This window comes from Peromyscus californicus, unplaced genomic scaffold, assembly GCF_007827085.1.
Source record: "Peromyscus californicus insignis strain IS unplaced genomic scaffold, ASM782708v3 Scaffold_13__1_contigs__length_99412109, whole genome shotgun sequence".
In the NCBI taxonomy this organism is placed as follows: Eukaryota; Metazoa; Chordata; class Mammalia; order Rodentia; family Cricetidae; genus Peromyscus; species Peromyscus californicus.
The window spans coordinates 53,987,175-54,131,353 of NW_026294424.1; the positions used below are offsets into that span (position 1 = coordinate 53,987,175).

The window sequence follows — 144,179 nt, forward strand, 5'->3', positions numbered from 1 at the left end:
GAAAATAAAAACCAAAGCAACAGCCTTTTTTTTCAGCAAATATCTTCAATGGGATATGAAAGAACTCTTCTTGACGTATTCATAATCCCTTGGGTGAAGTAAAAAGAAAAAGAAAAACAAAAACAAAACACCACTCTGGTCTTTTGAAAATCACTTTCTGTTCATGTTTATATTCTACCCTGAAGGATCTGAAACTTATTATCATGCAATTCTATGAAGTCCTTGGAATCAATAGGTCACTGTGGTGGGTGCTGATGGTTCTATAATACATCTGTGTGCCCTGGCCGTGGCCAGGGCTTAAACGGGTTCTCTACTACCCTAATGATGGAATGTAGGGACAGGAGATACAAGGAAATACACCAAGTCTAGATTCTGATCAAGGTACAACTTTATTTTTCTCCAGGAGGGTTTATATAGTTCCTGCAGGGTGGGGGGAGCAAGAAGCTGTCATCTGCATAAGGTTGGGCAAGCTAACAGGATGTTTGTATAGGATATCCACAGGGTGAAAGGGTCAAGGGCTCTGACTCAATGTCCTGTTGCTAGGCAACCTGACTATAAGATGATCTAGTTCCCTGTCTAATGGGGTCTGTATTTTTCCACTAATTAGAGATTCTGTCCTTGTCCCTGACATCCGTGTTCTTTTGTGTACATAGAGTCCCAAGAAAACTCCTTGAAGATGGTTTTGTATTACAGTTTGAAAATTATTATCTAATGTAGCATTTAATTTTAATATACCTCCATTAACACTAGTATTATTTTCCATTGGTAGAGTTATTTACTTGTTATGATCCAGCACTTTATCACATTCAGGGCTGTGATAACTTTTGTTATCTCATGGATTTTGACAAAACAGAGAATATAAACATTCATCCAGCTATAGAACTGTAAAGAAATCAAAAGACACAACCTTAGCTATTTATCCATCATAAAATTCTTTGTTTAGAAATGCTACAGTTGTATCAATTGTATGTTTATATATCATGCCTTTTTTCTGCTGTTAGATTTTTGAACAACCTAGTAAACAGCAAGGATATCACAATGTTTTACTTCGTTTTGTTTTGCGTTTTTCAAATAAAATAAAAAAAAGAAGGGTGAAAAATCCCCCATTTCATTATAAGCCCTTACAGAGAGTGTGTGCATTTTACTCATCACTATCGCCTATATTTTCACAGAATATTATGTAAAATGTAAGTTGTTTTAGTTAGGGCTTCTATTGCTATGAAGAGATACCATGACCACAGCATTTTTTATAAAGTAACACACTGAATTGTGGACTGGCTTACAGTTCAGAAATTTAGTTCATTATCATCACAGCAGCAAGCATAGTAACATGCATAGTGCTGAAGAGGTAGTTGAGAGTTCTACTTCTGTATCCAATAGGCAGGCAGCAGAACTAACTGTCACACATCACATGGCTTGAGCATTTGAGACCTCATTGCCACCCCCATAGTGGTGACACACTTCCTCCAACAAGGCCATAACTACCCCAAGAAAGCCACACCTCCTAATAGTGCTACTCTCTATGGACGAAGCATAGAATAACTAATATCATCCCTAAATATCTTACCACTTAAAACTGTCACCTGTGGAATTAGAGTCACAAAATACAAGTTTGTGGGAGACATATAAGTTCAAATTCCACCCTTACTTAATTCCCAAAACTTATTCACAACCTATAAGGGATAGGTTGCAGGGTCTGGGAAAGGTATAGCACAGTCCGGCAGTGTTCTCTGGAGAACTCTGCTAGGTCTACCTTCAGTGTCCTGGGTTCAGGAACCAAGAGAGCCCACGCATCTGGATCTTGGGTCTTCAGCGTCCTCTCTCAGCCCAGCCTTGTAGGTGTGACCATTACTGAAGCCTCAATGGGGGTTGGAACTTCCAGGTCAAAGCTGGAATGGCTACCCACTACATCGTCCCCTTTTGTCTAAATAAGAGGGTTCTAACTTAATACCAGACTACATAAAAAGGTTATCAAATATTATCCAGGAGCAATGAGGGATAATGACCTTGATAAGATGGAACTACAATCAATGCGAACAATATCAAGCAAGAAACACATACAAAAATCCAGAGAAGTCTAGAGCATGGGTAAATGGTATGTTACAAAGATCATTCCAAAAGGTGTCCTATTCTAAAGAACCTGAATCTAATACTTAATATGTTCTATCTAAGATTATATATATATATATATATATATATATATATATATATATATATATACTAAGTTGTAACTATAACTGCTATTATAGTCAAACTTGTACCATGTTAGTTAAGTTTTCTAGGTATACATAGATATATTTCAGATAGACAGGTAATCTCCAAACACTTCAAAGACCTATAGAATATGGCATTTAAGATATTTTTAAAAATTTAGACTTTCTGGACAGTGAGACATGTCTGCTCCTGATAGCACCGATTTACTTCAGAGAAGAGGATGGGCATCGAAGATATTCCATATGGAGTTTATCTTCGCCCTGACAAAAAATAGCCATTTGGGCAAGAAACTGTTCTTGCCTGGACTGCTTGATTGACTGGACATGCAGGACCCATAGAAAGATGACCACTAAACTTTGCTTGGCAAAATGGTCCTTTAGGTTTCTGCTTCACAGAGGAAACTGCCAAACATTCTACAGGACACAGAAAAAAAAAAAATGACTGAGAGACTCTAGCCCTGTGGGCTGAAGACAGATACTCCAACTTTATAAGAGAACTTTGGATGACTGTCTAGGCTGCCAGCTGTCTCTGTCTACCCTGCAAGACTCCCAAAAGTTGCTTGCATCCTTCTCCCATTTCTCAGGTAATATTATATCCTTCTGAGGTCTTTGATGTAGTTGAAGGCTAGTTATAATTTTCTTTAGTTATGATAAAAGATAAGTTAGATATGAAACCTTAAACTCACAAATATAAGATGGATAGAGTTTCTTCTTTAATTTTGCCAAATACAAATAGACTAGTTATTATAAATAGACTAGATATTGTAACTGTAATTCTTGCTTGATAATTGTTTTGCTATCTGTAATTTTACTATGTGAAAGTTAAAACATTCCTTTTTGAAAAAAAGAAAAGGGGAAGTGATGTGGGATGTTCTGTATGTTAAATGTGTTGCTCTGATTGGTTAATAAATAAAACACTGACTGGCCAGTAGCCAGGCAGGAAGTATAGTCAGGACAAGGAGAGAAGAAAATTCTGGGAGTGAAAGGCTGGGAGAGAGGGATGCTGCCAGCCCCCACAATGAGAAGCAGATGTTAAGATACCAGTAAACCATGTGGCAACTTATAGATTAATAAAAATGGGTTGATTTAAGATGTAAGAACTAGATAGCTAGAAGCCTGAACCATTAGGCCAAACAGTTAAAATAATATCAGAGTCTGTATGTTTATTTTATAAGTGGGCTCCAGGACTGGCGGGGGTTGGCAGAAGCTGGAGAGAAACTCTCCAGCTACACAGAGTTGTTTCAATAAGTGGATAAAAAGCAGCAAAGTAGTATCATCCGAAAATTCTACCCAAAACATAATATACTAATAACATGACAACATCTATCAATTCATATTGGTATGGCATAATATTCAAAAGCCATGAGTTAGGCCAATCACTTGAGCCAAAATGCAACAGGTTGTTGAGATTTTTCTAATAGAAGAAATGAGTTACAAATAGCTTAAACTATTTCATGGAAATTAGTAAAAAGCTAAACCTAACAAAACAAAAAAACTAAAAATGTACATTATCTCTGAATTACATAGGAATTTTTTGTATTTAAAATATTTGGAGGCTATGGTGACTAATATGAAGATAGTAGAAAAATAAGTATAGTTGTACAATTATCATTTTATGGTCAATTTAATCAATTTTTTAAAAATGCAAAGACTTCTCACAAAATAGAATAAAATTGAAATAAGGAAAGCATGCAGTGTTTACTTCTCAAAGGATAGCCTTTCTATTGATAAAAATTAACATTATTGGAATTTTGTGGACTAAGATCTCATATCTACTGAATCAAGATACTCTAAGTGCACTTTGCTACAGATAAGAATATACATATAATATATGTAGTATTAAAACATCATTTCTAAGTGTATACTTATATTTGGATGATATTATATTTGGGAAGTGCTAACATTCAGTTTCTTGTTATGGATTTCACTTGTTACTCTCCAACAAATTTGGGATTACATATAATACTGTGGAAATTTCAAAATATTTAAAAACTTAATTATAAAATTAAAGCTTATATGTTTAGAGATCCATAAGGAAATACACACACACACACACACACACACACACACACACACACACACACACTTTTTACATTTTAAAACTTTGAGGACAAAAAAACGTATGGTGCAGATTAAATGCAACTTTATGTATAAGAAAATTATTATGGCCGGGCGGTGGTGGCGCACGCCTTTAATCCCAGCACTCGGGAGGCAGAGGCAGGTGGATCTCTGTGAGTTCAAGGCCAGCCTGGTCTCCAAAGCGAATTCCAGGAAAGGCGCAAAGCTACACAGAGAAACCCTGTCTCGAAAAAACCAAAAAAAAAAAAAAAAAAAAGGAAAATTATTATGACTTTACAAGATAATGTGTCAGCAATCAATAAACCATCATTACAAACTGTCATTAATAAGCACAAATGCAATACCCCATACTGGGAAAGATTTGTAATTGAAGAGACAGTGTGAGCAGGTGAGTAACAATAGAGTGGAATTTGTCTCAAAAGAAATTTGACCAGTACTTAAAATGTAGTTTATGTTATCAATAAGTTTGAGGCTGCCAGATATTTATAATGTATTAAGAAAAAGAAAAAGAAAAATCACAAAGCATTCTAGAGTAAATATATTTCTAAAATGATAGATAAAATAAGGGAAAAGACAAGACTCCAGCTAAGTTCAAGCAATATAGAGCATAAGGGTTACCTACACAATTATTTTAATCGTTTTACAATAATGATAGGTCGATCAAAATGTTTGGTTTTATTAAATAAATTAGTAAATACATGTATTTTCTTGGAAAGATATGAAGATTTTCTCAGCTAGACACTGGAAAATAGACGTGATTTATATCAACAGGCAATAATATAATGAATCATAGAAGTGTCTAATGGTATGCCACAAATAATTTGCCTTTAATCACTAAATAATGGATGTCATAGACCCTAATGGAGAGCCCTAAATACATACAGATAACTTTATGTGTCAAGGTATGTACTGGCTTAAATGTCGATATTAGCTGTTAGTTAAGTCAATGATAAACCATCTGTAATCTGTAAAACCACAGAGGTTAGGTATAGGGTAAGGAAGTATGGGGAGACAGAGGGATCTCCCTAGGAAAGGGAAATACAATAGGCAGCTATGGAAGGATGGAGCAGGGCCAGAATGGGAAGATATAGTGTGGTGCAGGAGGAGGAAAGGGGATAAGGGAAGGAATACATGCAGAGCAAAATTAAGGGCCATTTGAGGGGTAGTATGGGAACCTAAAACAGTAGACATAATGTATATTATAATTATTATATATATTATATTATATATATAGTTATATATATATATAATACATAGACCTAAAATATATATGTTTTATATTATATATATTTATATTATATATTTATATTATATATATATCTAAAAAAAAACACCAAATGATGGGTAAGGGCAAATCCCCACCTCAGATAACCCATTACAAAAATCACCTCACTGATATGCCCAGAGATTTGCCACCTAGCTGATTCTAGATCCTATAAATGTGACAACCCAGTGTTGGCCATTACATTTTCCAAAGAAGTGAGCTCTTTTCGGAGAAAATGTAGCTCTTATGTCTAAGGTTAAAAAAGTATTACACAACTGGTCATAGAAAAAATTGTAAGGACCAGAACACATGCCTTCTAGTGCCTTTTGGACATAACAAGGATGTTACACTCATATCGGAATAATGCAGTAGCCTTAAAAAGGCCTGCTAGGTTATCTGATCCCAAGTGGTCAGACCTAAACACACATATATAGAGAACCAACGTTACATGGACTAAGTTTGTGTTTGTGTGTGTGTGTGTGTGTGTGTGTGTGTGTATTTGACCATAATTGCTGTGGGATGGTCTGTATGTGAAATTACTCTGATTGGTCAATAAATAAATCACTGATTGGCCAGTGGCCATGCAGGAAGTATAGGCGGGACAAGAAGGAGAATAAAACTGGGAAGTGGAAGGCTGAGCCAGAGAGACACTGCCAGCTGCCAAGATGACAAACAGCATGTGAAGATGCCGGTAAGCCACGAGCCATGTGGCAAGGTATAGATGAATGGAAATGGATTAATTTAAGCTGTAAGAACAGTTAGCAAGAAGCCTGCCATGGCCATACAGTTTGTAACCAATATAAGTCTCTGTGTTTACTGAGCAGCTGTGGGGCTGGCAGGTGAGAGAGATTTGTCCTTACTGTGGGTCAGGCAGGAAAACTCTAGCTACACATAATAGTTACAGCAAAAAGATTACTAGTTTGAGATGAAGTAGAGGCAAATGAGAGGAGTTAAAGGGGGAAGAATGAGGGCTGAAATGGTAAATAGAGTGTACTCATGTGTCCTTAGTTCATGAGCCGGCTTTTTGGAACCTAGGGCCTACGTTGAGACACTTTGCTCAGCCTTGGTGCAGGGAAGAGGGGACTGGACCTGCCTTAACTGAATGTACCAGGCTCTGCTGACTCCCCAGGGGAGACCTTGCCTTGGAGGAGGTGGGAATGGGAGGTGGGTTGGGGGGGAAGGGTAGGGGGTAGGAGGAGGGAGGACAGGGGAATCCGTGGTTGATATGTAAAATGAATAGAAAATCTCTTAATAAAAAGGAAGAAAAAAGAAGAGAAACACTTTTGTAAGATTTTGGGTCTCAGGCTGTTGAATTCTCTAACCTTAGTTGCCTTTTCTGAGCAGAATAAAGGTGTTTAGTTTCCCAAAATAAATTAAATCTCACTGGAAAAAAAATTCTCAAAACAATTAAAATTAACTAAAAGAATGAAACAAAACTGTATCTTTAAAACAAATGAAGTACAAAGAAAAGATAATGTAATAATTTCTCTAAAATAATTAAAATCCTGGGAAAGTGTTTCAAAATTATACATAATTGCTTATATAAGTCTTTATAATTTATATCAACACTTCTAATTAGTGATTCTACAGTGTCATTTCACAATATCATATTGGTAAGAACACTAAGAATGTGTTACTTCCAAATGAAACTCATTACAACTCAAATTAATTTAAATGTAATTAAATGTGCTTCTTCTAAAAGAAATCCATGTAATTTGCCTATATAGTGCTTTGAGAACATGTGGAAAGGGGCTGAATGTGACCTGGATGGAGTTCTTAGAGAAGCATGATTGCCATCAGCACAGGGGACTAAGTTGATTGATACATGAACAATTGGGCAGATAAGGCCATTATCTTAAGTATACAATATAGACTTCTGAAAATAAATAATATTTCCTTGTTTTCCAGAATTAAGAAACATTAGAGAGAATGTTTAGAATTTGGATTTCATTGTGAAAGTAGGAATTAAATACAGAAATTCCTGGTATTTTGAGAAAATAAAACTGTGTGATTTAAACAATGTTTTTCTTACTTAAATCCTATCCAGAAGTTTCTTTTTATTTCTTTCCTTTTTATTGAAAATAGAGACTTTTCCCTCAACTGTTCCCATTTCTTCCTCCACCTCTTCTCCCTTCCAGATGCATTCCTGTTCTGTCTGTCTTTAGAAAAGATCAGGCTTCTTAGAGATAACAACACAACATGACAAAATAAAAGATAACAAGATGAAGCAAAAATTATCATATTGAAGTTGAACACAGCAGCCCAAAAGGAGGAAAAGAGTTGGCACAATAGTGAGAGACCAATTCTGCCCAACAATCGAGTCCCATAAAAATACTAAGGTAAAAGCTGTAGTATCTATGCAGAGCCATGCAGGGTCTGTGTTTGATGTTTCATTTTTCTGTGTTATCATATATGCCTTATTTAGTTGATTCAAAGGACCGTGTTCTCCTGGTGTCCTCCACCTCCTCTGGCTCTTACACTTATTTTGCTGCCTCTTCCACATGATTCCCTGAGTATGGAGGGGAGGAATTTGATGGAGACTTCCCATCTAGACCAGCTTTCTGCATAATAGCTAGCTGTGGGTTTCTGCATCTGTTCACATCTGCTGCTGGAAGAAGCTTCTCTGATGATGACTGAATCAGACACTGATCTATAAGTATGGCAGAATATTGTTAAAAGCCATTTTATTGATACTTTGTGGAAGGGGCAATTGTATTTGCTTTTAACCTATGTCTCTGGGCTATCTACTCTCTGGTTCTTGGTTACCCAAGCGGTGTCAGATATGGGTTTGTTCTTAGAGAGAAGGTCTTATATCAAGTCAGATATTGGTTAGCTACTCCCACAAATTCCATGCCACCATTGCCCTAGCATATTTTTCAGACAGAACAGATTGTAGACAAAGGTTTATGGCTGGATTGGTGTTTATGTTTCACCTTTGGTACCCTGTAGAGTACCATAGCACACCAGAAAGACCAGCAGTTTGGGTGAAGGCCTCATATAGACACCAGTTCAACTTCTCCTTGTTCAATGAGTGATGTGGGTGTTGTCCTTGGCAATGAGGTCCTGCTATCAGTTTGGGAAGCTCAACTCTTTGTCTTAGCAACAGCCTGAGCAATCCAGTTCCACTACTGTAAGACTTGTTTGGTGACAAGAGATGACCAGTTGAGGCTTTGTATCCCCCATTATTAGGAGACTTCATTAGGATCATTTTAATATATTCTAGGAAGCCTCTGTTCTATATTTTCATATCATCCTTAAATGCCCCACTTTTTCATCTATTTCACCCATCATTCTCTCCCTCTACCATATCTCCTTTCTCCCTCTCCACCTGATCCTTCTGTTTCACACACCTCAGCTTGCCTGTAAAATCTATTCTATTTTCCTCTCTGACAGAGATCCATGTGTCATCCCTAAACCATTTCATTTTAGCTAACATCTCTGGGTCTACAGATTGTAGCTTGTATATAATTTACTTAATGACTAATAACCACTCATAAGTGAACTGCACAATGATTTTTTTCTAGATCCATCAATTTGCGTGCAGATTTCATGAAGTCACTGTTTTTAACAGCTGAGTAATACTTCATTGGGTACTGTATTTCCTTTATCCATTTTCTGTTGATGGATATTCAGTTTTTTCCTATTTGTGGCAACGGTGAATAAAACCACTATGAACATAATTGACTTGGTGTCTTTTTTTGTAGAATGAAGTATCCTTCGGGTATATGCCCAAGAGTGGTATAACTGCGTCTTGAGGTTCATCAATTCACAACTTTCCAAGGAACTGCCCCATTGATTTCCATAGTGGCTTGTAGTTGAAGTTTTCTCCAGTCCTGCCCAGCCCCACAGACTCCACAACCGTTTATCAGGAAGAGAAAGGAGAGGCAAGGCAGATGCTGTGAGCTGCTGCTAGGAGAAACAAGATGTAAAGATACTGGTAAGCCACAAGCCACGTGGCAAAGTATGTATGTATAGAAATGGGTTAATTTAAGATGTAAGATCTAGCTAGTGAGAAGCCTGAGCCAATAGGCCATATAGTTCATAATTAATATAAGCCTCTGTGTGTCTATTTGGTCTGAGCTGCGGTAGAACTGCAAGGCTGCGGGAACCAAGTAGCCACAGAAGAACATCTGACTACAGTGGCTGTACAAGTTTGCACTCCCACCAACAGTGGAGGAGATTTCCCTTTCTTACTAACAAGATCTGTCACTTGTGTCATTGATCTTAGCCATTCTGATAACTGTAAGCTTTGATTTTCATTCCCCCATGACAAAGGACGTTAAACACTTCTTCAAATATTTCTTAGTCATTTTAATTTGTTCTGTTGAAAATTATCTATTTAGATTTATACTCCATTTTTAATTGGATTATTTGATTATTTGATATTTTGTTTCTTGAGTTCTTTATATATTTTGGATATTAGTTCTCTATCAGATGTGTATTTGGTAAAAATATTTTCCCATTCTGTAGACTGTCACTTTTTCTGGTTGACGGTGTCATTTAGCTTATAGAAGTTTTCAGTTCATTGATATCCAATTTTTTTTTTTTTTTTTTTTTTTTTTTTTTTGGTTTTTCGAGACAGGGTTTCTCTGTGTAGCTTTGCGCCTGTCCTGGAACTCACTTGGTAGCCCAGGCTGGCCTCGAACTCACAGAGATCCGCCTGGCTCTGCCTCCCGAGTGCTGGGATTAAAGGCGTGCGCCACCAACGCCCGGCAATGATATCCAATTTATTAATTGTTTATCTTTGTGCCTGTTCAGGAAGTAGTCTTCTGTGCCAATACCATTCGCAGCTATTCCTTAACTTGTCCTGCTATGGAAGGGTCACACAGATAAGAGTCAGGTAAAATAAACAGGAAAATGGAGTCAAAGCATTTGGGGAAAGGACCTTTATTAGGTGTCTGTGATAAGCAATGAATGGGGTAATGAGAGTGGTTGAGGACCGACTAATTAGAGTCACATCACCAAGCTCTAACGTTGTGGCTCTCCGCACTTGTTTCCTACATGATTGGAACAAATGCCCCTTTTAGAATAGCATTCTGATAATGAAAGTGGTTGGCAATGGTGTTCACAAGTTCTGTAAGTCATCTAGGTTCAGAAAAATATATACTTCCATGAATCTCATACTCTAAAAATACTTCCAGAACCTTAACTTAATAATATGTATTGGTAATTACACATCCATATGTCTATCTATATATACATATATAAGTAATACCATGTATGTGGCAATGAAGAAAGTTATCATTTTGTTACAAAGTGATAAAATTTGAATATTAAAAATAATATTGCACAGAGATAATGTCAAAAAAGTGTATGAAACTAAACTCTCTTTATACTATAACAATTACCAAAACTTCATGGCATAAGCCTTATCAAGAAATTAAGATGAAAATTACTCTAAATCTATTAAAACTTCTGGCTTTACAGTAGAGGCAAGCATGAACATGTCCTGTGGAGATGCTCTCATGGTACAAGACACATCTCTTCAGACTAGGACCCTTTCCCAGTGATTAGTTCAAATCTTAAAAGTGCAACCTATGAAAGTGATTGAGTGAATCTGAGGGTGATTGTCAATTAGGAGGAGAGATTGGAAATAAGAGGAATTGGCTTCTCACTTAAATGACATATCTGAATAACATAAAACTGACATGTTCATAGAGATAAAAACAATAATTTAGAAATGAAATAAAAGAAAAGGTCAGCAAGGCAGTGTGACTACATATTAAAATAACTTCTAGAAATATTAATCATTAAAGTATAATTCAATGGACCAAGTTAAGAAATTAGATATGAATCAAGAGTGGTGTTGACCATGTGCAAATTCTGCACCTGATGTAAACCAGTTAAATATGCACAAATGCAATTTAACTATTTTCAAAACAACATAGAATAGTCTCTGTAGCTAAGTGCATCAATGTAAGGGAAGATGCCTCTACAAACCCTGACTTTCAAGAACTAAATTGACTCAGCGTCAGTTGCTACCTGTCTTCATTCTAAGGGGAGACTGGTATAAACCAGTCTCTGGTATAAACCAGGATCTGGGGATGTCACAAAATGGGGAACAGATCTGTCAAGAGAGAGGGAAAGTAAACCCAGGCTAACAGAGTTCTCACTCTGATAACACTTGCACTAAGCATAACAGGGAAATATTGCTGAAAATTCTGTAAAGATAAAGACTACAGGAGAGTTTGAGGGACAACCCAAAAGACTCAGAAATACAAAAAGAAAAGACAGTAGAAGAAATTGGTGTCTGTGAAGGCTTATCCTCCAACAAAACCACTCCAGCTGAACTCCTATCCAGATAAACAGAAATGCATGTATTAAAGAGAGCTTTTTCCATGATATAAGGATAGCAGATCCTTTAAATACAACATTGCAAGTACCTTATAGACCAAATATGCTACCAATGCATGCAAAGATACATCTAAACATACATACACACACACACACATGCACACATATGCACACAAAAAAAGTGAAAGTTAAACAGCTTAACAATAACCCACAACCTTCGGAACAAGCTACACAGAGAAACCCTGTCTCAAAAAAAAAAAAAAAAATGAAAGTTTTCTGAGCTTAAAATTTATTCACTTTTTAGTATGCTTGTCTTAGAGAGGTGTATCCAATTTAAAACAATGTTAAATGTTTGAATACTATGTACCTTTAGTGAAAAACACATTACATTTAGTGTTTCTCATATAAGACAATTGCAGACATTTTAACAGATACAGGAAATGTTTCATGAAATTTTAATTTTATTTTAGAAAAGTAACTTCCAACTTGTGCCAAGTCCTTCTACTTTGGCACATCCATGCGATTATAATTTATAACTTCTCCAGAATCCATAAGGTTAATAAAATGTTCAGATAAGAAAAAATAACTTCTGCTCTATCAGATGATTAAAAGCTGAAACACACTAGAGGCTCTTTCAATTCCACTCTCTCTTAATATTGCTGTTTGCTACAGTGTACATAGTCGTCTTCCAGATAAACAATTTGGAACCTACCAATCAAAAGCCAGGCACTGATTTGCAATGCTTTTATTTTAATTTTGTCTCATAAGCATTAATGTTCTCAAAATGAGAATAAACACTTCAATTCATTAAATTAGATGAAAGCATGAATTTAGTCAGGCTGAAATTATGGTCAAACAGTAGAGTAAAATATGTGAAATTCCCAAAGAATCAATAATAAAAATTATGTTAGGATCACCATTAAATTACATTATAAAAGAAAAATAATTATTATTAGAGTTCAGGTATTTTATTTTTCTTAGAAGTTCAAAAGAGGTTTTCTCTTAAAGATATATTTTGTAAAAAAAAAAGGAAGATCTAGCATATTTTAAAAACTTTATCATGCCTTTTTATTGCCCTTCTCTGTTTATTGCATATTAAGATACATTTTTTGCTCCTCATTCTGAATTTTCAAGTTTGTACTCCTGATATGTAGACAATAGGTTTATGAAAATATTTCTCTTGCAGTTACAGTATACGAGTCACAGTTTCATCTATTTATAAATGGCATCTAAGGGCTTTTAGGTGGGTACAGGATATAAAAACATTTGTATTTCAATGAAGGCTATAACATTTTCAATTTTCTTCTGCATTTGACATGAAATAAAGTATACCCACCCACCCTACCCAACTCTACCCACCCCCACAAAAAACCATACTCTATTAATCTTGTGTAGGTAGATTTTGGTTCATTATTTCCAAGTGTAGTACAGTTGTAATTTAGAGATAAAGATGCAGTTTTTGGTGATGAGACAAAGTGCACAAAGTCATGGTTCTATTCCAGATTCAGTATGTACTGAATAAAATTCTGGATATCCCATTTGAGTGAGTTTGATGTTTTCATATATCTCCATTCAGCAAGTGGTTACATTAAAAAATAACTTAGCAGCCAAATTTTCACCAATATTTCATAAAGACACTTGATATGAGATATATTTTAGGCAGCAAAATAGCACCATTCTGGAAGAAAAACTGTGCACTTAATATAAACAATTAACAATGGCTGTCTTTTTCTAAATATTAAAATGCTAGCAAAGAAAAATTAGTTTTCCTCAATGAAATCTCACTGGGTTTATTAACTATACTTAAGTGAAAAAACTCATACCCAGCAGGAGATGGCCAACACAAAACAAACTCAGTAGTGTTTTGTGGATATATTTTCTCGTAATTCTTCATTTGAGCATTTTTTGCTTCTGATTGTATATGATTTCTTGAATTTCTGTTTTTATAGGATTTGTGTGTCTGTGTGTTTCTGTGTGTTTTTATTTCTTTCAAATCTTTATTTGCTTTATTTGTTTATATGTTTATTTCTCTTGTCATTTGCCTATTTGTTTTTTAAACAGAAAGAAAGAGCATGGGATTGGATGGGTAGAGCGGATCTAAGATGAGTTGGGGATAGGAAACTATGGTTAGAATATAATATATAAAAAACATTTTTTTCAGTAATAAACAATAAGAGGCTTAAGTTAAAAATAAAATAAATATTGCCGAGTGGTGGTGGCACATGCCTTTAATCTCAGCACTCAGGAACCAGAGGCAGTCAGATCTCTGAGTTTGAGACCAGCCTGGTCTACAGAGAGAGTTCAAGTACAGCCAAGGCTACATAGAGAAATCCAGTCTCAGAAAACAAAACAAAAAAACCTGAAAAAAGTAATAAATAAATAAAAAAAATCTATAACACAAATAGCTAGAAATATTATTGGCTAAAGAGAAGAAAAGCAATAGTGTGTCACATTAATCACAGAAAAAATAATTTTCTTCCTATCAGATTGATTAGGACTTGAATTAACAAAACACTGAGTAATCTTAGCCCCTCTATGTTGGAAGCTCTGTTTAACATGACTAAGGTCACATTAATAATTCTTAGCAAATAGAAATAATCTCTTGTTCCTAGCAACACATCACAGTCTTGTTTAATTGTTTACTGTTTGCCACTAGGCTATCAACTTGCATTCATTAATTTATATTAATTAACTATGGATCTGTGTTTGCATCAGCTTTAAAACAGTTTCCTTTTAAAAATTTTGCATTCAAAGATGAATATTCAATGAGAAACACCAATTGTATGATAGTTCAGGCTTTTTGAAAATTCTTTTGACAGTATCCTTGTCTTTAATGAATACCTATCACAAAGTTATACTTCGTAAAAAGAAGGTTCAGTTATCTTGAAGCATTTCTGGTAGGTAACATGAATAGAGCTTATGGTTTGATATTTAGTTAAAAGTATTAGAATATTAAAGGTACATTTATCTAAGAATTCTTAATACACCCATAAATAAAACGTGTTTAATGCTCTTACTTACGCAAACATGATAATACTTTAAATATTTTCTCCTACTTGAAATACAATCTGTCTCTAAAATATTTAACTATTATTTGCTGAAATCAACAACTATACTAGCAACCAAAATAGATAAAAATACTTTCTAGTTTCGAAATCAGAGAACAAGTTTAGGGAGTCTCTTTTTAATTTCTTGTAAATATCTATTAACCTGATCATCATTCTATTTATGAGATAAAAATATGTGATTGTTTAATGTATCAACTATAGAAAAAATATGACTGATTAGACATGAGGAAAAAAAGCCAAAATCTTAAAATATACTCATATGATGACTGTCCAGGTAAAGCAGGGGTTACTAGTATGTAAGGCAAACTAATTATAAGGTTCTTCAATATAATTCAATATACTTTTCAGTTAGGAATATTTTTAAACTATTATTGCAACTAATGGGGACTTAGTAGGGTCAGATTAACTAACTGGCTACATTGAAAAACAGTCAAATTAATAACCACAGAATAATGAAAATTTAAATTATAAGAAGTGCTCCATAAGAGACAAGAAAGAAAAAAAGGAAATATTTTCATAAACTTTTATATCCCAAAATATCCCCAATGCCAGAAAGGAAACTGTGGAATTTATCACTATCATCAATAATAGAAATACAAGTAGATACATAGATATTAGCTTCCAAAGAGAATGGTTATTTTCTGTATCCAAAGAACACACACACACACACACACACACACACACACATGTATTAATATTACATAAAAATCACAAGAATGAATGAAGACTAATCTACAGCTTGATTTTTAGAAAATAGAGAATGTACAAAAATATGCTTCAAATAAGGACATATCCATTGAACACAGAAAATAGCACCAAATTTCCTCATATTAACAAGAAGCCATTTGGAAGATATGGTTATCACTGATTTCACATATGGATTTTAGCAAAGCCAGATGTTCACTAATATTTAATATTCATGAGTGTCTTAATAAACACACTATAAAACCACAAATTGTCAACTGATTAATGGCATTTTAAATCTCTGAAAATATTTATAGTATTGTTTGATGCATATGTGTAGAAAAATACATTAGATATATGGATGAATAAGTTGGTTAGTCTAGTTGGAAAAACAGTAATTTCACAACCAGTAATACATTCTACAAATACATTATTCCCATTACTTATTGAGGTAATGTTGCAAATGTGAAAATTTAAAATGACCTGAATAAAAGCATCAGTATCATGTCGTTGCTCACATATATATTCCTGAAGCAGAACAGAAAAACGGAAAATGATGGGGCTTGAAAAGGGACAAGGAACACCCTACCCTGGAGTCTGGTTGAGAATTTTTAGCAGCTCAGCTGAGAAGCAAAACTTCATCACACTTAATATGTGCTTCAGAACTTCTTCCCTTCCAGATGGAACACAACCAGTTTTCCTGTAATCTCTGTAGAAATCTCTCCTACAACCACAGTGGATTTGGTTTTGCATTATTAGACTATATATGTTTCTATTTTGCTAGATAATGAGTATTCACTTTATTTTTCATATAGTCAGATGAAGCAAAACCTGTCACATCAAAGTTGTACAACGCAAACCAATAGGAGGAGAAGAGTCCACCCAAAGGCACTGGGATCAGAGACCCACTGTCTCCATACTCTGGAGTCCTACAAAAGCACTAAACTGAAAGCTACAAAAGATTCACAAAGGACCTAATGCACATCTATAATCTATTCTAAGTGCTTTCCAAATCTATCCTGTAACTGGACTTATGAAAGGAGAGTAATTATTACTTAACTATCTTTTGTTATGTAACTTTGTAGCCAACAAATGGTACACATGTCTAACATAAATACATTTAATCTTTAATCTTGACTCTAACTGTAGAATTTCCTACCTTGGCTGGTGTATTCCTGAGTGTCATTTTTCTTAACCCACATGCTTAAAACTTTCATTTAAAGAAATTATTGAATAGGTCAGGAGGTGGTGGCGCATACCTTTAATCCCAGCACTTGGGAGGCAGAACCAGGAAGATCTCTGTGAGTTCAAGGCCAGCCTGGTCTACAGAGCGAGATCCAGGACAGGCACTAAAACTACACAGAAAAACCCTGCCCCCCCCCCCACACACACACACAAAAAAAAAAAAAAAAAAAAAAAAATCATTAAATAAATAAATGTCAATAAATAAATAAATAAAAGTGAGTATGCAACTTTCTATTCCTACTGATTAGTCCTCAGTTCCTTTTCTGTGTTGAAGCTGTGAATCCTGAGTTGGTCTGTGCTAGTTAAGCTTTCTATTTCTGTGAAGAGACACCATGACCACAGTAATTCTTTAAAGGAAAACATTTCACTGAGACTGTCTTACAGGTTAAGAGGTTTAGTCCATTATTATCATGGCAGGTGACCTGAAGGCAGTCATGGTGCAAGAGAAGAAGCTGAAAGTTCTACATCTTGATCATCATGCTGCTGCTGGAAGGTAACTGAGACACACTTCCTCCAATAATGCCACACCTATTGCAAGAAGACCCTACCTCCTCATGTGCTGCTCCCTATGAGCCTATGGGGGCCAATTACATTCAAACTACCACAGAGTCTGAGTTGAGGTCCACGAATGGTGGTGGGAAATCTTCAAGCTGATAAATGTGGTATGTGGAGCTGGACCCCTTCACTAAAAAAAAAAAAAAAAAAAAAAAAAGCATTAAAAATTTAATATCAGTAGATTCAGTAGATACACAATAATAAATTATACTATTCTCAAATTTCTTGAATATAGAAGAGCTGATTTCAGGAGTCTTAAAAATGATTTACAGCCATTCAACTTCGAAAAAAATAGGAAATCAATAATAAAATATGGGAAAGAAACTGAATCAGTATGTTGAGTAAAGAAGACAACTAGACCTGTTGAGACTAACCTGTGCCTTGCTCTAAGTTATCCTATATTGTGTAAAACTTCTGGCTTTTTGTTTGCTTGTTTGTTTATTTTTCCTGAACCTTGCCTGAGTGATTTCATTTTACCAGCTGCATTTGACTACATTTTTCCCATGCAAGATAATCATAGTCCTGCAGAGATGGGAACAGTCCCATCTGTTTAGTCCCGCACATAAAGCACAGACTGGTAATTGAGTTATTCCTGTTTCTAGAAACCATGGCATTTATAAACATATTGGGGAAATTGGGATTGTAGGGTTATGTGAATATGTCATACCCACATCAGGGAAACCAGCCTCTACAATGTCTCAGCCAAGTAGCATGAAGAGGATGCTGTAACTCCATTACCCGGACTTTGTAAGGAAGTTGAACCTTAGTAAGCATTGCACTTGTGATTGTCCCAGTGTACTGCCATCTGCCAACCTGTGTGTCTATAATGACTCACAAGGAAGGAATTCTTCTGGCAGGGGTTTCACCTTGTCTTTGTACCCACTCTTGACATGGCCTATGTCCACTGGTCACTTTCCATCCTCCTGTCCTCTTACTGGACAAGCTGTCCATCACTCTGTCTATTTGCTCTTCTGGACCTTGTTGTATTTTTTTTTTGTTTATGCACCTGGACCTAATTCTACAACTAGTCTCACAAAGCTATGACCTGCAGGAAGTTGATTCAATAGTACTATCTTCTCCCTTGGTTTGTCATTTTACATCTCACAAGGATCTCTGCATCTTTGTCTGCTTTCTTGCCTCTCAGACTGAGATATACTTTTGAATTGTTCTGCAGCCTCCAGACCCTTCTACAGTCATTCTACACCATGTGTGTGTGTGTGTATGTGTGCATACATGTATGTATTTTCACTATGTAATACGTGATCTGAGAGTTAGTATTAGTAATTTAAATTGGAATAAAAGAAGCTATGTAAAGAATTCAAATATAAAGTGAAGCAAGATATTCCAAGCTTTACCATGCTTTTAACCACCCATCAAGCATGTGTGGGTACAACTGAGAGTCTCTGTTCTTTTAGTAAAAGCGACCACAAAGTCCCTGTTCTATTTGCAGCATAAATGCAATTGAAACATTGTATACACATATTTAAAAAACAGAGTGAGGCAATTCTTTATGTGTAGATAACTAAGACCCACCAAAATACATTCATTATTCAATATAAACAGCAATGCCAAAGAAAGGGCACTCTATTATGATGTGAAAGAGTAATTATATGCCTCAAAATTTAAAAGTACTCTAAAAAATATAAAAGAAAAATGAATGTTCTTTCTTCAGTTTGATGTATTCGTTTTTGATAGCTGGGGTGGAAGTGGGGTCTAATAAATCAAGAAGGTTTAGAACAGATATAGAAACACACTTTTACATTCCATTGATGGGCTTTTTGAATCAGGGAATTGTGTTGTCTAGCTGAACTGAACCATAAGGACAGAAAAGAAAAAAGAAAAATAACTGGCCAAATCCATTTAGCTGACACCAGACTGCAAGGTTCAAAATGATCTCGAGGCTAATTTAGTTATTCCAGACTACTTTGGAGGTACATTTATGTACAGCACTGACCTTAGGATGTTTGATGTATTTTCCTCTTTCTTTACTATTTTACCCTGAAGCATATTTTCAGGTAATACTTCAAGAGTTTAGGCTTCTTCATGAACAGTCACAGTAGATAATAAACAAACAGACAAACTGATTACTAAGTAGACATTTGAGCTTAGTTTATGTCTTATTCCTATGTCTGTGGGATGGTCAAAATAAAATCAATGTACATAGGAAGGAAGAAGAGATACGCTTTGAGATCCATGAGTCAAAGAACAGGTGTTTTTTAGATCATGAACATGCCCCTTTAAGTTGATGCTCACCCTTAAAAGGTCTGATTGCATAGCCTCATAGCTTCAAGAAATATTGTCTCATCCTATAATGCCTCTCTGTATGTGTACATGCTGGTGTGTGTGTGTGTGTGTGTGTGTGTGTGTGTGTGTGTGTGTGTGTGACAGAAAGAGAGAGAGAGAGAGAGAGAGAGAGAGAGAGAGAGAGAGAGATATTCTGGAACAGAAAGTTAAGGCATCCCAAATTCATGGTCCTACTCAATACCTGGCTTTCTCACAGTCCTTTTGACTTAGACAATCCTAGACTTATTCTATGGGTATGAAATTTCCCACCACCTCTTGAAAGGAAATTGAAGTCAAATAGTTCCCTTCCTTATGCAAGGTGGGAGATAGATGCCTCTGAAAGTTCTCAAATGGCTATCCCTCTTTCCAACTTTTACCATCTTTGAAATTTTTTTCTACTTTAACCTACCCATCTTAAATGAGCTTTCTTTCCAGGTTTCAAAGGAAAACTCTCATTCCCGTGAGACCCAACATGTTGTCTCTGGTATAATTTACTATACATTTTGTGAAGAAAAATTCCTGGAATGTAGCTGTTTCTACAAAAAAAAAAAAAAAAAAAAAAAAAAAAAAAAAAAAAAAAAAAAAAAAAAAGATTGGCTGATTAAACCTCAATGATTTGGAGTAGATGAAAGGTTCTCTGTCCATGGCCCAAAAACAATTTATCTTGGGATTTCTTTATCCTGCTTCTTAGCTATTCCTTGTCCCCAATTGTGACTAACAATTAAAAAATCGTGGCATGTATTAATTTAAAAGACAAAAGACCCAAGTATTCCATGAATCTAACGACTAAGTGTGTTGTTAGATAGCATCCAAGGCCTATAGTAGAGTTCTCCCATCTTGCTATAATCCACCTATCTAAAACACAAACAAATATATTTGAAAATTGTCTTAATTCATGTATTTCTTTGTTTTATTACTATAATAAAGGTAATTAAATTGCTACCTTGTTGGAACACAATATTTGTTGTGACCTAAATCTATCTTCCTAGGCTATGGTCACACATTTTGGGCTCAAGAAAAATAAATTATGTCTTTAATTCCTTTGAAGTGAGAGCTGTAGCCAGAAGTTTTCCTGTCCCCCTCCCCAGGCTACAGCAGCTTATAAAATAATCAGTCAGAGACTTAATACTAATTATAAACTGTTTGGTTCTATGGTTCAGGGTTCTTGCTAGTTAGCTCTTTCATCTTAAATTAACCCATTTCTATTAATCTGTTTTTCTTGGCATTACCAGTTTTGGCATTACCAGTCTGCTGGCATATTTCTCTTTGGGCTTCAGGCTGGTGTCTGCTCTGACTCCACCTTTCTTCTCTCTATATCTCTGCTGGGATTTTCTACCTTGCTCTAATCCTGCCCTACCATAGGCCAAAGCAGCTTTATTTATTAATCAATGGGAGCAACACATATTCACAACATACAGAAAGATCATCCAACAACAGAGAGATGTTGTTTGTTTGTTTGTTTATTTGGTTGGATGGTTGCTTGGTTGGTTGTTTGGTTGGTTGGTTTGGATTTGCTTTTCTTTGATACATTTTAATGGTATTTTGCTTCAAGATCTGATCATGATCCCCATGATCACCAGGACCTTTTTCTTATAACCTCATCTAAAAGATAATCGCTTTATTCATTTAATGTTTCTTGTATGCATGTAGTTTTGAATATTGAATAGTCATTGAATATACACTATTTTATTGAATAAACAAATAAAATATTGAATTATCAATTATGATACTCATCCCTGAGAAAGACAGGTTTCAGTCTTACTTACCTGTAGTTCTTTGTCTGGGCTTGAGACTATGCCTGAAGAATAATTTTGTATTAGATACTTTAATCACATTGTGTTATCAGACTTGGAGAATAACAACTTGTGCCTCAAGTCAGGGATGGCCACCCATTTTCAATAACACAATTAAAAGAGATAACTTTAAGGTGGAAGGGGAAAACAGATATATTTAGCCCATTTAGCATCAATGGGAAGAGGGACCAAGATATCCAGCTAGTCTCACAAACACATTGTACTGGTTGGATTTGTCAGCTTGAGACCAACTCATATGACCTATGAAGAGGGAACCACAGTTGAGACCATACCTGTAGATATACTTTGGGGAATTTTTGTGATTAATGAGTGATGTGGGAAGGCCCAGTCAACTATGTACAATGACATTCCTGGGTAGTTGGTTCTGGGTTATATAAGAAAAACAGGCAGGGCAAGTAATAGAGGGAAATCAAATGGGGAGCGTTCATTCATACCTTAGCTTCAGTGTCTGCATTCTATTCCTGTCCTGGTTTCCCCTCAGGGTTAACTATAAACTGTAAAATGAAATGAGACATTTCTTCCTCAAGTTGTTTTTGCTCATGGTCTTTAACATAGGAAGAAAAAGCCAATTAGGATATCACTCTTCTTGGTTCTAAACTGGAATTAAAGGTTAAGTAGAGAGCCAGGGAAATAAATATCAAAGCATTTTTCAATCAACATGGGCTCCTATTTACTGTAGACACATCCTTCTTGGGCTTCAGTCTCATCCTCTAAGGTGGTCTGGCAAGTTAGAACTTTGTTAAATAAATTTCTAGCAAGCAAGTAACCCCTCTGCTGGGCCATTTTCCTTTTTCTTCCATTTGTCCCAAGGGGAATTCTCATTTCCTTGTTGCCAACTTTGATAACCAAATTGAAAGACATATGTACAGAATGTGCTCCTTTTTCCCACTTTACAACAACCCACTTAAGACTCAGTCTATAAGCTGCACTACTACACCAATAATGATGGTGAGCAGCATCTAATAGTTCATTAAAACTGATATCATAAAATATTATAAATGCTCCCACCCCAAAAAAGACTCTTCATTGTTCCGTGGGCTAGAAAATTACAGGCAAATTCATTGTGTCTTGAAGGACTTTTTCTCTAAACAAGATTATGGATGGCCTTTAAGATTTCATGACTCTGGGATCTCATCAGCTCTCTGCACAGCAGGATTGAAAAGCATGAGAAATTATAGGATTATGAAAGACAAATCTTTGCTATGCCCCCACCAAAATTCTGGTTAAAATTTCTTGCCTGATAAAAATCTAGATTTTAGAAGAGAAGACATTGCTTTTCCCTTGATGATAGAAAAATAACAAATATAACAATATAAAGCAAATAACATTCCCCCTCAAAAAAGGGAGAAAGAAAGGAAGAAAGGAAGAGAGAAAAAGAAACAAAGAAGGAAGCAACTCTCACATCAGAGGGAAAAAGAGATACTTTTTTTCTATTAGCCAAACGTGAGTGACCATGTCATGCCTTGGGCATACAGATTCAACTTGCCCAAATTCCATTTTTTAACTGTTTGGTTTGAGTTAGAAGCATTTCAGGTCATAATCAAATTTTGCAGCCTCTTTCTCAATCTTCACTCAAAGTTGTTTAAGGAACAAAAATAAAAAGCCTGGAATTCTACTTTGGGTGCCAATATTTTGAGTATGATGAACTTCTTTTATTTCTTGATAAGTTTAACCTAGGGGACTAAGGTGCAGGATGACATGGTCACCAAATCTCTCCAGCCAATGTCTTCCCATTTCAATGTCTCACGTCCAAAAAGAATTATGAAACATAAACAAAGTACGAAGAAAGGGAACATAGATTCTAAAAAAAAGTGAGAATGACTTTTGAGCATAAGATGAGCATAAGGGATGACTCCACCCTGTCTTGCTCTGTGCCCTTTTGTGAATTTTCTATCAAGATATGTGCTGCCTAAGTGGTTAGTTTTAATATTACTATTAAGCACTGAAGACATTTTATAGAAGATAGATCTTTGACCTTTATTCAATCTTAGGATTAAGAGATAAAAGACTCTTACGAAGCATTACACAAAGAGAAGCAAACTTATGAGTACATGGTATGGTAAAACAGTACCTTACCCCAAAGTCTGGTTGAAACTTCTTATCAACTGTAAATAATTGGATTGGATACTATGCAAAATATCTGCTTAACGTTTTCCCCCTTTATAGCTATAAACCTGAAAATTTCTATTATTATCAAAAGAAATTCCATCTACTAGAAAAGGAAAAAATCCTAACTCACTGTACTAACCTAATCAACTCTAATTTTCTCCTAGCAGATTATAATTCCGTCTAAATTCCCCCAAGAACCACCCTTTAATCTCTGTCATTGAAAAGGAAGGGGACTTTTTTTTAAATACTTATTAAGACATTCAAGGGAGACTCTTCTTTTAGAAACTAGCACCCATTTCCTTATATTGTTCTTATTTTCCTGTTGAGGGCTTCTCTTTCTCTTAAAATTTATTCTTAAATTTGTACTAAATTTATTAACATACTCTAAATCTACTATTTAATGGCTCATCCTCAAATGCTTTTAGTTTATAAGGCCACTAAAAAAAAACCAAAAACCAAAAACAAAAACAAAAAAACAACAACAACGAAAAAAACAAGCAAACAAACAAAAAAACCCTGTGGTATGATTGAGCATTCCTTGGGCTAGCTAATAAGGAAAACCCAAAGAGGGATGCATGGATCGCCCTGGGAAAGGGAAATAGATGAGATATCCATGAGTAAACTTTGGATGAGTGGTGAGCAATGAAGGGTAGGGGATAGGGAATGGGATGATCAAGCTGGAACAGGGATGGAGTGGGAAAGCAGTTAAAGAGATACCATGATAGATTGAGATATCATGGGGAATAGAGAGATACCCTGTGCTAGTGAAGTTTTCAGGAATCCCCAAGGATGACCCTAGCTTGGACTACTAGAAATAGTGGAGAGGGTGCCTAAATTGAACAGGCTTACCCCAGTGATCAGATCGGTGAATACCCTGTCATCACAGAGCTTTTCTCCAATGACTGATAAAAGCAGATGCAGAGATCCACAGCCAAACACCAGGCAGAGCTCCAGGAGTCCAGTCAAAGAGAAAGAAGAGGGATTCTATGAGCAAGTGCATCAGGATTATGATGGGGAAACCTGCAGACATGATCAAACCAAACTAGTGGGAACTCATGAAAGTTGGATCAGTGGCTGTGGAGCCTGCATGGAACTGGACTAGGCCCTCTGCATGGCAAGACAATTGTGTAGCTTGATCTGCTTAGGGGGCCCCCTGGCAGTAGAATCAAAATCCATCCCGATGCATGAGCAGACTTTTTGCAGCCCACTACCTATGATGGGACACCTTGTGCAGCCTTGAGGCAGGGGGGAAGGGCTTGGACTTGCTTCTGCTGCATGTGCCTCCCCATGAGAGGCCTTGCGTTCTTTTGAGGGGGAGGGGTGTTTGTTGTGAGGGGGAGGCTTGGGGAGAGGGAGGCTTGGGGGGTGGGAGGAAGGAAGAGGGGGATCTTTGATTGGTGTGTAAAATGAATGAAATTTTTTCCTTAATTAAAAAAAAAAAAGAAAGAAACATGACCAAGACAACTTGTAAAAGAGCTTTGTTTGACTCATGGACACAGAATGTCACATTCCATAATGGCAGAGGGAGCAGGCAGGCATTGTAACCACAACAAGAAGCTGAGAGCTCACATCATGTATCACAGCACAAATTAAAGCAAACAAACTGGAAACAGTGTGAGTCTTTTAACTCTCAAAGCCCTCCTCAAGTGACAGACCACTTCCAACATGGATGAACTTCTTAAGCCTCCCCAAATAGCATGACCAACTAGGGACAAAGTGTTTAGATGCATATGCCTATGCAAGATGTTCCAATTCAAACCACCACACCAAAGATCTGGCTTTACCTAAGTCAAGGTCCCCAAAATATTAAAAGTGATTGCTGAGGCTTTGCTACTGTGAGTACAGAGTTTGGCTCACTCCCTGCCAATCCTAATGCCTGTTCTTTATGATATTTATTAGATGAATTCAAATGAGCCACATAGAGCACAGTATAGAAAATGAGCAGAATTTGTTTCAGAATAACATGAAGTGCTCTTGAGAGTAAGAATATACATCAGCCAAAAAGATTCTTGTAGAGGAAACCACTCTCACTCTCATTAGGTAAGAGTAGAAAATGGTTAGAGAGACAATTGAACCAACTAACATTTTTAGATAGACATCAAGGTGGAAAGAGAACAAGAGGAAAAGATACAGAGAATTTTGTATATTCTACTTTGAAGACATATTTATACTTCATATTGTATAAAGTAATTTATGTGAACATACTATAAATAGTTTAACATGTTCAAGGTGTTCATGGTTTGCTTTTTCGGAGTTAATGTGCCTCCCCAGCCCTGATCCCCATTGGCAATACCAGGTTAATACTGGAAGACACTTAGCAGATGCAGACTTCATGCAGTGCTTGATGCCAGATAGCCACAGAAAGAGGGAAGAATGCAAGAGATGATAACAAGAGAAAGAGACATCACGAATCTGAGAAATATGGTTGATCGTCTGACCAGAGGAGCAAGGCTGAGCTCCAGAAGGGTTGGCCACTTTGTTCTCTCACTACCCCCACCCCACACATCTGCTTCTTATACAAATCTTCTGCCTAGAGATGAGGGAGAAGGCATTTTTTTAATATGTTAACCTGCTGTCTTCTCAGATTGCTGGCTCTCTGAATAAAATCCAGCTTAAAGATACAATTACTGTCTTTATACATTGGCTTTTGTGGTGACAGGCAGTAGGAGCCCAGCCCTGTTACACTTCTGGTGCTTGTAAAATTTCAACAGCAAACAGCTTTCCTGAGAGACATTTTCCTGTCTGTGTGATTGATCTTCTCTTCGATTAGCTCTTAATGTACAGGACAATGTTATAGCTTTTTTTCTTCACCAGAAAGCTTCTGACTAGACAATAATCTCTTGATCCTTTGGGCTTTTAAAATGGTATGGCTCCATGCAGGGTTAGGGATACACTCAGATCTCATTCCTCTTACTAGGGTAAATGAGAATCACTGGAAAGAAGCTGTGTCTGCAGAAACTGATTGACTGTTCACAACTGCAGTGATATGGAGAAGTTGGGAAAATTATAGGTACAGAGGCTAATTACCTTACTTGGACTTGCTTTAGCACCCCACTCCCACCCCAGATAGTCATTCCCTATGGCTTTTGATCCCTGTGACAGAAATAAAAATCCTGTGACTAATATATAAAAACTTCTTGGAGTCTATTAACTCAGCAGGTGACTAGCTCTCGTCAATCCAAAAGCTAAGAAAAGCATCTGAAGCATATAGAAACTCTCCTATCTTATTGAAATGGCCAACCTGATATAAATCTATTAAATTTGCTTTGATTTATAACTATCTTCATTCTTAAAACCAGAAATTTCATTAAATTGATTCCATGTTGGAACATGGAATTTAGAGCAACCTAAATCTATATTCTCAGGATACAATCATTCAACTTTGGCAAAAGAATGAACATTCTCCAACTCCCTTTAAGATGAGAGCTGTGCTTTCTGCATTGGTACTAGTAATCAGTACTAGAGTTTCAGTTTCTGATTTTTGATGTTGCTGGTTAGGAGCAAGAGTGACCTTCCTGCCTTCTAAATATTAGCTGAATACTTACTTTACATTTTCATTGATAGTCCTCAGAAGCTGATGGGGAAAGTGGGTCTATGGGAGCTTATTCTTTGAGAGAGTTCTATTGATGAATATCCCATTCCCATTCTCAAACAATCAGCATCTAAATATTACCTACAGTATCTAAATATTATGTAGATGTATCCAACCTTCTTATTAAATAATAAACACAGAACCAATGCAAAGAAGAAAGCCAAGAGGTCAGAGCTAAGAGCTAAAACCTTACCCTTCCTCCTGCGGTGGTCCTACCTCTCCGAACCAGAGCTACCCCTGTGTTAAAGTCTTTATATAGAGTTCCTGTCCTGCCTTCTCATTGGTTGTAAACCCAACCACATGACTGCCTCCTCACGGCCTGTCTGTATAGGCCTCCAGGTTTTCCATGATTGGTATTAAGATTAAAGGCATGTGTATCCAATAATGGCTGTATCCCTGAACACACAGAGACTTACCCAGCTCTGCCTACCAAGTGCTGGAATTACAAGCGTAAGCTACCACTGCCCTGCTTTCCTATGGCTTGCTAATAGCTCTGACCCCTGGGCAACTTTATTTATTAACATACAAATAACATTTTAATATGAATAAAATATCACCATAATATTACCACACTGGTGATTGGGTTACAATATGTGAATTTTGGAGACACACAAGCATCAGACTACTACAATGTCAAAAATGTTAAATTGTCTAAGTGTATAAATAAGTTAGTCATCTGAGAGAAAATCTAAGCAACACTATTGATTTATTATGCTCCTTCTTTAGAAAATAATATAGCTACTATTCCTGAATTCTTGGGTTGTGTGGTTGAGTGAAAATGGCCTCCATAGGCTCATATATTTGCATGCCTAGTCTATAGATGGCAGGACCATTGAGATGGAAAGGACAGGGATGTGTAGCTTTGTTGGAGGAATTATGTCACTGGGGTGGGCTTTGAGGTTTCAAAAGCACACATCTTTCCCAATCAGGCCTGTATCTCTGCTTTGTGGTTTTGTCTCAAGTTGTAAGCGTTCAGCTATAGCATCAATCTTGCCTGCCTGCTGCAATGCTCCCCACCACGATGATCATGGACTCATACTATGAAACTGGAAACCTTCAGTAAACTCTTTCTCCCATAAGTTGCCTTGGTCGTGGTGTCTCATAACAGCAGAAGAAAGGTAACGAAGCCAGATTCTCAAACTCATCACCTTAGAGATTAATATCCCAGAGGAGAAATTGAATCAGGATGTCAAGACAAGGAAAAATATGAGAACATGAGTATGGAAGAGAGCTCCTTTCCCTGGAATCAACTAGAGTCCATCTACTAATTTAGAATAAAGAATTCCACCAACTGAGAATAAAGAATTCCTACAGATACCTATATTTGCTTAAGGTCTTTTATTCTATACAGTTGTAAATATCTCACAGGCTTTATAACATAAAATCTTATGATACTGTGTGATAGATCTAATATTCTTCCTTATATACATCAGATATATCACAGTACCCAAACTTGTTATGATTATATAGTACTTATTCTATCATCTTTGTGTACCACAAAGCCATGCAGTGACTTCTGCGGCTTCAGTCACAGTGGAATGAGCTCCTAATTCATGATGACTACAATCTTACAACATTTTTAACTACAGAAGACTAGTTTCAAGTTTTCAAAAATAATTAAAACATTATAGCTTAAGCGTAGGTTTAGAATATACACACTTACACACAGGTACAAACACATACCTTTGCACATGTAGGCATTGCCAGAATAAGAGAGAGAATTGGAGTTTATTACTTTATTTCTATTTAAATAGTATGTCACTAACACACTTTTTTTTTCTATCACCACCAAATTTGTGTCAAGAAGATGCGGGTAGATTTGGGTTTTTCCACTTTACAGATTTTTCTAGTGCTCCCTGACATCTTGTCCTAGGAAATGGAAATGTCTTTGTTGTCCCTCCATCTCATGACATCATTCTTCCCTGTAGAAGTTTTCCAGATTCATCATCAGCCTCTTCCTCAGAGCAGTACTTATTAAGACTTCTGTCACAGTCAAGGTCTGAGAAAAGTACAAAAGCTGTTGGCTCATAAGGAAGGAAGCACTGTTGCCTCAAGCAAAGCTGAATAGCAATTAACAAGTGACATGAAACTTACCCAGATAGCTCCAGGATGTCAGAAGGATCCAAGCAGCAGGGTTATAACTTGCTGTGCTTGATTGTAAAGGTAGAGATGTCAGAAAAGAGACAGATACTGAGAAACTCATGTAAGAAGAGACAAAATTGTTACAGCTGTGCAAAAGTCTGTGGATGCAGATATAGCATGGAGTGACACATTCCATGTGTGCAGTTGAAGGCCAGCTGTTCTTCATAATATTTGCTCCCAAGGATGACTGTAACTCTATCTTTTGGATGCATCATAATGTTCAGCAGATTATTTCTTACTTGTAAAACATTACTTTGGAAATTATGATAATACAAAGTTTTATCAGCAGCCTATCTCTTTTCACCAATATTTTCATTGACTATATCCTCGCCACACGTTTGCAGCATTTCCCCGATGCTCTGGAATACATAATGCAAGTCCTACAAATCAAGAAAATGCATAGGATTAAGAACTACCAAGTGTATGCTTGTTTTTTTGTTATTTAGAATAAATACTGAAGACTAATGAAGAAAATGACTTTCCTACCTTGGATATTTTAAAAAATGACTATCATAAGATTAAGTTAACTTAGCGAGGGTTTATATGTATTAACATTTTTATAGGCAAATATTTATATTTACACATATTTATATGTATTTTATATATTAACTCACTTTATTTGTCAGCTTAAATACCTTGAATCATTAAATCTATTATTATTATTATTATTATTGTGACATTCTATACTAGTAAAGGTTTTGAATTTTCTTTTTTTCTTTTTTTTGGTTTTTCATGACAGGGTTTCTCTGTGTAGTTTTGGTGCTTGTCCTGGATCTCGCTCTGCAGACCAGGCTGACCTTGAACTCATGGAGATCCACCTGGCTCTGCCTCCCGAGTGCTGGGATTAAAGGAGTACCACCACCGCCCAGCAGGATTGTTCTTAAAGTCTTAAGAAGTTATGAAATTTTTAGAGGTCAATGCTGCACTTAACTTACAGAACAAATATATAAAAAATATATTTGAGTCATGAGATGTCTTAAAAATAAATCTTCTCACATATGACCAGTACAGAATGAATTGTTACAAATAAGTGAATAAATTTTGAGTAACCGGAGCTGACAACTTACATAAATTATTCTGAAAAGAAAATACCCTGAACCCATACATATGCATGCATATACAACTGGAAATGATGAGAGATCTTACCTGCAGAGGTATCATGTTTTTACTTACTAGGAAAGAATGAAAAATTGTGGTACTTTTTTCAAGTTAAACAGATTTTGTTTTAATTTGTGGTTCATACAAAGAATTGAGAAATTCATCAAATTAAAGTTATAAATTTAAATAACTTTAGAGGCTAAAGGTATTTTTTTAGAAATAATTTAATTGAATATATTTATTGGGTCAAAAGTCAAGACAAAAAGGCTAAAATTGCCTTACTGGTTCATGGATAATTTAGCTTTATTCAAAGGTGAGAATGCAGGAATTTTCTTACAAATCTCTCGATTCTTCACTACACTGGATCTTGTTGTTATTGTTGTTGTTTGACACACAGATGTAAACTGAAATAATAAAACTGTATAAATTGTGCATTTCAAATCAGACTTTAAACACACAAATACACACACACACAAATAAATAAATAAACCAGAAAATGTGAAAAAAACTCACTTGATATAGAATTATTAGTTTTGATGGCATGTGTATTAAAATACACATTGCGTTGAATTTCATTTAATTCCACCTTTAATTTGGGATTCATAGTTTTGATGCATAATGCAAACAGATATACAGTAGTCATATGGACTATATGTTATACAAATAAAAACATAAAAAGAACCAGCAAATGCTAAAAATACTGACAGATATGGAAGTTTCAATGAATGACAATTCAAATATGTGGGCCATAATCTGTCATGGCTTCTGGAAGTTTTTGTCTGCAGTCCTAACATGGTCCCAGTACCTTTTAAAACACCTGTGTGAGAAAGTTCAGTGTTGCAGTGCAAAAGATGTTTTTGTTCTAGGCAAAACCTGGTAATAACTGGATAGCCCTGCAAGCCTTATATATGCATAGTAATTTTAGAAATCTTGAAATTATAAGTTTTTTCTCTACCTTCTGAGATGTAGCTTTATACCTCAAACATGTTTTCCAAAGACTTGAGAGTCATCTTTTTGAAAGGCAGGTAATTAGATAGCTAGACCTACACTTTTTCCCTGTCACTACAGTTCTGTAAAGGTATGGATATGGTCTGTGGTCACTTTCAATCTCCACCACTGGCTCTTCATGTAAAGATGAAAGGTTGTTTCTCTTTCCCATGAGGACCCATAATCAAATCCTAGTGAATCCATCAATTCCTATCCTACTACATTGAACCATTCAATGTCCTTCAGGATTTGTTTTTTGATATTCCAGTTGTATTCATCTGACCATGCTGAGCATTTTCCCTATCGCAGTAGTTTTACTAAATTAAGTCTTTATTGTCTTTATCAGCATGCAGTTCGTGCATAACAGACACTTCACAATAATTGATATACCAAACTGATATAATTGAGTAAGCTCATCTCACTTAATAGTCTTAGGAAGTTATAAAGGCCAGCACTGTAAGACAATAACACAGAGATGAATTCCTTGTCTCACCCACAATACCTATATTCTGTTAGATGCTTGAGATGAAATATGATTAGTCAAGAAATGTTGAATGGCTTGAGCATAAACAGAGAGCTTCACTAAGTAGCTGAGCAAGAGCTTGAATTTTTGGTCTTCCTGCCTTCACTTTCAAAGTGTCAGTAGACTATGTACAGTAAATTGACTTGGAAGAGCTACACAGAAATCAGAAATTATGGAAATGCTATCATTCAAGAGAAATGCTAGTATGCTTTGTGAGAGATACATCCTACTTAAAGCCAAATAATTTTATAATAAATACCAAATAATAAGCTAATTTTATAAAATAAGATTAAACAGTTATTTAAGATGGTTACCACTTGTCATATTTTGCTCTTATACATTTCAAATAAAGCTAGTTGATATCAAATTAAAATTTCTAAACCAATGTTCAAAATTTATCAAAAATGAAAGTAAGTCCACATACCACTGTCAGGGGCCCCACAAACAGATCAAGTTCACAAATGTCACCCACATTCAGAGGGCCTAGTTCGGTCCCATGCAGGTTCCCCAGCTGTTAGTCCAGAGTCCATGAGCTCCCACTAGCTCGGGTCATCTGTCTCTGTTGTTTTCCCGGTCATGATCTTGACCTGCATTGCTCATATAACCTCTCCTCCCTCTTCTCACTTGCAGGGTTTTTGGAGCCCATTCCCTATGGTGGAATACCTTCAGCTTTGATGCAGGGGGAAGGGTCTAGGCCCAGCCTCAACTTGATGTGCCAGACTTTGTTGAATACCCAAAAGAGGCCTTAGGGATGGGGAACTAGGGATGGTATGTAAAACGAAAAAAAAAAAGTTTCTTTAAAATAAAAAAATAAATAAATCAAGGAAAAAAGTGAAAGTAAGATATTCATTCCATATATGTCTTGTTTTACTGATTAAATGTTAAAATGACATTGCTTTTGTATTCTAAGAAAATACTGTATCACTGTACTGTATCGCCAGCTCTATCCATTCTTACATGAGCTTAAGAAAAATGTAAAATTATATCTCTACATTAAGTAATTTTCCTGGACATCAGTAACTTTTAATGGTTTTATTTGTTTGTTTGTTTTCATTTTCTTCTTAGTAATTTCATTACCAAATGCAAATAAAAAAATATTAGTAGAAAGAAGTGAAGAAAAATCATCAAATAAATGTAATTTGGGCTATGTTTTTAAGTCCATTCATGAAAATTTAATATACATTGCTAAACTGCAACAATTGTCTAAAAATTATGTTGGACAGAAGAGAGTGCTCAGTGAATACTGCTGTTCCAGAGGACTATAATTTGTTATCTAGCACACATATTTTTGGCGCATATCAATAGTAACCACAACTTCAGAGGAACCTGAACCCCTCATTCCTCATTCCCATTGGTACCTCTACACACACACACACACACACACACACACACACACATACACACACATACACACACATACACACACGGGGATAATAAACAGAAATCTTGGGAATGAGGCAGGAGGATCACAATTTCAAAGACAACAATCTCTACAAAGTGATTGAAAGCCAACTTACACACGCCTTGACTAATGTTGGGTGTTGAAGAAAGGAACACAGTGGTTCTTTACAGCTTCTTTCTTTATAAGGGATTATGGAAAAGTTCTTGTCTGTTAGGATTAAGCTGGGTCACCAATCAGATACTAAATTGGAAATGTGGCACTGTGTAGCCATATTTAGTACACTGAAGAAGACAATGATGAGAGGTTCAAAGGTGAACTAAAGCCTTCTATTTTGCTGGGTGGCTATGAGTATCTTGGTACCAAAACTATGAAATATCTTCATAATGCTGGAAGAGCCTTTGGTATATAGAGTAAAAGATAGTCCAGAGGGTGAAGGAGTAACTGGAGAAAAGTACTTAAGATTAGTGTCTTTCGATAGTTCACTGTTGCTTTTATAATAGATATTGTGATGTATCAGTAAGTTCAAACAGGCCAATCAAATTTTGTGATTCCGTAGTCTAAATTTATAGAATCTCAGCAGAAGAAAGTGTTGAAACAAAATTAAAATTATTGCAAAGTTTGAACCTCATCTTTAATTATCAGATCTTGAGTATGTAATTAATACATTTACCATAAAATAAAACATATCTCAAAAGTTTGTGTATACACTTGTATGTGTATTACTAAAATATACAAAATAAAGCAAATTAGAGTTTTAAAATTATAAATCTGTGAACATTTTATTTTACAATAAATAGAACATCATCCCTATGTATCAGTTTATTTTAGTGGTGCGTATGGATATATAGTCTTTTTTTAAATTTTTTATTTTTTTTGTTTTATTTTACAATACAATTCAGTTCTACCCCCTCCCGCTCCCCTCCTCTTACCCCCCAGCCCACCCCCTAGTCCCACCTCCTCCAGGGCAAAGCCTCCCCCGAGGACTGAGATCAACCTGGTAGACTCAGTCCAGGTAGGTCCAGTCCCCTCCTCCCAGGCTGAGCCAAGCTACCCTGCATAAGCCCCAGGTTTCAAACAGCCAACTCATGCAATGAGCACAGGACCCAGTCCCACTGCCTGGATCCCTCCCAAACAGATCAAGCCAATCAACTGTCTCACCCATTCAAAGGGCCTGATCCAGTTGGGGGCTCCTCAGCCACTGGTTCACAGTTCATGTGTTTCCATTCATTTGGCTATTTGTCCCTGTGCTTTACTGGTCTCAACAATTCTTGCTCATATAAACCCTCCTCTTTCTCACTAATTGGACTCCCAGAGCTCCACCCGGGGCCTAGACGTGGATCTCTACATCCAGATCCCTCAGTTGTTGGATGGGGTTTCTAGCACGACAATTAGGGTGTTTGGCCATCCCATCACCAGAGTAGGTCAGTTCAAGCTGTCTCTCCACCGTTGCCAGCAGTCTATTGTGGGGGTATCTTGGATTTCTGTGGGCCTCTCTAGCACTTTGCTTCTTCCTATTCTCATGTGGTCTTCATTTACCATGGTCTCTTATTCCTTGTTCTCCCTCTCTGTTGTTGATCCAGCTGAGATCTTCAGCTCCCCCAAGCTCTCTTTCCCTCGACGGTACATATCCACAATGGATATGTACTGTTTTTCTCAGCAGAGAAAAACAATGACATCATGAGGTTTGCAGGCAAATGGATGGATCTAGAAAAAATCATCCTGAGTGAGGTAACCCAGACTCAGAAAGACAAACATGGTATGTACTCACTCATAGGAGGATACTAGATGTGGAACAAGGATGACTGGACTGCTACTCACATCACCAGAGAGACTACCTGGAAAACAGGACCCCAAGAAAGACACGGGGATCACCCAATGACGGAGAAATGGATAAGATCTACATGAACAGCCTGGACATGGGTGGGGGTAATACAGAGCGAGGATACATAGTCTTAACTTTAATTTTCTCTGACAAAATCAGTGTTCCTCACAATACCAATACAAGGTTTATCTATGTATCCCTGTTGGAGGAAGCATGTCACAGCAGGCAAGCTGGAATAGTTTGAGTACTGGCTCCATTTCTAATTTGCTTTCTTTGCATTGTACTCATCATTGATGGTGTGAGTTCTCCTAGAGGTGCTAGATAGAGTACCCATGCTTATCTTATTCCTTGACTCCTAGCCATGATTGGCCCTTATCTCTCTAGAACCCTAAGCACAAATAAACCCTTAATTCTCTGAGCTGCTGATAGTCATGGTGTTTTAATCACAGCAATTGAAAAGTAACTAATACAATATTGGTTGAAGATGTCAAATTTTAGCTGGAAGGTGGTCATTCAGGCAATTAATCCAGGCACTTGGGAGGCAGACACAGGCAGGTCTGAGTTTGAGGCCAACTTGATCTAGAGAGTGAGTTCCAGGATAGCTCAGAAACCCTGTCTCAAAAAAAAAAAAATTAGTTTAAAAAGAAATGTCAAATTTTGTGAAAATTGTGTGGATAGTTCCTATTCTAAATCATCAAACAGATTAGATCATTGTAATTCATTTGTTTATTAGCATTTTGTGTGCATGCGTGTGTGTGTGTGTGTGTGTGTGTGTGTGTGTGTGTGTGTGTGTGTGTGTGAATATATGTGTGGAAATCAAAGGAAGAATTTTTGAGAACTGTATTCTCTCCTTCTACACTGAATTCTAGGGTCAAAATTAGGGTATCAGACAGGCACAAGAAGTGCTTTTACTAACTGAACATTATGCCAGCCAAAATAAGGTAAATTTTGATATTTGTTCTACTTTGCTTGAACAAACAAATATAAAGCTACTAAGTAACCAACCAAAGTAAATTATAGCCTCAGTTAAGTATTTTTATTTATATTTAGTTGTAGAATATCATTGTAAACATCAAAACAGAGTAAAATACCTCTTTACCACATAAGTTTTTTTAATAACCTTTAATGCTAATAATTTGCTCATTTGCTTGCTGTGGATAATTCTTCACTGTGGGATCAAAGAGAAATGCATTTGACATAGGGATTAGAGGTAAAAGGGAGGTGGATTTTTCATAGACATTTAGAAGTATTAGCTAGGCAACAGAGATAAAATGTGTATTTTCCTACTTAGATTGTAATTTAAGCAAGAGCCATGTAGTACCTTGTGATGGCAACAGTAGATATTTAGTGAGAAATTACTTCTATTTTTTATTCCCATCATAAAATCTTAGTTATTACAGTAATTAAATATCATTTGAAGTTTGATGGTCTTAGAGAAACTTAGTATCTCCAGGCTTCATGAAAATAAGAGGCCAGTTTTTCAGTTTGGTTTCGTACCCCAAATAATTTCCCAGTGTTGGGTATTCCAAACAGACACTTACTTAAACACTCTATAGGAAATAAATCTTCATATTTATAATAATTTGTGAGGTATCACTTCAGTTTCAAAAATCTTTATATATACACACCTAGAAAAGCAACTAGGTATTGCTATTTATATTACAACAGCATGGCTATAACTGTGCATATAGTTATATAACTATACATAGAGTGTTATTTTACCTAAACTATTATTATTGAGGACTTGTAAACTTTAGTAAACAAGCCTCTAGTTTGTATTATCATAACTCTCAGTGGAGTGTGGTGGCTCATGCCTGTAATACAGCAAAAGGGCTCACTCAAAGGAACTACTATGAATTTAATAAGAATATGGAGTCTTATTGAGATCTAGGTTAGACTAAATTATAATGGGAGATCTTACTTTAAAAAACTCCCTTTTCAGGTCTTTTTTAGGCAGCCACTTCTTTGAAATTATGGATGCAGCTTTCTGTATATTTCTAGGAATGAGTGTCTCTCAGCAGATACTCTGTTTCATTGGTTCTTATAATTTTTCTGCCTCCTTTAATGGTCTTTTTGCCTCAGATTTGAAAATAGTGCTACAGGTGAGTCAATTGGAGCTAACACCACAATAACTTGATTTTTGCAGTTTAATCAGTTTAGGTTTTCAGTAATAGTCTCTATTTGCCTCAAATATATGCTTCCTTGTGATAGGGTAGAGCTAAACTTAACTGTGGCTATAAGCATGAAAACTTAGAATGTAGATAGGAATTAGGCTGGTTCAGAAATCTGGTGGTTGTGGTTTCTCTATCAACATTAATGATCCTTGGGTAGCTAGCTTAGTTTGCATTAACAGAAATGATTTCCTTCTTGTAGAGATTGTTTAAGCCTACTTGGAGACTTGTTCGTGACTACCAAGATATTAGTACCACTAGTGTACCCTTAGGGTTTTCTTGCCATTCTAGCCATTGTTGTAGGTATCATCACTAAGTAGTATTGTTGGTCTGGGATCACTCAGAGATTCACCACGAGTATGATTCAAGTTTTTGTTTTTGTAAATTAGAGGCTTTTTATTAAAAATACTAGCCAGGACAAAACCAGAGTTCTTCAGGTAAGGCCCTAGCTATTGAATTGTAAGGGCAAAACCAAAAAAGTTATAAATTTAGGGGGCCAAATTAACCATATCCTGTCTGGGTGAGGGAAAGACTTGATTTTTTTAACAGGCATTCAGCTGGTGCCTCGGCCATTTAAGCAAGTAAGCATTTCATGCAAACGCAGAACTTAGCAGTTAGCCTGTTCAATCTTGTGATCTTGTAGGAATAACTGAGGCAATTAATATTTTGTAATAATCAGCAATTTTTTTAAGAGTAGCCCAACTGTACCAGGAAGTGGTCCATCTGAAAGCAGTTGACAGGGTTATATTCAAAGTAGGAAAAACTTCCTCATGGTTTATACAAGTTTAAAACAATTTTGTTTTTACAAGCCTAGTACCTGAATTTACCCTCTAAACATAATGTTCACCATTGCAATAGAACTATGCTTCTGTAGCTTAGAAGTGTGCCTGCTGCTTTCTGATATCATGAGGACTCGACCAAGGATCACTACTACAACATGCTAACATGGAAAGGGGTATCATACCAGAACCCAACTCTAGGCAGAAGACTACAGTCATTTAAGGAATGCTGAAGGCATGAAAAATAGTCTTCCCTAAGGAAGAACTTCTAGTAGGTTATCTATAAATGGTAAACTGTCAAACCATTGATATACAAGCTACATTATTCAGACTTGAGCAGATTAAATAATAGAATCAAGAGGCCATGGATTTGAAAGAAAACAAGTGTGAGTGGGGTATATGGACACTGTTGGAGGAAGGAAATGGGAAAATAGTACAAGTATATTTTAATTTAAATACATATGTTTAAAAATCTTAAACTCCTCTAATAAACAACTTTCTTCTTGCCCAGCCCAGAAAATATATAGAACATTGCAAAGTAAAATATAGGGACTGATGGTTAACTCATTAGCTTTGGAAAGACAAACATTTTTGCTCTATTTGTTTTTATATTAGGCCAAATTTTGCCAAGACATACATGATCATCTACAACCTAGGATGTTGTACACTCCAGGTGCTCTGTCTACTAACACTAAATCCAATTCACTGTAGTGAATTCATTAAATTTCTTAAATTAATTGAATTATATGCACTACAAAACCCTGATATAGAATGTATTCTTCACCAAGATGTTATAAACCATAGGTGTGGATTTTACAAAGATATTAAGTTATGACCACAGGCTTCTTCAAAGTTTTAGAAAATTGAATATATGTGACATACGCTACATTGGCAGTTATGTATATTAGGGTTTATTTAAACATACAGAGAGTGTAGTATGGAATAGCATTTATTGAAAAGGCAATGTGTCATTACATCTGAAGCCAGTTCAAATCGAGGAGACAGGATGTCTTCTGTTGCACCTCAGAACTGTCATTGTATACCATGTGGTTTAATTTGGCCTGTTCTTCTCTTGTTGATTAATTCTTAAATCCACCAGTTTCACACCTCTCCTCCTGAGCAACACCTAGTCAGGAAGAGAGAATATTAAATTTAATCTCATAGGAGTCTATGGGTGTATAGCCAAGCATTTGTCTGTTGACTGAATTGATACTTTGCATCAATAACTGGAGGTTTATGAGATATGAACTTGCATTTTATAAAGATAGGTTACATATGTTTCTCTTATTTATAAAAGGTTTTCTTTACATTTCAGCCTGTACTCTTCTCTCAGCGAAACTGAATAGATGTTGATGAATAAAGAATTCAAATACATTGGCTTCAGGGCAACTGAGTTCAATCTCATTACATGATATTGTTAAGGCAGTTGCTAGTGTTATTCAGGGTGACCATTATGCGTGGCATGCAGTATGTTCAAGGTTAAGTACATATTGTAAATTTTTAAAACGTGTTTTACGTTAAAATAGATTCATGAGAAAATATGCCTTACTATTAATAGAAAAAAATATAGGAAATTCAAGCCTTAGTTTAATACACTTTATCATATATAACTTTCAAGGTGGAATAAATGATATTTTTAGTTAATTCAAACTAAAACATTAAATCTATAACAGCACTTGGACAGGAGATTTAAATTTCATGGCTTCTAATCTATGTATTATTTTTTCTTCTGACTTTTTTCTTTTTTTCTTCTTTCCTTCTTTTCTTCCTTTATTCCTTCCTTCCTTCCTTCATTCCTTCCTTCCTTCCTTCTGTCCTTTCTTTCTTTCTTTCCTCCTTTCTAGATGTTGACTCAAGTGTCTCATTCCTTCAAGACAAGAGATCTAACACTGGGCTATATCTGAGTTCTTGCATATAGCTTTGAAATCCTCATCATAACACTATTACATTGTCACATGCTCTCTTAAAAGCAGAAGCACTGTTAAAACATTTAAATTACTGGGATTCTTTGGAGATCAATATATACACTAGGTTGCTAAATTATAACCTGTAGACTTATCTAGATAAATTATTCCTTGCCTATCAATGTAAGAATCTCATTAAGATGCCATCTATAATAACCAGGTCTACGCTTATCTGACAAACAGAAAATAATTACTTCCAAATACGACTGATGTTTTTCAAAACTTTTAAACATATGATTATATTATAAAATATATTCTAAACAAAAATTAAATGTTCAATATATATAATACTATGTCTAACCACAATATATTATTACATAATACTATCAAAAATATATGAAAACATGACAATTAATGAATATATTTTATAAGTGCATATGTAAATGTAAATAATTAGAGTACCCTAACTTTGAAACTGATGTTTGAAGTCGAAAATTAAGGTATTTAGAGGATTTTTTTCAAATAATTTTTGCTGGGTATGGTATTTTTGTCTTTTGTTTTTCGTTTTTCATTTTTCATTTAAACAATTGCATCATACCTTCTTTTAACACTTGGCATCATTTTCTTTATAAAATGTAACTACATATCATGTTAAGCAGGGTAAAGGAGATGATAGATTCCATTGAATAACTAGATTTGTCGTAAATCTGTAGGTATGCCAACACACATTTTATGTTGTAAGCTGAAAGCTTTAAACGCCATAGATGGTTTTCTTGATGTTTAAAAAACATTATTATTTGGGTGTCATGCTATTTTTCAATTAGTGTTTCATCGAGGTATTTAATGACATCACATTATGACAAAGATTTAGTCATGTGTTCACAAAGAGACAATTTAGGGAACTGCCCAGGGAAAGATTTCTAATAGTAAACTAACTTTAATAAGGAATCATGTTTCCAATCTGCTAACAATCCAGACAGCATGTAGCACCATATTCCTTACGTTCATCACACTTTCTTCTGCGATATCATTTGCTGCACACATTGTGTGCCAATGTGATGAGCAAGTGAAATTATCTGGGCCCACCAATCATATATTTTTTCCCATGGGGTAGAACTGTATTTGCAGTATAAACAAGTGCCTTTTGCTTCAATTGAATTGCATGGCAAAAATGCTTAGAACTCTTTTGGCTTGATAAGTCTAACAGAGTCCTTTTGAAAGAAGAAAACATTGCTAAAGCCTTCAAGGAACTAGATTCATTTGCAATAATTTTTTTTCAATACATAAAATACATGCAGTTAGATCATGCTCAAAATACTGAATTTATGGTGGGCTATATAAAAAAACATGGAATCACTTACAGGAAAGGTGTACAACTTCTTAAAGTACTTCCTACAGAGAGGGTCATCTGCAATAGCATCAACGTCACAAGACTAGAAGGTGTTCCAGTCATCTATGTCCAATGAAGATATTAAGCACTCTTAAGTTGATCACAGTTTTAAGTATTTCTATGTAATAAAGATGATCCTTCCTTTTTTCCAGGGAAATGACACAACACTCTATTCATAAGATTTTTTATTTTGGTCATGGTAAGAGTATGCATGCTTCAGACTGCAGCTGTGAGTCTGAAGATTCAACAGGTGTACAGCATGAATGAGTACCTGGGTAGAAACTCCAATGTTGAAAAATTTGTGTGTGTGTGTGTAATATTTTATTGAGTTTTTGAATGTTTTTTTTTATGTTTTAACCTGCACACACTGTGTGTGTGTGTGTGTGTGTGTGTGCCTGTGTGCAGTGTGTTTGTATGTGTGTGTGTGTGTGTGTGTGCCTGTGTGCAGTGTGTTTGTATGTGTGTGTGTGTGTGTGTGTGTGTGTGTGTGTGTGTGTGTGTGTGTGTCTATAGCTTCAAAAGTATTTTAGTTCAGTCTGTTCTTTCTTTCCAATATAGGATTCAGAGACTGAAATCATATAGTTAGACTTGCTGGCAAGTGCCATTACCCATTAAACCATTTCACTATATACCAATCTGGATTTGAATGTTTAATATAATGCATATATATTTTAATCAATAGCATAATTAGGTATCTGAGTTTTATGTGGTTCAAGGCTCTCTGGAATTAAAGAAAAGAAATAAAATCAAAGATTACTTACTATTGTAGAATTAAAGAAGAATGGACAATTTTAGAAATATCTTCACTCTCAGTAGCAAGGTATAATGAGAAAGATGGTCCTAAATCTACTCTGCTCTTTCATGCATGGTATGTGAGAGTGTGAGTAGATGTTGCTTTTTTCCTTATCCCTTTGCTTCATTATTTTTTTAAACTTGAGAAAATTGAAGCATCTGAAAAATGAAATATAACCATGGTGAGTGTTTCCAAACGTTGTGATATGTCCATGTAAATCCACAGTGATCCTCTATTAAGGAAAAGGAGGGGGAGTCTGAGTTTAGGGCACTCTGTTACTGCAGCTAAAGACTTAAAACACACATTAGCATATTGAATGCTCAGTGAAAGTGTACTTCAGAAGTACCAGTGCAGATAAACACACAAGGATGAAATGTATTTGTCAATAGTTTTCATGATATTTAATAAAAATCATTAGTGTTCTAATCCTTTTAAAGGAAGGACATGTCTCATCAAACACCACGAATTTACAGTTATTCCAATAGGAAAGTATCGCCTTGAGGCTGTATCTTAAATAAAACTTCCACTGGGAGGAATACTTGACGTCTTTGAATTATCCCTGAACAGCTTGGAGCCCTCCCCTATATAAGCAACTCTAACAGGCTACAGACTTCCTACATGAAATAAAATAAAATATCCAGAGTGCTGTAAAAGAGCGAAATGCTGCAAGCCTGTGAGCGCCTTCCTATTTCTGTTTTATTTATACTGTTTATAAAAGTAAATTACTTGTTTGAAGCACTTACACTTGAAGCTGTCTACATCTCTATGGGGAAGGACTCCAGTGAATCCTCTTTTATTGGAGGTGGTTGATCTTTAGCCCCAGGGAGGAGATCTGCAAGGTTGAAAAGCTTTGCTTTCTAAGAAGAGAGTCAATCTGATTTGAGAATAGAGAGAGACCTTCTACTAAGAGCCAGACCTGGTAGAAATTGCTTTTTAAAAACCTACTCCCTAACTCCAAACAGTGTACCCAGGACACCTATATTTCTGTGAAAAGCTGTGCAATCTTGGCCTTTATGATTCAGTTTCAAAGATTTCCAAAGTTAACACCATCTCATCATCAGAGCAAATACTGACTTATTTTTCTTTTGACTTTATGTCTTTTTCATCAAGTTTCAATTCAGCTATGAAACAAAATGACTTTTTATTTAGATAAGGTATTTGAAGAGAAAATCATATTTTTAAAATACAAATATTTTTCTTTTATGCATTTCTTTAATATGAAGAAATTATTTATTTGTGATATCAAAAGCCCAATGTTAGGGGGAGACAGATGTTTCAGTAGTTAATGGTGCACACTGTGTCCCAAGTGGGTTGTGTCTTCAGCAATAATGTCTTACTTTCAAGTATGGGAAAGTATAAAGGAAAATATATATTCATAGCCTACATTGTTTTGGGAATCTCTTGAACCCCATCTAACAAACAAGTAGAATGAAAGGGTTTTTTATTGTTGTTGTTGTTGTTGTTTTTCTTTCATCTGGGACTGGCGTTTTATTAGCTAGTCCTTAGCTCTAACATAACCACAACTTCAAAAGATTGTAAATTTTAGAATAAGTGCAATGTACATTTATTTTTTTTTAGTTAATGTTGGGGTAAGTGAAAGAGATGTCACTCCTCAGAGTCAGAGATGCAATCTAGCTACTCAAAAGCCTCCTATCAGACCTACCATATTCTAAGAAATACTTTTCAGTTCACCTAAATAATGCTAATATAACAACAAGTGCTATCAAGGCAAATCTGAAGATGTCTATTTATCTCTTCGAGTTTCCTGTGTCCAGTTTATTCCTCCTCCAGTTAATGTTTTTGTGCAGTCCCAAGAGAAGAGTGTTCTTTACCTGCTTTAGCTTAGCACCATTCCCTCTCACCTTGTTCCGAGCCTCTTCCATCAAATGTCCATTCATTTCTGGTCCACAATGCACTCCCTTTTCAAAATTATAAATATTTTCATTATAGTTTTGAAACTTACAACATATTTTTATCATAGGCACCCTCCTCCAATTCCTCCCACATTCATCCACCAAAATCTGAGTCATTATCCTTTTGTAAACCCATCAATTCAGTTTGTGCCTCCCATACACTCATAGGTGTGTGTATCCAATGGAGTGTGGTCAACTTACCAGAGGCCATACCTGAATAAAACTAACTGTTCATCTTCCAGATCCTATGAATTGTCAATACCTCTACAACTAGGAATGAGACTTCATGTCACCATCCCTCTTCATGCTATGATTTTGTTTGGCTTGAGTTCATGCAGGACTTGTGCAGTAGGTCTCAGCCACTATGAGTTCATATGTTCCTCTGCCTTGTTGTGTTCAGGAAGAACTGTTTTCTGGTATCATCAACTGCTTCTGTAGCTTACAATCTTTCCATCCTCTTTTTTACAATAATCTCTGAACTTTAAGAAGAGTGCATATCATATATCTATATCTATTGATTGATCGATAGATAGATAGACAGACAGACAGACAGACAGACAGACAGATAGATAGATAGATAGATAGATAGATAGATAGATAGATAGGGATATATTCCACAGTCTCTCATTCTCTACACCTTGGAAATGAAAATGTCAAAGTCTCTCATTCTCTACTCATTGATAAGTTGTGGATCTCTATGGTAATCACCATCTATTGCCTACAGAAGCTTTTCTAAATGGGATTGAAATATTAACTGATCTATGGATACAATGATGAATTATTAGCAGCATAACATATTATTAAAATATTGTTATATCCATTTAGCAGACATATATTATTAGGTTCCTCCCAAGTCATCAGTTCTTGTCCCTAAAAACAGTGTCAGATAAGAATTTTTTCTTGTGGGACAACTCTTTTTTATTTTATTTTATAATTTAATTTAATTTTACATATCAGCCATGGATTCCCCTGTCCTTCCTCCTCCCATCCCCCATGCTCCCAAATCCACTCTCCATTCCCATCTTCTCCAGGGCAAGGACTCCCCTGGAGATTCAGCTCAGTCTGGTAGATTCAGTCCAGGCAGGTCCAGTCTCCTCCTCCCTTCTCCCAGGCTGAGCAAAGTGTCCCTGCATAGGCCTTAGGTTCCAAAAAGCCAGCCCATGCACTAAGGACAGGTCCCAGTCCCACTGCCTGGGGGCCTCCCAAACAGTTCCAGCTAATCAACTGTCTCACTTATCCAGAGGGCCTGATCCAGTGGGGGTTCCTAAGCTATTAGTTCATAGTTCATGAATTTCCACTAATTTGGCTATTTGTCCCTATGCTTTTTCCAATCATGGTTTCAACATCTCTCGCTCATACAATACCTCCTCTTTCTTGCCAATTGGACTCCTAGAGCTCCACCTGGGGCCTGGATATGGATCTCTGCATCCGCTTCCATCAGTCATTGGATGAGAGTTCTACCACGACAGTTAGTGTTTGGCCATCCGACAACCAGAGTAGGTCAGTTCAGGCTTTCTCTCAACCATTGCCAGTAGGCTATTGTGGAGGTATCTTTGTGGATTGCTGCGGACCTCTCTAGCATTTTGCTTCTTCCTATTCCCATGGGGTCTTCATTTATCATGATATCTCTTTCTTTGTTCTCCCTCTCTGTTCTTGATCCAGCTGGGATCTCCTCTTCCCCTAAGCTCTCTTTCCCTCAACCCTTACCCTTCATTACCCCCCCCCCATCCAGTTTGCTAATGTAGATCTCATCTGTTTCTCTGTCATTGTGCGATCCCTGTGTCTTTCTTAGGGTCTTCTTTACTACTTAGCCTCCCTGGAGTTGTGAGTAGCAGTCTAGTCATCCTTTGTTTTACATCTAGTATCCTCCTATGAGTGAGTACATACCATGTTTGTCTTTCTGAGTCTGGGTTACCTCACTCAGGATGATTTTTTTCTAGATCCATCCATTTACCTACAAACCTCATGATGTCATTGTTTTTTTCTCTGCTGAATGGTACTCCATTATGTATATGTACCACATTTTATTTATCCATTCTTCAGTTGAAGGGCATCTACGTTGTTTCCAGGTTCTGGCTATTACAAATAATGCTGCTATGAACATAGCTGAGCAAGTGCCCTTGTTGTATGATTGAGTATTCCTTGGGTATATGCCCAAGAATGGTATACCTGGGTCTTGTGGGAGATTGATTCCCAATTTTCTAAGAAAGCGCCATATTGATTTCCAAAGTGGCTGTACAAGCTTACATTCCCACCAGCAGTGGAGGAGTGCTCCCCTTGCTCCACATCCTCTCCAGCATAAGCTGTCTTCAGTGTTTTTGATCTTAGCCATTCTGATGGGTGTAAGGTGGTATCTCAGAGTCGTTTTGATTTGCATTTCCCTGATAATTAGAGATGTTGAGCAATTCCTTAAATGCCTTTCTGCCTTTTGAGCTTTCTCTGTTGAGAATTCTCTGTTTAGCTCTATAGTCCGTTTCCTAATTGGACTATTGGGCACTTTGATGTCTAATTTCTTGAGTTCTTTATATATTCTGGAGATCAGCCCTCTGTCAGATATGGGGTTGGTGAAGATCTTTTCCCATTCTGTAGGCTTTGCTTTGTCTTGTTGACCATGTCCTTTGTTCTACAAAATCTTCTCAGTTTCAGGAGGTCCCATTGATTAATTGTTTCTGTCAGTGTCTATGCTACTGGTGTTATACTTAGGAAGTGATCTCCAGTGCCAATACATTCAAGACTACTTCCTACTTTCTCTTCTAGCAGGTTCAGTGTAACTGGATTTATGTTGAGGTCTTTGATCCACTTGGACTTAGGTTTTGTGCATGGTGACAGATATGGATCAATTTGTAGCCTTCTACATGTTGATATCCAATTATGCCAGCACCATTTGTTGAAGATGCTTTCTTTTTTCCATTGTACAGTTTTGGCTTCTTTATCAAAAATTATATGTTCATAGGTGTGCGGATTAATGTCAGGGTCTTCAATTTGATTCCATTGTCCACATGTTGGTTTTTATGCCAATACCAAGCTGTTTTTATTACTGTAGCTCTATAGTAGAGCTTGAGGTCAGGGATTGTGATGCTTCCTGAAACACCGAATCTGTCAGCTCTGGCTGAACTGAGAGCACTGATAAGACCAAGAATGAATCCAAGAGGGGATAGGCAGAAGTACATACAACAACATAAAGAGCAATACAGCATCACCAGAACCTAGCCCTCCTTCAACAGCAAGACCTGAACATCACAAAGTGGAAGAAGCAGAAGAAAGCAACCCTAAGAATAACATCATGAAGATGCTAGAGGCTTTTAAAGAAAAAAATCAAAAATGAAATTGAGGAAAAGATAACCAAAATAGTAGAGGAAATCAATAAAGAAAATGAAAAGTCAAACAAAAAACGGGAAGAACTCTATAAAAAAAAATAGGGGTAACTCTTAAATAATATTAAAAGTGATTGGTTCTGTTCTGGGAGCCATCCATGGTGACGGATAGGTCCTAGCAGAATGTAAGGATTTGGAGAAGGAAGGAGGTGAGCCAGGTCATGATAGTAATGAGAGTCTTGCAGCCTGACTGACTAGCAACCATAGTACTTCTTTACTTATACAGAACTCACTATGCATGGATAGGTTCATGTTTTTCCAAAACATAGATCATATCATTTTTGGTTTTGTGAACCAAACATGTGTTTCACTTCCTCTTGCTTCTCTTTTAGTCATCATTAATAAACTAGGACAGAACAGAATTATCATTTTCAATCATTTTCCCCTAGTTTTGCCATCATTATTAATAGAGTTATCATTTTTACTCATTAACCCCATAACATTTTTAAGATTATAGAGGCATATGACAGCCTGTTCTCAGGTTAGTAGATTTTATGGCTACAAGGACCATAGACCAGAACAAATTTTTAAAGCCACCAGGGCACATTGCCATGTCCCAAGCAGTATATTATTACCTCTTAATGGTCTGAGTGTCCAAGAAAATCCTCAGGCAAAAGCTGTTGCAGTTATTATTTAAATTCTGGCATAATAAAATATTTACATTTTATCTACTTACAGAATTTGTTTATATGTCTAATCCTGGCATTTTGTTGTTATTTGGTCATATGACATCACAATGACTCTGCATGTGCTAACTTTTTTAAGAAAGAGAGATTCTGACATCTCATTATTTTATCATCTTTCTACTCTATTATTTGCTTGTCAATATAAGTCTCTGTTAGGGCAGAGGTAACTTCAGCTAATCTAACTTTGTTGTTGTATATGCCAAGCAATTGCCTGAGTGTATAGTGGAAAAGTACTTGCAAGCTGATCTCTGGCCAACTCCTCTAGCCCACTGAATCTTGTTGACCTTTTTAAGTTTACTTTGTTTTGATTATCTTGGTTCTGCATAAATACGGGGACAGATGTTTCAAGAATGCCTCAGAGCCTCATAAAGAGACCTCTGGCTTCTTTATGTATTTCACAACCTCCAAGGCATAAGGAAAACTTTCAAGTAGATAAAGATATCTCCCTAAAAGCAGGAGGGGTAGTATGCTCAGGAGTTTACTGGGGAAGACTCAAAGCAATACTCCTGGTAGAAGGAGTAAATTATTCATATGAAATTTTCCATCAATCCAATATTGCCAAATTGTACAAATTTTAAAAATTCTCCAAGTATGCAACAGGTGGAGATGAAAACCAAAAGTAGCACAGTGGCCATCATGTGGCTCAGCTTTGCTAGATCTTTGTCAAGCAGCTGTGTTGGCTTTATGACTTTTGTCATTCCCAATGGATATGACTGTGTTGGTTATGTCTAGGAAGTATGTATCAATATTGCACCAATGTGTCTATCTGGAGACATTGGTTATCATTGTAGCTCTTGCGTGCACATCTGGGTAAGATCTATGATTATTTTTTTTCTCTAGTGGTGTGAATTGCCCCTTCCAACCCTATGAAAGCTAACCAGTACAAATGAGATTTTCAGATTTTTTTACTAGCACAATATCTCCACATTCCATAACTTAAGTATGTAGTATTTTCATCAATAGCCTCTTACCATCAAGTTCTGGAATGTAACTAAAAGCATTGGAAATAACCTACAACTTAGGAGGAATCTATGGGACCTTAATGACCAACACCACAAAATGAGATAAACCTTTCCTAACAATGGGCTTTCTATTTGTTAATTTCTTTTGTTTCCTGTGGGTATTATAGGGTAACTCTATTTAAACTTTACAACTCTTAGTCATATTCCTTAAGGATCCCTTTATCCTACCACAAGAATGCCTGCTCATCCATGTTCATTGATATCCTATTTACAATAGCCAGGACACAAGAATAGTCCAGATGACTATCAACTGATAAATAGATAATGAAATTTGAGTTCATTTATACAACTGAATGCTATTCAGCTGTTAAGAAAAAGGAAAAAGAAGAAGAAAATTAGCCAATAAATGGACAGAGCTGGAAACACTCGTTCTGAGTGAGGTAACCCAGTCCCAAAGGCAAATGACAGCTATGTTGTCTCATCTGTCGATGTTTGCTCTCAGAGTGCTTTTTAAAATGCATATGATTATTCTAGTCACCCAAAAGATCATTACCTAAAGTGTAAGAATTTTGTTTATAGTTGTTTAGAATTTTGAACATATTGTTAGATGGGCATTATATTTTTCTGTGTTGTTTTCTTTCTCCTAAAATCTCCAAGAAGCATTCATCTTTATAATTAATTGAAAATATTATTTCTTCATGGAAACTTTATTCATTTAATTTTGTTTTAAAATCAAAATTTTTTAATTGAGAATTTAACAGGAATTCTTACTGTCTGTACCCCCACCAACAATAACTCATCCATTGAGTATATTCCTCATTCTCTACAGTCAACCCAATCCGTGGTTCTTAGTTCTAATTAGGGAAAGTGTTTAAGAACCATAATAAGTGACTGATGAATTCATTTTTAACACCATACATCAAGATCCATTTTCTATTGCAGATTAGTGAAGTAAAAGTCAATCATAAAACATCATACATTCATTCAGTGTCTTTTAGAATATAACCATGGTTTTGTCTTTCAGAGCTGGGGCTAGAACTCAGGTTTTGCACCTACTGGATTAGGAGACAAGTGATGCAGTGTTGAACTGCATCCCAGCTCCCTAACAATTTTTTCATCATTTGAGAGAAAGTCTCCCTTTGTAGCCCTCACTGCATTGGAACTCTCCATCCCCATTAATTAGCCTTCCTAATGCTGCAATTACAGGTGTCTACCAACATGCCTCATTCAGCTTTGTTAATGAAGCTATGCTATATGAATTGTGATAATGTATATGAAAGAAGATATTCACTTGTAACTTTGAAATTCATGAAAACTTGAGAAGACTTTTGGCAGTGGAAGCATGGATAAACGTACTTTTTAGAGTGCAACATCACTATTCTGGTGAATCTGTGCTAACATAATTACTATATCATTGATCTTCATTTTATCTCCCAAAATGTGCAATGAAAAGGCAATTTATCTTTAATGATACACCAAGAAGACAACAACAAAAAGATTCTGAAGTAAAATGTGCTATTTCAAATTGGTACAACTGCTTTCTAAATGACTAACAGTATAGACTTTCTAACTTACACCTAAATCAGAAAAGATGCAAATTGCCTTTTTAAACCATCATTTGCCAAATGGATAGTAAATGTCAGAATAACCGTATGCTTAAAGAAAAATTATAAGAGGATAAAGTGTTGAGTTTCAGGGAAATTCATTTCTAAACATTTCAAAATACATCAGGCATTAGGTTAAAAATTACCTTTTGATATATATATGTATATATCTGTTAATAATACACACACATGATAATAAAAAGGAACAGTATAATACCTACAACTAAATGGGATTATATCTTTCTTTATTAAAATAAAGCTGAAGGCATTAAGAAGTGAAAATTACTTCTGAAGTTAAACAAATGTAGATTTCAGCCCTGGATATGACATTCATTTTCCAGGTACTATGGGATAATATTTCACCTCTTGGAGACTTTGGTTTCTTAACTAGAAAATACTCTTAACTACTCATTCTCAGGAACTGCAGAGCAGAGATTTTATGTGCAAGATGTACATATTTAGGTCATTAGTAATAACCAATGTTATTTGTTTTTTCAAAAGGAAATATTTTCTCATAAAATACTTCTTTAAAAGTATTATATTTATATACTCCAAAATTTATGAAAAGCAAGGACTAATATTTAGTTGCATATAGGTATAACTGTGTTCAGAAATATGTGGTTAATATAGGATGTTTTGCCTTTTAGTATTGGGTATCAGAAAAAAATTACAATTTCAGTGTAAGCTTACATATCTTTGATAGATATGTCAAACTTCAAGACGAGTAGCTCTTTACAAAAAGCAATGACTTGTTTATCTGAAGTTACATAGAAAGAAGTTGCAGTAGAGAAATTATACTTGGTAAAATAAATCCAATGTTTATAATATTCTTATAACAATTGGGTAATCATTAAATACAGATTCTGTTTTAGTTTTAGGAAAATATATGCTAACTTCAGAGCACATAATCATAAACCAAGACTAACAATGCTCTTTTAAATGGGTGGTAGAGCTGCCATGTGTCCCACCCATTATCTCCACCTCCTATGTGATTCACACAAAAACACACACACACACACACACACACACACACACACACACACACACACACACACACACAGAGTAATGATAATAATGAAGTATGGAAGGACAGTATAAGCTGGTGTAGATGGTCCTTTTATATTTTTCTTTTTTTTTGGTTTTTCAAGACAGGGTTTCTCTGTGTAGCTTTGTGCCTTTCCTGGAACTCACTTGGTAGTCCAGGCTGGCCTCGAACTCACAGAGATCCACCTGCCTCTGCCTCCCGAGTGCTGGGATTAAAGGCATGCGCCACCACCGCCCGGCATTATATTTTTCTTTTATTTTTAAGGTTGTAATGTAATTACATCATTTGTTCCTACTGTTTCCTCTCTCCAAACCCTCCAATATAACCCCACTTGATCCCTTTCAAATTCATGATCTCTTCTTTAATTAATTGCTGTTACATCCACGTAACCTCAGCTGACTTGTCTTGTTCAATATTTCCATCAAGACTACCCAGGCATTTATTTTCATCTCAGTCACTGAGAAATGAAAGCACAAGACAGAGAAGTACAATTAGAAAGATTTAAAATCTGTGCCAGTTGTTGGAAAACTTGACTCACTCCTGCTCTACGGATCAAAGCAATGCAAATGATTCTGGGAAATAAATACCCTATGTCATGTAGGCAGATTTCTAAATGGTATTATTAAATAAAAACCATGCAGCCAAATATAGGGGTGAAAGGCTTAGATCAGGGAAATAGGGAAAGCCACCAGCCAACCTTACCTCACCAACTCTGCAGCTTCCAAATACGAGTTACTTTCTGTCTACCCATGCCTTTGTTGCCTTTCTGTTCTGCCCTCTCATTTGCTATCTTTGCTCAGCTACCTCCCTTCCTCTTCCTACACAGCTCTGTCACTTTCTGTCTGTCTGGACAGACCTCCAGGCCTCTATGGTTGGTACTGGGATTAAAGGTATGTGTCACCACACTTGGCTCTGTTCTCCAGTGTGACCTTGAACACACAGAGATCCTGCCTGCTAAGGGATTAAGGGTGTGTGCTTACTGTTTGTTTACTTAAAATGGCTTGCTAGTAATCTAATCCTTGTGGATTCTACATCAAGATCATGATGGGGAAACCTACAGAGACAACCAAACTAAACTAGTGGAAACTCATGAAGTTTAGACCAACAACTGTGGAGCCTCCTTGAGACTGGACTAGGCCCTCTGCATAAGTGAGACAGTTGTGTAACTTGGTCTGCTTAAGGGGCCCCTGGCAGTAGGATCAGGATTCAAACCTGGTGCATGAGCTGGCTTTTAGGAGCTCACTAACCTATGGTGGGACAACTTGCACAGCCTTGATGCAGGGGGTGGGGCTTGGGCCTGCCTCAACTGAATGTACCAGGCTCTGCTGACTCCCCATGGGATGTTTTATCTTGTTGGAGGAGAGAACGGGGAGTGGGTTGGAGGTAAAGACTGGGGGATGGAAGGAAGGAAGAGAGGAGGATCTGTGTTTGGTGTGTAAAATGAATAAAAAAGATAGCTAGTTATCAATACCTTTTACTTTGGATAAATGTTTCAATTATAACTTCAGAAAATAAATGTGCCTAGCTTACCATGACAGTGACATGTGAGATTAAGATTTTCAGAATAAACCTTAAATTATTCTTAAAACTAGAGGAAGTAGACACTGGCAGTACCTCCTAGGCAGGACAGCGCTACTGCCTATGTGAATTCATACTAGCTGTCATTACATATTCAATCCCCAGGAAAGATCAAATGAGGCAAAATCCTTATGTGGAAACACAAAGGGTTCATGGAATCTCACCTCAGGAAATTGGGTTTTCTTCAAATACGGAATCTGGGAGAGGCTGCACACACTAGAGTAGATGGTCTTACACCCATGTGGAAACAAGCAGCAGCAAGTGTATCCACGTGGTAACAGACAAACTACAGACCTTTGGGAAGGAAAGTTGGCAAGAGGATAGGAGAGAAATTGGAAGAGTAGTAACAGGTGCTCATGTGATCAAAACTCCATGAACATGTGTGAAATTCTCAAACAGTAAAATAGCTTTTAAAATATTTGAATTAATAAGGCAGGAAATCTCAAAATAAAATAACATGGGTTCAGTAATTTCTGGAAAGAAGACACGTTTGTAGCTTATAAAACAGAGACAACTCGATTTTCATAAAGAATTTATAAGCAGTCGCTTAGTAGAGAATCATCAGAAACTGTGTGAGGGAGACCCTATTGTGTTCAACAGGTATGTGCTACATTAAATGATAGCTTGAAAATTCCGTTCATGTGAAGTCATAAATTTGTGTGATCCATTACTTAGGAAGTGAAAAAACATTTGTAAACTTTGCTTATTAATTTATTTAATTGTTTGTTTGTTTGTGTGGTTGGATTGTTGGTTTTTAAAGACAGGGTTTCTTTGTTTAGCCTGCGCTTTCCTGGAACTCACTCTGTAGGCCAGGCTCCTCTCGAACTCAGAGGCCTGCCTCTGCCTAATGAATGCTGGGATTAAAGGTGTACACTATTTCTTGGTTTTCATTTTACTTTCCACCAAATGAAGGAACAGTGCTTTCTATACAGACTGAAGGACCAAACTTTGAGTCATTTCTATGGTAGGTTTTCACAGGCATTCTGAGTTTAGAGACTGCCCATGAATGATTTCAATGTACTTATTTGAAAATTTATATATATATATATATATATATATATATATATATATATATATATATGTATCATGGTTTATATTCATCCTTTTTCTTGACATCTCTGCTGTGGATATCTCTCTGTATAAATAAAATGCTGATTGGCCAGTAGCCAGGGAAGTATAGATGGGACAAACAGAGAAGAGAATTCTGGGAACAGGAAGCCTGAGTCAGGAGACACTACCACCCGCCACCTTGAGTACCAACATGTAAGATATTGGAAAGCCACGAGCCATGTGGCATGGTATAGATTTATAGAAATAGGTCAATTTAAAATAGAAGAACTAGATAACAAGAAGCCTGCCACGGCCATACAGTTTGTAAGCAATATAAGTCTCTGTGTGTTTACTCGGTTGGGTCTGAGCAGCTGCAGGACTGGCGGGTGAGATAGATTTGTCCTGACCGTGGGTCAGACAGGACCCGGAAAACTCTAGCTACACATCTACTCTCTTCTGTAGTCTACCAAGTGAATTCCCTGGGCCTGCTTTAACTAATTCTTGTCATAAATTGTTTTTCTCCAAACACATTTGTGTTGATGAGTAGACTGACTTGGCTCTCTAATTAGTTCATAATGGCCTTTAGGGAAAGGAACACATTTCTATGTTAAATGGAAAGTACAGCAATTCAGTATTTTATGAATTCTCAATGAATTGCTTCTATTCTGTCTTATCTTAAAAAAAAACCCAAACTATGTTACTATCTCCAAAATTGTATTGATATTCTTTAATCCAATCTGCTAACTAGCATGTTTTTATTTTACCTTCTTGATTAAAAATTATTTTTTATTCCTGATAGCTACATCATGTATAAAATTATTTTTTGTTGTTTTGACCACCAATTAATGTCTATTCTCATCCTCACTTATATTCCCATTGAAACCCCTCTTCCTGGAAGTCCCCTTCATTCTTGAATGCCAATATCTGTGTGTGACCCACTGATCTTCTCCACGATCATGTGTATTTGTTGTTGGCACACAGGATATTTCCAATGGCTGCAGCACTGAAGAATATGGCATCTTTCCTTCCATTATCTGCCAATATGGTCTTAGTTATGTGCGGGACCTCAGGGTTCCCTCAGCTATTCATGATTAGATGGTGACAGGCCTGATATTATGCAGGCATTGATAGGCTCATGTTTTTATGTGAAAAAAAAAATTCCAGTACCTATTTCCAGTGCTGCTAGAGTTACTTGTTGGGAGTGACTTGCCAGATACAGATATTTCTATAATGAGTACCATCAGGCTTATAACACATTCTTTTTCTGATAGTGACACCAAACAAACAAACAAAAATAACAGGCAAGGGCACTCGTCTCTGGCTGCTAAAGTACTATATGTATACTTTTTTTCAAAACCCACTGATGCCTCAGTTAACAAGGTGTGGCTGTCCTTCATCCAAGTGAAGTTCACACACTTTGACAATATGTGGGGAAACATAGCCCTGATGTAATTATATGCTTCTACCTAGATAACTTCTCTAGTAACAGAAAGAAGAACATATCGCAAAGAAGTATACATGCACAACATACATATAGAAGAAAACGAACAAAACTATTTCACTATTTCTATTTCTATCACCTATTTCTCACTTCCCTTATCATCGTTAAAACCTCAGCTGGCTCATTCACCTTCATTAACCAAGCCATTAGATCTCATAATTCTGAGTTTGGACTGGCCCATTTTCCCATTAATTGTAGTTAGTGGGCATGGAAGAACTAAGGAACATTGTTAGAATCCCCTGTATGTTAGACATCATTTCCTATTCTCTGTGATACCTGTACCTGATTGCTCCAATTCTGTAGAACAGCCCGTTTTTGTTTGATGATTTAGAAACATATGAATCTTCACATAGGAAAGTGGTAGTCCTATAAAACTCAGCTACACAATATTTAGAGCTTACATGAAAGCCATTCAGTGGTAGCTAAGACTTGCCAACCAGGGGAGTGAACTTTCCAAGATAGGAAGTTTTGAAAATACAAAAATCACTGTTGTGTTTAATAATGAGAGAAAACTTTGCACTTGCCCTTATTGGTTTCTGAACACAGCTATCTGGACACAATTATCAGTGAGGTATCTTTATGCAAACATCGTGACTAAAAATATGCCCTGGATTGGTAGGATATTCCTGCATTGTCTTTCTCGAAGTTACTTCCTTAACTGAGTTAGCTGTTCATAGCTTACCTTACATTTGACTTCTCTAGTAAGATTTGGACTTGGACATTCATAGAAAGACCCTTTTCCATAGCTGCAGCTCTAAAAAGGTCGAAATGCCTACTGCAAATATATTTCTTTGTATTATTTCCTATTGATTTTTAGAGAAATTACAGGCTTCTGGTGCTATCAGCATGCCATTGGAAAGTGCCCTTTGCTGAAATTTACGTCTATGTACATCAGCAAACAAGTAATTTAAATAGAAGCTTTTCTGTGTGATATCTGGCCCGTTTCTGACTGAGAAAGACCTTTCTACTTGAAAAAGAGATTCGGAGTCTCAAATATGACTCACATGGCTAGTACCACAGGTGGTCCTTACCTGGTAGACTTCATTTACATAATATTTGTTTGCTGTGCATATCTTCCTCCCAAAACTTAAACAGCTTAAAAAGGCAAAACAAGCAAACAAAAATCTTCCTTTCACCTAGACGTTCAACAAGTATCTTAAGCTGTGTACAAGATTCCCATACAGTTATTTTTCTCCCTGTGTGTATAAGTAATGTTTGTTAGGCAGGTAGTAAAATGTGTTCTTCCTTTTTCCATTTGCGTTTGTCAGTTTATTTCACACAATACCATTGTTGAAATGTCAAAAACAAAATTATAGATTAAAAGTTCCCTACAATCTGTCTATTGAACATTGTTGTAAAATTACATTATTGAGTAGAAACTATACAGCATATGTTACCTTAATAGTGAATAACACTCCTCTGAATCCATGGAGGAAGAAAGACCATGTATTCTTTCCCTACCACTCCTGTAAGATTTCTGTAACTCAGAGGCTTTGATGTGATGATTCCTCTGACAGGTCTAGGGGTAAGAACTGATTCAGAGTGGCTGTACAATTTTGCATTCCCACCAGCAGTGGAGGAGTGTTTCTCTTGTTCTGAATCCTCTCCAACATAAGCTGTCATCAGTGTTTTTGATCTTAGCCATTCTGACAGGTGTAAGATGGAATCTCAGAGTCATTTTCATGTGCATTTCACTGATGACTAAGGATGTTGAGCAATTCCTTAAGTATCTTTCGGCCATTTGGAATTCTTCTGTTGAGAATTCTCTGTTTACATTTATAGCCTGTTCTTTTTTTTTTTTTTAATTTGATTATTTGGTATTTTGCTGTCAAGTTTCTTGAATTCTTTATATACTTTGCAGATCAGCCCTCTGTCAGATGTGGGGTTAGTGAAAATCTTTTCACATTCTCTAGGCTGTCATTTTGTCTTATTTACCATGTCCTTTGCCTTATAGAAACTTCTAAGTTTCAGGAGGTCCCATTTATTAATTGTTACTCTCAGTGTCTGTGCTAATAGTGTTACATTTAGAAAGTGAGGAAATCTCCATGAGTAAATTGGGGATGGGGGGGCAATAGAGGAGAGCGGATGGGGGACGGGAACATGAGGGAACTGGATAGTTGAGCTGGGGGAGGGACAGTGTAGGAGTGCAATGAAAGAGATATCTTAAAAGAGGGAGACATTATGGCATAAGGGAGAAAGCTGGTGCTAGGGAAATTCCCAGGAATCCACAAGGATGACCTCAGATTAGACTACTAGAAATAGTGGTGAGGGTACTTGAACTGGCCTAACCCAGTAATCAGATTGGTGAATATCCTGTCATCATAGAGCCTTCATTCAGTAACTGATGGAAGCAGATGCAGAGATCCACAGCCAAGCACAATGCCAAGCTCTGGGAATCCAGTCGAAGAGAGGAAAGAGGGATTATAAGAGCAAGGGGCATCAAGATCATGATGGGGAAATCTACAAATACAACTTGAACCAAGCTCATAGGAACTCATGAACTTTAAACCAACAGCTGTGGAATCTGCATGGGATCAGTCTAGATCCTCTGCATATGAAAGACAATTGTGTAGCTGGTTCTGTTTGAGGGTCCCCTGGCAGTGTGATCAGGATCTATCCCTGGTGCATGAGCTGGCTTTCTGGATCCCATTACCTATGGTCAGACACCTTGCACACCCTTGAGACGGTGGCAGGGCAGGGCGGGGCGGAGGGGGTGCTGGAACCTGCTTCAAGTGAATGTAAAAGTCTTTTCTTTCCTCCCATGGGAGAACTTACCCTTTTGAATGAGGGGATGAAGGATGGGTCTGGGGGGAGGAGAGCAGGAGGAGGGTTGAGCTGGGGGTTCTGTGGTTTGTATGTAAAATTATTTTTAAAATATTAAATAAAAAAAATGAATAAGAAGATCCTAAAAAGAAAAAGTGATTCAGATTACACCCGGCTAAAATACAGGCTCTTTGTGCCATACTACCTTCTGAAGCCTTCAGGAGATGATCCTTTCTGCTCCCCAATCTTCTCTTTTGAATCATTGGCAAACTTCAGTTCTTTGAAGCTCCGGAATTAAGATTTCTTTTTCATTTTCATAACTCTAATATGAGAATTAAGATGTGTTTCTGTTTTTAATTTATGCCTCTCTATTTTTACAACATGAATTCTAGGATGCTCCAATTATTCCTACATCATTTCTCTGATGCCTATTCTGACTGCTTACTGTAGAGCTACAGCTAAGGAAAGCTGTGTACTCACACTCGACGGAGGAATTCATTCGTGGTGCTTGAAATATCAGTCAAAAACATGGCTAAGGCAGTCACAGGTTCCAGGAGAGAACATTGCTAGTGTTTTGCTAAATGATCATGTTGTGCAGTTCCATTTAAATTATTAGTGTTATATCCATAGATTTATGCAGCCCTCAATTTTATCTAAAAAGTTTCTTAGTGCAGGGTAGTGAATGCAGAAACTTATAACTGTGAGACTCATAACTGTGAAAACTGCCAAGGACAACTGACTATGAGTACTTAGTCACAGACGGAACTTCTGTGTTCCACCACCTCTAACAATCCTCAAGGAAGATTGTCAAAGAATGAATGGAAAGAATGTAAGAAACAGAGGATGAAGGGGACTGTTTGTAGGCTGGACCCTACATATAGCACGCCTCTTACATAAGTTACACATAAACTTATAGCAGCTATGATTACCAGCACTAACCTACACAAAATCAGTCCATTAAAAACTTCCAGCAAGGACTGGGAATGGGTTCCTAATGTCCCATCACTAGCTGAGGAGCTAATGACAGTTGATGGCCGCTGAGGGAGGGATGGTAACTTTTATTGAAGGAAAGCCATTTATAGGTTGCCTGTGCTCCCATGCATGACTGAACATAAATGCACAAATTGCAGCAATAGTGGACCTAATGGATTATAAACAAATAAACAAACATAAACAAATAAAAAGCATGAAGTGGGAAAGGAGATGAGACATAGGTTGAGAGAATAGGTGAAGGTGCAGCTGGAGAGAGGAAAAGGGGGCTGTGCATGATAAGATAAATCATATAAATGTATGGAATTTTCAATAATCAGAATAAGTATAACAAGATTAGGCCCAATCTGAATAAATCTATTCTTCCTGTTACTTCATCTACTTTTTATATGGTGACTTTAAAACCTATTATTGAAAACATAAAAGTTACCAAATATGAATACATTTTATTCTAAATTCTTTTTTTAATTTTATTTTATAATTTAATTTAATTCTACATATCAGCCAAGGATTCACTTGTTCTCCCGTCCCCCTCCACCACCTTCCCCCCAGCCCACCCCCCATTCCCATCTCCTCCAGGGCAAAGACTCCCCTGAGGATTGAGTTCAACCTGTTAGATTCAGTCCAGGCAGGTCCAGTCCTCTCCTCCCAGGCTGAGCCAAGTGTCCCTTCCCTAGAAAACAGGACCCCAGGAAAGACACAGGGATCGCCCAATGACAGAGAAATGGATGAGATCTATATTCTAAATTCTCATAGAAGGTGACTTTCACTGAGAACATTTTGTATTTTTTTCTAGGCATAATAGATTATATGTTCTTCCTTCCAAGAAGCTGTGATCTCTACATGTACTTTACTCATTAGAAGCCCTGAATACATCACTAGTGGTTTAAATGATGCAAATTCACTAACCTATTTTCTTTGTATGTCTTTAAGACACTATTAAGCAATAATTAACACTATATCATTCCAATTAAATGTTTTTCTTTATAAGAGCTGCAGTGATCATATAATCTCTACACAGCAATAGAAACCTTAACTAAGACAATGTGCCATATTTTATAATAAGCCAAGTAAAATAACTTTAGGGTACTATTTCTATAGTTACTTTTAAATATATCACACTTTTAAATATATCATTTCAATGTAAATGATAATTATTAAAATATTAAATTCATAGGAAAGGTAAATAATGTTTATCTTATATTTCATAAATTATTAAAAATATTTTTATCTGTCTGTTCTGTTTATCTTCAGTTCCTCCTAGATCCTCCTCACAGAATCACCTACCCAAATTCACACGTTCTGTTTCTTCTTAGAAAACAAATAGACATCTAAGGAATAATAATAAAATAATATTTAAAAAAAATCAAGTCGGAATAGGACAGAAGAAAAAGAGTCTACCCCTTAAAAAAGAACCTGAAACACATGTAGACACATAGACACAAACATTTGTACAAACAGAAATTTCATAAAGACAGAAAACTGGAAGCCACAACATATATGCAGAGGATCTATAATCTTTAAAAAGAAAGGAAAAGAAAAAAGAAAAGAGAAATGCCCTGACATGACATTTTAAGACAAAGAACCTCCAAAGATGCCATTTAGTTTGTTTTGTGCTGTCCTTCTACTTCTGGGCAGGGGTCCTACTTTGAAGACTGGTTGTTTTCCCAGTGAGACTGTGTTTAGAAGGCCTTATTGCCTTGGTATCCTCCATCCCCTCTGGCTCCTACACTTTTTTCTCCCCTTCTGCAGAGTTCCCTGAGCCCTGAAGAGACAAATTTTATGGAGATATCCCATTTAGGGTTTAGTATTCCAAGGTCTTTCACTCTCTGGCCATTGGCTATGGGCCTCAGTGTTTGTTCACATTTGTTTCAGGAAGAAGCTTTTTGATGAACACAGCACTGAATATGAGTATAGCACAGTGTCCTTGAGAGTCATTTTAGTGTTACATTCTTTTAGTCAACCACTAGTATTTAGTTTTCCCTTAGTTATTTGGCTTATGCAGTCTCAGGTTCTTGGTCACCTGAGCAGTGTTGTGTATGGGTTCCATCTTATGGAGTGAGCTTAAATCAAATAAGATCTTTGCCAGAAGATTTTGTTTTACTTTAATATTTTCTCTGACAACATGATATTCAAATACACACAGTTCCCTAATACTTAGGATTGAAGATTTTATCTATGTGGTATTAATTGCTCCCATATAGACAAATACACATTCCTATGCAAAACAGAGGTATGTAAATTCAGATTTTCACATAAAACATAAACCAGAAAGTTATTTTTAGTTAACTCCAGAAGCAGAAAACAAACAAGGGTGTTTCTTTTAAATTTTACTTTGGCAAAACTGCACTGCATTTATCAAAATTGGATTTTAGCTTTATAACTCATGACTGTTACTACATTAAGCTGTGAGAGATAATGTGTGGGGTTTGCTGCTTGCTCTCCCTGGATTCTCTGTCTCTTCCTCTTGTTCTTTTCATTCTTTGTTCTTAATGTGAAGTTCTCCCAGTGATTGCTCAAGTCAAAAGTGCTGGCTTCCCTTCATATGTATTTTACTACTCTTATTTCCAGACTGGACTGTATGACCAATTCCTGTTTGTTTCCATATTTATTCAAGGTACAGAAAGTATATAGTCATGCGTTTGAAGTTTTGTCCTCATTCAGACTGACTCATAAGCATCATCTACATCAGCCTCTGGTTTTAGTTTTCCATCCTGCACATTTTTGAAGTGTTTTTTGAATAGACGTTTCAGAATTATGCACACCTGACACTGCTCAGATCATGTACTTGGCAAGTCTTCTCAGTTTAACCAAGCCTTCAAACACTAAGATGCTCCGATCACCTTCAGGAATCATTTCCAGGCTGTCAGGCTCTTAAAATTATCTTAAACTATGACATTGTTTCAGTTGGTATTGCTTGACTGACACATGACTTATCTCTGTGTTCTTCTCAGTGATGTTATTAAGGCCCCACCTTTCTTTCAGCTCTGGATAATATAAACATGCGTATTATTGCAATAAAATGTCTTTCTAATCCTAAAAATAGAAACAATTTGTATATGATTATCTGACACATTTATTTTTTTTCACTAGAATTTAGCATATGTTATCATAGTAGAAACAGGAATAAAACAAAGACAGAGGTCTGTGTGGGCCAAAAGCAAAGCAGTATAAAATCTCCCTGGAGCCTGGCTGCCTGATGGCAGGTGCTTCCAAGTCTGAAAATGCCCTGTCTTTTGGCTTGCTGCTTAGGAAATTGTAAAATTGCACTAAGTCACTATAACTTCTTAGGAAATTATTTTGAACAAATTGTCAAAGGAAACCAGGGGAGCAGTAAGGTTTTTCTTATAACAAATACTGTAACTCTCTGAGTTAACATTGGATAGAATCTATCTAGATTATCACTGCTATTTCTTATCATTTCTAACCATCACTACCATCCAAGGTTTTTTTTACACCAGAGCTATTCTTCTTATCCTCTCAGTCCTAGAGTCTTTCATTTTCACACCTATGAGTTTCCACTAATTAATACACAGCAGTATAAGACAAATGTATGTTCATGAGTATAACCTGTTCTATTTACTTTGCATCAAAATATGTAACTGAAAAGCATCCTTTTTGTGTTCTTTTAAATCTGTTCTTGAGCAGATTTATAACAGAGTTAATTTCCCAGTCCTCTTTCTCCTTTCCACTCTGTTCTAGTTTTCTTTTCAATATTGGAGACATACACATTCGCACTCCATACACAATGTCACTCACATTAGAAAACTCAATTCCTTTGAAAATAGTGATCCTTGTGGCCCTTCTTAATTAATAACCCATTACCTCAGCTATTGGTTCAAAGTTCATGTGTTTCCATTAGTTTGGCTATTTGTCCCTGTGCTTTTTCCAAGCTTGGTCCCAACAATTCTTGCTCATACAATCTCTCCTCTTTCTTGCCAATTGGACTCCTAGAGCTCCATCTGGGGCCTGGCCATGGATCTTTGCATCCGCTTCCCTCAGTCATTGGATGAGGTTTCCAGCACGACAGTTAGGGTGTTTGGCCATCCTATCACCAGAGTAGGTCAGTTCAGGCTTTCTCTTCTTGACCATTGCCAGTAGTCTATTGTGGAGGTATCTTTGTGGATTTCTGGGGACCTCTCTAGCACTTTGCTTCTTCCTATTCCCATGGGGTCTTCATTTATCATGGTCTCTTATTCCTTGTTCTCCCTCTTTGTTCTTGATCCAGCTGGGATCTCCCACTTCCCTAAGCTCTCTTTGCCTCGACCCTTGCCCTTCATTACCCCCACTCACATCCAGGTTTTTCATGTAGATCTCATCCATTTCTCTGTCATTGGGCAATCCCTGTGTCTTTCTTGGGGTCCTGTTTTCTAGGTAGCCTCCCTGGAGTTGTCTAGTCATCTTTGTTTTCCATCTAGTATCCTGCTATGAGTGAGTACATACCATGTTTGTCTTTCTGAGTCTGAGTTAACTCATTCAGGATGATTTTTTCTAGATCCATCCACTTGCCTGCAAACCTCATGATGTCATTGCTTTTCTTTGCTGAGTAGTATTCCATTGTGTATATGTACCACATTTTGTTTATCCATTCTTCAGTTGAAGGGCATCTAGGTTGTTTCCAGGTTCTGGCTATTACAAACAATGCTGATATGAACATAGCTGAGCAAGTGCCCTTGTGGTATGATTGAGCATTCCCTGAGTATATGCCCAAGAGTGGTATAGCTGGGTCTTGGGGGAGATTAATTCCCAATTTTCTAAGAAAGCACCATATTGATTTCCAAAGTGGCTGTACAAGCTTGCATTCCCACCTGAGGAACCCCCAACTGGATCAGGCCCTCTGGATAAGTGAGACAGTTGATTAGCTTGAACTGTTTGGGAGGCACCCAGGCAGTGGGACTGGGTCCTGTCCTTAGTGCATGAGCTGGGTGTTTGGAACCTGGGGCTTATGCAGGGATACTTTGCTCAGCCTGGGAAGAGGGGACTGGACCTGCCTGGACTGAATCTACCAGGTTGAGCTGAATCCCCAGGGGAGTCTTTGCCCTGAAGGAGATGGGAATGGGGGGTGGGCTGGGGGGGAAGGGGGGAGGGGGGAGGACAGGGGAATCCGTGGCTGATATGTAAAATTAAATTAAATTATAAAATAATAAAAAATATATTAAAAAAATAATAACCCATGACCTTAGGTGTATTATGTACATTCCTCATAAGAAAGGTATGTCACAGGTGCTGATAATTAGTTTAGCAGCTAAGACTGTTTGTTGCTCTTGTAGAGGACAGAGTTCTGTTCCCAGCACCCATATCAAGTTGCTCACAACTTATATCTCCTGCTCTAGGATACCTGACAGTCTCTTCTGGCCTAGTTGAGCCTAGTACATGCATCCACCACACAGACACACACACACACACACACACATACACACACACACACACACACACACACATTCACACACACACACACACACACACACACACACACACACGTATGCCATGTATATACAGTGATAAAAAATAATAAAGCATGTAAAAATGTTTTTTAAAAGAGAGACACAACATAATATTTGCCGTATTCATTTTACCAAAAGCTGTCACTGAAGTGGGAAGTGTCTATATTAAACGATGGGTTCTAGGAAACAGAAATCATCTGAAGGAACTCTAGGTTCTTTGTTTGCTATAAAATCTAATTTGTTCTTATGATTTGAACTAACATGCAGACATTTGTTCCATGTTAAAAAGATTATTTACCTTTTAGGTATGATGTTATAATTTGAGGAAAGTACTTGGAAATTGCGATTCATTTTCACAGATCCACAGGTATACAGACCCACATACATCCACACGTAAAATTAATATTATTAAATAAAACTCACTATAAGGATTAGTAGGCATAACAAGTTGAAATAGTGATTTCAAGTTATGAGATTAAAATTCATTTAAGCAACTTGGCGTATGCTTATTAGTGATTGTTTTATTTTTCACTTTGGTGTGCTAAAATTCTTAATTGTTTGTGATGATTTTATCTAATTTTTATAGTCTACTATTTATACTGGATATCTTTTGATTATATAGTCTTATATCCATAAGCTTCAACCTTACATTTTCACTGTTTTTTTTTTTTTATTTCACTACAATCAAATACATTATTCTTCTTGATTGGATGTTGGATTTCACATTTTTTAAAAAATAATATTTCCTATCATTATACTGTAATGATCACCACCTTCAGATATAATTTTTAAAGATCTGCAGAGAAACTTTAAAATACCATGTTTAACGGACCCTGCGTTTGGTTGGAAATTATCCAGACATTTATGTGTTCTATTGTTCTTTCTGACTAACACAGAAAAATCTGTTTGATCACTAAATTTTTTTCCCCATGAAGCACAGTGATAAGCACATATTTTTATGGATGTGTTTAGCATGGAAAAGGATGGAAGAAGGGAGAGGAGGCAGGAAAGTGAACGCATTATATACAAAGAGAAATGACAGAGACCACCCCCTCCTTTAGCTCTTCGAGCTCTCTTTCCCTTTGTTTTCCGCATCTTCTGGATATGCGTGCCACGTCAGTCTCTCTTCATAAAATGCTATCACAATTTGTGGACATTTCACATTAGCTTCTTTTGCAAGAACCAGGTCGGCTTCATCCTTGTCTTTCCATTTCATTAAGAACATTAAGCCACCACAGGAATCTGTTGCCCCAATGATCTTTTCTGGTTCCAGTCCTCTCTCAGAGCCCCGAGCGATGTCATTGCTCTCTGTCTCTCTTTTTTAGATTTTATATCATCAGCACTGCTGGAGAAACTGGATTTCCTCTTGTTTCCTTCTGACTTCTCCCTGGGTTTATTGTTTTCACCCTCCTTCATCTTCTTATACATTTTCATAAACTCAGAAATTAGCTCAGGACAATCCAAGTTCTTCTCAGGTTCCCAAGTATTGTGCTCCTCAGAAAAGCCTTTCAACTTCAACAGATACGCCACTTGCCTCTTAACCAAGTGCCTAACACCTTTTCCCCGACGTACTCCTCCTCATCCTCTGAAGAAGAGCTGTCAGCTGCCCTCTTGGTTTTCTTTCCCATGTCGCGTGTTGATCTACCTGAAGGACTAAGGCCACCAGGTTCCTCCCGGGATCTACAGTGATCACTCACACACTAAGGCCTGACGGTTCTTCTGTGGTAAAGCTGCACCACAAGCCAGGGCTACCTCTGCCTTCTGTGCAACGCCAACTGCCCGCCAAAACGGATCCTTCCCTGCGCCTGCGCAACCCAATCCTGGCTTGATCAGTAAATTATAAACAGGATTTTATGTTTCCTATGACAAATTTTCCATCCTTAGTTTTTCTCTCCTTCATGTGTAGGCTGTACTTAGCAGTTAAAATTATCCATACCAATAACTAATTTTAATGAAACTTTTAAAAGTTCTTAACTTTGTTAAATACAAACAAAAAAAAAAAAAAACCACACAAAACAAAACAAAAAACCCCAGATGTGTTGATGATAGTCTGACTGAAACTCCGACAGTTTTTAATTCCAATATTAAACTGCATACATTACTTTTCCTCTATTTGTTTAGATTGTCGGTATAGTCTTTTATAGTTTTTTAGAATGTGCTAGTCACAGATCTTGGAATGTTATTTCCTAGGCTTATTCATTGATGTTTTATATTTTTTGTTTATTTTGAAAAGAATGTATCCTTTATTATTTTATTTTTTCTGGCTTATAGGTTACAATTAATTATGATAGTTGATGCTTTATTAAACTCTCTTGATAAATATAGGTTTGATGAAATTTATTTTTATAGATTCACATTCAGGATAATTTTTTTATAATGGAATCATTTCAAATTACATGGTGTTTTTTGGGTATCATATGTATATTGAGATGGTTTGTAGTATATGGGATAATATACAAGGATTTTTATGCAGAAATGATACAACTTTATCTGAGGTAATTGAGCATTTTCATATGTTTCATTTCCGGAGGATCCTGAGGCTAGTATGTCACTGACATTGAGCAATGAGTATGCCACATAGGGATGGAATGAAGGTATAATATCTAATTTTACTGATTTGGGGAATTAAGGAATATTTGTTTAAAACATGACCTTTATAATTTTAAATTTATGAAGCCAAACTTTGTTTTTCAACAAGGTATAAATCCTATCTACCCAGTTGACATAGAATAGTACCAAACCCACACCGTATAAAGACTATTATTATACAATGAATTGCTAATTATATAAAGAAATAGACTACTTTTAAGAACAATGTTAGCACCTTTGGCATGTGCTGCTTTAACAGTGGATTCAGAAACAGGTATTCCCATGCTGTTGTGCTGAAAAGCACTGGCCACATCAGTAAGCTCAGGGTTCAGTGAGAAATCCTACCTCATTTAATGTTATGACACAGAGAATAAATCAAGGAAAGCACATAATATTAGCCTTTGTACTTTACATGCATGCACACATACATGCACCCTCACTCACATGTTCTCACATACACATGAACACATATGCCACTCTATCCACCCATAAACACTGAAAAAAATAAAAGATGTGTGTTGGAAAGTTAAAGGGTAACCAGTCAAGAGAAGAGTGACACAATTCAAGATAAAACAACCAAGTTCCAACAGAGTACACTGGGAGATTGATGCTCTTCTCCCTCCCTAAATCATATGTTACTTTGGGGAGACAATAGGTTCATAGAATAGAATTCTCAGGAATTAAATTAATGCTTTAACTAAAGATATCAGGAAGTTCTCCTCCCACTTCATCTACCATGGAAGAGCATAAGAGCTCATTGTCTGAAAGGGGAGTCAGTTCTTAGCTAGATGCGGTCATATTGACACCTTGATGTGTTCTTCCATCCTTCAGCACTGTTAGAAAAAAAATTCTTTTGAATATTAGTTATTCAGTCTAATATTTTATAACAGCAACTTGGACTAAGTGGGGAGAAAGGAGACATGCTATGGGCTGTCTTTGTAGAAAACAAATAGCTCATCTTCTGGGAAACAAGACAAAGTGATGTAAAACACACTAATCCGCCTAATCACAGGTGATACGTGGCAGGGTGTTTGTGTGGGTAACTAAGATACTTTAAACACTAAAAGATCAAAGCAGAAGTCTGGTCCTTAAGGGGAATGGGGAATAATTTTGTTCTAGCATTTTCCTGAACAGATGATCCTACCATGGTCCTACAAACATCTGCTCAGAAAGATGTTGTAATTACCAACAGGTGGAAATCAGTTAAATCACACTGACATGAGAAGGTTCAAGTAATATGGGAGCAGTAGTTTTTAAGTGAGTTACACAGGGGATGATTCATTAACATAAATATCTTTAAATGGCTTCAAAATTAGGAAGTTAACATTTTAAATTATTCAACTCAACTAAGCTGTAGAAATAACTACCATTGAAAGTCAATGATAGGTACCAATGGACAACCGTGGGCAATTCTTTGTTGGCATCATCTTTCATTGTTTTCTTTTTTCATGATTCAGTAATTGTTTCTAAGAATGTTATTCTCTTTTTAAATTAAAACAGGAACTTGAATAAGGAAATAAAAGAGAGTGAATTGATATATTGAAAATCCATCACACATATGTCTACTGTAACTTATGGTCCTCCATTTTGTTAAAATCAATCCATGTGACCTATTGATGCTATTTTTTGTAATTGTTTAATTTATTTGGTTGTTTTTTTTAGGCAGAGTTTCATGAGATGGCGTCCAAATTTTCTGTGTAGGTAAGGGCTGACCTAAACTCATGATTCTTTTGTCCTCACCTGCGAAGTACTAGGATAACAGCCTGGACCACCACACCTGGTTTCCTCTGATTTTCACAATGTTATTCCAATGTCTGGAGGACTGATGCCCAGTCTAATACCTCATCTTATATTTCTTCTTCCAGCATGGTACCATCAACAATCATTGACTTTATTAGACAATTATTAATCAAATGAATTCAGGAATTAAATGAAAATCACATATCAATTGGACAGTATGAGTGAAATGATAACCACGAAAATAATTTTCCATGGTATTTCAGGATCATATTAAGGGAAGCGTTTTAGATTGCCTCAGGAAGAAAATAATGGAAATGTACATTTAGTTTGTAAATTATACAACTTGTTTTGATTTTGTGTATGTACTTGTTTTGGTAATATTATACCTTAAAGAGCTTATGTTAGCTTCCAAATATATGAAGTTGTTGAAAGAATAGTGTAAAGATTGAATGTTAAATATAAATATGTACTATCTCCTCTCCCATAAACTTGCACTAAAGTAATAATTAAAAACACAAATAAGTTGAATAATTTTGTTAATGTCTACAGTACTATATTTATGGATTTTGTCTATAATAGTTACCATTTTAAATAATGGCTTATGTTTAAATTAAGCTTTCCTCCATCTTTGTTGTGGGCCAGGAACAGAGAAGAACAAGCATAATTAAGCCCTATTCTCCTTGCCAGAAGGAATTTCACCAAAAAAGAATAGATTCCCAAGTAAGCATATGATTAGTGTAGTTGGATCTTATCCGTTGGCCTGTGGCTTTAAGGATTTCAGCAGCTTAACTGATTGGGTAGATGACAGATTGCCACAGTGTACTTGGGCTGCTTTCGTAATTAAACAAAAAGCCTGAGTCACAGAAGTTTGCTTGAATTAGACATTCCATAGAGTTCAGATTCATACAATGTAGCTTGAGGATCTTTATGTGCGTAGCACTCTGCTGAACATTCAGACCGAATCACTGCCATTTGATCCCCCATCTCTGCTCACCACGAAACTATGGGTCATTTGGAGACAATCAGACATCAATATATAAAACAATTTAAGTTGACCACAGGGCTGCTTTTAATCAGCCTAACACAGTTGCTGGAAGCATCTACTGAATTAGTTTTGTTGAGGCACAAGTTCAATCCCAAACTTAACATCATTGCCCTTGCTGATGTGGCTCTGAGCCAGGGTAGGCAAGAGGCTAACGAAATTTGTCCAATTTAACTCCAAGCAATTTGATGTAACTGGCACTTGTTACCTTTGTGTCCCATCTCCTGACAGGCAGATTTAGAGGATTGCAATATCCATTCAGGCTGTGCGCCAGAGTGTCAGGACCTGACTGTAACTGCCCTGGCACTCCCTACTGTAATCTCTATCAACAGCAAACAGATTAACAGTTCACAGGCAAAACACAGGGCAGCAGCTAAAAAACCAAGTACTCTTGTTTGTGTGGAAAGGAAGCTCTTTGCTCATTTGGACAATAAATTTAAAGACAAAGCTGTGTACCCAACTGGAGCAGACAGTAATGGATTTTTTTCAGCGAATTCAAGAGGATGTATGTTAGTCATAAACCAACATGATTTGTGACTTTTAACTCGGTGATGTACATGCATAAATACAAAGTTCCAAATCACAAAGTACTAGTTACAATGACTGTAAAGTGGATTAGGGTTAGTCACAAGGCTTTTGCTACTAGTTGCAAGCACAAAAAAATGTACCTGTGAAACTTCATATAAAATGGTGAATTATTTGGGTGATATCCTGCTGCCTGGGTGTTTAGGTGTGAATTATATTTGTGTTTATGAGAAAAATGAGAGAGTATTTTAAAAGCATATATTTTTTTCCTACTCCTGGGAACTGAATTTATTATTGCTCATTTCAGAGACCTGCTCCACCAAGTTGTATCTCCAGACCTCTTTTTGCATTGTTTGCAGGGTTCAGACAAGAAAGTTTTCTCTCTTCTGTTTTCTTTATTTGTTTGTTTATTTGTTTTTGATTTTTGAGACAAGGCTAACAGTACTGGCCACTTGAAACGCACTTTTTGTAGACTGCCATCCACTGCCTCCAGTTGCTGGGATTAAAGACATGTGCCACCATCACTGTATACTTTTTATTTTCTTAATGCCTTGGGACTGAATCTAGGGCCTTAGGATTCCTCAGAAAACACTCTGTTGTTCCAACTGTATTGAAGGGGTGTCTTTATAGTTTCGTTTAACTCTCTTCAAGAAACATGTTTATTTATACACTGTAGTGTGTTTACATAGAAATTGTAAGCCAAGTAGAGTTGATAAAGAACTACACATCACACCCTTACCTCTTCTCAACATTCAAGCACATCACTTTAAACATTTTATCCCTACCCACACACTCTCGTTTTCATCTTGTAATGTAGTATATGTTCAGACTACCACTAAAAGTTCTTATGTTCACTTTCTTTAGACGCAAGACAATCTCTTAGCTCGAAGCTCCCACAAAAGAAGATGAAATTCTCTGTTTCCACTGTACAATGGTTCAGAATAAACATTCTCATTTCAAGGAGAAATGAGAAAAGCTGGATATGACAATGAAAGATCAGACTAAAGAAGTTTCAATAGGCAGCACTAGTAGGACTCAGTGGGTTAAAGGATAAATAAAACCAAAACCAACTGACCACACAAACAAATAACCAAAAAAAAAAAAAAAAAAAAAAAAAAAACAGAAGCTGAAGGAAGAAAACTTAGTTTAAAGCCTGATTTAGAGGAAAGGTCCAGGAGGAACTGGGTTGGGTGAATATGACATAAACACATCGAGTTAAATTGCCAAGAAAGCCCATCTTGCTCCAGACTTCCCTTTTGGAACACTGGTGAATGCCCTTCCTTGCCCCAGACCCCATCCCTGGGCACCAGCCACTCCAGGGAAGACCTGCCCAACTTGGCCCCAGGTTCTGGCCACCAGGCAGGTTCCCTGCTAGCCCCACCGGGAAGGATCCCCTTCTCCAAGACCCCTGGCAGACCCTGCAGTCTCCACGCCCTGCCACCACGCCCATCTGCCTGAGCCCCAAGCCTCTTCCTGAGACATAGAGGCCTGCCCCCAGCTCCCATCTTGCTCCAGACTTCCCTTTTGCAACACTGGTGAGTGCCCTTCCTTGCCCCGGACCCCATCCCTGGGCACCAGCCACTCCAGGGAAGACCTGCCCAACTTGGCCCCAGGTTCTGGCCACCGGGCAGGTTCCCTGCTAGCCCCACCAGGAAGGATCCCCTTCTCCAAGACCCCTGGCAGACCCTGCAGTCTCCACGCCCTGCCCCCACGCCCATCTGCCTGAGCCCCAAGCCTCTTCCTGAGACTTAGAGGCCAGCCCCCAGCTCCCATCTTGCTCCAGACTTCCCTTTTGGAACACTGGTGAGTGCCCTTCCTTGCCCCAGACCCCATCCCTGGGCACCAGCCACTCCAAGGAAGACCTGCCCAACTTGGCCCCAGGTTCTGGCCATCAGGCAGGTTCCCTGCTAGCCCCACCGGGAAGGATCCCCTTCTCCAAGACCCCTGGCAGGCCCTGCAGTCTCCACGCCCTGCCCCCACGCCCATCTGCCTGAGCCCCAAGCCTCTTCCTGAGACATAGAGGCCTGCCCCCAGCTCCCATCTTGCTCCAGACTTCCCTTTTGGAACACTGGTGAGTGCCCTTCCTTGCCCCAGACCCCATCCCTGGGCACCAGCCACTCCAGGGAAGACCTGCCCAACTTGACCCCAGGTTCTGGCCACTGGGCAGGTTCCCTGCTAGCCCCACCAGGAAGGATCCCCTTCTCCAAGACACCTGGCAGACCCTGCAGTCTCCACGCCCTGCCCCCCACGCCCATCCGCCTTAGCCCCAAGCCTCTTCCTGAGACTTAGAGGCCGGCCCCCAGCTCCCATCTTGCTCCAGACTTCCCTTTTGGAACACTGGTCTGTCTGAACCAAGTGTGCGTATAAGGCCAAGAACGAACCACAAGGAGATGGGCAGATGTCAAGGCAGAAACATATACAACAAAATGAATAGCAATACAGCATCACCAGGCCCTAGCCCTCCTCCAACACCTAGACCTGAACATCAGAAATTGGAAGAAGCAGAAGAAAACAGCCTTATGAATGACATCATGAAGAAGCTAGAGGCTTGTGTAGAGGAAAAGACAAAAAAATGTGAAGAACGCTGTAAACAACTAGAGGAAAGGGCAAACAAATTAGAAGAAATCAATAAAGTCCTGGAAGAAAACAATAAAATACTGAGAGAAAATCAAGAAAAATCAATGAAACAAATGAAGGAAACAGTCCAAGACCTGAAAAGGGAAATAGAAAAAATGAAGAAGACACAAAGAGAGGGAATGCTGGAAATAGAAAATCTGAGAAAACGATTGGGAACTTCAGATGCAAGTATAATCAACAGAATGCAAGAGATGGAAGAGAGGATCTCTAGCGTTGAAGATACAGTAGAAGAAATACATTCATCAGTCAAAGAAAACACTAAAGCCAACAAAGTCATGAACCAAAATGTCCAAGAAATTTGGGACACCATGAAAAGACCAAACCTAAGAATAATAGGGGTCGAAGAAGGAGAAGAATACCAACTCAAGGGCACAGAAAATATATTCAACAAGATCATAGACGAAAACTTTCCCAACTTAAAGAAGGAAATGCCTATGAAGATATAAGAAGCTTATAGAACACCGAACAGACTAGACCCCCCAAAAAAGTCCCCTCGCCACATAATAGTTAAACAACTAAACGTACAGAATAAAGAAAGAATATTAAGAGCAGCAAAGGAAAAAGGCCAAGTGACATATAAAGGCAAACCCATCAGAATAGCACCCGATTTCTCAATGGAGACTTTGAAAGCCAGAAGAACCTGGACAGATGTAATGCAGACACTAAGAGACCATGGATGTCAGCCTAGACTAATATACCCAGCAAAACTTTCAATCACCATAGATGGAGTGAACAAAACATTCCATGACAAAGCCAGATTTAAACAATACTTATCCACAAACCCAGCCCTACAGAAAGCACTAGAAGGAAAATTCCAACCTAAGGAAGTCAGATACACCCTCGAAAACACAGGCAACAGATAAAGCCACAGCAGTAAACCCCAACGTATAGAAGTACCCACACATCACCACCAAAAAATAACAGGAATGAACAATCACTGGTCATTAATTTCCCTCAATATCAATGGACTTAATTCACCTATAAAAAGACATAGGCTTACAGAATGGATACGAAAGCAGGACCCATCTTTCTGCTGCATACAAGAAACACATCTCAAATTCAAAGATAGACACTACCTAAAAATAAAAGGCTGGGAAAAGACTTTCCAATCAAACGGTCTTAAGAAACAAGCGGGTGTAGCCATCCTGATATCCAGCAAAATAGACTTCAAACTAAAATCAATCAAAAGAGATCAAGAAGGGCATTACATACTCATCACAGGAAAGATCCACCAAGATGAAGTCTCAATTCTGAATATTTATGCCCCAAACACAAGGGCACCCACATATGTAAAAGAAACATTACTAAAGCTTAAATCACATATAAAACCCCACACATTAATAGTGGGAGACCTCAACACCCCACTTTCACCACTGGACAGATCTCCCAAATTGAAACTTAACAGAGAAATAAAGGACTTAACTGATGTCATGACTCAAATGGACTTAATCGATATCTACAGAACATTCCATCCTAACAAAAAAGAATATACCTTCTTCTCAACACCCCATGGAACCTTCTCTAAAATTGACCACATACTTGGCCACAAAACAAATCTAAACAGATACAAAACAATTGGAATAACCTCCTGTGTTCTATCAGACCACCATGGTCTAAAGCTGGATTTCAACAACAACAAAACTACAGAAAACCTGCAATCTCATGGAAACTGAATAATACCCAACTGAATCACCAATGGGTTAAGGAAGAAATAAAGAAAGAAATTAAAGACTTCCTAGAGATCAATGAAAATGAAGACACCACATATCCAAATTTATGGGACACTATGAAAGCAGTACTAAGAGGGAATTTCATAGCACTAAATGCCCACATAATAAGTTGGAGAAATCTCACACTAGAGACTTAACAGCATACCTGAAAGCTCTAGAACAAGAAGAAGCACAGTCTCCCAGGAAAAATAGACGCCAGGAAATTATCAAAGTGAGAGCTGAAATCAATAAAATAGAAACAAAGAGAACAATACAAAAAATTAATGAAACAAAGAGTTGGTTCTTTGAGAAAATCAACAAGATAGACAAGCCCTTATCCAAACTAACCAAAAGACAGAGAGAGAGCATCCAAATCAACAAAATCAGAAATGAAAAGGGGGACATAACAACAGACATTGAGGAAATCCAGAGAATCATCAGGTCATACTTCAAAAACCTCTATTCGACAAAACTGGAAAACCTAAAAGAAATGGATAACTTTCTGTATAGGTACCACATACCTAAGTTAAATCAAGACCAGATAAACTATTTAAATAGTTCAATAACCCCTAAGGAAATAGAAACAGTCATTAAAAGTCTCCCAACCAAAAAAAGCCCAGGACCAGATGGTTTCAGCGCAGAATTCTACCAGATCTTCAAAGAAGAGTTAATACCAATACTCTCTAATTTGTTCCACACAATAGAAACAGAAGGAACATTACCAAACTCCTTCTACGAGGCTACAATTACCCTAATTCCTAAACCAAACAAGGGTACAACAAAGAAAGAGAACTACAGACCGATCTCCCTCATGAACATTGATGCAAAAATACTCAATAAAATACTGGCAAACAGACTCCAAGAACACATCAAAACAATTATCCACCATGATCAAGTAGGATTCATTCCAGGGATGCAAGGGTGGTTCAACATACGAAAGTCCGTCAATGTAATACACCATATAAACAAACTCAAAGAAAAAAAACATATGATCATCTCACTGGATGCAGAAAAGGCATTTGACAAAATCCAACACCCCTTCATGATAAAGGTATTGGAGCGATCAGGAATACAGGGAACATGCCTAAACATAATAAAGGCAATTTACAGCAAGCCAACAGCCAACATCAAATTAAATGGAGAGAAACTCAAAGCAATTCCACTAAAATCAGGAACAAGGCAAGGCTGTCCACTCTCCCCATACTTATTCAATATAGTACTTGAAGTTCTAGCCAGAGCAATAAGACAACATAAGGAGATTAAGGGGATACAAATTGGAAAGGAAGAAGTCAAGCTTTCCCTATTTGCAGATGACATGATAGTATACTTGAGCGACCCCAAAGATTCCACCAAGGAACTGATACAGCTTATAAACACCTTCAGCAACATAGCAGGATACAAGATCAACTCAAAAAAATCAGTAGCCCTCCTATATACAATGGACAAAGAAGCGGAGAAGGAAATCAGAGATACATCACCCTTTACTATAGCCACAAATGACATAAAATACCTTGGGGTAACACTAACCAAGCAAGTGAAGGACCTATATGACAAGAACTTTAAGTCCCTGAAAAAAGAAATTGAAGAAGATGTCAGAAAATGGAAAGATCTCCCATGCTCATGGATAGGCAGGACTAACATAGTAAAAATGGCAATCTTACCAAAAGCAATCTACAGATTCAATGCAATCCCCATCAAAATACCAACACAATTCTTCACAGACCTGGAAAGAATAATACTCAACTTCATCTGGAAAAACAAAAAACCCAGGATAGCCAAAGGAATCCTGTACAATAACACAACTTCTGGAGGCATCACGATCCCTGACTTCAAGCTCTACTATAGAGCTACAGTAATAAAAACAGCTTGGTACTGGCATAGAAACCGACATGTGGACCAATGGAATCGAATTGAAGACCCTGACATGAATCCGCACACCTATGAACATATAATTTTTGACAAAGAAGCCAAAAGTGCACAATGGAAAAAAGAAAGCATCTTCAACAAATGGTGCTGGCACAACTGGATATCAACATGTAGAAGGCTGCAAATAGATCCATATCTATCACCGTGCACAAAACTTAAGTCCAAGTGGATCAAGGACCTCAACATAAATCCAGCTACTCTGAACCTGCTAGAAGAGAAAGTAGGAAGTAGTCTTGAACGCATTGGCATAGGAGACTACTTCCTAAATAGAACACCAGTAGCACAGACTCTGAGAGAAACAATCAATCAATGGGACCTCTTGAAACTGAGAAGCTTTTGTAGAGCAAAGGATAAGGTCAACAAGGCAAAGCGACAGCCTACAGAATGGGAAAAGATCTTCACCAACCCCACATCTGACAGAGGACTGATATCCAGAATATATAAGGAATTCAAGAAATTAGACACCAAAATGCCCAACAGTCCAATTAAGAAATGGGCTATAGAACTAAACAGAGAATTCTCAACAGAGGAAACTCAAATGGCCGAAAGACATTTAAGGAATTGCTCAACATCCCTAATCATCAGGGAAATGCAAATCAAAACAACTCTGAGATACCACCTTACGCCTGTCAGAATGGCTAAGATCAAAAACACTGAAGACACCTTATGCTGGAGAGGATGTGGAGCTAAGGGAACTCTCCTCCACTGCTGGTGGGAATGCAAGCTTGTACAACCACTTTGGAAATCAATATGGCGCTTTCTTAGAAAATTGGGAATCAATCTCCCCCAAGATGCAGCTATACTACTCTTGGGCATATATACAAGAAATGCTCAACCACACCATAAGAGCACTTGTTCAGCTATGTTCATATCAGCATTGTTTGTAATAGCCAGAACATGGAAACAACCCAGATGCCCTTCAACTGAAGAATGGATAAACACAATGTGGTACATATACACAATGGAATACTACTCAGCAGAGAAAAACAATGGCATCATGAGGTTTGCAGACAAATGGATGGATCTAGAAAAAAATCATCCTGAGTGAGGTAACCCAGACTCAGAAAGACAAACATCTATGTACTCACTCATAGCAGGATACTAGACATGAAACAAGGATGACTTGTCTGCTACTCACATCACCAGGGAGGCTACCTGGAAAACAGGACCCCAAGAAAGACACAGGGATCACCCAATGACAGAGAAATGGAATGAGATCTACATGAACAGCCTGGACATGAGTGGGGGTAATGAAAGGCGAGGGTTGAGGGAAAGTGAGATCCCAGCTGGATCAAGAACAGAGAGGGAGAACAAGGAATAGGAGACCATGGTAAATGAAGACCACATGAGAATAGGAAGAAGCAAAGTGCTAGAGAGGCCCACAGAAATCCACAAAGATACCCACACAACAGACTGCTGGCAATGGTCGAGAGACAGCCCGAACTGACCTACTCTGGTGATGGGATGGCCAAACACCCTAATTGTTGTGCTAGAAACCTCATCCAACTACTGAGGGATCTGGATGCAGAGATCCATAACTAGGCCCCGGGTGGATCTCTGGGAGTCCAATTAGCGAGAATGAGGAGGGTTTATATGAGCGAGAATTGTTGAGACCAAGTTTGGATAAAGCACAGGGACAAATAGCCAAATGAATGGAAACATATGAACTATGAACCAATGGCTGAGGGGTCCCCACTGGATCAGGCCCTCTGAATGGGTGAGACAGTTGATTGGCTTGATCTGTTTGGGAGGCATCCAGGCAGTGGGACCAGATCTTGTGCTCATTGCATGAGTTGGCTGTTTGAAACCTGGGGCCTATGCAGGATTGTTTGGCTTGGCCTGGGAGGAGGGGACTAGACCTACCTGGACTGAGTCTACCAGGTTGACCTCAGTCTGTGGGGAAGGCTTTGCCCTGGAGGAGATGGGAATGGGGGGGGGTTTGGGGGGAAGGTGAGGGGGACGGAAGGGGGGAGAACAAGGGAATCCGTGGCTGATATGTAGAACTGAATTGTATTGCAAAATAAATTAAAATAAATTAAAAAAAATTGCCAAGAAAAAAAAATAAATGAATTAAAACTAAAACACAAAGTAAAACAGAAAACCAGAGTAAGCATAAACCCTGCACTTCTGTATATAGCATGCAGGGTTAATAATGGAATGACCTATGCTCAATAGCCTGGGGCAGCCACATATTTCCATTTCTGCCTCCAACAGCACATGAAAACACTTGCTTGAGCTGTTCCCACTCCATGCCTGCAGTTTTCTTCCTCTGATGTCCCATTGTCCTATCATCTCTGACATCTGTTGTGGGGTATTCACCAAAGTAGACTACTAAGACATGGGTTTAAGCCAATAAAAAGTCTTTACTAGTCAGCCACAGACTACACTGGGTGTCTGGGATCCCAGTGTAGCTCCAAACCTTTCTCAGGTTGAGCTTTTAAGCATGAAATCCATGTCCTGGGTTACATACTTCAGATAACAGGAACAGTTAGTCAGAAACAGAACTGCAGAAACCAAAAAGCAAAGTTGATACCTTTAGAGACTTTCCCATATCTATGGACTTGGATACTTCCTTCTGTGTTTTCATTTGGGCAGGTGGTGCTGTCTACCTGTTGAGTTTTACGGTCTGAATGGTATTTCCCCCATGGAGTCAGTTGTGCTAAGGTCTCAGAGCCCACCAAGGTCTGCAGTCCTTTTACACATCCTGAGGTCATTCACTTTTGCAGCGAAATTTGCTTTCAATTGCTAGAGGACTCTTGTGATTTTCTTGCATGGAATCCTACCTGGATAGACATGCCTGGTCTTATCAGCTTTCTGGAACCTTGGTCAAGTTAGAGCTCTTGTATCTTAAATGGCTGTAAAACCAATACCAAATGGACAGTTCTTGCTACTACACTGAGATGTAGACTATCCCTGTTGCACCCATTGACAGTGACTCCTGATTGCTTTTGAAACTCTCTGTTCTAGTTTGCTTTCATTTGGGGTGATAAAAAACTAACCAACAGTAAATTGAGAGAGATAAGGTTTTGTTTGGTTTACAGGTTACAGTTCATCATCAAGTAACATTAAGGCAGGAAGGAACACAAGGCAGGGACTGAACCAGAGCCTATAAAGGAGATCAGTTTATGGGCTTGTTCCCCTTGTCTTGTTCAGTGTGTTTTCTTATACTACCCAGGACCACCAGCCCACATCGGGTACTACCATAGTGGCTAAGCCCTCTGATATCAGTCATTGATCAATTAAGAATTAATTAAAAATTAATCACTAATCAATTAATTAAGAAAATGTCTCAAAGACATGTCCACAGTCAAAACTAAGGGAGGCAAATCCTCAGTTGATATCCTCCCCTCCTATATGCCTCTAGTTTGTATCAAACTGTACCAAAAGGAACCAGAGTACTGACCTTGGGGAACCACTTCCTTGTGTTACTGTTTTTGAGCAAGGAGCCACTATTACAGTATTTTCAGGTTAGGCTCTCTACTTAGAAATGAATTTATATTTTCACAAGTTGTAACCTTAGTAAACAGAGCGTTAGCTTCAGGATATATTTCCTATTGTCACAGTCCAGATTGCAGAGGCTTCTCTTTAATAGTCTCGGCTCTTTAAGCATGGGAGTTGTTTTGTGGTATGCCTCTCCTTGACAAACTGCTTCTATATATGTCTGCTTCAGTTGATTCTTTTGTACTAAAATCCTGGATACAAGCAGAGAGCAGTTAATATAATAACACAGCCTGAAGGTCATCCTATCCTGAAATTTCTTCTACAAAAAATTTACTCCATTACTCTCTAAAAATTATTATGTAGAAATTTTTCATGTAATAATTTCTGATTATGGTTCCCCTGCCCACACTGCTACCAAATCCTCCCCACTTCCCCACCCACCCCAATTAACATTTTTATCTTGCTCCCTCGAATTAGAAAACAAACAGGCAGCTGGGTGTGATGTAATAGACCTTTAATCTCAGTACATGAGAGGCAGAGGCAGGTAGGTCTCTGAGTTCAAGTCCAGCCTGGTTTGCAGAAACAGTTCTAGGATACCCAGGATTACACAGAGAAACCCCATGTCAAAAATACAAGTAATTAAAAAAATCTTAAACAAACAATAAACATATAACAAACAAAAAAAGAAAGAAAATTTAAAATTAAAATTAAAAAATAACAAAATGAGATAAAATAAAAATTAAAACAAGCAAACCTCCAACCTCAATATGTGAAGTAGGACAAAGAAAAAAAAATAACCAGAATAGAAAGAAAAAAAATGCCAAAGACAACACACAAGAAACACATGGAGACATGGAGACATACATTGGTACGCCTAGAAATTCCCTCAAAACACAAAAATGGGAAATTATAATATTTAAACAAAAGATTCCTGGGGTAGGAGATAAAAGAAAGAAAAGAAAGTCCCAGACAAAGAATTATGAGAGAAAGAGAGAGAGAGAGAGAGAGAGAGAGAGAGAGAGAGAGAGAGAGAGAGAGAGAGAAAGAAAGAAAGAGAAAAAAGAAGGCCTCTAAAAATGCCATTTTATTTGTTTTGTGTTGACTGTCTACTGCTTGTCCTGAGGCTTGGCCTACAGTGGTTTCTATTCCCTTTTGTATATCTCTTGAGACTTTGATGAAGAAAACTAATTTGTCATTTTCCAGTAGCTATCAGTTGGAGAAAGCTTCTGTGTTAGGGATGTGGACATGTGTCACTCCATGTGCTGGGACCCATCTGGCTCAGAACTGTGCAGGACCTGTGCATGCTATCACAATCTTTGTGTTCATAGGTGCATTGGTCATGCTACATTTAGAAGGAATTTTTTTCCTGTGCATCCTTCATCCCTGCTCTCTTTTGCAATCGTCCACCTCTTCTGTGGGGTTCTCTGAGATATGACGGGGGCAGGGGGGATTGATGGAGACATCCCATTTAGGATCAAGTGTTCTCCTACATAGATGGAAATAAACACAGAGACCCACTGCTGGACAATGTGCTGAGAATGAAAGAATACGCCACATTTGAATTAAGCATCATTTAAATGGTCAGAACATGAAAAGAATATATGTAGATTAAAATTGCCAAATTATGGAACCATTGGCCTGTAGCATAGTTCCCAGTAGAATCCCATCTCCTCTGAAACGTTGGAAGCTAGGTCTCTGCTGTTAACACTTCTCTTATTCTGCTCTTCAATTGTCAACAGAATGATGCATTAAGCTCCTCTTTTAGCATTCTGAGCCTTCACTTACCCACAGCTTCAAGCTCTTCAACATGCTTCAGACACATCATTCAAAGGCATATGCTTTATTATGGCAGTATCAACACTCCTCAGTACAAGCTTTCTTCATTTGCTACTCTTCTCAATGTGGTGACAAAATCTCCAACAAAGGCAAATTAAGACAGAAAGAATTTATTGGGGCTCAGTTTTTTAAAGGAACATTACATTGGGGAGAGAAGCCATGAAGACAGTCATGTCCAGTGGCTAGTCACTGTCAGGGTTTCATTTTTGTTGCTGTGATAAAATACACAGTCAAAAGTAACTTGAAGGGAGAGAGAGCTTATGCAGCTCAGAGTTGCAGGTGGGGGAGTTTAGGCAGGAACTTGAGGTAGCTACTCACATCCACAGTCAAGAACACAGAAAGAACAAACACAACAATTGCCTGCATACATACTGGGGTGCTTGTGGCCAGCACGATTCCTGAATTCTCATGTAGGTCAGGATCCTCTACCTAGAGAAGGTTGTGCCATGTCTTCACAAAACAATCAACATAATTATAACAGCCCCTGATAGACACACCCATAGGTCAATCCAATGCAGTAATCTGTCAATGGAACTCTCTTCCCAGGGGATTCTAGGTTGTGTCAAGTTGATGTTTAAAAATAACCCTCACAGTCACAGTACATCTTCAGTCAGTAAGAGGAGAAGAATACTGACTTCTACTTTCCTTTAGTGAAGGACTCCAGCTCAAAAGAATTTGTTGTCTAATTTCAGAGTAGATCTTCCTTCATCCATTAAACATTTCTGAATATCCTGATAGGAACATTCAGAATTATGTCCCCATAAAGATTCTAAAGTCAGTTGACAATGAATACTAAGTATTATAAATCACATGCAAAATATTTAACTTAAAAAAAAACCCACAGCATTTTTAGATTGTTAGAGTAGCACATGTGTGCATATTTTAGGATGAAGATATTTCATTTCTATAATTAAGAATAATGGTATTAAAACATATTGAAGTTAATACATGGTGATTGATTTGCAAATATTTATCCAAAATCTATTAAGAACTCATTATTTCCAGGTGCTGTTGTAAATGATTTCAATATGCTCATGTTGCTGAAAACAGCCCTATGAAGTGAAATTACCATCTAATTTAACTCATGCAATTACTGAAACACTGACGGAAACTAATTTGCCAAAAGTTTCACAGATTGTCTGTGGGAGAATAAAAAGTGCATAACAGAGAGGTACAGAGAAATCACTTATGCAATAGCATTGAGAGACAATGGAGGGAACGACTGTTTCTCATTTGTTCTCCGGAAAAGCTATGGCCATGTAATGAGTACTTACTGCTTTATTTATTTTTCCATTACTGTGAGGGAACACCATAACCAAAGCAACTTATTTAAAAAGAAAATATTTAATTTGGGAGCTTACTGTTCCAGAAGGTTAGCATCCATGCCCAACATGGCAAGGAGCATGGCAGCAGGCAGGCAGGCAGGCATGATGCTTGAACAGTAACTGAGAGCTTGCAGCTGAACCAGCAGCACACAGCAGAGGAAGACCCTGGGGATGGTATGGACTTTTAAAACTTCCAAGACCACCCCCAGTGACACACCTTCTCCAGCAAGATCACACATCCTGACGCTTCCCACACAGGTACACACACTGCAGACCAAGCATTTAAATACATGGGTCCCTGGGAGTCACTCTCCTTCAAACCACCTCACTTACATGTTTTAATGCCCTGCGGAGATGTATTTTTATGTTTCCAGCTTTATATGTCTGTGAAAAATATGCCTGAAGGAAACAACTTCCGAGGGAGTTGCTATTTTTCTGTTCCGCAGTTTCCAAGACCTGACTGTAAGACTGCTTTGCCACCTTGCTTTTAAACCTGCACTGATGCAGCCACTCAAGACGGGAGAATTTGGAAGAGGAGAGGTGCTCACTTTGGTGTGTCTAGGAAAAGGGAATCACAAAGGATTGTGGTTCCAACATGCTCTCCAAGGACACATCCAGTGACCCCTTCTTCCTATGAGGCCTTCCAACCAGGGTTGTCATCAGCCAGACACAGAACCTTTAACACATTAGGTTGTGGTCAGGGCACTTAATAGGTTAGTAATAATACACAAAGGTGTCATTTTCAATGTGTAGAGATTGAAAATAAAGCATTTTTCTCTGAAGATATCTATTAAAATGCATGCAGTTTAAAATCTCTTGATATAAAAAATATGAAGATTTTCCCAGGGGCATTTATTACAAGGTATTATTTTTTTTAAGACTTTTTGAAAACATCAACCTCTACAACTTACATGTTGGAGTTAATATATGGAAGACAATGTATCAGGTATTCTACAGAATTTTAAGGCAGTCACATCCACAGGAATATTGACTTGCAATTTTCCCTAAATCGAAAGTGAATTATTTTACATATTTATAAATTGTGAGAATCAAACTTACAGAAGGTAAATGATTCCCAGGTATCATACAAAACAATTATGAAATAAGCATATAATGACTCATTTACAGGATTCTTGATTATATTTTTAACTAAGAGTCTGTTGAATTTATTTTCTTGGTGTAAACTGTCAGCCTTCAGTTATGAGAGTCGATAAAGTAATTTGCATAAAATGCATTTTAAAAGTGGCCAATGCAAGTGGTATGGCATGGCATTTTAAATTTGAGACTTGAGAAATTATTTATGGGCATTCATATAATATAATTTTCTTGTGAAGAAATAAAGAAATGAACTATGCAGAAACTCTACATAAAAGCTAAAATATTCTAAATTACTCAGTCTTTGCTTTCTAATTCATTTTATATATCTATACATATACATATGTGTGTGTATGTGTGTGTATGAGCATTTACAAATTTTGGAAGTAAAATAGAAAATATAATTAAAGCTCCAAAGCTCCATACACCAGGACATTGCATATCTTTCCTCAAACTTCCTCTAGATGCCAGAATACCACTCATATCAACACACAGAATGTTTAAAATTCAAGTTGGAATGGGTAACTTACTGTTCTCATACTCTGTGCCTTTAAATTTCCTAATGTGGCTGTGCCTAAATAATTCACCAAGCTGCTTAAAACCCAAGATTATATCTTGGATCCAATAGATGTGAATCTCTCCCCTTCCATTTGTAATGAAGAACAGATTAAAGATTTCACTAATGAAAATGATTGAGATTAATCCAGAAAAGCTAGGACAGACCTTCCCAATAAATAAGCCGGCTTTAAACACTGTTAATCTGATGAGGCTAGGGAGAGTTTAATTAAAATTCTGTCTCTCATTTATCTAGTAACCAACAGTAAAATATCTCCTAAAACAGCTTCCTCTTTGATCATGAGTCTATTCCCTCTGTATTTATTTCTGCCTACTAGAAGAGAAATCAACTTTGAATAGAAACATAGCTCCCTTAGGCTTTTATTTTTGTATCTGGAAATAATCACGGCTGTGAGGTTCTAACGAAGATAAGAGCCTGTTTGTGGACTAAGTGTGTCTCTTATGTGAGATTACTGAAAGCAGCACAATATAAACATCCTATATCTGCTGTACTCCCCTCAGCCACAGCAAGCATTTTAAAGAGGTAAACTGCAGAATAGCAACACAGACCTGGTTATTATGTCCTTAATCAATAACTCAGTTGAAGAATAGATTATTCATAAACAATGAGCTGTGACTCTTGTTATATTCAAATGTACATCATTACTGCAGTTGATTAGATCAAAACTGTGTGATGAAAAATTTCAGCCTCAAGCTTCTAGAAGCTGAACATTTGTGGGGTTAGGGACACTCATAAAAAAAAAAATCAGGCACAAGGCCATAGGGCACAATCCGTGCCCAGGAACCCCCACCCATCCCTGTCTCAGTTGTCAGCCAGTAGGGAAGAATCCTATGGGCAGGATTCCCCACCAAAGCCCCCATTGGACCCTGAAATCTACAGGACCCACTCCCTACCCAAAACCCACCCACCCCCTGTGACCTCCACAGTTTCCTGAGACACAGAATCTGTCAGCTCTGATTGAACCAAGAGGTAAGAGACTCTTCTCCCACCAAGAGAGTCCTGCCTTTAGGACCTAGGCAATGGGAAACAATCCATGCCCAGGAAGTGCCACCCATGGCTACACCAGTTGCCAGCCACCAAGGAAGACTGCTACAGGGTGTTTTCCCCAACAACACCCCCACCTCCTGCATTGGAACCTGCAATCCACAAGATCCACTCCCGACTCCAAACCCATCCTACTGCCTGTGACCTCAGTGGCTCACTGAGACACAGAATCTGCTAGCTTGGATTGGACCAAGAGCAACTCCCTGAGACACAGAATCTATGAGCTCCAATTAGACCAAGAGCTATGATTGGATAAAGAGTTGCTCCTTGAGACACAGACACAGCAAGCACAGATTGGACCCAGAGAAGTTTGCTCAGACACAGACACCTCTTGCACCTATTGGAGGAAGAGATGGGTAGACACCAATGGAAAAAAAAACATACAACCACACAAAGAGCAATACAGCACCATCAGAACCAAGCAGTTCCACAACAGCAAGACTTGAACATCATAGCATAGAAGACGCAGAAGGAAGCAACATTAAAAATAACTTTATGAAAATGATGGAGGCATTTAAAGAGGAAATGAAAAAATTTCCCTTGAAGAAATTGATGAAGAGACAAACAAAAATTTGTAAGAAATCAGTAAATCCCTTGAAGAAAGTCAAGAAAAGGAAAAAAAAAAGCAATTGAAGAGGTGAAAGAAACAGTTCAAGACCTGAAAATTGAAAAAGAAGCAATGGGGAAGACACAAACTGAGGAAATGCTGGAAATAGAAAATCTGAGTAATGAACAGGAATTACAGATGCAAGCATAAACAACAGAATACAAGAGATGGAAGAGAGAATCTATGGTGTAGAGGATATAACAGAGGAAACAGATTTGGCAGTCAAAGAAAACACCAAAGCCAAAAAAGTCATAACAGAAAATGTCCAGGAAATCTGGGACACCATGAAGAATAATCAGGATAGAAGAAGAAGAATATCAGCTCAAAGGCACAGAAAATATAGTCAACAAAATCATAGAAGAAAAATTTCCCAAATTAAAGAAGGAAATACCTATGAAGACCCCAGAAGCTTATAGAACACCAAATAGACTAGACACCTCTCAAAATTCCCCTCACCAAATAATAATTAAACCACTAACCTAAACATACAGATTAAAGAAAGAATATTAAGAGCAGCAAAGGAAAAAGGCCAAGTGATTTATAAAGACAGAACACCAGAATACCACATGACTTCTCAATGGAAACTCTGAAAGCCAGAGAAACATCACCCTTTACAATAACTACAAAATATAAAATACCTTAAGGTAACTCTAACTAACCAGGTGAAAGACCTACATGACAAGAACTTTAAGTCTCTGAAGAAAGGGATTGAAGAAGACATCAGAAAATGGAAAGGTCTCCCATGCTCATGGATAGATAGGATTAACATAGTCAAAATAGCAATCTTACCAAAAGCAATTTACAGATTCAATGCAATCCCCATCAAATTCCAAACACAATTCTCCAAAGACCTGAAAAGAACAATACTCAATTTCTTATGGAAAAACAAAAACCCCAGGATAGCTGAAATAATCCTGTACAATAAAGCAACCTCTAGAGGCATCAACATTCCTGATCTCAAGCTCTACTATAGACTTGTAGTAATAAAAACAGCTTTTTATTGGCATAAAAACTGACATGTGGAACAATGAATCATATTGAAGACACTGATATTAACCTACTCACCTATGAACACCTGATTTTTGACAAAGAAGCCAAAACTGTACAATGGAAAATAGAAAGCATCTTCTACAAATGATGCTGGCAGAACTGGATGTCAACATGCAGAAGACTTCAAATAGACCAATACCTATCACCATGCACAAAACTCAAGTCCAAATGGATCAAAGACCTCAACATAAGTCCAGTTACACTGAACCTCATAGAAGAGGAATTAGGAAGTAGTCTTGAACATATTGGCACAGGAGACCACTTCCTAAATATATCACTGATAGCACAGACACTGAGAGCAACAATTAATAAATGGGACCTCCTGAAACTGAGAAGTTTCTATAAAGCAAAGGACATGATAAATAAGACAAAATAACAGCCTACAGAGTGGGAAAATTTCTTCATCAACCCCACATCTGACAGAGGGCTGACCTCCAAAATATATAAAAAACTCAAGAAACTAGACATTAAAGTACCTAATAATCCAATTTAAAAATGGGCTACATTGCTAAACAGAAAATTCTCAATAGAAGAATCTCAAATGGCCAAAAAACATTTAAGGAGTTGCTGAACATTCTTAGTCATAAGGGAAATGCAAATCAAAATGACTCTGAGATACAATATTACACCTGTCAGAATTGCTAAGATCAACAACACTGATAACAGCTTATGTTGGAGAGGGTACAGAGCAAGGGGAACACTCCTCCACTGTTGGTGGGAGTGCAAATTTGTACAGCCACTTTGGAAATTAGTATGGCAGTTTCTCAGAAAATTGGAAACCAATCTTCCTCAAGACCCAGCTATACCTTTCTTGGGCATATCCCCAATGGATGATCAATCGTACCACAAGGACACTTGCTCAACTATGTTCTTTGCAGCATTATTCATAATAGCCAGAACCTGAAAACAATCTAAATGCCCCTCAACTGAAGAAGTGATAAAGAAAATGTGGTACATGTACACAATGGAGTATTACTCAGCTGTAAAAACGATGACATCATGAAATTTGCAGGCAAATGAGTGGACCTGGAAAATATAATCCTGAGTGTGATAACTCAGACTCAGAAGGACAAACGTGTTATGTACTCACTCATAAGTGGATACTGGATGTAAAGCAAAGGATAACCTGACTACAACCTACAGCTCCAGAGAAGCTAGTTAGAAAGGAAGACCCTAAGAGGGATACATGTATCACCCTGGGAAGGGGAAATATCTGAGATCACCATAAGTAAACTGAGAATGAGGAGGGACAATGGAGGGTAGAAGATGGGGAATGAGAACATAAGGGAATGGGATGGTTGAGCTGGAACAATGACAGAGTTGGAGGACAATGAAAAAGATAATATGATAGAGGGAGACATCATGGGGTTAGGGAGAAACCAGGTGCTACAAAGTTCCCAGGAATCCACAAGGATGACCACAGCTTAGAGACTACTACAAATAGTGGAAAAGGTACCTGAACTGGCTTACCCCAGTAATCAGAGTATCCTAATTGTCATCATAGAGCCTTCATCCAGTAACTGATGAAAGTAGATGCAGAGATCCACAGTCAAGTGCCAGGCCAAGCTCTAGGAGTCCAGTTGAAGAGAGAGAAAATTGGTTCTATGAGCAAGGGCATCAAGTTCATGATGGGAAATCCTACAGAGACAACCTAACCAAACTAATGGGAACTCATGAACTTTAGACCAACAGCTGTGGAGCCTCAATAAAACTGGACTAGGCCCCCTGCATAGTGAGACAGTTGTGTAGCATGATCTGCTCTTCTGGCAGTAGGCTCATAATCCATCCCTAGTTCATGAGCTGTTTTTTTGGAGCCAATACCTATGGTGGGACAACTTTCACAGCCTTGTTGCAGGAGGAGGGCTTTGGACCTGTGTCTACTGAATGTACAAGGCTCTGCTGACTATTACCTTGTTGGAGGAGGGATTGGAGGTAGGTTGGGGTAGGAGACTGGAGGAGTGAGAGGAGGGAAGAGAGGTGGAAGTGTGGTTGGTATGTAAAATCAATAAAAAATTCCTTAATAAATAAATAAATAAATAAATAAGTAAAAAGACAAGTACAGTTGGGAGGGAAGAGTGGTAGATTACTAGTGCTCACTGACCATTGACAGGTCAATTTAGCTGAACTAGTGAGTATGATGTTCTATGAGATACCTTGTCCAAAAATAAAGTGGAAAGTGCTAGAGGACACCTGTCCTTGACCTCTGGTCTCAATATACGTGAATACCCACAAACATATAAACACATGATACTATACACCTACACCACACAAGCAAAAATATTAATTGACCATAATGTCAATCAAAAGTGAATCTGAAAATTTAATAAGGAAATTAATAGATTGCATTTTGAATTTCAGTTTAGGATATTTTAATACATACTTCATATTTTTGAAATATATTAATATGTTCCCATTCATAACTAATATATTAAAAATGTAAATATCTATTTATGATTTTCAGACCTTCACTGAAACTTTTACTGTTTTACAGAAACATCAACTTTAAAGTTCATGGAAAAACTAGTTTGAATGGCACATGCTTGTCATCTTAGCCTTCAGGAAGCCAGGGCAGAAGGTTCACTAGTACAAGGCCAGCCTGCCTTGATCTATAAAATCCTGACTCATAAAGTTTACAGTAATCTCCTAAGTAAATATTTTTAGTAATTAAAAGACAATGTATTTATCAATATATGATAAAGGATGATATAAATGATAATTGAGTTTTTATTAATAGTGTGAAAAAAATTAAAATTTGCCATGTTTGTCTTTCTGAGTCTAGGTTACCTCACTCAGGATGGTATTTTCTAGTTCTATCAATTTGCCTGCAAATTTTATGATGTCATGGTTTTTTATAGCTGAGTAATACTCCATTGTGTATATGTACCACATTTTCTTTATCCATTCTTCAGTTGAGGGGTATTAAGGTTGTTTCCAGGTTCTGGCTATTGTTAAAAATGTTACTATGAAAATAGTTCAGCAAGTGTCCTTGTGGTACAATTGAGCATCCTTTGGGTATATGTCCCAAAGTGTTATCATTGGGTCTTGAAATAGATTGATGCCCAGTTTTCTGAGAAACTACCATACTGATTTCCAAAGTGGCTGTATATATTTGCACTCCCACCAACAGTGGAGGAGTGTTCCCTTTGCTCCACATCCTCTCTAACATAAGCTGTCATAACTGGTTTTTTTTGTTGTTGTTTGTTTTGTTTTTCGAGACAGGGTTTATCTGAGTAGTTTTTGAGCCTTTCCTGGAACTCACTTTGTAGACCAGGCTTGCTTCGAACTCACAGAGATCCGCCTGCGTCTGCCTCCTGAGTGCTGGGATTAAAGGCGTGTGCCACCACCACCCGGCCTGCTGGTTTTGATCTTAGCCATTTTCACAGGTGTAATATGGTATCTCAGAGTCATTTTGATTTGCATCCCCTTATGACTAAGGATGTTGAGCAATTCCTTAAATATGTACTCACTCCCAAATAGATACTAGATGTAAAGCAAAGGATAATCTGACTATAATCCACAGCTACAGAGAAGCTAGGGAACAAGGAGAATCCTAAGAGGGATGCATGGATCACCTTGGGAAGGAGAAACAGATGAGATCTTCATGAGTAAACAAGATGAAGAAGGGCAATAGAGGGGAGGTCATGGGGCATGAGAACATGAGGGAACAGGATGGTCAGTCTGGGGGAGGGATGGAGGGGGAGACAAAGAGATATCTTGATAGAGGGAGACATTATGGTATAAGGGAGAAACCTGGTACTAAGGAATTTCCCAGGAATCCACAAGGATGACCCCATCTTAGACTGCTAGCAATAGTGGAGACAATGCCTGAACTGGCCTACCCAGGTAATCAGATGGGTGAATACACTGTCATCATACAATCTTCATCCGGTAACTGATGGAGCAGATGTAGAGTTCTACAGTCAATCACCAGGCCAAGCTCCGGCAGTCTAGTTGAAGAAAGGGAAGAAGGATTATATGAGCATCAGGAGTCAAGATCATGATTGGGAAATCTACAGAGACAACTGAACCAAGCTTGTAGAAACTCATGAACTTTAGATCAACAGCTCCAGAACATTCATGGGACCAGACTAGCTAGGCCCCCTGCATACAGAAGACAGTTGTGTGGCTGGATTTGTTTGAACATCACTTGGCAGTGAGAGCAGGATATATCCCTGATGTGTGAGCTAGCTTTTTGAAGCCCATCACCTATGGTGGGATGCCTTGCTCATCAGGGGAGAGGGGCTTGGTCCTGCCTCAATTTAATATACCAGGTTTTGCTGACTCCCCCCAGGAGACCTAACCCTTTTGGAGGAGGGGATGGAGGGTAGGGGAGGAGGCTGGGGAGAAGAGGGAGGAGGGATGAGAGGGGTATCTACAGTTGGTATGAAAAATGAATTATTTTTTTTTAATTAAATATGAATAAAAATAAAAGTCATGAAATTCTCATTGGTCTATATCTATGCTACTTCTTATTTCATTGAGCAGAATGTTAAGATTGTATTCAAAAATCAAAGTTTTGGATGACAAGCAGATCCAATACTGTCTTTTGATAGAATAAATAACTTTTGTGATTTCATGGAGGAATGAAAATAAATTAATATGCATTATATATTGCTATGTGGAAGTGGAGAATTTGCTTACACTCATCACGTAAAAAAAAATGACAAAAAAATGCGCCGGGCGGTGGTGGCGCACGCCTTTAATCCCAGCACTCGGGAGGCAGAGCCAGGCAGATCTCTGTGAGTTCGAGGCCAGCCTGGTCTCCAAAGCGAGTTCCAGGAAAGGCGCAAAGCTACACAGAGAAACCCTGTCTCGAAAAACCAAAAAAAAAAAAAAAATGACAAAAATTCAAAACAACAGATAAGCTAATTTTTCTGAGATAATCAGTACCCACTAAACACACGAATCAAAAACAACATCTTGTAAATCACATATATGTATAAAATTATGTCTGAGTAGAAAAAAAAACAAATTTTTGAAAAATCACAAAAAGTAGATGGGGTCAAAACAACAATCAAAACCTGAGTGAAGTCTGTACTGACCACCAATAGCTACAAGTTCACTGCACCATTGAAATAAAGGTAGCCAATCAATTAGTCAGTGGCAGTGTCCTGACTTATGCAGTAGAATTTTCATGATATGGTAGTATAGATTCCAGTAGATAAGGATGAAACTATTTCTTTATACACACATACATAGAGAGATTATATATAATTATGTATATAAATATCTATCGATCAATCTATAAATAGATATACATGTAGAGAGAGATAAATAGGTAGGTAGATAGATGATGATGATAGATAGATAGATGATAGATAGATAGATAGATAGATAGATAGATAGATAGATAGATAGATGATAGATAGAAATAATAAAGAGATAGAGAGATAGATTAGGCGTAGGAGAAATAGAGAATTAGGCTTAAGTTACTACTGACATTAGACAATTAGATTAGGTAGCAGAGAAGAGACTGCATCTAAACTGGATCATATACTATTTCTGGGAAACATTTTAGTCCATTGTTATGGTTTTCTTTTCATAGATTTTATTTTCTAATTTTGCTTAATCAGTGGGCCTCATCTGGAACATATGTTAGCAATGAAGACATTGAAGATATACAAAAGAAGATGTAGGAAAAGAGATGCTGATCATGGTACCTGGAATGTAGTAAAGCTTTGTTCTTTACCACCTGGAGAGATTTTTGTCATGATGCCTGAGTTCTTATGTTATGAATCCTTGCCTGATTTGTCATAAAGTTACAGTAGATATGTACTTACAGTATCTCTTCTTTACTGTTAAAACTGAGATTTAAAATGGAAATTTCATGAAAAAAAAATTTCCCTAAAATGTTAACATTTAAATAAACACTAAATTGATACATTTTCTTGAGAAAAAAAACAGAAAAATTTAAATTTATAAGGTGTTATAAAGAAGTTACACTACTTTTTGATAAGATGACAGGAATTTTGTGTTTTATATAAATTGTTAGTTTTTCTATGGAAAACATAGCTTTGACCACTTACTGTTTATAGTTTTTAATGGTTCCTACTTATTTTATTACCCTGGCAATTTATTATTAAGTGAAGATTATTTATTACAAAATATACACAGTGTGCTCCTTCTCTCATGTATCAATCTAATGTCAGTAAGAGCTTTTGTAGGAAACTAATTCTTCCATTTTCAAATCACTTTCTGTTGATCAAATCCTTCAATTAAATTAGTCTAATGGGTTTTGTCTAAGCCACTTATCCAAAATTGACATGTGTGATAATGTCATCCCTTGTAAGTTTATCTAGAAAATCTGAATGTTTCAAAGACTAATTGTAAAATACCTTTTAAAATCTCTTTATTGATATTAAATTTACATAACAAAATGCACATCATAAAATTAGCAATTCTGTAGCATTAATATCCTTCAAAATATTATGCATCTCTTTCCCTTAGTTGCATAGCAATTTCATTCCCTACAAAGGAATGTGCCTTTCCATTAATCACTTAGTCACCTTCATCACAAACCAGTGTACAGAACCACCAACCTGCTTTCTCTAGGTCCATGTCTACCCTCTCTGAATAATTCATGTAAGTGCAGTAATGCATACTCTTTCTGTGTGAGGTTTTCATTTGGTATGTTTTCAAGGGGTTGTAAACCATAGTATGACCAAATATTTAAATAATTTTTGTCACTGAAAGAGCACACACTGAGAGCCGGGTGGTGGTGGCACATGCCTTTAATCCCAGTACTTGGGAGGCAGAGCCAGGCAGATCTCTGTGAGTTCCAGGCCAGCTTGGTCTACAGAGTGATATATCCAGGACAGGTACTAAAACTACACAGAGAAACCCTGTCTTGCAAAACCAAAAAAAAAAAAAAAAAAAGAGCACGATTGGATCCTGAGGTCCCCAGAGGTATATGTGGCAAAGACATTTTCTTCAATGTGATTCTTTTTGAAGGGGTGGGCACTTTAAGAAGAAAGACATGTTGGAGATGTGCCAGTGATGAAGAATAGGAGACTCTTAAAACGGCACTACATTATGGTTTAGAATGGATTTTCCCAATGAATGTTGTTCATTTTTATATGTATTTACTTGTAGTTGAGGTGTCTCCTTTGGATAAATGCTTATCCAAATTCATTTCCAAAATTTAATTAGGTTCTTACCTTTTGATCCTGAATTATGGGACTTTTAAATGTGGTTTAGAGATTTAATCTTCTTCAGATACATATTTCACAAATATTTCTCCCACTGTCTAGATTTTTTTTATTTCCTGATAATATTTTTATGTACTTTTTTATGTTTTTAAATTTATTTTTATTTCTCCTGATACTAGACTTGAGAATCTATTGCCACATTTACTGTCACAAATACATAAGTATATATTTTTATGGTTACAATAACAATATTTGTATTTGACCATATTATTTTATTTTTAATCAAATTATCATAATATAATTTCCCCTTCTCTTTTCTAGTACCAACCCCTCCTATGTCATCCTCCTCCAATCCTTTCCATACTTTTCAAATCCATAAACTCTTTTCCTTTACTTATTTTTATTTTATTTTATTTTTATTGTTTTATTTTATTTTTGATACTGAAATTTAATTATGTTTCTCTCTTTCTTCCTTCAAAACCCTCCCAATAGCCGGGCGGTGGTGGCGCACGCCTTTAATCCCAGCACTCGGGAGGCAGAGCCAGGCGGATCTCTGTAAGTTCGAGGCCAGCCTGGGCTACCAAGTGAGTTCCAGGAGAGGCGCAAAGCTACACAGAGAAACCCTGTCTCGAAAAACCAAAAAAAAAAAAAAAAAAAAAAAAAAAACCCTCCCAATAAAATCCATCCTACTGTCCTTTGAATTTATGGCCTCTTTTTTCATCAATTGTTATTAAATCCATAAATATGTTTATACATATATATTCTTAAATATAATATATTTATATATAATACATATAATAGATATCATCACACAGATAGATAGATAGATAGATAGATAGATATAGATATCATCACACAGATATATATATATATATATATATATATATATGTGTGTGTGTGTGTGTGTGTGTGTGTGTGTGTGTGTGCCAAGACCATAAACAATTACTAGTACGTATGTCTTTATGGCTGACCATTTGGCACTGGACAACCAATTGGCATTCTCTTCCCTGGAGAAAAACACTTCTCACACTCCCAGCTTTATTCAGTTGCCTATAGTTCTTTGTGTAAGAGTGAGGCTTCATGGGCTCTTCTCCATGCACCTTGACATGCTTTTGGTGTCATCCTTGCACAGCTCGCCTTTGGCTGCTCATGCTGATGAGACTTTATGGGTATGCTTCTGATGTGACTCGGAGACAAAATCTCATAGAAAACCCCCTGATCCTGTGGGTCTTACAGTCTTTTCATCCCCTCTTCTGAAATGTTCCCTGAAGTTTAGATACCAAAGTGTTTGTAAAGGAATGCATTGAACATAGGCTACACAAGTCTGTATTTATTTTATTTGGTTTTCTGTAGAATTCTGTCTGTTGAAAAGAAAATTTTCTTTGATGAGAGATTAAAAACTACACTTAACTGTTTTCTTTCTCATTCCTCTAATTGCTACGGATTTTAATTATTTTTTGAGGCATTCATTCCTTAGCCATTTTTTTTTTTAATTTAGGGGCTCTCTAGTCAGGTTACACAACATTTTTTACAATAGGTAACATTTATTTTCTGAATCTTTGCTTTTTGAGTTTGTTTTATATTTTGAATACTAAAACTCTGTTAGCTGTATATCTAATAAAGAATCTCTCCCATTCTGTAAACTTCCTCTTCATCTGATTGATTGTTTCATTTGTTGTGCAGAACCTCTGAGTTCAAGATGTCCCACTTGCTAATTATTGGCTTTAATTCTTGAGCAATTATGTTTCCATAAATATAAAGTCATCCATTCTGAGTTATGTTTTATATGGTGCAAAAGTTTAAGCTAATTGTGTTTGTCTACTCTGCATCACTTATTAAGAATCTGTTTGCCTTCGCTGAGATATTACCACACTTGTTAGCCATTAACAAATCATTAAAACACAGATTTGACTCAAGAACTTGAAGCTGTGTTATTTGTCCATAATTTTATGCTTATTCTGAAACCACACTAAGCAATGGGGTATCAACATTTCTAAAGGCTACATTCTCAAATTTATATTGTCTTGTGCCTCTAAAATTGAAACTATTTTTATAATGTATCATGATATCAAGCAAGAACTTTCAGGTGAATGAAATAATGTCTATAATAGTAAAAGGTGGCTAGTCCTCATAAGTATCCATGTGTATTGAATATGTTGTTTGAACAACAACCAGTTCAATGTCCTTTCAACGCTGTTATGAATTTTGATTTCATTTCCTTATCTAGAATCTTGACAAAAATAACATTGTAATTTGATTTTTTACTGAGATATTGAAAATAACAAGTTCAGTAATATTGTTTCTATGAGTCAAATTTTATAAAACTAAGAAGATTTCTACCAGCATATACTACATTTGCTTTCTACAATCAAAAATATAGCTAGCACAATGAAATTGTGAATTTTATATTGATAATTTAGCCTATGACAGTAAGGAAGGCATAGTTATATAAAATAATTAAACATCAAATGATGAAATTTGAAATGACAACAAAAGATTTTTTGAATAGTTAGAAAGTCTATCATTATTGAACAACTATTGTTTATGAAAATTTAGGATACAAACTATTAAACATGTCGTTACTGATTATTTACTGTTTTGCTTAAACATGCTTTTAAAGGATTCTGTCACACAATTTGTTGACAAATAGAAATCAGTGATATTTTGTACTCTATATTTCCCCCAAAATTTAAATAGCCATGTAACATTTTCAGCCTTCAGACATTCACCGGCCATAAACAGACTGGGTTATCTAAGGTATAAAAAACAATTTAAAAATGCCTTCTGAATCACTGAGCAATACATACATGCATGCAAATGCACATAAGTACACTCACTACACACACATCTTATAGAATCACTCTGAAGTAAAATCATTGTTTTGTCTCCGATTTCTTGAAATTATTGACATATAGAGATTGGCACAACACACATAAGAGCATATGTGTTCACACTGCCTTTCTTATACCCAGAATACACTTTGGAAACATATTTTAATAAGTATCAATACAACACTGCAATTTGTCTTAATATGTTTACCTCTAAGATGAAATCCTAACAAGAAATGTCATCTAGTCTCATTATTCCTGTTCTTTAGAGAAGTATAACTTCCTTCACCATTTCAAGTATGAAGGCTGCTAAAGGAATTGATCACATGGAATTCAGTAAGAAAAATCTGTTTTCCCTTTCTTGTTACTATAATTACATGAGAGCCAAAATGTGAAAAAGAACTTTGATAGATCTCTGGTTTGGGTACAATGGATATTATTGTGATGTCAAAATTCTCTTCATGGATGAAGACCCAGGACTTTACAAAGCCACAGACTATTCTTTGCCAAACCACTATCTATTTCGTGAATCATATAAAAATTTCCATTGTGAGCTAGTGGAGTCCCTAAGATACTCCATTGTGAGTTCTTCATTTTAAAGTTAAAGGAATTGGATTAAGGGAAAGTTCGAATACTTGATCCTGGGATGAAGTGATAATCTTTTAACTTTCCATCAAGGGGTCATTTTGTTTTTCTCATTACTCAATACCCTCAAATTAGTGGCTCAGCTGTTATGTAAGATATTAGGCTGTACTTGTTTTCTTCCACAATATCCTCCCCCTCCTCCCCTCCCTCCCCTCCTCTTCCCCTCTTCCCCCTTCTCCTTCTCCTCCTCCTCCTCCTTCTTCTCTCTCTCTCTCTCTCTCTCTCTCTCTCTCTCTCTCTCTCTCTCTCTCTCTCTCTCTCTCTCTCTTTCTCTCTCTCATTTGTTCTTTATTGTTATATTTCATTATTGCAATGTGTTTCATTGAAAGCAACAAATATTTACTATTGCTGTATGGCACAGAATAAAGTTTGATGTGGTTGTGAAATAACTCTCTATGATCTCTGAGATATAAATGAATACGTTAGCCAGTTTCAAAACAACACCTTTGTAAACAGCTTACATGCAGAATGAACATGAAAATGATCCTTGTTCAGTCTTCCTTGTGTAATTCTTCCCCATTGTTTGACATTTTATGTTTCCAAGTTTTCAAAGCATAATCTTGCCCAAAGACTGGTTTAGTGGCAGTTTTGAGATTAGCATTTCATTAGCCCTGCAGTTTAACTTATTACAGCCAAAAGTTAGCAACTTTAGATATGAGATACTTTCAAACAAATTACAGAACCTTTGGAAAATAATGCTCCCAGAGTAAGACAAATTATAAATTTTGATGTATGAGTAATATTTTATTGAATTTTTACTAATTTTCTTTTATTATTTAAAAATTGAACTTCAATTTCAGTACTGTCAATACATGACTCACAATTTTCTTTTCTTTTTTTTTTTTTTTTTTTGGTTTTTAGAGACAAGGTTTCTCTGTGTAGCTTTGCGCCTTTCCTGGATCTCGCTCTGTAGACCAGGCTGGCCTCGAACTCACAAAGATCCGGCTGCCTCTTCCTCTCGAGTGCTGGGATTAAAGATGTGTGCCACCACCACCCGGCTGACTCACACTTTTCAATGTCATGTATTGCAAACTGGGGCACTTTTATTAATTTCAGATGCAATTATAAAATGCATTATAATTGGGTTCCCAATGTTTCCTTTCAGAGTAGGTATGAAATGATTTTATCATCTTCTGTTGGGAACTTAAGTATCTTATTTTGATATCATGAATTATTACTAATTGTTATATTTAATGTTAAAGATTTATGGAATCACATCTGGAAATGCCCATTTTAATTTATTTAAAAAGATATTACTAGTTATTTATTTTATGACATTTTGTTCCCAGCAGGAATGAGAAATTACTCAACTTTTTTTTTTAGTTAGCATGCTGTCATCTTTATTTTATAAAATGCAAAAGGTTTTTACTTCCAATATATAGGTTATGTCATAAATTCATAGATCTCTTCACTGCACTTTACAATTTATATATACTCTTAATTTAATAGCAGAGTTATCCCTTCACTCACACACCCATTCATTTATTCATCACTTATGGATGAATAAATAGTCTCTTCTGGATAGATTTGTCAAATATTTTCCCACTCACTTTTTCCTTTGAGAATTCCCATCATGTATGTATTAGACTAGTTTATATTGTTCTATCCATTCCTGATGCATGATTCCTTTTTCCTTCTTGATTCATTTCATTTTATGTGGATCCCCTTACTTTATTGCCAAAATCAGTAATCTCTTTCTCTACACGGTTCACAAAAGATCTACTCTGTAGACTACCTAACTGCTGATGCTGTTTGAAAATCTCATGTCTATTTCATGCAGAGATTCCCTCTTCCTGTTTGAGATGTCTTTCCCAGTTCTCTACCCAGAAAGCTAAGTAGAGAAATCAATGTAGTGGCCTCATGGATTTTAGACTATCATGATCACCTTTAGTGCTGTTAGGTTCAAAGACATAGAACGTATTTTGTGTGTTTTTCACCTATTCTGACCATTGACTGATATGTTTAAAGAAAATTTAATCAGATCCTGTATGACTTGCCTTACACTAAAAGGAAGTCAGAAACAGTGATCAAATTTAAATTTGTAATAAAAATTTAAACACTTTAAGGCAATGACTTACCAAAGTTTCTTGGGTACTTTATTTTGTCTTAATTAAAATTGGAATATTATATATGTTTTAAAAGTTTATTATGCTAACATTAGGAGAGTATCTTCAGCCTCAGGCATATAACAGATATAGAAAGTTTATTTTATTGTAATGTGTGTGGAAATATATGTGCTAAATTAATTTTCTTAGCTTAAATCCCTCTGAGGATGTCTGCAAATGGACTGGGGAAGCTCTACTAGATTAAAAGTATCCTGAATGAAAGCGTTCTTTGGATTTGTTTGTTTGTTTAATTAAAAATGTTCACAAATAGCAAAGATGTGTTAAAATACATATCGTGTTAGTTGATTGGCTAGTGGATACATTTTACCCTCCTCTATCTATAACATTAGGCTACTAACATATCTTCCAAATTAAACTGGTTTCCCCTGATAATTACAATTGTTTACAGCTACTAATGATTCTGTTTTCTTCCATGCGGCTACCAATTCCCTTTTCCCTCCCATTTGTTTTTCCTTTCTCTACCTTTTCTCCTTCATCTACCTTCCCCCCCTTTCCTTTTAACTCCTCCTCACTCACTCACTCTCACCCTCCTCCTCTCCCTTTGTCTCTACTTCTGTCCCTCCTGCTTCCCATCACTTTCCTTCCAATGACTGGCAACAGCCATTGCTCTGTACTTCCTGACAGGAAGAAGTATTTTAGCCAGCAGCCTCAGACTCCTGACACCATGCCCTGCCATCACGATTAGCTTTGTCCTCCCACCATGAATCAAAATAAACCTGTGCTTTTATAAGCTCTCATTCTGTGGTGCTTAATTCTAGAAATGTGATGAGTAACTAAAACAGAGGTGATGCAGGCTGTATTCAGAAATTTCCTTATTTAATATTTCCTATGAACTCAATCTTTAAAAAGTCCTGGAAAGTAATGTTTCGTCTTCATGTTTATAGCACAATGGGTCATGTGAACTTGGATACACTACCCTGCTTTTTGTTGTATTCCATCACCGAAATAAGCATTATGAAATAGGACCATACATTTTATTTTGCCATACAAGAGTGACATGAGAAGTTATCATATCAGTTTTTATATATCTTTTAAAATACTTTGAACTGACCCTGTCAGCATTCCTCAGTGTTTGAAACTAACTCATGTTCTGCTGCAAAGAGAAACACCCCAGGGATTTACACTAACAACCGCTCTAAATATATATATAAATATATATATATATATATATATATATATATATATATATGTAGAACATTCTTAAAAATAAGTTATACCTTGGAGGAATTCAAATCATTGTGCCACTACAAATAAAAAGGCCATGTGCTGATGTGCCATTATACATGCTTTTAGGCCTGAAACATATAGATCTTGACAATCAGTGGGCTAGGGAGTCTGTACAATGTGATTTCAATGGCCATGACAACTACAGAACCACAAGCCACTATGGTTCCTCAGTCAGGTCTAGAAATGCTCCAACAGGTGACATGTGAAACATGTGACACAGGAAATGCTAGGCATAAAGGGCACCCACACATACAGTAGAGAGGAAATTTCTATATCAATGTGTTTCTAGGAAACTTGTATTTCTACAGTCATTTTTACCTCTGCAGGTTTGATTGCTGACTTCTCACACATATAACCATGTACAACTTATCACTGTATATTTCAGACAAATGTTATCTTCTCTAGGATATAGGATGATGATGCATTTCAATGTGATTGTTTGTATTCATTATGTACCCCAAATAGCAAATATTTGTAGACATTCCAAATCAATTAATGTAGTGACATTTATAGGAAAAATCATATTTGAATTATTTAGGTTGGGCTAAAATATAATAAATTATTTTTCACACACACATACCTACAAACACATACACAAAATTTAAAGTTTCTTTGAACTACATACTTTGTCTTTGAAAACATCCTTTTCCACCTGAGAAATTCTATTTTATAAAACTTGCTACTGAATAGGCATGTAAATTAATGGGCAAACTGGAACTTCAATAAAACATCTTACCTGAAAAATATAGTCAAAATTAATTAATAATCTTAATTCTTAGAAAGGTTTAAAAATTTTATGGTTGTGAAATTGGAACACTGACAAAAATATTATCAGATGCAAGCTTCTTCAAAGATTAAAAAGTCTAAATTGATTTTAAACTATTTTTATAATAAATGGCATTTCTGTAGTACGAATTCTTAGAAATACAAAGGAATTGACCAAAGAACACATAAATTTTATAAAATTCTTGATGGTTTAATTCTTGTATCTTTTCTAGAAATGTGAAAATATAGATATTTGGCATAAAAAGCAGACACAGAACAGTTTTCCAAAACAGTAGTAATAAAAACTTGTTAATATAATATCTGAATTACATTGTCTGTTTACCAATCATTCCATTTCACAGTGTTTTCACTAACTTCCTGGCTTTCACACCTTGTTTTCTTGCCTGGGAAAGTAAGTATGGAGAGTTCCTCCTTTAGCACATAAATGAGTTGAGTTCTTCACAGGACAAGACAGGAAAACAATGACATGAATCAGCTTTACCTATCCATTGTAAATTGTGAGGTATTTGAAGCAATTTTCTCTCCTATATAATGCATCCCTCAAGCTAGCAGAAACTTATTGAAACTTACCTTCTAGCAGTCAAAGACCAAGGAGGAAGTGCTACAAGGACAGAAAACAAGGATGGAGTACAGGAATCAAAGTGGCTTTTCCTCAGGAAGCTGGGCATAGATAAATCTACCTCAAGATGCAGCTACACCACTCTTGAGCATATACCCAAAGGACGCTTCATCCTATTACAGAGACAATTGCTCAACCATGCTCATTGCTGCTCTGTTCATAATAGCCAGTCATTGGAAACAGCCCAGATATCTGCCAAACAGATGAATAGATAAAAAAAAATGTGGTACATTTATACAATGTAACATTGCTCAGCCATTAAAATGTGAAATCATAAAATTCACAGGTCAATTGATGGTGCTAGGAAAAAAAAATCATGATGAGTGAGGTCATCTAGACCCAGAAAGAAAACTATGAGTTGGTAGCTGGAGGGGCCAGCCCCCAGCTACCACCAGGGTATGTAAAAAAAAAAAATCCACAAAGAGATGAGGACTTAGGAAATATTCTTATTTATCTGAGGGCTAGACTTTTTTCTATCTATCTTTCTATCTTACTTTTTATTGGAAAATAAGGAAACACACACACTTTCTGATAATAACTTTCTCTTTTATTTCATCTTAAAAATGGTCTCTGACACTTTCTGTCTCCAAACTGCAATGTATCTTCACATGACTACATTATACATACAGTTATGTATTTTCTTTACATACATATGGCCCTATCTCTCTATACACAGTTACATCTGTTTTCACATGTCTATACATCTTTCTTTCTTTTATATACATTTATCTTTTTTTTTTTTTTTTTTTTTTTGGTTTTTCCAGACAGGGTTTCTCTGTGTAACTTTGCGTCTTTCCTGGATCTCGCTCTGTAGAGCAGGTTGGCCTCGAACTCACAAAGATCCGCCTGCCTCTGCCTCCCAAGTGTTGGGATTAAAGGCGTGCGCCACCACCGCCTGGCTACATTTATCTTCTACATCTCTTTTCTACACAGCTTCATCCTCCTTGCCTCTACACAGTTACAAATCTCCACACAGCCACAGCTATACATCTCATATGCATAGCTCTCCCACCATATCACACTTTGCATTGTTCCTAGGCACAGCTCCTCTATGTAGCAGCAGCCCTTCCACACAGCTTTCTCTCACACACTCACTCACACACACATACTTTTACATTTTTCACTCACCCTTTATTCATTCACTCTTTCACCCACTCACTCCCTCACACTTCTCTCGAGTTTCTTCCTCATCTCTCACTCATCACACACACACACACACACACACACACACACACACACACACACACACACACTTCACTCACATTCTGCAGCAGCTCTCACATAGCTCCAGACACCCATCTCTCTCTCCACCACCACTACTTTCTCACAGCCAAACTCTGGATAATTATAAGTTACATTTTCAGAACCCTACTCATATTCATAACACAAGATAAGTCATGTAGTTTCTCTTAGGCTAGTAAGGCCCATGCATTGACCCAAGTACAGAACTCTAAGTTGGTGAGTGATCCCAGACAGTAAACAATTGGCTGAACCTTGAGTGGTCAGAGTATAGGCAGAATGAGAACTACTGTAGGGAGCAATATCTCAGAGTACACAGCCTGGCCTTCATTTAACAGTAAACAACTCCTGGGGATAAGTTTTTGTGTATCTTCTGCAGGGGCATCTTAGTCTGTTCTAAATTTGTTCTGAAGTTTAAAATTAGCTGTTTTTGAGATTGAGAATACAGTTACTTTCCTGTGTCAGTAAAGAATATTCTGGTATTATTTCTATTCATCAGAATTACACAGCTTAAATAGAAATCATCTTCCTGATCATCCACAGCTAAATGTTTACCCAAAAAATGTAGAACACACCACCAAAGGGTTGTGGAAAGAACCCCATATGGGGGGCCACAGAGATTCCACAGTGTGGCCTTATTGCCCCTCGAGGTTGCATAATTATGATGTTTCAGCCAAGGAGTGGTTACCAGGTGTCTTATACTTCAAGGTCTAATTACAGGATGCTTTGCCCTAAGGTGTGGCTACTAGATGTTTTGAGAATTAAGGAGGTATTTAAAGTTGTTTTTATGTTGAACCATGATGTCCTTGAGTGGGGAGTTCTTTTGCCCCCATTTCTTTGGGTATAAAAAGGCTGTGAGTAATAAACTCAAGGTTTCTGTGCTATTGACCCAGAGCCCTCTTGATGCTATTCTGTGTCTCTGTCTTTTTCTTTTATATGTCTGTTTTTCATATCTACTATTTCTTAATCCTCATTCCTCCCTTCAACAACTGTTTGATAGTGGGGGGGGGGGGGGCACCTGACAATCCCACAACTGTTCTTATTAGGGAGGCATAGCAGCGGCACCCAAGAAAGTTCTGGACAGAAAGCCAACAGTCATTCATAGTCAAAAACTCCACACCTTTGCCAAATGGGGCCCCCCAACAAGGAATCATGTGACTGGTAGGTCAACCTGTTAAACACATTTATCACTGCTATACCTTTCCAGGCCCCCCTGCAACTATGTATTCACTTATGTGTGGATATGAGCTGTTAAGTCCTTGGTAAACAAGTTACATTCCATATAACTGAGAGGTTAGGTATAGAGTAAATGACTATCTGAGGGTAGATTTCCCTAGAAATGGGAAGTGGAATGGAGAGTTATACATGGGGGTATAGGAACAAAGAGGATCAAATGGAGAGGGGGGACATGGAAGAGGAGGATGAGGAGGGAATATGGGGAGGGACAGCTAAACCTAAGGGTGATTGATTGTGGTATAGAAAACTAACCTCATGGAAGCTTCCTGAAATATACACATATAAATGTGATCTAAATTGAATCTCCAAATAATGGGGAAGAGGGCCCCCAAGTGAACATGTCTCATAACCAAATTAAGCTTCAATTGTTCAGAATGGGTAAATTGAATCTGGTTTTGTTTGTTTGTTTGTTTGGTGTTTTTTTTTGTTTTTTCTTTTTTCTTTTTTCTTTTGCCAATGGGGTCCCATGGGACCCTCCAAACAACCCAGGCTATTGCAAAGGTTATTGGTTACTCTCTAAAAATCTGACAGTAAGGCCCTAATGCTAATGACAACACCTACATAACTTATCAAACACACAGAAGTGGCATTGGTACCTACATTCAACAGTATGCAGTACTGTTCATGGTACTCTGCACACTATGAAAGGAGAAAGATAAACATGTAGATGTAACAGTCTTATTAAATAAGAAACACAGAGCCGAATGCAGAGTTAAAAGCCCAAGAGGTCAGAGCAGTAGCTAGGAACTGATACTAAAAACCCTTTTTTACCCTTCACTGCCACTGCCATCCTTCCTCTCAGAAAGAGGCCTACTTCCTGTGTGTCTGTCTTTTTATTGACTTTCTGTTCTGCCTTCTTATTGGTTGTAAACCCAACCACATGACCTCCTCAACACTGCCTGTCTATACAGACCTCTAGGTCTCTATGGTTGGTATTGAGATTAGAGGCGTGTGTCTCCATTCTGGCTGTATCCTTGAACACACAGAGATCTGCCTGTCATGTGATTGGGATTAAAGGAATGTGCTACCACTGCCAGACTTCTGCTATGGCTTGCTATTAGCTCTGACCCCAAGGTAACTTTATTTATTAACATACAAATAAAATCACATTTCAGTACAAATAAAATATCACCACATAAACACGAACCCACTTACAAAACTTTTGATCTACAGTGGTTACCTATGTGCAAGATAGGCTGGTACAATAGTGCCCAAAATCTTTTGGAAATAAACAACCAATATCTGATTGGACTTAAAGCTCACTCCATGAACTGAAACCCATACTTAACACTCCACCAGTGGCCAAGAACCTCAGACTAGATAGGTCAGGGACCTAGGTGAAAACCAAATACAATTGTTCTGCTTATAGAATGTAGCAATCAAATGACTCCTAAGAACATTATGCTACACTCACTGATCAGTGCCTTGCTCAGTCATCACCAGAGGAGCTCCCTCCTTCAGTAGAAGAGAACAGATACTGAGAGACTCACAGTCAGACAATGAACAGAGCATGAGATACCTTGTAATAATTAGTCCAAATTGGATGTTTCCATCAAAACCTTCCCCTCAGGGCCCATGGAAATCTGTGAAAGAGGAGGAAAAAGATTGTAAGAACCCAAGGCAATGGAGGATACCAGAGAACAAGGCCTTCTAAACACAGCATGATGGACCCACATGTGGACTAACAGAGAGTGTGGCAACATGCACAGGGCTGTCACAGATCTGCACCAAAGTGGGCTGTAGTGATGAGAGGAGATAGGGACACATGCTGGCATCACTAAAATATAAGCTATCTCCAATTGATAACAATTTTCAAATTATAGGTTGGTTTTCTCCTAGATAGTCCCCCTGGGGACACAAACTACTCTTAAGGGCTGGCCCCCTGTACAGTAGTAGATGGCTAGCACAAAACTAACACAATGACATGACATCTTTTGGAAGTTCTTTGTCTTCAACTGTATCTTGGGAAGTTCCTTATCTCCGAACATTTGATATTTTGTTGTTTGTTTTGGGGTGTCTGTTTTTGCTTTACAGGACCATTTTTATTTGTTTTTTTATTCTTCTCTCAAATACTACTCCCCAATCACAGTTCCCCCTCTTCCCACCCCTTCCAGTATCCCTCCCCTCCCCTCTCCCAAATCCACTCCACCTCCATTTCCCTTCAGAAAAAAAGCGGGGCCTGTAGGGATATCATCCAAACATTACATGAAGAGTTATAATAAGGCACACAAAGGTTGGAAGAGGCAGCCAGTAGAAGTTAAAGGGTCCCAGGAGCAGGCAAACGAGTCAGAGACAACTCATCCTCCTCCTACTAGGAATCCACAAGAATATGAAGCTACACAACCATAACAAATATGCAAAGGACCTAACGTAGACTCATACGCATTCCATAACTGTGGCTTCAGTCTCTGTGAGCCCCTGTGAGCCCTGCTTAGTTGATTGATTCTGTGCACTGTGTTCTTAAGGGGTCCTCAAGCCCTCTGGCTCCTATGATCCTTCCTCCCCATCTTCTTTAGGATTCCCTGAGCTCTGCCTAATGTTTCGCTGTGGGTTTCTGTGGGTTCCCTCTCATGACCTGGACTTCAGTCATTAGTTGTTTACTCACACAAATACTGCTCAACCTTTACCACAGCATAGCCTGAAGATGATCCCTCCTGTTCTCATCCCCACCTGTCTCAAGTTCACCCACAAAATCTATTATATTTCCCTATCCCAGAGAAATACATGCATCCCTTCCTTGAGCCTTCCTTGTTACTTAGCCTTTATTGGATTATAATAAGATTATCCTTTATGTAATAGCTAATATCCACTTATAAGGGAGTGGATACCATGTTTGTCTTTCTGGGTTTGGGTATGCTGTGTATTTATTTTCAATGAATTTTAGAAAATATTTAATTTCTGCCCTGACCAAGTGGTAACTCAGTAGAGAGCTGTTCAGTTTTCCTGAGTTGGAAGACTCTCTGCGGTTTTTGAAATGCAGCTTTGATCCATGATGGTCTGTTACAATGAAAGGATTTATTTCAATTTTCTTGTATCTGTTGAGAATTTCTTCATGACCTTGGAGGAGGTTCCATGAGGTTCCTGAGAAGAAGGTCTATTCTTTTCTGTTTGGATAAAATACTCTGTAGATATCTGTTAGGTCCATTTGTTTTATAAGGGGCTGTTAGCTGCAGTATTTCTGTTTAGTTTTTATATAGGTAACCTGTCCATTGGTGAATGGGGTACTGAAATTTCTCACTATCAATGTGTGAGGGTTGATATGTGATTTAAACTTTAGTAATGTTTCTTTTACAAATGTGGGTACATTTGGTTTGAGGCATAAATGTTAAGACTTGTTAAGAATGGTCTCTTGGTGGATTTTTCCATTGACAAGTGTGAAGTTCCCTGCTTTGTCTCTTTTGGTTAATTTTGGTTTAAAGTCTATTTTGTTTGGTATTATAGTGGCTACACCATCTTGCTTCTTAGGTCCATTTGGTTGGAAAATCTTTCCTTGCAATATGTTACTCTGAGTTAACATGTCTTTCTTTGTTGTTGACGTATGTTTTGGTGTGGAGTAAAAGAATGGTTCCTGTTTTCACATCCATTCTGTTAGTCTAAGTCTTTCTATTGGGGAATTGAGTCCATTGATAATAAGAGATATTGATGACCAATGATTTTTAATTTTTATTATTTTGTTGTTGCTGGTGGTGGTGATTTTGTGTGTGTGTGTGTGTGTGTGTGTGTGTGTGTGTGTGTGTGTGCATGTATACTCTCACATTTCCCTTCTTTTGTTTTTGCTGGTATGTGATTACTTATTGCTTGTGTTTTCATAACTGTACTTAACCTTATTGGGTTGGAATTTTCCTTCTTGGACCTTCTGTAGGGCTGGCTTTGAAGATAAGATATTGCCTGGATTTGACTTTATCATGAAATATCTTGTTTTCTCCATCTATGGTGATTGAAAGTTTTGCTAGTTATAGTTATCTGAGTTTGTGTCTGTGGTCTCTTGAAATCTGCAGGAAATCTTCAACTGTTGTGTTTGTGTGTGTGTGTGTGTGTGTGTGTCTGTGTGTGTGTGTGTGAATGTGTGCATGTGTGTTTTCTTGGCTTTCTTTAAGGGAAATCCTTTAATTTATTTCCTTGAATGTTTTTGTAAGTCTTTTCTTTGGTTTCTTTAAGAGATTTATTCATGTCCTTTTCAGAGACCTCTGTCATCTTCATAAGATTGGTTTTAAGATTGGTCTTTGTGTGTGTGTGTGTGTGTGTGTGTGTGTGTGTGTGTGTGTGTGTGTGTGTGTTTCAGCATTGTTGGAATTTTCAGTGCTCGCTGTAATAGGATAGCTGGGTTTTGGTGAGGGCATATTGTCCTTGCTGTTGTGTTCTTATGCTGGTGTTTGGGTACCTGGGTTTGGGGTAATTATAGGTCTACTTGCTGATTTCTGAGTTTTTCTTTTGTGGATGGGGGTTGCGTTCCTTGTTTTCTGTTTTCTTTTGCTCTTCTGGTCTTTGTGACCTAGAGTCTGGCAGCTGTTATAGCTTCTGTTCCAGCAGGGTATCTCTGTGTGAGTTGGGAGCAAGACTTCTGGTGGTTAGTGTGGTCTTTGGTCAAGCAAAGCATCTCTGCCTGAGTTGGGGGACTTCTTCTGGCTGGCATGGCCTATATCTGACCCTTGTAGGGCCTTTTGCTTATATAGTATAGGTAAAGCTTTGTGTTATTTTGTGATTCCTATGTGTGTCCCTGTGTTACATTGTAGCTAGAGTTTTCCAGTCCTGCCTGGCCCAAGGTCAGGACAAATCTCTCTCACCTGCCAGTACCACAGGCACTCAGACCCAACCGAGTAAACACACAGAAACTTATATTGCTTATAAACTGTATGGCCGCAGCAGGTTTCTTGTTATTTAGTTCTTATATCTTAAATTAACTCATTTCTATTAATTTATAAGTTGCCACATGGCTAGTGGCCTAACAGTATCCTTTACATGTTGCTTGTCATGGCGTCAGCTGGCAGCGTCTCTCTGCATCAGCCTTCCACTTCCCAGAATTCTCTTCTCTCCTTGTCCTGCCTATACTTTCTGCCTGGCTACTGGTCAATCAATGTTTTATTCATTAACCAATCAGAGCAACACATTTAACATACAGAACATCCCACAGCATTATACGAATTTCTTGTGCTTTTACTTCTGCTCTTTTTCTATGATTTGTCACATTCCAATTTTTGTTTCTGTTTTATTTTATTTTACTATTATCCTTTAGATGCCTGATTATTTTCTAAGGAGAGATAGAAAGGATGTGAATCTACATGGGGGCAGAAGCTAGGGATGGAACTTGGATGAATTGGGTAGAGAAAATTGTAAGCAGAACACACAGTATTTAAAAAAAGTTCCCTTCCAAAGTAAGAAAAAGAAAAATAGAAGACCAAAGGAAACCAGAAAAATCTTTGCTCTAAGTAGCAATAGTTTATTTCTAACACACACACACACACACACACACTACTAAAGAAAATTTTATCATGCTAAATTTGGTTATCTGTGTTACAATTGTAAGAGATATGCTGGACTTAAAAGATAGTATTTGCTCCATTTTAACTTCATGACTTTAATATTCAGTAATGGCAGGAGATAAATTAAACGGGGGGGGGGGGGGAGGGCGGGAGGGGATAAGACTGGGGAATCCATGGCTGATATGTAAAATAAAATTATAAAAAAATTAAACCTGTACCATTACTTCCCTTTAATAGACTTTTATTCTAACTGTGTAATTACAGTGTTTTAATTACTATATAGATATCTGAAGTAGTTTTATGCTTGTTGAAGTCAAGAAAACAAACTAAATGTTCCTTTCATTGTCCTACAGGTGTTTGTTGTCAGTTGATTTTCAGTAGATTGCTTTATATATTTTTATTTAATTTTACATGTTTTTATTTTGTATGTAAATATTTTCTCCAATTGAAATTATTACATATCAAAATTTGGTTTTCAAAGCTTCTGTAGGGCAAAGGACACTGTCAATAAGACAAAATGGCAGCCTGTAGAATGGGAAAAGACCTTCTACATCCCCACATCAGACAGAGGGTTGATCTCCAAAATATATAAAGAAGTCACAAAACTGGACATCAAAATACCAAATAATGCAATTAAAAATTGGGTACGGATTTAAACAGAAAATTCTCAACAGAAAAATCTCAGATGGCCGAAATACACTTAAAGAATGGTTCAGCATCCTTAGTCACCAGGGAAATGCAAATCAAAATGATTCTGAGATATCATATTACACCAGACAGAATGGCTAAGATCAAAAACATTGACTACAGCCTATGTTGGAGAGGATGTGGAGTAAAGGGAATACTCCTCCACTGCTGATGGGAGTGCAAACTTGTACAATTACTTTGGAAATCAGTATGACAATTTCTCAAAAAACTGGGAATCAATCTACCTCAAGACCCAGCAATACTACTCATGGGCATATATCCAAAGGATGCTCAATCATACCACAAGGACACTTGTTCAACTATGTTCATAGCAGCATTATTTGTAATAGTCAGAGCCTGGAAACAACCTAGATGCTCCTCAACCAGAGAATGGATTAAGAAAATGTGGTAAATTTATACAATGTCATAATACTCACAGTAAAAAAACAATGACATCATGAAATTTGCAGGCAAATGGATAGAACTAGAAAATATCATCCTGAATGAAGTAACCCAGACCCAGAAAGATGAACATGATATATACTCATTTATAAATGAGTATTAGATGTAAAGCAAAGGATAATCAGGCTACAATCCACAAACCAAGAGAAACTAGATAACAAGGAGGACTCTAATAGAGACACCCATGAATCACCCTGGAAGAGGGAAATAGATAAGATCTCCATGAAAAAACTGGAGTGAGGTGGGGGCAAAAGAGGGGAGGGGATGAGTGATGAGAATGTGAGAGAATGGGATGATTAAGTAGGGGGAGGGATGGACAGGGATAGCAATGGAAGAGATATCTTGATCGACAGAGCCATTATGGGGTTAGGGAGAAACCTAGATGCTAAGAAAATTCCTTGATGCCCTTTAACCAAAGAATAGATAAGGATAATATGGTTCATTTACACAATGGAGTATTACTCAGCTGCAAAAACAATGACTTCATGAAATTTGCAAGCAAATGGATGGAATTAGAAAAAATTCTGAGTGAGGTAACCCAAACCCAGAAAGAATAACATGGTATGAACTCGCTCATAATTGGATATTAGGAGTAAAGTATAGTAGAATAACCAACCTAAAATCCACAGTCACAGAGAGGCTAGGTAACAAGGAAGGCCTAAAGAGGGACACATGGATTTCCCTGGGAAGGAGACGTAGAAGAGAACTCTTGAATAACTGGGGGGTGGGAACATGGTGAGCATGGGGGAATAGGAACGTGAGGGATCTGGTTGGGTGGGCTGTGGGCTAGACAGAGCAGGAGAGTAATGAAAGAGACATTATTATTTATGGGAGTGTGTGTGCACATTTCAGGGTTAGGGAGAAACCTGGTGCCAGGGAACCTTCCAGGAATCCACAAGGATGACTCCAGCTAAGACTCCTAGCAACAATGGAGAGGGTACCTGAACTTGCCTTCTATAATCATATCGGCAACTACCCTAATTGATTCAGAGAACCTTCACCCAGTAACTGATGGAAGCAGATCCCGAGATCTACAGCCTAGCCTAGAGTCCTTGCTGAAGAGAAGGAGGAGGGATTGTATGTGCCAGGGTGTCAAAATCATGACAGGAGAACTCACAGAGACTGCTGACCTGAGCTCTGGGTAGCTCATGGGTTCTGGACAAAGAGCTAGGGAGTCTGAATGGGACTGAACTAGGCCCTCTTCATGTGTGTGACAATTGTGTAGTTTAGTTGGTTTGTGGAGCTCCTGGCAATAAGATAAAGACCTGTCTTTGGCACTCAGCTGACTTTTGGGAACCTCTTTACCATGCAGATTACCTAGTCCAGCCTTGATGCAGTGAGAGGAGCTTGGTCCTGCCTCAACTTGATGTGCCATGCTTTGTTGACACCCATGGGAGGCCTGCCCCTTTCTGAAAGGAGAAGGAGAAAGAGTAGATGAGGAGGGGGTAGATAGCAGGTGGGGGGAGGGGCATTGGAGAAGAGGAGGGAGTGGAAACTGTGGTCAGTATATAAAATAAATGATAAAAAAAAAGAAGAAGAGAAAAGAAAAGGAAACACAATTTGGTTTTCAGGCCTTTTTGTCAAAATTTGACAGGAAAATCTTTTCCTAGAGTTAAAAGAAGACATACTACTTAAACAAAAATTGTTCAAAAACCTCAAGGAAAAGGTTTGAACAGAACTAGAATATTTGCTCAGTTGGAAAATGTTTATGTGCATATGTGCCTTGATACCAAAGTTTGGCATATTTATTTAACACGAATATTATCAAATGAAGTCTAAATATGTATATTTCTTCTAAATTAAGGTAACTTTAATAATGTCACTCCCAAAATTTATGAACATTCTTGAAGTTTTTGTGTGTTCCAAATTTGTGCCTAAATATAATAATCAAAATTCTTTTTACATCATCCTCATAACAGTAATAGCAAAAAATATATAGTTAATATCTTCAAGAAGTTAAGGACAATGAGGTCTAAGTTTTGATCACTGTTGCATTATGTGGCAGATCTCTGAAGATGTTAGTGTTTCATTTATTAATTTTAGCAAGTATTTCAATTTTTATCAATCATTCTCACCATATGAATAGAAGGCATGACCCAACAAAACACAACAAAACTGAGATATTGAGACATACAGTTGTATTAAACACATACATGTAAATTAAAGAAAAATAGAGTATAAAAATAAAATAAGAAAAGAGAAAAGTTAGACAGGTTAGTCTAAAAGGTCTATAAATATAATATTGGAATTACTATGTTATAGAATGATGAAATAACATTTTTACAAGTTTTCTTGTTATTCTTCAATATAATTTGCATAGTTTTTAAACACGATGTTTATATAGTTTCTACAGGGAAAAATTTTTGCATACTGTAAGATAAACTATCAGAATTTGCAGTTTAAAAAAGAATGTCTATAACATTTAAACTAATTTCTTAATTCTAAACTATGTTAGTTCAAATATTGTCATATAATGGAAAATGTAGCAGCACATATTTCCCACTAGCACAGAGAGATTCTAGAGAAACAGACCTGATAGAGTGATAGAGTGTAGTGGTGTGTGTGTGTGTGTGTGTGTGTGTGTGTGTGTGTGTGTGTGTGTGAAAGAAAGAGATTTATTGTAAGGAGTTACTAGTGCATTTATGGAAACTTGTAAATCAAAATTTCAGGGAGATACATTTTGACAAGCTCTCAACTCAGAAAGTCTAATCAGAGTCCTACAGAGTCCTAGTTCTAAAGTTGACAACAAGCAGATGACTCAAGAGAAACTTTTGTAGATGAAGTTCAAAACAGTTGTTTGAGAATTATTAGTTTATGTGTATGTGTTTGTGTGTGTGTTTATGTTTGTGTGCATATTTGTATGTGAGTGTGAACTTTTACATGGGATAATTATAGAATTCTGAGGACAACTTCAGGTATAGACCTTCACCTTCTATCTTGTTTCATAAAGGGTCACTGTTGTTCATCACTGCATAATCCGGACTAGCTAGGCTATATGCTCACTTGTTGGCATTATCCTGTCTCTCTCTCCCATCCTTTCAAAGGAACACTGGAATCCATAAAAGTCACCAACGTACCCAACTTTACATGGGTTCTGTGGTTCCTGACACAGATCCTCATGTTAGCATAACAAATACAAAGCATTGATTCTTTTTTTTTTTCTTTTTTTCTTTTTTTTTTTTTTTTTTTTTTGGTTTTTTGAGACAGGTTTTCTCTGTGTAGCTTTGAACCTTTCCTGGATCTCGCTCTGTAGCCCAGGCTGGCCTCAAACTCACAGATCCGCCTGCCTCTACATCCTGAGTGCTGGGATTAAAGGTGTGCACCACCACTGCCCGGCCCTTTTTTTCCTCCTCAAATTGATATCTTTTCCTTCTTGCTTTTCAGTCTTGCTACAGGTGTAAGCTGCTGCTCCTCTAAGTGAGAACAGAAATAAAGGTGGAGCGTGTCTTAAAAGGGAGATAAACCACACATCATGTGGATTTACAGAACTACATCACCAATTTTTCTTATTTGCCTCTGCATTACAATGTGTGTAGCTGCTCAGTCAGTATCCTCAAGATTATATTTTTAACTAGGAATAGGATCAATCTTCTCACTATGTAAGACTTTAAACTATTTGGATGTTGCTTGCCAGCATTATGCTTACTTAAAATGTTGAGGCTGTACATGGTGCCACCTCAGAAATACCCAGAATAAGATTTGAACTGCATACCACTCAGCACAGTCAAGTTTACATTCAAACTTAATCACAACAGACAACATATATTAGGAAAAAAACAGGTAAAAACCAATTCATTTGAAAGAGTACTTAAGAACCTACTGTAAAGAATAAATTAAGACTTTAGGAAAAGTTTTGTCCATGAGATAATGGAGTGCTATGAAATAACTCCTAGTTAGGAATGTAGTGGGACAAAGCAACGTACTGATCTTATTAGAACTGTATCCATTTGACTAATCTTAGTGAGGGAAAATAATTCTTGTATCTAAACTATTAAAATAGAGGGAATACTGGTCTTGGAAGAGCTAATTAATGAGAAATATTGCTGTTAATCACAAATAAACAAATACTCAGTAATTAGCAGAAGCGACAATGTCTGTATCAAAAATACATTCGAAAAACATATTTGGTGTGACATTACAGTGATATTTGGTATGAGAGTACACACAGGAACACACAAAACACTTTTGAGATTTGAAAAGTGTGTAAGGTACATGGTGGAAGAATTACAGTTATTGAAGAAACATCAGGACTAATCAAATAAAATAATTTCATAGATTTTGCAAAAAAATGTTTTGTGACTAGATTGTGATTGATATCTATTCATTTATATCAACAGAATGATAATTAACTAATAAAAATGAAACACAACTACATTGCTCTAGAGTGGAAATATGTTGACTGCGTTATCCATACTAACTACAGTCAGAGGCTAGGGCATAAACAAAAACTAGAAACAAACATTAACTGCTTCTCAATAAGATTGACATGCCATCACTTAGTAGAATATAGGCTTAGTGAAATGAATGAAAAAAGAAATAGGGGTTTGACTTGAAGTCCTGTCCAGGATTCTTTTATTTGGAGGTATACAGTTGGTTATGTACCTGCTTGTTTTGAATTTCATTATCAATCTAAACTCATTTTTTGTGTGATCAATATATAATGTCACATTCTGTCCATGACATTTATATTTAAGGATTTATTGACCATGTTAATGCCTCATGATGTCTCAGTGCACAACTCCATAGAAGTTCACTTTAATTCTCTGAACAGGAATAGCATCAGTGTCTGATATATTCTCAATTTTCCATAAAATATCAAACAAGATGGATCTCCTCACAGCATGTGGGTGCTCCAGTTTATTGATAAGATAATCTATAGACCTATATATAGCACAATTTTAAAGAGTCTTATTAATAAAATCAAACCCGGGGCCAGTTATTGGGGTGAAATGCTGGATGGTCAGAGAGACAGAATAAGTCACAGCTACCTCACCTCTCTGGATCCTTAGCTGGTCCTGTTTCCTCAGACTGGAAGCCTCTGAATCCTCATCCAGAATGAATCTCAGCTGAACTGCTGCTAGAAACCTGAAAGCTTAACCAACCAAATGCTTAACCAGCCAAATGCTTCTTGTTCCTGGTCCTCACGCCTTATTTATCTTTCTGCCTTCTACCATCACTCCCTGGGATTAAAGGCTCGCTTTCTGGAATTAAAGCCATGAGTCACCATGCTTGGCTGTATCCTTGAATAGATGGATTTCTGCCTCTGGAATGCTAGGATTAAAGGCGTGTGCTAACTTTTTCTAGCCTAAGTATCTTGTGGCTTTTCTGTTCTCTGACACCAGATAAGTTTATTAGGGTACACAATATTTTGGGGAACACAATACCACCACACCTATACTAACCTGAGAGTTTGGTATATGCACACTTCACACCTCTTGGGCATGAACTACTACAAAGTGCAACCAGAATGAAGTGAAGTTTTAGTGGAGCTTGATATTTTTTTACCAGTCTCAACATTTCAAAAATTGTAGTGTTTTATGACAAGTATCACACCAGTTGATATTCTTCATTCTTTGTCTTTGCCATACAGTTAACAATGAATTATAATGTCATTGCAAGCATCAAACTATTTCTTTTGAACTGAGCTTAAAGTCAAGATTAGCTTGTAGTAGTATTCAAGAAATATTCATAATTTTGCTATTCTTATTCTGTAACAGTATTTCTTTCCATTATTCTTTTACTGAGAAATTACCTATTTTATCAAAATTCATTATTATTATAAGAATCAAATTTATCTTAATATATACCATGGTGAGACAGATGTTTTTCTACTGAAAATTTCATGCCTGTGATTATTTGGGAGGCATTATGGTGTGAGCCTTTACTTGTGAATCAAAGTAAAAAGTATACCAGTTTAGTTGGTCTTTGTCTGAATACCATGAAAAGATTAATCAGATAGATGAATGATTAAAGCTGATTGTCTCTTTTCATTTACATCGAGACAAAGTCAAGGTAAATAACAAAATAGTATACAAGAACAAATAATAACTCATGTTTTCAAAGAAAGGTTATAACTGTCTTCACCTAATTTCCCTTCAATTGTGGATAAATAGATACTTGAATTTGAACTAACGGAAGCATATCTTTGATGGCCAACAAATGATGTGACCTGATTCATTTGCCTTAGAAGGAACAAATACCTACCTTTTACTCCCAACATAATTAGAGAACAAAAGGTCATAAATCAGTGCAAGAAGATCAGAGCTTACTGAATTAATAAAACAAAAGAAGTCAAAATGATACCACTGCAAAAGACTTATTATCATGCCAATTATTAGAGAATGTCATACAATTCCACCTCCATTGTATGGCTGTCTTATGTTCTTAGTGAATTACTTCCTGTGAATGAAATAAAACATGACTCATCTATAAAAGAAAAGATAAGGTGCATTCTATGGCATGGTGAACATGGACCAGTATGTTGCAATAGTGAAGGAAATTTCTTTATCTCTTATTCCCCTTAATCTACTACAAACTGACATAGTAACATAAGTTTTGTGTCTTATCCTAAAACATGTTATCCCATACTATGCACATAGTTGTGAAATTATTAAGAAGCATTTTAGTTGTTGGTTCTCAGTCATAATTGTAGAGAAAATCTACTTTTGAATTAATTAGTATTTCAGACCCATATATGTTTTATTTTAATTTACCCTTATGAAATTGGTATTATCTTAAAGTAGATAATTATGTTTCAGTAGTGTAGAACCCATGGTCTTAACTGAGGCATAATTTATTAGTACTAAGGATACAAGAGAAATAATTAAACACATTCCTCTTCAGTGGGCTTACTCATGATGATGTACTGCAAATAATGCTGTTGAAAACTAATTGGAATTGAAATAAATCTTATAGCCTCCTTAGTCATGAGTATGATTAGTCATTAAGTCACATATGATTCATAATTAGAGATTGTAATGAAATTGAATTGAATTGAGGTTTTTTTGGTGAATGAGTTATTTTAAAGATAACTAAAATAAAAATAATAGAAATGTCTTATTCACTAGGATCACAGAAAAAAATAAATTTGACATCTTGAATCTTTATTCTGCTCTTTATCCACCTAAACAAGATGTATTTTTGTGGGGTTTGAAGTTTACCTATGCAGTTTTGGAGTGGTATGGTAGACAAACATTTAAATATGAGAGTTTAAATTTGTAGTTCAGTTTTATCCATAAAAGCATATATTCTCTATGTATAGGAAGCAGGAGGACAAGTGATTAATATATCAGGAGGCTCCACAATGTAGAAAGAGAACAAACAGAAGAGCGATGAGGTGTCCTATCTAAAAAGACTAGCAGCAGTACATGTCAAACAGCCACAGAGATGACCACCAACATCTGAAAAGTGATTAAAGGGAGGGGAGAAGCAGGTAAGGTAAGAAAAAACAACTTTTTTTCTAGGTTTTACCTGATTGATAGATAATGAGTGTATTTAATGACTTTGGAGGAACATGAGTGTATGGAATATTGTTGGAAATATATTTATAAATGGTGATATGAGATTACCCTCTAAGGAGGACATAAGAAAAGGCGGTTGAGCAAAGACCCTATTGAAGAGGTAATAAGCAAATTGTTGGAGTGGAGAGTGAGATGAAATATCAAAATTTTAGAAATCAGGATAAATAGGCACAATATCAATGAGTTACTGAAGAATATTAATAGAAAATTTCTTGGTTTAAACAAAGAGATGGATATCATGACCTGCTTCAGCAAAACTTTATAGAAAAGAATCACCTTAATGTTGGCTAAGAATAATGCATAAAGCAACTAAAATATGGAATAGAACATGTATTTTTAAATTGAAAAGAATGCCATGAATGGATATTGCTGACAGAATTAGTATGTGTATCACTTACTTTACCCAATGTTTGTCTTTGAAATATCATGTTTAATAGACATAATGTTTAGTATTGGAATCGTATTTTCATTGTATTGCAAATATTGATAATAGTAAAAACTAATAAAGTATTTTATATGTGTTAAGTTCTACTCAGAATAAATAGATCTTCTTACTAACAGTTTGATGTACATGGTATGAGTAGGAAAGAGAGAATTAAAGCAGCCCATATTTGTAAAAATAGTTTAGAACTTGAGACAATCACACAAATAAGGAGAGACAGGAACAGGAATCCAATTGACTCTGAGAGACTGAGAAATTTAATAATGAGAGAGGTGCAGAGGAGTGACCCTGACTCACTGCTAAGAGGGGGAAATTAAGAACATATTGTAAGTCCTACCAGAAGGAAAATAAGAGCACCTTGGTCAAACCAGGAGGAAGTTCTCTAGAATGAACTATAATACTTATACTGCAACAAAAACAAACACATGGCCACAAGGAAAGGAGACAAAAACAAGTAATGAATGCTGAGAGTTGGATAAGCAGCCTTTCTTAGGCATGAACTCACGAATAAATTTTCCAATATGAACTGGTCATCCTCCAAACCTTAAACAGAATCAACAAAAATAAATTTATCAGGTTGTATTTATATGGCTACACACACACACACACACACACACACACACACACACACACACACACACACAACTATAATAGTCAAAGAAAAAGAGGCTATTGAGAGTAGAGAGTATGAAAAGAGTTGGAAGGAGGGGACATGGGAGAGTCTTGCTGGAGAAAAGGCAAGGGGGGAGCAATGTATTTTATTGAAATTATATTAATTTAAAATGTACAATGAAGGGAAGAAAGGGTATGGCATAGAAGTATATAAAGAGATTTTGTTGTTGTTGATTTTGCTTTAAATCTGTAAGGTATTTAATGAGACTAGTTGAACATGACAAGTTTCATAGTAGATAGCCACCAGAGATTGAACCAAATAATAGGGTTTGGAGGTATGAGTAACATAAGAAATCGCCAGTATAGTGGCTGGTTTTGTGTGTCAACTTGACACAAATTAGAGTCATCAGAGAGGAAGGAGCCTCAGTTAAGGAAATGCCTCCAAGAGATCCAGCTGTTTATTTTTGTTGATTCTGTTTAAGGTTTGGAGGATGACCAGTTCATATTAGATAATTTATTAGTGAGTTCATGCCTGAGAAAGGCTACTTATCCAACCCTCATCATTCTCAATTAGTGAACAATGGGAGAAGGCATCCCTAGGCCTGGTTTCTATAAGAAAGCCAGCAACCAGCACCCCCTCCATGGCTTCTACATCAGTGCTGGCCTCCAGGATCCTGCCCTGTTTGAGTTCCTGTCCTGATTTCCTTCAATAATGATTAGCAATAAGGAAATGTAAGCCCAATAAGCCCTTTCTTTCCCAACTTGCTTTTTGGTCATGGTGTTTCATCACAGCAATAAAAATCCTAATGAAGACAGCCAGGATGCAATGGGATTTAGGAGAAATGAAGCAATGTATGAAACATAAAATTTTCACAGAAAAAAAGGAAGTTAATGCTGGCTTAAAAATTATTAAGTATTTCATTATTCTTCACTAGAATATGTATTGAAGGAAGCATTCTAATAAAGAATATATATTCTTTAAATGCACTTATATTTCACCTAACTTGTGCATATAGATAGCTAGATAGACAGACAGACAGATAGATAGATAGGTAGGTAGATAGATGATAAATATGTAGTATCAATATAGACAGTAGTCATTTGATACAAAATGAGGCTTTTTGTGGGTTTATAAACAGTAAATGCTCTCACTATATCCTCCTTATAATATTTGAAACTGATTAATTTCAGCATTAGCTTGGGAAGCGATATATTCAATTTATTCTTATTGTATCCATTATTGGAAGACTCTAATTTAAAAACAGATTGCTTAATAGTACACAAACAAGATGAGCACTGTATTATTAATTTATATGCTTGGGTAACAAGGTATTTTAAACATTTATTCCAGTTAATCATGTTTTTGATTAGTGATGCATTGTCATCTTGCAATTAGGCAAACACATTACATACTCTAAATTTTTCTTTCTTAATGTAAGTGTTATGGTTTCCTGTGATGTTTAAATTTATTAATTTGAATCATTTGACTTTATTGTCCTATCAGGTAAGCTATTATATTTTATGTTAAATTATTTGAAAGTTATTTTTAAGCTTCTTAAATACATGTCTTTCATAAAATATATGTTTCAGGAAATAAATAACATGGCTGCCTGCTCTACCCCTCCAAACTACCAGTGTTCTCTCTTAGGACTATGTCATGTTCAACAGGCCACTGGATGCTGTGCACTATGTATGTATGTAGTATTTTATAAGATATATTTATCAATGTTTATTTATGCCCGTAATTCTAGTGCCTGACATGAGCCATCATCATAAATAGTCAAATAAAACAGTCAAAATCCCATTGTTTCAAGATGAGTTATTTATAATGTAATATCTATGAGGATATAATGGGTCCATAGTAGATAATTTACTGTTTCATATTAATTATTAGAGAATTATATTTTTACATAGTAATAAACCATTGCATCATTTTCTGGAAAAGCTGAGGTCATTTTGCACCCCTTATTCCTCTAAGGAGTTTAAACCTGCTTATGTATGGAATTTGTTGTTAAACATTTTGACACAGTTTGATTTGATCCTATTTGACCGCACTTTACACACACATCGCATTTGACCATGAGTTCTTAAGGCGATTCTGTTCTGTCATACTTACACTTCTTTTCTAGAGAGGAAAGATTTGTTTTATGCTGATCAGCTTTTTCTACTCTTGATATTTTAGAGTCTTGACATATCTGTAATTCAAGCTAAAGAAATGTGATGATGTGTAAAAATTCATAAACATATCAAGTCTTTGTCCTCAGCATTTGTTCTATGAGGCAAAATATAAAAGGAAGACTTATCATATAGGATAAGTTTTTGTTTCTCATAAAAAAATAATTAATTTCATTAGGGCTTTACTAGTAATTCTTCTTCATGACAAATTTATTGATGGTGGACTAATACTTGAATAATAATTTTAGGAGAATGGCAACCTTCACACTTGAATGAATTCCAATGTCATTTGCTTTAAACTTTAATGGTTAAATATTTTTATTTACAAGAAAAATGCAACATAAAAATCTATATTCTCCTTCCTTCATCCTTTCTAATAATTAACATTTTATAATACCATGTTGCATTTAAATAACAATTTTTTTCTGAAGTATCTAATTACTCAGATTATTCTTTTTCTTTTATGAGTCCACCAAGTTATGTTTGGTTAGTTTTTTTATTATATTGTAATTTAAACTTTCTCCTTTCAACAAGGACTTTGGTAGTCCTTGAATGATGGCTTCCTACTGTACCCATGCTGAAGTTGAAACTATGAATGATATTTTCAGCTCTCACTGCTTATGTAGCCATTGTTAATTCACAATGTGTTTTTGAAAATAGAAGTTGTGAACTTCCTTCCTTTGCTTTCCAAGTATATTTGCATTCCATATTTGATGTCTGTTTTTCCCTCCCTCATTACTTTTATTGTTGCCAAAAAAAAAAAAAAAAAGCCTGGACAAAATCAAGCTAGAGAAGTCAAGACTAATATAGGTTAACATTCTAAGGTAGCCAAGTCAAGGTGTCAGGAGCTTAGGGCTCCTGATGATATGTATTCTTAATCAGAAGCAGAGAACAAAGAGGATCCATGCTCAGGGATTTTTTTTTCTCCTTTTTGTTCAATCTAGTATTACAGCTCATAGAACAGTACTTCCTACCTCAATTAACCCCATGTAGATATTCCCTCACTTGTATTCAGATGCTTTCCTAATTCATTCTAAATTCTGGTAAATTAGTAGTCAGTATTAACTACCACACTGACCAATACATAAATGCCTTTAAAACATTTAAAAGTAGGTGAATTTGATAGGCTTTTGAAAATATATTTTAACATGAAGTTGAAAACTCTGTGATGGCTCTTACATGTTTGTATAGGAATATGATTATGAATATTTCACTGATGAACTAGAAATATAAATAAAATATAATTAATGACCAATAATGACAATTTGGCTTTGAAAAAAAACAACAATTTTGAGAAGCTCAGAATAAACACATGCTTTATTCAGTCCAACTATCTTTTCCTTTTTAAGAGAACTGATACCACTAAATTAGAGAAAACATTACCATTAAAATGGCACTTGATTTCTGGGTTAAAATGACCTAAAGTAAAATAAAGACATGTTGAACGGATATATTAAAAATATGTTGAAAGATAAATGACAAACAGTTTGGCCTACTCGGTGTGGTGTCTCTTTGCTCTGCTTATAATTTCTTTCCGTGTGCAAAATCCTTTTAATTTCCTGTGGTTCCATCCATTGACCATTGGGGCTACTCCCCATGCTATTGAAATTCTGTTCGGAAAATTCTTACCTACTACAATTCAAAGTCTTGAAAATATTCTGTATGTTTTCTGCTAGCAGTTTGAGCACTAAATTAAGAGCTTTGACCCATTTCAACTGATTTTTGTACAGGACGAAAGATATTCCATTAATTTGCATATGAATATCCAGTTTTGTCGGTGGCATTTATTGAATAGGTTTTTTTTCCACTTCTGTTCTTTGCCTCCTTTGAGAAATTAGTTGGTTGTAACTCAGTCCATGTCTGATCTTCAATTTTCTTCTATTTTTTGACCTGTTTGTTTTGAACCCAGTACCAGACTGTCTTTTTCAGTATAGCTATGTAGTATAATTTGAGGTCAGTTATGGTAATAATTCTAATTCTGTTCTAATTCCTTCAGAACCATTTTGCTATTCATGGCCCTTTGAGGTGCCATAGAAATTCTTAGAGTTTGCTTGCTTGCTTGCTTTTATGGATCTGTTAAATATGACATCAGATATTTGATACTTATTATAATAAATTGGTAAATTATTAGGGTATTATAGTTATTTTTATGGTATTAATTCTGCCAACCCAGAAGCATAGAAGCTTTTTCCCATGTTGAGTATCTTATTTGATATCCTTTGTCACATTGTGATGTTTTTGTTGTAAAAATGAGGAACACTTATTTGCTGCTGGTAGGGGTTCAAATTAATACAGTTATTATGGAAATTAGTCTTGGGGGTTCCTCAAAATATTAGAAAGAGAACCTACCTTATGACCCAGTTATTACACTTCTAGTAATATACTCAGAGAATTTCACATCCTTTCATTGAAATATTTATACATATACACTTATTTACTATCTATTTCTGAAAGAAATTCAATAGAACCAGCATAGATGTCTACCAACAGATGAGTGCATGATGAAAGTAGGGTATAGATACAAAATGCAGATATATTCAACTGATAAGTAATTCATGAATTTGCAGAAAATGGATGGACAAACTTAGAATGTATACTATTAAATGTGGTCACTCAAACTTAGAAATAAAATAAAAATAGACATATTCTTATTAATATACAGATTCTAGTCTATAGTATATGTATATTTGTACGTAAACAACTATGTATGTGTATATAATAAAATATTTAGAAAAGAGACCAAGAAAGCTGATATTAGGTGATGAGGAAGATGTATTGAATGCAAAGAAAAGGACATATGAGAAGATAAACTTAATTTTTCCTTATTTTTAACTTTATCATAGCTTTTTCTTTTTTGTGTGTGCATGTGGTAGATAAATCCACAAAAATGCCATTCAAAGCAACTGTAACTCCAAAACCACATTCCAAAGATTCAGAAGGGCCATTCCAACTGTATAAAAGTTAACTATTATGCACAGAGTTTCAGGAAGGCAAGGGTTTGTTTGACTTGATAATCAATATAGCTGTGTGACAGGATTTTGTGAGTCCATAACAGTAAAGTGATTAAAATATCATAAATGGAAATATTTAATATGGTAGAAAAACCAAAGTCTTAGGTGTCAAAAATGCTTTGTAAATTATGATTAATTAATATTTAGAGTAATACAGTCTAATTCATGTGGAAATTATGTTGAATTGATCAATATTATCATTTATCACTAAATATGTGTTAAGCACATACTAAAAATCGTTAGAAAATAAACCAAACAGTGTAGACATTTAGGGATGTAATTGGGGGTTATAAAAGGTTCAATCAATACCTACATTCAGAGATGAGGGAATTAGACATATCAGAGAGTTATTTCCTGGTGTTTTCTATAATTAAGCTAATAACTAAAAAGACATAATATAAGACATTTTATGTACCAGTAAGTATCCATAATTTAATGTATGTATAAAATGTTTCATGTAAACCAAGTTCAAAAGTCATTTACATGTTGTTCAGAAATAACCACAATACTCAAAGTTATGATACTGGGAATAAATAAATCTGCTCCCCACCAGTACTTGATAATATTCAGATTATCTAGTTATTTAGAGTAATGAATGAGCTTTCTTTATCAGACAAACCTCCCACGTGTGAAATCCTGAATTATCTCTTTACACTTTTCTCTTTATACATAGCTCTTGTCAAAATATTTCACATGAAATCACAGAATCTGGGCCAGATTTCTCATACCTGTCTCTGATGTCTCTGTTCCAAACAAGCAGCAGCAACACTTATCAAATATTGAGTAAATAATATGCTAGGCAAATCACAACACCTTTAGTCATCATCTGTTTCAAATAATATGGTCCTGAAATAGCAGTTAGTGGAATACAGTCTAACAACTATTCAGTAGGCTTGGCAGTAATTCTAAAGCAACATTTGGAGATAAAGCCATTTCTGGCAATGTGTGTTCTCTGTTTTTGTCAAAGACAATGTACTTGTTACCTTTACATTGATATTTGAAGAAATTTTCCCACAACTATGTCTAGACAGAAAACACAAGACTGTTTATGGCAGGCAGTGTTTTAACAGCTCAAAGAAATGCTCATCGGGCATCCACTATCTCGTTAGTGAGAATGGGCCTGGCCTTGGATTCCCATGAAGATAACAGGACATGCTCTAATGAAAGCAGTCTATCTATAATCATGTTACCAAGAAAGGATTGCAGCTTTAGTAGACTCTTTTTTTTTTTCCTGTTCAGATGAAGCAAGCGACTTTTTTTTTTTTTAATAACTCTGTGGCAATGTCCATGTGGCAAGTTACCAATGGAAGCCTCTACTGTACAGCTTGTGTGGAGCTGAGGTCTTAGTCCAAAAATATGGCAGAAACAGAGCCTTGCCAGTAATTAGCTAAGTAAATTGGGAAGTGGATCCAGTCAGGTTCAGTGATAACTACAGCCAGCTGGGCACACGCTTGACTCAGAAAATGTGGTAAAGGTCTACTGTTTTATGACTGTAACTTTGTAATTCCTGTGACAACAGTTAAGACTCTATTTCCTAATTCTGTTGGCAGTATTTCTCTCCCTTTGTTACCTTTGCAACTACATCATCTTTGCAAGAGTCAGGAAAGGAGCCCAGGCAGGAAAACCTGAATTTGCAAATCTCTCATTCCAAGGAAAATTTCCATTACAAAGGAGACCTTCCAAGGAAAAGCATTTGAAGTTCAACAAATAGCACAGAATTTAAGGGGCCCATTGGAACTCAGCCATCTCCCTTCTAAGAACCAGCTATTCCAATCTAGAATATGAGACATAAATGAACCCTGAATTCCTAATACAGATTAAAATTATTCTGATTCAGTGCTACAGAGGTTCTCTTCTTCATGACAGTGTACATGTGCAAGTTATTTCAAGATTCTGAAGTCTCATCTCAGTGGAAAATTAATTGTGAAAGTATCACAGCCTTAATGGATTTTCAATGATCTGAAAGTCCTCTTTGTGTTTCTAATGTATAATTCCCTTAGAGTAACAGCTGAATAGACATAAAAAATAAACTTTATGAAGCATGCAGCACATCCATAACTTCCATGTATATAACATTCTTCTTATGTTTTTAATGAATGCTCTGACTATAATTTTTCATACATGAATTTGTAGTCTAGTGAAAAAAACTTAATAGAAATTTGTGTTATTTCTTTCCAGTGATTGTTGACCATTTTTTCTGTCTTACTTGTGTAGCACAACTCCTTTTGTTCAAAATATACTTAAATTCCTTTTCAAAGATGTAAAAAAATAATTTCAAGCATAAAAAATGTTTTAGGTACTAATCTAAGTAGCAAAATTGTTCTAATCATTGGCAGTACTATATTTAAAATTTGAGATGAGTTATGGAATGTAAGAAAATACAGTGACTTGGTTATGGTAATAGTGATTTGATGACAATATGTTCATGATAGATGTTACAAATTTCAGCATTACCTAAAGCATTACTGATTTCACTGTAATGCACCAAAATATCTCTCAAATAAAACACTACCTTAAGATTGGTTTTTGATTATGTGTCTACATCTCTGTATATGTGTAGGTGAAGGTAGTACTTCCAAAGGCAGGAATATTGTCACAATCCCTGGAGCTGGAGGTACAAAGTAGTTGTAGCATACTAATATGGGGCCTGGAAATTCAACTCCAATTCTCTGCACGAACAAAAAGTGCTCTTAACTGCTGTGCCATTTCTTTAGTCCTGAATTATTCATTTTGATCTACAGTTATCAACACCTCCATAGTCTTATCAAAATAAGGACTGTATAATAATTACTATCTCACAGAGTGGATGTGAGTACTAAATTAGCTACAGTAAGAGAAGTGTAGCAAGAATATGCAGTGAAAATGTATTGTTTTTATTACTATTTATAACATTATAGTATGAGTCTGAAAGAAATAACAATGTGTCATTTGGTGTAAATAGTCATTCAACATATATTGACCATGGAAATAAACACACCAACATGACTCATGTAGATCTTTCTGATGTTTGCTGGACAACTATGTAGATGAATAAATACTATTTCTGTTAATAAATAAGCATAGACTGACAAGAGTTGTTATGTCCAGATCTGAGGGATCCCCAAAAGACCACCACGGAGAGTGAATCCCGTATGTAAAAGCACAGAGCCTTTATTTCAAGCTCAGAGCTTGGACTCTGTCCGATGCAGCAACAAGAGCAGAGAGCCCCAAGCCCAGGCAGGATCGAGTTTTTGTCATAGCAGAAGTCGGGGTGAGGGGATTTCCAGGGTTCAGGGCCCTGATTCGCTGACATTTGTCTAGGGGTATAGGGAATGTTTGGAATGTCAGACATTTCCTTTGAGATGCTGGCCTCCCCAGGTAGGGTCAGCTTATGGCTTTTCCTGGGTCCAGGTATTGCCTGCCAGAAGCTATGCCTGGGCTTCTAAGCCTGTCATGGCAACTGTGTGGTCAAGCTGTTTTGCCCCCAGCTCCCCTGCCCCTCTTACATAGTCAGACAGATGGATGGGTATTTCAGTAGGTGTAGGCATACATACACATATATCTACCTACCTAACAATATATACATACATAAATAAGAAACTTAAAATAATGTTGGCATCTTTCTTGATTGTATAGTTGCCAAAAAAAGTAGCTAATTATCCATCCACTTTAGTTTTTACATTTCAGCTGAGGGTAGGAGAGACAAGTATTCATACAGTAATAAATGGTTGATGCTGAATGACATAAGAAGTTCAAAAGTAGGACTTACAGGATGCACGCTGTGATCTAAAACAAATGATCTCAAAAGATAGTCTTATGGAAAACAAAACAAAGCAATGTAATAAACAGCAAGAAGGAGAAGAGGAAAAGAGCATTGAACTGAAAACTCAATGTGTGGAGGGGAGAGTCAAATAGCTGAAGTGCTCTGTCCGTGGGAAGGACGAGGCAGATTATTGCAGCGTGTTACAAATTTTTCAGAAAATCGACTACAAAATTACCTGACGTCAGTTCACTCCAAAGCTTTTAACACCGGGTCAAGATTTTAGGCTTTTGGGTTGGGGATTTAGCTCAGTGGTAGAGCACTTGCCTAGCAAGTGCAAGGCCCTGGGTTCGATCCTCAGCTTAAAAAAAAAAAAAGATTTTAGGCTTTGGTTTTCAATATGCTTCATAAGTAGATATTAAAATATTTATAAAATAATTTATTTCTCCAAATAAGAAAAAAATCTATCAGTATATTGCAATAAGAAACAATATAATAAAAATACACAGAATATTACTTTACCACTTGGAATAAAAGAGGCTAGCCACACAAGGAAAAGAAGGGCTCTGGATTTGAGAAAATGAACCTCATATAGCTCAATGAATAACAGCGCCCCCTAGCAAGCCCAAAGCTAGTGACTCAGTCCCCACTGCTGTAAATCCTGAGCATGGTGGCATGCTGCTGCCATCTCAGTCCTTACAGTAAAAATCCAGAGATAAAATCAAAGTCATCTTCAACTACATAATGAGATAAAGCCCTTGCTGAATGCTTCACTTCTCTCAAATAATCTACTAGGTTTTAGATTAAGAATGGTTTGAGTAATTATAAAGATAAGACCAGAGATGTTGCTCAATGATAAAGAACTTCCTTAGATTATCAAGGCACTGGGTTCAGTTAACAGCACTTTTATAAAACAAATAAAGACCAAACACTACGAACCAACCAACAAACCCAAGACAAGTAACTCAAATTCAAAACCAAATCAAAACAATAACAACAACAAACCCTGATACTAAGGTAAGAATTACCTTCCATGTCTGTGAGGAAAGCAGGAACCAGAGAAGTGGTATTCCCCAGGGACAAATGATCCACTCTGAAAATATTTATACAAGTAATGATAAATAACTCAAAGGGTTATATTTAGGATTATATATGTATACACATATACATTTATGCATATAATGACAATTAATGAAAAAAAATTTGAAAGAGAACACAAAGACACAGCAGAGGGGTTGAAGGGAGGAAAGGGAAGCAACCAATGTGGAAATTATAATCTCAAAAAATATTATATACTAGAAATGTTGTAAATCAAAACATTTATGAAAAGAAAAAGAAACACTTTCTTGTATGAATTATTTAGAAAGAAACTGTATCAAAAAGTGTTTACCTAGTATAGGCTTTCTGTTCTCAACTGTGGTGTATAAACTTTCTCTTCTGTACTGTGGTAAATCTAAGTGCACTCTGCTTTTCCAATTTGTGGCACAGTGTGCTTATCATTTCAACCACAATACCTTCAAACTTTAATTGGTTTCATTTGAGATAATTTACCATAAATCATTTGCACCACTTAGATGAGAAGAAAGAAACTGACAAGTTTTCTCAATCATAACACATAAAGTCTATCCATAAAATGTATTGGTCCCAGCTGTCTCTAGCCAGATCTGATTTGTATTTTATGTCACTTCTTTGCAGGGATATTGATGCAGTGATGAGAAAAGATTATAAACAGAACAACAAAAGATTTGGTGGCATCTCTTTCAACTAGTATTAATTAGAATGCTGTTTCTCGGAAAGTGAAATCTACTTTGTCTATGTTCCGATGATATTTAATTTTTAAAGGGGTAGCGGTGGTTGATAGTAACATACATTTGAGAATACTTTGAGCTCTTAAGTGCTATGTAATTATTACATATATGTATACCCACATTTATATATATATATATATATATATAATATACACACGTGTCATTTTATTTTTTTGGGAGATGTTTGTTTTGTTTTTTTATGGTGTGTGTGTGTGTGTGTGTGTGTGTGTGTGTGTGTGTGTGTGCTTACAATTAGATTTCAGAGAATCCCTAGAAATCTCTCTGAGTAAGGTAGCTCTTCTCTGAAATTCAGTTCCATGTCTCCTGCCAGGAAGGCATTCCTGTGTTTGAATCAAGTCTTCAAGTCTCTGCCATTTGTTAACTAAACTACCTTCAGCAAGTTGACTTAACTTCTTGCTGAGTCAGTTCCCTCTGCTACAACTTATTATGAGTAATAAACCTCATAATCATATGCAGCTTATTAGGAAAAAACTGTATGAGCATATAGTATGTACTACAGCTACCTGCTTCTGGTGATTGAAAAGATTAGGTAATTTCCCTTGTGGTTATGGACTAGATATAGCTTTCTCAGATAAGAGCCTATGAAGATTTAGCATTCTGTGTAACCCTGGAAATATTTGTATACCCCTTGAATTTCTCAGAATGTTGAGAATGCCATGCATGACAGTGAGCCAGAGAGCCCAGAGAGACCAGGTTGTCACATTCTCATCTTTACAAATAATTAGGCTCTCAAAATAGGCAACAGTTTGTCTTTGTGTGACACTAGTGAGCTTGTTCATCAGCGTATCTTCTCTGATACACCATGAGTTACATAAGGGCTTGGGTCATTTTAAATTTTTTGGACACAAATTTATCGGATTTTCTGCTACAAAGGACTAATTAAAAATGAAATAAAGGAGCCACAGAAGGGTAAAAATATTTCAAGTAGATGTAGAAATTGCAGAAAATCACAGTAGAATAGAAATAATTGGATCTCTAGTACAAAAGGAAACACTCATTGGTGTTGGTGACTCTTCAAAAATGTACAAGGAGGACCAAAGGATGATCTGAGGCTATGTTTGTGGTATCACTATTTAGAATTAATGCTGAGTGAAAAGGCTATTTTTTACTTTCTGGGGTGGCTCTAGGTAACACTCACATACATTTGAAAGAAGAGAAGTTTTTTTACAAAGGCTCCAGAAATCAGATACGATATAGAGAATATGAAAAAAAAAAAAACAGAATTACAGTTTACTTAATAATTTTTAGTTTTTTTAAAAATTTGTGGTTTTTTAAATTTATTTTTTCATTTTACATACCAACCCCTGTCATCTTTTCCCACTCCTCCCCACCTTCCCTTCATCCCACCCCCATCCCCTCCTCATAGGGGGTAAGACCTCCCTTTGGTAGTCAACACAGGCTGGCATACCAAGTTGGGGCAGGACCAAGCCCCTTGCCCCCTGCATTAAGGCTGAGTGAGACATTTCACCATAGAGAATGGGCTCTAAAAAGCCAGTTTGTGTACCTGGGATAAGTCCTGGTCCCATTGCTGGGGGACTCATAAACACATCAAGCCATGCAACTGTCACCCGTATTCAGAGGGCCTAGTGCAGTCCCATGCAGGTTCCCCAGCTGTCAGTCCATAGTCTATGAGCTCCCAATAGCTTGGATCAGCTATCTCTGCGGTTTTGCCCATCATGATCCTGACCCCTCTTGCTCCTATAATCCATGCTTCCTCTCTTCAACTGAACTCCAGGAATTTGGCCAAGTGCTTGGCTGTGGGTCTCTGTGGATGTAGGTTCTATGATGACAACTAGGGTAGATACCAATCTGAGTATAGTGCAAGACTAGTTCAAGCACCTTGTCCACCATTGCTATGAGTCTTAGCTGGGGACAATCTTGTGAGTTTCTGGGGATTTACCTAGTTCTAGATTTCTCCATAACCCCTTAATGGTTCACTCTGTTAAGACATCACTTTCATTGCTCTCCTTCTCCGTCCCTCCCCCAACTTGGCCATCTTGAACTCTCATGTTCCCACCTCCCATCCTCTTCTCTCTACTCCCCAAACCTAATTTACCCAGGAGATCTTAACCCTTTCCCCTTCCTGGGGCAATTCATGCATCTCCTTCTTAGGGTCTTCTTCTTACCTTGCTTCTCTGGGATTGTGGATTGTAACCTTGTTATCCTTTTGCTTTGCATCTAATATTCACTTATGAGTGAGTACATACCATGTTTGTCTTCCTGGGTTTGGGTTACCTCACTTGGGATGATTTTTGCTAATTCCATCCATTTGCCTACAAATTTCATGATGACTTTTTTTTTTTCTGCTGTGGAATACTACATTGTGATAATGTACCACATTTTCTTCATCTATTCTTTGGTTAAGGAGCATCTTGCAGTTGGAGGATTTCTCCGGTCCTGCCCAGCCCTGTGGTCCCACAGCCACTTATAAAACAATCAATCAGAAGCTTATACTATTTATAACTGCTTGGCCATTAGCTCAGAATTATTACTGACACTTAAATTAACCCATAACTCTTATTTATGTTTAGCCACATGGCTTGATACCTTTTCTCAGTTCTGCCTTGTCATCTTGCTTCCTCTGTGTCTGGCTGGTGACTCCTGACTCAGCCTTCCTCTTCCCAGAATTTTCCTCATATGCTTGCCCTGCCTATATTTTCTACCTGGCTACTGGCCAATCAGTGTTTTATTTATCAACCAATCAGAGCAACACATATTTACAGCATACAGAACAACATTCCACAGCAGCATCTAGGTTGTTTCCAGGTTCTGGCTATTACAAATAATTCTGCCATGAAAATAGTAGCGCCTATGTCCTTGTGATGTGTTTGAGCATATTTTGGATATATACCCAAGAGTGATATTGCTGGGTCTTGAGGTAAGTTGACTACCAATTTTCTGAGTTACCACCATACTGATCTCCAGAGTGACTGTACAAGATTATTTGTTATTTTGATTTCTAGTTTCTTGAGTTCTTTATATATTTTGGTGATCAGCTCTCTATCATATGTGGGGTTGGTGAAAACCTTTTCCCATTCTGTAGGCTGTCATTTTGTCTTGTTTACTGTGTCCTTTGCCTTACAGAAGCTTCTCAGTTTCAGGAGGTCCCATTTACTAATTTTGCTCTCAGTGTCTGTGCTACTGGTGTTATTTTTAGGAAGTAGTCTTCTATGCCAATGTGTTCAAGATTACTTCCTACTTTCTCTTCTATCAGATTCAGTGTAACTGGTCTTTGATCCACTTGAACTTGAGTTTTGTGCATAGTGATAGATATGGATCTATTTGCAATCTTCTACATGTTGATATCCAGTTATGCCAGCACCATTTGTTGAAGATGTTTTCTTTTTTCCATTGTACAGTTTTGTTTTTTTGTCAAAAAACAGGTGTTCAAGCCGGGCAGTGGTGGTGCACACCTTTAATCGCAGCACTCAGGAGGCAGAAGCAGGTAGATCTCTGTGAGTTCAAGGCCAATCTGGGCTACAGAGTGAGTTCCAGGAAAGGTGCAAAGCTACACAGAGAAAACTGTCTCGGGGGGGAAATAATCAGGTGTTCATAGGTGTGTGGGTTAATGTCAGAGTCTTTAATTTGATTCCATTGGTCTACATGTCAGTTTTTATGCCAATACCAAGCTGTTTTTATTACTATATCTCCATAGTAGAGCTTCATGTCAGGGATGGTGATGCCTCCAGAGGTTTCTTTGTTGTACAGGATTCTTTTAGCTATCCTGGGTTTTCTGTTTTTCCAAATGAAGTTGTTCCTTCCAGGTCTGTGAAGAATTGTGTTGGGATTTTAATGGGGATTGCATTGAATCTATAGACTGCTTTTGGTAAGATTTACTATGTTTATCCTACCTATCCATGAGCATGAGAGATCTTTCCATTTTCTGATATCTTCTTCACTTTCTTTCTTCAGGGACTTAAAGTTCTTGTCATACATATCTTTCACTTGCTTAGTTAGAGTTACCTCAAGGTATTTTATACTATTTTTGGCTATTGTAAAGTGTGATGTTTCTCTGATTTCTTTTTCAGCCTATTTATCATTTGTATATCAGACAGCTACTGATTTTTTTGAGTTAATCTTGTATCCTGCCACATTACTGAACGTGTGTATCAGCTGTAAGAGTTCCCTGGAAGAATTTTGGGGTCACTTATATATACTATCTCATCATCTGCAAATAGTGAAAAAAATAGTTTGACTTCTTCCTTTCCAATTTGTATCCCCTTGATCTCCTTTTGTTGTCTTATTGTTCTTGCTATAACTTTGAGTATTATATTGAATAGGTGTGGAGAGAGTGAATGGACATCCTGATCTTGTTCCTGATTTTAGTGAAATCTCTTTGAGTTTCTTACCATTTAGTTTGATGTTGGCTGTAGGCTTGCTGTATATTGCCTTTATTATATTTAGGTATGTTCCTTGTATCTGATCTCTCCAAGACCTTTATCATGAAGGGCTATTGGATTTTGTCACAGGCTTTTTCAGCATCTAATGAGATGATCATGTGGTTTTTTATATCAGTTTATTTATATGGTGGGTTACATTGACAGATGAGGTAGCTGTGTCTTGTTCTGCTTCTCTGATCTTCCAGCATTCACCCCAATAACTGGCTTCAGGTTTGATTTTATTAATAAGTACCATTTAAGATTCATGCTACAGACAGATTTTCATATGTTGAACCATCTCTGCATCTCTGGGGTGAAGCCAACTTGATCCTGACGTATGATTTTCTTGGTGTGTTCTTGGATTTGGTTTGCTAGTATTTTATTGACTATTTTTGCATCTATGTTCATGAAGGAGATTGGTCTATAATTCTCTTTCTTTGTTGCATCTTTGTGTGGCTTAGGTGTCAGGGTTACTGTAGCCTCAAGAGTTTGGCAATGTTCTTTCTGCTTCTGTTGTTCAGAATAATTTGAAGAGTATTGGTATTAGTTCTTCTTTGAAATTCTGGTAGAATTCTGTGCTGGAACCTTCTGACTCTGGGCATTTTTTTTTTGTTTGGGAGACTTTTGATGACCACTTCTATTTCCTTATGCGTTATAGTTCTGTTTAAATTGTTTATTGATTTTGATTTAATTTTGGTGTGTGTTACCTATCCAGAAAATTGTCCATTTCTTTTAGATTTTCCAATTTTGTGGAGTATAGGATTTCAAAGTATGACCATATGATTCTCTGGATTTCCTCAGTGTCTGTTATTATATTGTGCGAGGCCAGCTTCCACCTTTTCAAGGGTTACTATGAGGAGAAGATAGGGTTAAGAAATATTAGGTAGAAAGAGAGACATAGACAATGAGAGGAAAGACAGAAACACAGGATAGCTTCGACAGGACTTGGGTCAATACCCAATGGCCTTTTCTGTTTATTCAAAAGGGCTTTTTATAACAATGCCAAGGGACCAGTCAAAAATCCTTCCCCTTGCTAGATCAAAGCACACCACACAGCCAAGGGTAGACATTTCCAAACACTTGCTAACCATGCCTGAGGTCAAATCATCCCCTTAAGCAGCCCTGCTGGGTAAAGCAAGCTCAGATTCTCCCACCCTGCATAATTTGGACCTCCACAAATTCCCCCTTCTTAATAACAATATAAAGTGAGGGTACGGAGTTAAACTCTATTTAGCTCTGAATCCGTTTTTCCACTAAGAGCTTGCAAGGAGCTGGAATACTATAGCAATATACCCATTCCCCATGGTTGACATACCTCCTAGTAAAGGAGTGGAGGATGATAAGGATAGAATAGCCTTTTGGAATGGGTTTAAGATGTCTTTAACAGTCTTAGCTGCACCAGGCACCTTTTGAAATCAATAAACTCTTGATGCAACTGCATCAAACCTAAAGGGTCCCTTAACTTAACCAAGCTATGGTTCATCAATATCAACAGGTTAACATAAGTCTAGCATGAATATTAATACACATAATTACAATTCTTACAAAGTTACATCCAAAAGCAAATTCTCAATAGAACTATTTACACTTTACAAAATTCAGCAAATATGCAAAAGCAATTTCTTAACAGAATTCTTTACATTTTCTTCTAACAAAACATAGGGTATATTAACACAAATTAACATTAGTCCATTCAAGCAACAAGAAAATATTTTTTTTAAATTAAAGAGATAGGAATATTAAGTCCCTCTTTTCTTCATAATTCGTTAAACTGCATCTTGAGCCTGAGTAGAAAAAAAACCCAAACTTTTCCATTTAAACAGTTTCATTTTTAACACAAATAATTTATGACTCACCACAATTAATAAAGCATATATGCATACACAAAACAATTCATAAATCATCACAGTTGATAGAGTGTATAGGTGAAATCAAAATTCTCTCATTTCTTAAGTCTGAAATGTTGAAAAAGACAGTCTTGATACCAGTCTTACAGTTCTATTGATAATTTTCTGATACTGGTCTGAAAGTTCCAAATACAAAGAAACCCATAACCAAAACCTTTTTGTAGTTCCCCTGAATACAACGATTCAGTTCAAACAAGCATCTGAAAGTTTCTTTCTCAGTTACAGCAGCATCTTAGGGCAGTCTTACCAGAGGAACATCTGCTGCTCTCTCCATGCCAGGGCTCATCCCACTGGGGATCACCCTCACACAGCTGAGCCACTGCACAGACCTCTTGAAAAAGCTCTCTGCACAGCCAGCAAATAGAAGATGCATGGCTTTTTTATACTCCCAGTCCTGGAGCTGAGGGCTCTCAAGGGTTTCTCATCCCAGGGGCTCAGAGTTCCTCCCTCCTGCTATGAGCTACAGCTGTCATTCAGCAATCTGGGTCTGGGAGGAAACCCAGCTGTGGCCAGTCATGGCTGTTGCACCCAGCTCCCTGACCTGCTTTGCTGGGGTACTCTCCTCCACTGGCTGCGCTTTGGAGCATGACTGAACACTCCAGTCAAAAGGCTCCACTTCACTCTGCTGCTGGAAGCCCAGGCTGGCCTGGGTTCCAGCATGTCTCAGCTATTCAGATTGGAGTATGGGGATGCCTCAACTCAGCAGCTCCAGGACTGCCATTGCAGCTGCCACTAGGGACTTAGACCCTGCTCTTTTCATTGCAAGGATTTAAAAACATCTGCTGCTCTCTCCATGCCAGGGCTCATCCCACTGGGCATACTGTCAGCCAGCAACTTTCCCCAGAGGCCCTGCACCACCTCTGCTGTGGTTTTGCCCTTGAGAATACTGCCTGGACTCCTCAGGGAACTCAGTGTCCCCAGAACACACTCAAACTCAAAGGCACCTGTTCCCTGGCCTTCCTGGTATATACCCTGTGGGCACCTTTCTCTGAAGGCTTTGTCTTTCACACAGCTACCACAGCAGCCTGTGCTCTCACTCTCTGGCTGCCTGTTCAGCTCTCTGCCTCTCTGGTGGCATCTCTGCTGGGCACTCACTGCCAGGAACTCTGGCTCTTGGTTCTCCACTCCAAGCTGATGCAACTGCTGCGGCCTGTCATTTGCCTAATGCCAGATGGGTAAAACTTCATAAAGAGGTGCCCTAAATCTAAACCCTAAAATAAGGTAGGCTTATTTAAAAACAAAAAGGGGAAATCTGTGGGGCATACATGGGCTGCAAAGAGGGTGCTGAGAGAAAGTTAGACACATAGAGCTTAAGCTGTTTTTGAAGAGAGTAGATACAAATGGTGCCAGAGGAAGTTAGTTTAAGCTGTTTATGCATAGAGTAGATACAAAGGATGGCTAAGAGGAAGTTAGCTTGGGTTGTTTGTATGGAGATTAGATACAAATGGTGCTGAAGGAAGTTAGCTCAAGTTGTTTGCGCTGAGATAAGATACTAAGATCAGGAGATGATATCAGTGCATAAACAATTTGTAAATAGGGTGACCTTTAAAATGATTGGTTGGTTCCTTCACCTCCTAGGGTTCTGAGGTTTTTGCTATGAAGGAGGTTTACTGCCTAACAATAAATGAATTCTTGCTTGACTTGACTCCCTGCTGTCTCTGATTGTCTCTGGGTACGAAGAAGGCTGGAAAACCAGTGAGCCAGACACGTCCAACTGCTTCTGGAGTGCCCTCTACTCTCTCTTACTTTCTTGGCACCCAAGTCCCTGTTTGGGCACTATCTGTGGGAGGCCAGCTCCCACCTTATCAGGGGTTCCTATGAGGATGAGAAAGGGATAAGAAATATTAGGTAGATGATGAGAGGAAAGACAGAAACACAGGATAGCTTCTGGAAGGCCTTGGTCAATATCCAATGGCCTTTTCCGTTTATTCAAAAGGGCTTTTTATAACAATATCAAGGGGTGGGGCAAAAGACCTCCTCCTTACAAGATCAAAGCACTCCATACAGCCAAGTGTAGACCCTTACAAACAACTGGTAACCACACTCATGGTCAAACGATCCCCTTACTCCCCTTATGCAGCCCTGCTGAGTAAAGCCAGCTCAGATTCTAAGACCCTGAGTAATTTGGGTCTCCACATTATGTCCCCCTTTTCATTTCTGATTTTTTCAATTTGGATATTGTCTTTCTTCTTTTTGGTTAGTTTGGATAAAAGTTTGTCTACCTTTGTGATTTTCTCAAAGAACCAACTCTTTGTTTCATTGGTTCTTTGTATTGTTCTCTTTGTTTCTATTTTATTGATTGTAGCCCTCAATTTGATTATTTCCTGTCATCTACTCCTCCTAGGTGAGTTTGCTTCTTTTTCTTCTAGAGCTTTCAGATGTGCTGTTAAGTTGCTAATGTGAGAGTTCTCCAACTTCTTTATGTGGGCACTTAGTGCTATATACTTTCCTCTTAGCACTGCTTTCATAGTGTCCTATAAGTTTGGGTATGTTGTGCATTCACTTTTGTTGAGTTCTAGGAAGTCTTTGATTTTTTTTTATTTCTTCCTTGATCCAGCAATGGTTCAGTTGAGCATTATCCAGTTTTCATGCGTTTGAAGGCTTTCTGCAATTTGTGTTGTTGTTGAATTCTATTTTTAATCGATGGTGGTCCCATAAGATACAGGGGGTTATTCCATTTTTTTTTTTGTATCTGTTAAGATTTGTATTGTTACCAACTATGTGGTCAATTTTGGAGAAGGTTCCGTGAGGTGCTGAGGAGAGTGTATATTCTTTTGTGTTTAGGTGAAATGTTCTTTGTATGTCTGTTAGGTCCATTTGAGTCATGGCATCTGTTAGTTCCCTTATTTCTCTGTTAAGTTTCTGTTTGTTAGACCTCTCCAGAGATTAGAGTGGAGTGTTGAAATCTCCCACTATTAGTGTGTAGAGTTTGATGTGTGATTTGAGCTTTAGCAATGTTTCTTTTACATATATGGCTAAACTTGTGCTTGGGGCATAAATGTTCAGATTCTGAGACTTCATCTTGATGGATTTTTCCTGTGATGAATATGAAATGCCCTTCTCCATCATTTTTGATTAATTTTAGTTTGAAGTATATTTTATTAGGTCTAGGATAGCTACACCAGCTTGTTTCTTAGGTCCATTTGACTGGAGAATCCTTTCCCAACCCTTTGCTCTGAGGTAATGTCTGTCTTTGTGATTGAGGTGTTTCTTATATGCAGCAGAAGGATGGATCCTGTTTTTGTATTCATTCTGTTAGTCTATGTGTTTTTATAGGTGAATTGAGTCCATTGGTATTAAGAGATAATGACCACTGATTGGTAATTCTTGTTATTTTTGATTTTGTTGTTGTTGTTGGTAGTGTGTGTGTGTTTGTGTGTGTGTGTGTGTGTGTTTCTCTTCTTTGTAATTTACTGGTGTGAGGTTATCTATTGCCTGTGTGTTGGTGGTTGCAGCTAACTTCCTTGGGTTGGAGTTTTTCTTCAAGAACTTTCTATAGGACTGGATTTGTGGATATGCAATGTTTAAATCTGGTTTTGTCATGAAATATCTTATTTTCTCCATCTATGTTGGATGAAAGTTTTGCTGGGTATAATAGTTTGGTCTGGTATCCATGGTCTCTTAGTATCTGAAGAATGTCTTTCCAGGACCTCCTGGCTTTCAAAGTTTCCACTGAGAAGTTAGGTGTAATTCTGATAGGTCTGTCTTTATATGATACTTGACATTTTTCCTTTGTTGCTCTTAATATTATTTCTTTATTCTGGATGTTTAGTGTTTTGACTATTGTGTGGCAGGGGACATTTTTTTTTTTTTTGGTCTGGTCTATTTTGTGTTCTGTATGTTTCTTGTACTTTCATATACATGTTTTTCTTTGACCCGTCCCGCGGGCCAGGTTATTGGGGAGACCCGAGGAGGCACCTCCTGAAAGATCAATGGGGGCAAGAGAGAAAGGAGACCAGGCGCATAAGGGAAGGCAGAGTCAGCCTGAGTCGCATCAAGGTCTCGTTTATTGACTGGGTATTGAGGCTTATAAGCAGGGCTTCAGGTAGGGAGGGGGAGCAGAGGAAGCAAAAGGAGAGAAGAATGGAAAATTCCTAAGGAAGGGTGAGGTCACTTTGGTCCCAGGCCCCTGCAGCTGGCTGATTAGCACGTACTCCAGGAAGTTGTACAGCCCGCGGTTAGGCCAGGAACCTGTTTTTGCAAGGTTTGATAAAGTAAGGAAGGTCACACAAAATTCAAGACACAGCTGTCCGGAGTCGGTCCCCAACATTTCTTTAGGTTTGGAAAGTTTTTTTCTATGATTTTTATTGAATATAATTTCTGTGCTTTTGAGGTGGAATTCTTCTCCTTCTTCTATACCTATTATTCTTAGGTTTGTTTTTTTCATGGTGTCCCAGATTTCCTGGATGTTTTGCATTAAAACTTTGCTGTATTTAACATTTTCTTTGATTGATGAATCTATTTCCTCTATCATATCCTCAACACTTGAGATTCTTTCTTCTATCTCTTGTACTCTGTTGGTTGTACTTGCCTCTGTAATTCCTGTTTGTTTATTCAGATTTTCCTCTTCTTGAATTCCCTTAGTTTGTGTTTTCTTTATTGCCTCTATTTCAATTTGCAACTCTTGAACGAACTATTTCCTTCACCTGTTTGATGCCCACCCCCCTTGGGTTTCTTGGCTTTGTTTTTTGGGGGGAGTTATTGATTTCCTCCAACTTTTTGTCTTTTCTCCCATTTTTTTAGAGGAATTTTCTATTTTAGGGCCTCTATCATCTTTATAAAGTTGTTTTATAGGTCATTTTCTTCTGTATCATTTGCATTGGGATGTTCAGGATCACTATATTCTGTATATAAAGAGCTGTATGGCTCTTTATGTTGTTGAATGTGTTCTTACACTGCTGTTTACCCATTTCTTCCTTTAATCTGCACAGATGGAGCTCTGGGTCGATTTTCTTCTGATTGGTGTAGATGGGACTTGTGGATCCAGTGGTTGCTCTTCTTCCCAATTGGTGAAGGAGGTGCAGGAGGGGCACATGACTTCAATGGTCACTCTTCCCAATCAGTGCAGGGGGGAGTTATGGCTCCAGTGGTCTTTCGTGCCACAGGGGATAGTTGGCGAGGGATCATGCTGCAATGGCTGGGGGTGAAGGGGCACAGAACATGCCTCCAGGGCCTAGGGGCTAAATAACTGGGCTGTTTAGTGGGAAGATCAGGACTTTACCTCTTCTCTCTGCATGCAGGGGGGCTGTATGGCTCCAATGGTCGCTGATGCTACAGGGGATGGTTGGTAAGGGGGCACAGGTGGAGGCTGTTTCCTGGTCTCTGGGGCTGCAATGGCTAGGGGCAAGGTGCACCGAATGTGACCCCAGGGACTAGGGGCTAGAGAACTGGGTTGCCCAGTGGGGAGATCAGGCCCTCACCTCTTCTCAATCATTGCAGGGGGGCCATATGGCTATGGTGGTCACTAGTGCCGCTGGAGATGGTTGGTGAGGGAACCAAGGAGCAGGATGCTCCAGTCTACTTAATTTTAACATATTACTGTGACTTTTTCTTCTATATTTTCTCTGTTTGAAATATTTTTTGACAGTAAATCCACTTGGGACTTTCTGACTTTATGTCCAGCTTGACCTCACTTTCTCAAATGTTAATTTATGCTCTTGTATCTTTGGCTACAGACTGAGTTAGGTATATTTAATATTTCACTCCAAAGATTATCTACACAGCTTCACACTAGAAGGTTTATATGATATCATAATTATTGTCGACTCATTGGAATTCTTGCCCCAATAGACATCAATTAAGGTTTGTAGGCAGACTT

General features: G+C 37.0%; 1 pseudogene; it reads right to left on the reverse strand.

Annotated features, from left to right (window-relative positions):
• Positions 1-66,155: 66,155 nt before the first annotated feature.
• LOC128108880 (chromobox protein homolog 5-like) lies at positions 66,156-66,808 on the reverse strand (annotated as a pseudogene).
• Between the last annotated feature and the right edge of the window lie 77,371 nt (positions 66,809-144,179).